Raw genomic sequence first — 144,179 nt, 5'->3', positions numbered from 1 at the left:
GTGACGAAGGATATAACGGAAACCAATGTGAATTAAGTAAGGAAAGTATGATAGTACACTATTGATGACGAGCCATTCAGTAAGACGATTTTACTTGCGTTACATCATATGTAAGGGGCGTCAACAAAGCGACTAAAACAAGCGCGAAGCTAGGGTTTTAAAGCGGGAGTTGGTGCAGAAGGGCGAGTCGCGAAGCGGGGGAGCTTTGACAATTCATTAAATTATGAAAAAAAGAAGACGATTCGTACTCGACTTTTAATCCTTGTCTGAATATTCCATAATAATGTATTTCATTCATTGTTATACAGTGGCGTAATGAGCAAAAACGTGGGGCGGGGCAGAAACAAAATTCGCATCACTAACCGACTCTTACATGTTACATGCCTGCAGAAAAAAGTATAATGTACTAAATAAGTGAGAAAAAAATCCCGGAAAATAATGTCATTTCAGCAACATTTGTAAATCGCTGGTATCAAATTAGAAATAAACCACGTTTTGATTTTATTTAGGGGGCAAGCATCAGTACGCCAGTGATACAAGATTTCGATTAAAAAAACACACGATATCTTTAGAAAAGCATCCTGCATGTGATAAATATATTGACGTTTAAATCAACAAATCACTAATCACACAATTATACAAAAACACTTTCAAAATGTTTAAGGCGTGTAATGTGGTGTCCCCAATCTTAAATATGGAGGGGAGGGGGGGGGGGGGGGGGTCTTGGCGTGTAACACCATAATGCAAATTTTGCCATCATTTTAATGAACTAATGTTCAGTTGAAAACTAATTCTTTTAGATGACAAGTGAACTTCTTTTTAATATGATATTACTTCTAATACAATTTAGTATTGTGTATTAGTTCCCTCCATTTTGCCCTTTTCGTGTAATCTAGTAATTTTCATCACTCCTTTTCCTAACAATGATTTGATGGTATTTTTATGTGTGTAAACCCCCCCTCCCAACCACCCCCTAAACCCCCCTTGTTTGTTTTTTTGTTTTTTGTTTTTTTAATTATAAAAAAAAATTAATTATTAATAGGATTCAAATTAATATTTTTGTTACCATTTCTGTCATCATTATCCGACCTCTTATTGCAAATATCGACGATTGTGATCTAGATCCTTGCATGAATGGAGGAACTTGTTCGGATGGAATAAACTCCTTTACTTGCGATTGTGTCACTGGTTTTACTGACAGTACCTGCTCAGAAAGTAACCATTTCAATATTTCCAAGATTTTAATTTCCAATTCAAATTATCTTGTCTTAGAAAAAAATAAATGTGAATATTCTTAATTCACTACAGAATATTAGGTGTGTTCCTCTGTCATCAAAATTAATTCCAACTAGACTTTAATTCGTCACTTAGACGAATTAGGTGATACGTATGATAATGGTCTACATAACGAATAATGCATTACACGATATATTATTTTGTAAACTGCTTCTCCCATTCATATGCTTCTCCCATTATGATCTATTCATATGTCAAGATTAAATTGTGTCTCCTTGATCATCATGGATCTAGGGAAGATAGATTGAAACAATATATGACCTTTGACCCTGTGCAGTAACCAGTTACACATTTGACTCTAATTTACATCATGAAGAACACCTTTTGACGATTTTTATCTTATTCAAAGAAATGAAAATGTAATTGATAAATGATTATCATCATTATGATAATGATGATCATGATGATCATGATCATGATCATGAGCGCGATCATGACATCTTATTGAAAAAATGAGGGTTGATTTAGATAGCATATAGTCTCAGCTACAACATACTCAAAAATCAACAAAATCCAAGCCGAAATAACGGCGATATTGCTCGCAAAAGACAGGAATGTAGACTCCAGATTTTAGAAAAAGTCATCTCCCTTAGGGATTACACGCAAAAAGTAATGGATTAAGTGAAAATAGGGTAATAATAAAGTAAAAAGGGTTATTTATGACATTATTTGCGAATCTACGTGTTTAAATAATCAAAGGAGATGGTACAGTGAAGGTCAAAAGGAAAAAAAAGTGAAAAAAAAAGTGTTGGAGACACCCGGACTCGAACCGGGGATCTCGAGGTTGGAAGTCAAGTGCGTTACCGATATACCAAAACATCTCCCATAGCGATTACACGTAAACGGGAAATGGAATTCAGAAATCCTACTTTGCAAGTGAAATATGAGCATGATCCCGGCATCTAATAGAAAAATAAAAGACACACTTTTGATAGCTCATTGTCTCAGCTACAACATATCCAAAGCTCAGCGAAAACAAAGCTAAAACAACGGAGATTTTGCTCGCGAAAGACAGGAGTGTAGAATCCAGTTTTGAGAAAAAGTCATGTCCCATAGAGAATACACGCAAAATGCAAACAATTGACATGCCTTCTTTAATCGCAAAAATACACCATGATACTTTTGTCAAAAATAAAAATTAAGAATACTACATTTGTAGAAAATTGTCTCAGCTAGAACATATCAAAATTAAAAAGAAAATTGATCCATATTTACAGAGATACAATCAATTTCCCAAAAATATGCTGACGTCATAATATGCAAATTGAAATTTTGAGTTTGGAGGCCATTATGATGACGTCATGAGTTAATTGAGGATAAAATGAGACATGAAATCATATCTCCGACTCATAATCTATCCAAATATGAAAAAATATTAGGAGTTTCTATCTATTCTAAAGAGTTACAATGAATTTTATATAGGCATGTTTTTGCCCATGTATTGTGGATAAAGATAACGCAAATCCGCGCGTGCTGTCAACTTTGACGGACGGTCATTGCGTTAATAAAAGGTGAACAAATTATCAAAATGCTTGGAAAAATGTACCGAATATGATGACAGAAAAAAATCGGCGATTCTATGTTGCAAAATGCCAGTACGCGCGAAAACGCGCGCGCATGCGCGTGTGTGTATTTTTTTTATCAAATGCTCCATATGGCCTGAAACGTATGCAAAAAAAATTTGGGATGATTTGGAGCATTTTAAATTTTTGCGCGCGCGTAAACGCGCGGACGAACGCGCACACGCGCATTTGCGCACTTTTTTTGACCTCAACTTGACCGGACGGATATTTATTTTAATCGTGATAATTATGAATGAGAAATACTTTTCCGTTATGAAGATATGATCATTAGTTGATTTTCACAAAATGGCGCCTGGATGACGTCACGATAATTTTGACTCTTTAAAAAGTCACGCAGTTCTAAGTTAGACTAAGATCTATCATCATGGCAAGTTTCATGATAATGGCTTTATTCAGTCTTGAGATATCCTGTGAACAAATTCGAGGAAGAATAATAATAAATAACTAGACTTTAATTCGTCACTTAGACGAATTAGGTGATACGTATGATATTGGTTTACATAACAAAGAATGCATTACACGATATCATATTATGTTATAAAATGCTCTTCCCATAATGATCTATCCATATGTCAAGTTCAAACTGTGTCGATCCCTTGATCATTATGGATCTAGGGAAGATAGATTGAGACAATATATGACCATTGACTCTGTCCAGTAACCAATTACACCTTTGACTCTAATTTACATCATGAAGAACGCATTTTGACGATTTTTATCTTGTTCAAAGAAATGAAAATGTAATTGATAAATAAGAGCTTATGGCTGAATAATTAAAAATGTATAGTGTATGACGTCACGATGTCCCGGCGTAAATGAAAAGTCAAAATAAATGTGAGAATACATTAGCGATCATTTTGAGTTGTCGACGTGAGATTCACTAGTTGCTTGAAAATAAAATCTTTAAATATCGGATGGATATATACTGTCACTGTATAAGGAATGTGGATTAGAGGGATATTGATCCGTCAGTCTTTCTTGAAGGCTTGTCAATTAAAGGAATACAAAGATTTGAATGTATTTCGCTCAAGAAATTGCATACAGCATTGCCAGTAAATTTCACGGGATCAATGTTAAAATCTCCCATTATATAAACCTGTTTATGTTCAGTATGTGTTTTTTGTAAAACATTTTCAAAGACAGGGATGAAATCATTGATATTTGATTGGGGTTTCCTATATATGACACCTACAATAATATTCTTATGTCTCGGCAAATTGCTTTCAATAAACAGTGATTCATAGTTGTATGATGGGTATAATATAAATATATCATTGCGTATTTCATATTCAAATTTGTCAGCGACCAATAGACCAACACCTCCACTCTTTTCTACTTGGCGATTAAATTGTATAAATGAATGACCAGACACATTGAATAATAGTGGCGTACTATCATTAACCCAAGTTTCTATACATAAGTACAGATGAAATTGGATAAAGCATTACAATGTATGTTTAAACTACGCGAATTAAAATGTAAAATACTAAAATGATAGTTAATGTTACTGAATTCAGTCGTAAAATCCTCATCAATATAATATTTACAGTTCAGAAACCTACTGAAATGAAACTCATATTCTTTTTCGGATAAATAGTTTAAATCATTGATATCAGTATAAGTATCTGTAGTATTACTACCAAATATTGAATGAAGTTCGTCATTATTCAAGTCTTGAATAGGAAATGAACAATGAGAACAGAGTGGGTTATTAATGTAGCCGAATGCTCATGTTATGTATAACGCTCATTTTATGTATTTTATTACCAGAGAAAAAAAGATGTCAGTCAGTCACTCAATAGTGTCTGAGAGTAAAGTCTAGAAAGTAAAAGGGTTTCCTTACATAATTTCAATACGAGGACACTGCTAACGTTTAAGTTACACAAATAGGACATACGTGACATATTCATCATTTAAACATTCAACTAAAAATTGTGACATGATCTCATCATCTGATCAAAAAACTAAAAGCACCGTTTTGATAGCCCATGGTCTCAGCTATAACATACCCACATTTGGGAGAAAACAGAACACACATAAGATAGATAGTGCTCATAGATGAATGCCATGTAGATTCATGATGTGAACGAAATTCACCTTCCATAGATATAACACGCAAATGACGAAAATTCTGACATGTGGCCTTTAATTGAATTTTGTACTATGATGACCTCATTAAAATGAAACTTAGTGAAAAGTGATCTTGTAGAGAATTGACGTCACGATAACTTTGAGTCTTTGAAAAGTCACGCAGTTCTAAGTTAGGGTAATATCTATCATCATGGCAAGATTCATAATTATGGCTTTATTCATTCTTGAGATATCCTGCGAACAAATTCGCGGAAGAATAATAAATAATAAAGAAATAAAAATCTTGACGAAATCAATAGGTGATACGTAGACTTCGTACGTATCACCTAATGATTCCTTCAAAATTTGCAATTTCAACTTTCGATTGAAAATTTCGATATGATCCCAACATCTGATTGAAAAACAAAGTACACCGTTTTCATAGCCCATGGTCTCAGCTATAACATACCCAAATTTGGGAGAAAACAAAGCACAAATGAGCAAGATAGTGCTGAAAGATGGATGTCATGTAGATTAATAGTGTGAACGAAATTCACCCTCCATAGACATAACACGCAAATTAAGAAAATGTTGACATGTGGCCTTTAATTGAATTTTGTACTATGATGACCTCATTAAAATGAAACTTAGTGAAAAGTGATCTTGTAGAGAATTGCCTTATCTACAACATATCGACATTTCAAAGAAAATCGATGAATATTGAGAGAAATACACTACATTTTCCATAAATATAATGACGTCATAATATGCATTTTTGTATTTTGACTTCCAAGGCCATTATGATGACGTCAAGATGTACTTAATGGCCAAATGAGATATGAAATCATACCTCCGACTCATACTCTATCTAAATAAGAAAAACAAATTGGCAGTCCTTATTCATCCCAATGGACTTTTTATAGGCCTGTTTTTGCCCATATATGCAATGTATTACAAAAATTGCGCGTACGGACGGTTATCTTGAACGGACGCTCATTCCGTTTTTAATAGTGATAAAGAGCTAAACATGGTATCAAATTTTCCGGAAAAATATGAGGAATATTCGGTCAAAAGCTTTTGCGGAGAAATTATTGTTCGTTCGGCCGTGACGAACGAAAACGTGCAAAAATGCGTGTTTTGCGTGATTTTTTATGAAATGCTTATAATGGCCTGAAACGTATGCAAAAAAAAATTAAGACGATTTTGAGCAATTTAAAATTTTACGCGCGCATTAACGCGCATTAACGCGCGCGCCTACGCGTACGCGCATTTTTGCGCGCATTTATTGACCTCAAATTGACCCGACGGACATTGATCTTGATCTTGATAAATATGAATGTAAAATTACTTTCTGTTATGAAGATATGATCATAAGTTGATTTTCACAAAATGGCGTCTGGATGACGTCACGATAACTTTGAGTCTTTGAAAAGTCACGCAGTTCTAAGTTAGGGTAATATCTATCATCATGGCAAGATTCATAATTATGGCTTTATTCATTCTTGAGATATCCTGCGAACAAATTCGCGGAAGAATAATAAATAATAAAGAAATAAAAATCTTGACGAAATCAATAGGTGATACGTAGACTTCGTACGTATCACCTAATGATTCCTTCAAAATTTGCAATTTCAACTTTCGATTGAAAATTTCGATATGATCCCAACATCTGATTGAAAAACAAAGTACACCGTTTTCATAGCCCATGGTCTCAGCTATAACATACCCAAATTTGGGAGAAAACAAAGCACAAATGAGCAAGATAGTGCTGAAAGATGGATGTCATGTAGATTAATAGTGTGAACGAAATTCACCCTCCATAGACATAACACGCAAATTAAGAAAATGTTGACATGTGGCCTTTAATTGAATTTTGTACTATGATGACCTCATTAAAATGAAACTTAGTGAAAAGTGATCTTGTAGAGAATTGCCTTATCTACAACATATCGACATTTCAAAGAAAATCGATGAATATTGAGAGAAATACACTACATTTTCCATAAATATAATGACGTCATAATATGCATTTTTGTATTTTGACTTCCAAGGCCATTATGATGACGTCAAGATGTACTTAATGGCCAAATGAGATATGAAATCATACCTCCGACTCATACTCTATCTAAATAAGAAAAACAAATTGGCAGTCCTTATTCATCCCAATGGACTTTTTATAGGCCTGTTTTTGCCCATATATGCAATGTATTACAAAAATTGCGCGTACGGACGGTTATCTTGAACGGACGCTCATTCCGTTTTTAATAGTGATAAAGAGCTAAACATGGTATCAAATTTTCCGGAAAAATATGAGGAATATTCGGTCAAAAGCTTTTGCGGAGAAATTATTGTTCGTTCGGCCGTGACGAACGAAAACGTGCAAAAATGCGTGTTTTGCGTGATTTTTTATGAAATGCTTATAATGGCCTGAAACGTATGCAAAAAAAAATTAAGACGATTTTGAGCAATTTAAAATTTTACGCGCGCATTAACGCGCATTAACGCGCGCGCCTACGCGTACGCGCATTTTTGCGCGCATTTATTGACCTCAAATTGACCCGACGGACATTGATCTTGATCTTGATAAATATGAATGTAAAATTACTTTCTGTTATGAAGATATGATCATAAGTTGATTTTCACAAAATGGCGTCTGGATGACGTCACGATAACTTTGAGTCTTTGAAAAGTCACGCAGTTCTAAGTTAGGGTAATATCTATCATCATGGCAAGATTCATAATTATGGCTTTATTCATTCTTGAGATATCCTGCGAACAAATTCGCGGAAGAATAATAAATAATAAAGAAATAAAAATCTTGACGAAATCAATAGGTGATACGTAGACTTCGTACGTATCACCTAATGATTCCTTCAAAATTTGCAATTTCAACTTTCGATTGAAAATTTCGATATGATCCCAACATCTGATTGAAAAACAAAGTACACCGTTTTCATAGCCCATGGTCTCAGCTATAACATACCCAAATTTGGGAGAAAACAAAGCACAAATGAGCAAGATAGTGCTGAAAGATGGATGTCATGTAGATTAATAGTGTGAACGAAATTCACCCTCCATAGACATAACACGCAAATTAAGAAAATGTTGACATGTGGCCTTTAATTGAATTTTGTACTATGATGACCTCATTAAAATGAAACTTAGTGAAAAGTGATCTTGTAGAGAATTGCCTTATCTACAACATATCGACATTTCAAAGAAAATCGATGAATATTGAGAGAAATACACTACATTTTCCATAAATATAATGACGTCATAATATGCATTTTTGTATTTTGACTTCCAAGGCCATTATGATGACGTCAAGATGTACTTAATGGCCAAATGAGATATGAAATCATACCTCCGACTCATACTCTATCTAAATAAGAAAAACAAATTGGCAGTCCTTATTCATCCCAATGGACTTTTTATAGGCCTGTTTTTGCCCATATATGCAATGTATTACAAAAATTGCGCGTACGGACGGTTATCTTGAACGGACGCTCATTCCGTTTTTAATAGTGATAAAGAGCTAAACATGGTATCAAATTTTCCGGAAAAATATGAGGAATATTCGGTCAAAAGCTTTTGCGGAGAAATTATTGTTCGTTCGGCCGTGACGAACGAAAACGTGCAAAAATGCGTGTTTTGCGTGATTTTTTATGAAATGCTTATAATGGCCTGAAACGTATGCAAAAAAAAATTAAGACGATTTTGAGCAATTTAAAATTTTACGCGCGCATTAACGCGCATTAACGCGCGCGCCTACGCGTACGCGCATTTTTGCGCGCATTTATTGACCTCAAATTGACCCGACGGACATTGATCTTGATCTTGATAAATATGAATGTAAAATTACTTTCCGTTATGAAGATATGATCATAAGTTGATTTTCACAAAATGGCGTCTGGATGACGTCACGATAACTTTGAGTCTTTGAAAAGTCACGCAGTTCTAAGTTAGGGTAATATCTATCATCATGGCAAGATTCATAATTATGGCTTTATTCATTCTTGAGATATCCTGCGAACAAATTCGCGGAAGAATAATAAATAATAAAGAAATAAAAATCTTGACGAAATCAATAGGTGATACGTAGACTTCGTACGTATCACCTAAAAAAAAAATAAAAAAGAAAATCTTGACGAAATCAATAGGTGATACGTAGACTTCGTTACGTATCACCTAATGATGCTTTCTTCAAAATTTGAAATTTCAACTTTTGATTGAAAATTTCGACATGATCTCAACATCTGATTAAAAAACAAAGTACACCGTTTTTATAGCCCATGGTCTCAGCTATAACATACCCCAATTTGGGAGAAAACAGAGCACACATAAGATAGATAGTGCTCATAGATGAATGCCATGTAGATTCATGATGTGAACGAAATTCACCTTCCATAGACATAACACGCAAATGACGAAAATTCTGACATGTGGCCTTTAATTGAATTTTGTACTATGATGACCTCATTAAAATGAAACTTAGTGAAAAGTGATCTTGTAGAGAATTGCCTTATCTACAACATATCGACATTTCAAAGAGAATCGATGAATATTGAGAGAAATACACTCCATTTTCCATAAATACAATGACGTCATAATATGCAATTTTGTATTTTTGACTTCCAAGGCCATTATGAAGACGTTAAGATGTACTTAATGGCCAAATGAGATATGAAATCATACCTCCGACTCATACTCTATCTAAATATGAAGAAAAAAATTGGCAATCCCTATTCATCCCAATGGACTTTTTATAGGCATGTTTTTGCCCATATATGCAATGTATTACAAAAATCGCGCGTACGGACGGTTACCTTGAACGGACGCTCATTCCGTTTTTAATAGTGATAAAGAGCTTAACATGGTATCAAATTTTCCGGAAAAATATGAGGAATATTCGGTCAAAAGCTTTTGCGGAGAAATTATTTTTCGTTCGGCCGTGACGAACGAAAACGTGCAAAAATGCGTGTTTTGCGTGATTTTTTATGAAATGCTTATAATTGCCTGAAACGTATGCAAAAAAAATTTAAGACGATTTTGAGCAATTAAAAATTTTACGCGCGCATTAACGCGCGCGCCTACGCGTACGCGCATTTTTGCGCGCATTTATTGACCTCATATTGACCCGACGGATATTGATCTTAATCTTGATAAATATGAATGTAAAATTACTTTCCGTTATGAAGATATGATCATAAGTTGATTTTTACAAAATGGCGCCTGGATGACGTCACGATGACTTTGAGTCTTTAAAAAGTCACGCAGTTCTAAGTTAGACTAAGATCTATCATCATTGAAAGTTTCATGACAATGGCTCGATTCAGTCCTGAGATATCCTGCGAACAAAATCGAGGAAGAATAATAAAATAAACTAGATTTGTAATACTTGTTTGGAACAAGTATAGGTGGGCTGGTCCAACTAAAACTTTAGCCAAAATGAATGGCACATTTGAGATAGCTAATTGTCTCAGCTACAACATACTCAAAGTTCAGCGTAAACGAAGCTAAAACGACGGAGATATTGCTCGCAAAAGACGGAAATGTAGAATCCAGTTCTGAGAAAAACTCATGTCCCATAGAGAATACACGCAAAATGTGAAAAATTGACATTCCTCCTTTAATCGCAAAATTACGCCATGATGCTTTTGTCAAAATTAAAAATTGTGAACAGTGCATTTGTAGAACATTGTCTCAGCTAAAACATATACAATTTTGGAAGAAAATTGATCAATATTAAGAGAGATACTATCAATTTTCCAAAAATACGATGACAACATAATATGCAAATTGAAATTTTGAGTTCGGAGGCCATTATGATGACGTCATGAGTTAATTGAGGGTAAAATAAGACATGAAATCATATCTCCAATTTATATTCTATCACAATTTGAAAAAAGAATTAGGGTGACTTTGCATCCTAAAGAGCTACAATGGATTTTGTGTAGGCATGTTTTTGTCCATATATTCTATGTAATACAAGAGCTCGCACGCACAGAAATTTATGTTAAAAGGTCAATCATTCCGTTATTAATAGTCATAAAGAGACAAACATGGTATTAAATTGTTTGTAAAAATATGTGGAATATTATGAAAGAAAAAAATTGCGATTCTATGTTGTGTAATAGTTTTACGCGCGAAAACGCGCGCGCATGCGCGTGTGCGCGATTTTTTATAAAATGCTTAGAATGGCCTAAAACGTATGCAAAATGATTTTGAGACGATTTTGAGCATTTTAATATTTTGCGCGCGTATTGACGCGCGGAGGTACGCGCACGCGCGCGTTTTTTGACCTGCAATTGACCGGACGGATATTGACCTTAATCATGATAAATATGAATATGAAATAACCTTTGGTTATGAAGATATGGTCATTAGTTGATTTTCGTAAAATTTTACAAAATGGCGCCTAGATGACGTCATCAGTGAAGGTCAATGTTGAAAACGTTATTGTGCTTTGTACATATGTCTATACATATGTGTGCCAAATTTCTAGGCATTTGATTGAGCCATTTCCAAGTTATCTTGTTCACAAAAAAGTGGTTAGAAATAAGAAAAATATATAAATAAAGGCAATTCTAACGAAATTATAAGGTGGTCTGTACGTTATACAGCCCACCTGAAAAAATAAATAAAAAAGAAAATCTTGACGAAATCAATAGGTGATACGTAGACTTCGTTACGTATCACCTAATAAAAAAATAATAATAAATAAATAATAAAAATCTTGACGAAATCAAAAGGTGATACGTCTACGTACGTATCACCTAATGAAATACACATTTGTTGTAGCTAATTGTATTAACAAACAATTGAACTTGGCGCTGATTAAAGCATACACAATTTCAGAACAAGCAAATAATACATTTTCAGAGATTAAAAAAAACATCATTATGCCTTAAAAAACATATTAGAACTCATTTCGATGGCGTTGAATACACATCAAATTACACAGGTTTAGAGAAATCTACTCTAAGGAAGCGTGATTTGATTTAATCTTTGGATAGTGGATTGCAATAAAGTGACCATTGATTTCCACCCACGAACGAGGTGGCTTCTAACAGATTGGATTTGCACCCGTGTACTAGAACCCCTGATTAGAACAATTACTTCAAATGAATAAGTGCTTACCTGGAAACCATTTAGTTTTGGCAATACTTATCTGTTTCCCCCTTTTTAACTTTTCGGTTTTCGTCAAGTCTGTTATCCTGCTTTAAATTACAGCTACCAAGATAGTACTTGCTCAACAAGTTACTCAATGATCGTGCTAATTTCTGAAAGTTTAATTCTTTCGTCTTTTATGACATTGATGAAATGCTTTGGAAATCATTTTAGTCTGTTGTATAATCTTCAACGTCAAGCCTTACAGTTTATTGCGCATTTATTTTAGCTAATTATTAATTTCCTGAAAGGATATGTCAAGGATTTATTATGAAGTAAACAAAGATAATTGAGATTATAAGACGTTCTTTTGCTTTTTACCACTTTGGTTAGTGTTGTACTATAGTTTAATCTGTTGTTCTGCCTCAACTTACAGATATCGACGATTGTGGTCCAGTTCGTTGCATGAATGGAGGAACATGTACCGATGGAATAAACTCCTTCACTTGCGATTGTGTTGCCGGTTATACTGACAGTATCTGCTCAGAAAGTAACTAATGATAATTATATCTTCAAACTGATTTTTGAATTGTTTCTTCTTCTAACGAATCAATTTAATATATTAACTGTAAAGAAGTCTCAAATTGTTTTACAAACAAAAAACATTATATTGTATGATGCATTTATTCTAACAAAATACCTTAGTTATGGAATTACTACAATTGAATTTATAGTACTAGCCTATATTTTGCTTCTCCTTTTTTCATAGTAGAAAAAATTATATTTTTTGTTAAAACTATAGAAATCATAATTGTTAAAATAATATCTTGGTTAGCATATCGGTATACATTTTTCACTGAAAAAAAAATTCACTAAAATCATGATATACTTTTGTCCTAAACCACGACCTACTATCATTATTACTACTCTCCACCCATGACTAAACGGATACCCGGTAGGATGTCTGGCCGGAGTGCACCCCAGGTTGTGGAGAAGGTACATACATTTTGTGGGCAAGCCTAAGTCCGAAGACGAGCGTAATAGTATTTATAAACCCCTTTTTGACATTTAAGAGGCATTATGCGCTATATAAATACAGAATCATTATGACTAGGATTCATATTAGCAGTTTTGTTACGATTTGTCATGGTTATTCGACCTCTTATCGCAGATATCAACGACTGTGATCCACATCCTTGCATGAATGGAGGAACTTGTACAGATGGGATAAACTCCTTTACCTGTGATTGTGTTGCTGGTTATACCGACAGTACTTGCTCTACAGGTAACCATACGACTATATTTTTATTCTGATTCTCCTTTTAATTTGTTTGCCTACTTGTCAAATATATTTATGTGATCTATATTTATTTCTCTTAAATATTTCTTCTTTGTAACAACGGTATCAATATATATTGAATGTACCACAATAAAATTAGAGTCAAATATTGAATACTTGTGTGATGGATGATAAAACACGGAACCATGTACTTCGTAACCGACTCAAAGAGCAAATTCATGATAATGTTCGAAACCTCGAGTAATGTACGTGCTTTAGCACCGGGGAAGCATACAATTTAAAGTATCGCAGAGTGAGGCAACTGATTACCAAATAAGTGCAATTGCCATTGTAATACTCCCGCCGGTTATAAGAAAAACAGACATACTTGATATATTTTACAAGCATGATGATATGAGTTTTTTTTTGGACAGCAGTATGTAGAAATAACAATATTATGTTTGAAAACTAATGTCTGATTATATTTTTTGTTCTTGTCTTTTCAACAGCAATTGATCGATGCTTTTATGATGATCCATGTGGCGTGAACGAGGAATGCACAAACACGGACTTGACACAAGTTGGTTATTATTGTAATTGCTTTGGGGGCCTTGAAAGAAGGAACGACGTCTGCATGGGTAATTCAATATCTAACATGTCAGAAGTGAGAAGATAAACTTGCACTGTTAAAGAAGCTAGAACAATTGTTTTGAATGAGGAAAATAGCTTAGTTTGATTGTTGGTTCGCTTTCATTTCTATAGAAAACGATGTAGTACATAGTAAATCATGAATAAATAAATATGGCGGATAGCACATTTCAGCTGCATTTACACAATGCCATCGATCTTTAATACATGTCTTGTCTAGTCTCGCGATCTATTCCATTGGAAGGGGAAGAGAAAAGTCGGGTGAGAAAGGGGGAAAGACAAGGAAATGGCGCTAAGTGACAGTAACGACGAATAAGGGAAAAACTGTAATCGGGAGATTTGGGGTCATTCCAGAAGGCTTGGGAAACGTTATTGAATAGAGGGGGCCGGGCCGGCCGCATAAAATCTCGAGCCACGGATTCAAAGTTAAATGTTACAAACAGCCCCTGCTTTTTGAAAAAAATTGAAAAGGGCACAATGTTTTGGATGTCTTTCAAATAGAAGCTATATACTAAACAGTCAAATTTTAAATTAACGGTAGGGCCGCTTCACAACTCTTATTTTGCCTTTCATTTGGATTCAGCTCATACCAACTCGCTTTTGCTTAACTCATGTAGGTAGTGATAATGGACAGCAGCGGCGTTCCTAGGCCCGATAGAGAGACACGTCCCCCCGGAAATTTAGATATATAGCTGGGGGAAATATAAATGTAGCGGAAAGAACGTACATATTGGACAATGCATAATTTCAGCATTCTAAATTGCAAAATCTCGCTTGGTCGCTCCGCTCCGGCCCTCGAACGATAACACAAAACTAAGATATGACGCTCCCAGTCGCGATTATTTCATGGTTGGTGTATACATAGATCTTTTTCCCCTTTCATTTCTACTGACCTAATTCTATCACAATCATGATTGTTTCATTTTCCCTTTAAAGCATGCGTAGCTAGGGGCGGTAGGGGCAGTAAGAAGACATAGGACGAAAAAAGGAGCAGACAAAGAAACATTTTTGACAAGTCTAAAACGGGACAACAAATCATCTTCTTTCTCTAATAATTTAATGAAACGTTAAGCTTCTGCGCTTTGCGCTGGAGGGGAAAACTGAATTCAGAGAAGGATTAAGAGTCGGGAATGGAACAACGAATTATCTTCTTTCTCTAATAATTTCATTAAACTATGAAAGGTCAGAGCTTCCGCGCCTCGCGCGGAAAGTGGAAAATGAATTCAAATAAGGATTAAGAATCGAGAATGAGACAACGAATCATCTTCTTTCTCTCATAATTTAATGAGGCGTTAGAAGCTTACGCGCTACGCGCGGGAGGAGGAAAACTGAATTCAGACAAGGATTTAGAGTCGAGAATGAAACAACGAATCATCTTCTTTCTCTAATAATTCAATGAAACGTCAAAGCTTCCGCGCTTCGCGCGGAGGGGGAAACTGATTTCAGACTATGATTAACAACCGAGAACGGTACAACGAATCGTCTTCTTTCTCTAATAATTTAATGAAACGTCGAAGCTTCCGCGCTTCGCGCGGGAGAGGGGAGGGGGAAAACTCAATTCAGACAAGGATTAAGAGTCTAAAACGGTACTCTTCTTTAATGATTTAATGAAACGTCAAAGCTTCCGCGCTTCGCGCGGGAGGGGGTATGGAAACTGAATTCAGACAATGATTAAGAATCGAGAACGGTACAACGAATCGTATTCTTTCTCTAATAATTTAATGAAACGTTAAGCTTCTGCGCTTTGCGCTGGAGGGGGTAATCTGAATTCAGACAAGGAATAAGAGTCGAGAATGGTACAACAAATCATCTTCTTTCTCTAATAATTCAATTAAACAGCAAAGCTTCCGCGCTTTGCGCGGAGGGGGGAAACTGAATTCAGACAAGGATTAAGAGTCAAGAACGGTACTCTTCTTTAATGATTTAATGAAACGTCAAAGCTTCCGCGCTTCGCGCGATAGGGGGTATAGAAACTGAATTCAGACAATGATTAAGAATCGAGAACGGTACAACGAATCGTCTTCTTTCTCTAATAATTTAATGAAACGTTAAATTTTTGCGCTTCACGCGGGAGAGGGGGGAACTCAATTCAGACAAGAATTAAGAGTCAAGAACGGTACTTTTCTTTAATGATTTAATGAAACGTCAAAGGGGGTATAGAAACTGAATTCAGACAATGATTAAGAATCGAGAACGGTACAACGAATCGTCTTTTTCTCTAATAATTTAATGAAACGTCAAAGCTGCCCGAATATGAATTTGTTATATCTTTTCTCGTATATTTTGGTGATAAATAACACTTTCACAAAATACATATTATCCTCAAATTTTTGCTCGCTCGCTTCGCTCACTAGCCGAATTGTGAAACCAGAAAATTACTTTTTCGGGCAAGAGGCTTCAGCCCCCCCCCCCCCCGATGAAAATGTCAAAAAAATTACCGGTATGGTGCTTCTAATATGACCTTGTCTGTATTGGTATGTTGAGTTGAAAACCTGTCTGCGCAATTTTCAAATTTCCGGCCCCCCCTATTGGAAAATCCTGGATCCGCGCCTGTATATATATATTCATTGTTGGTCCGATTTATCCTAATATTTCGCCATTCTGTTTCTCTTACTGTTATGCTTTCATTCAAATGAGCTCATAGTCAAAGATTGGATTGCCCTTAAAAAGGTGCAATTTCTAACATACTTTACAACTCCATCATCATCATCATCAGCTAGAGCGTCCGTTTTTCCTTTATGGCCATTTTCTAAGCCTTCTGATCTCAAGCATCGGCTTGGATAAGACCAGATGCTCTCGTATCTCCTCTGATTCATTTCATCAATAAGCCACATATTTACTTACATATTAATTCTCTGATTCCAGTTTAGGCCGATGGACCAATGGTATGATATAAATCTAGCGTTGCTTTATTTTTCTACTTTCCTTTTCAGAGGTAATTTGCCTCCTGCCTAATCACCCCTCCAGTCAAGTTTTAATGCCTCAAAGCGTCTACAGAGGAGGTGATTTTATCACTATACAGTGCGACGACAAAACGGAATCTGTTGTATGGCAATGCAACGGAACGGCTGGGAATTGGATACAACTGGCAAACCTTGATTGCAAACCAGGTAGTAAATGTGCAAGTTAGGCCCATTTGCAAGTTAAATTGAGCAAATGGAAAATCCAAAATGAAAATAAAAATAAAAATTCAAAAAGTGAATTTCATGAAACGTTGATATGTATCACACAGGCTGTATACAAATAAGCGTGTTGGTGATGTCATCCCCTCACTCTTATCTATCCGTTTTGTACATAATTTTAACAAAAAATATCACATGTTTTTTTCTAGGAATATGAAGTTCATAATATGTTTTATTTTTTCCGATTTTGATGAAACTGTCACCGTTTTGTTTGTTTAATCTTTCTCTTTTTATTGAATTCAACTTGCAAATGGATCGGAATTGCCATTTCAATTGGTTATTATTTTACTTTTAGCTTAAAGGGAAAGTCCACCCCCAAAATAAGTTTGTTTCGATAGAGGCAGCATAATAAGAAAATCAGGTGAGTGAAAGTTTGAGCAAATTCTGAATGAAAATAAGAAAGTTATGAATTATTGAAGTTGTGATCAATCAAATACAAATTGGCAACTCGGTGACTTATTATCCGAGCTCTCCTTCATTTGCTTTGTGCATAATATTCCATAAAATCATGTTTTCTTCGTTATTGATGACGGAATATATATTTGTTCCTTGCAGGGGGAGTATAGAAACATATTTGCAATTATTATATTTAGGGTGCATGTATGGTTGAAATTTTTCTTGAGGGAAAATGAAAATTTTAGATTTTTTTTAGTACTGAGTAAATGGAAGTTGAGCTCGCATGAAAGGTCATTGAGTTGCCAATTTGTGTTTGATTGATCACAACTTCAAAAATCCTAACTTCCTTATTTTTAATCGGAATTTGTTCAAACTTTCACTGACTTGTTTCTCTCATTTTTCTACTCCTATTAAAACTAACTTAATTTCAGGGTGGACTTCCCCTTTAAAACTTTGAATCATTAACGGTTTTTACAGTCTTCGCAGATATTTTAGTACACGTTATTTTACGAGGAAAATTTGTTATACTTTGTAGGTTGGGAACACCTATGCAACGGTTTTGCAAATATTCTCCATCTGGTCCTTGATGGGTGTTTTGTCTCTTATGTGGTACTTATTAAAAAAACGATGCAGCCTGTTCGTTGTGCTTTGGTTATGTTAAATCCCCTGGATTTGTGTTGTGTAGGAATATGCAGGTATCACAACGTTGCGCAAAGACTAGTGATACTTGTACGTTAACTAGTGCCTTTCATTATGCGTTTTGTTAAGCCCATTACGAAAGCTAGTGATGTACATCTATGTGAAGGGCAATCAAAGTTTATCTAAGTGATTAAAATAGTTTACGTCAGTCATAATCAAACGGACTCTCACCCGATTCCAAGCCGACAGCTTCTTTGCCATTAATGTATTTTACAGATTTGCAGGAGTAATTTTTTTCTCGACCTGGCTGGTGAGATGTTATTGTCGTGTAGTTAAGAGAGAGAGAGAGAGAGAGAAAGAAACAAATATTTGGCTGCAGAAAGCATCAGGTATGCTTAAAATGAAGATGAAAACGACGAGGAAGATGATGAGGTTGTCGGTCTGGTGCGTCGCGCTGGTATGTCCGTTATGTAATTATCATTGTGTACTATTTTATCCTTTGCAGAACCAGAAGATGGACTGTCGACTGGAGTTATCATTGGTATCGTAGTCGGAATAGTGGTTGTACTTATCCTCGGAATGATTTTTTGTTTTCTCTACAAGTAAGTTTTCACTTTGGATACTAATCTTATCTAATTTAATTGAAAAATAATATATTCTTTAAAATGAACAAACAACTATTTAACGATATACAAAGTTCACTAGTGTTTTTCTTTTGTCTTCAAAACATCGTACCTCTTTCGGCCAAACAGGAAAAAATCGTAATCATGGACATACATTCTCATGATTATATGCCAGAATTTTGCTTCTCCAGTTAAAGTTCTTAAACCAAGAGTCGGGTGTACAGTTGAGTAAAATACTGACTAGAGAGTTGGAAAGCGAATCGTATTTGTCACAAGTCAACAGTAGTTTTTGGATAGGCTAATTGTAACGTGAGCTCGTCAACATACCACCAGTTTCTTAATATATATTTTGGGTTGGCATGATGATTTTGACAGGGAATATGATTATGGTTATCTTACTATGAATCACAACATAATGAGCGTTGTCACCACCTACTACACTATTCCAATAAGTGTAAAGGGAAAACTCGGTGTAATGGCCCGCCATCAAATCCCCAATCAGCTCTACTGGGAGGAGAGACTGAGGGGTTACAGCAAGTCGGTTCGCCTGTCCCCTCTCATGTATAGACAGGCGACAAAAATGGAGATTAATGTTTATACTGCTTACCAAGCCATAGCCTCTCGATGGACTAGTTTATTCAATATCATTGTCATGTCGGCACATTTCAATGGGTGATTGACAAGGCAAATACAATTACCTTGGGTTGATTTTTGAACGTTCTTGCGATTGTGTTACAAATGAATTCATAGTTGAAGATAAATCAAACTTAATAGACAAGTATTCTAAATTTAAACAAACAATCATAGAAGCAGAATAGTGAAAGTTTTTACGAAATCGGACAGGAAATAAGAAAGTTATACATTTTGAAAATGTTCGTGTTTGTAATCGATATACGTACCTGAAGTATGGGCACTCCAAATTGGCTGAAACAGTCGCACTTTTGTGAGGTTGTGCCGAAAACTTTCTCATTTGTATCATCAAAATATGACTTAAATATCAATTTGTCAAAATGTGTCATTCAGGAAGGCCTTTTATTCTTAATAGAGTACTTATAATAATAATATGATATTAATAATGTATTTTTAGTAGTTCCCTAAGGGAGAAGTAACTTGCGAGAAAAAAGATTTTTTAATTTTTTTTTACACGACATAACTACGTCACAATCCAATGAACAAATTGTCAATTTGATATTCTCAAAGGTTAAGTGATCGCATATTTCAAACATTCATGAATCTGTTATTATCGAATAGATTTATTTCAAACTTTCGGCCTCTGTTTTCTTTGCTATTTTTCTGCTTTAATGCAAATCGACTTATTACAAAAGTTGGACTATCTTTTGATTTTGCTTAGGATGGCTTATTGGAAAGGGCCTACGACCAATGATGGCATGGTGCTGAGGGAACAGCGCATCGCCCAACCTCACGGAAGGGGAAACCAAGGCGGTGACTTTGTTCAATCAGAATTCGCGGGCGCCGTCCAGAATAGGCAATTTGATAGGACCGGCACATTGCCAGCGCCTCCGCTTGTGGTTTTCACGCCTTCAGACCACAATGAGGGGGCGACTCCCGACGATCTTCCCCCTGCTTATCAAGAATGTTCTGGAGGCAAGGATAGTAACTATGAAGAAATAATACATAAAGTGGAAAGGCCCAACAGGAAGCACGATAATGTGTACTTAGAGATAAACACATAAATGGCTGGTCTATTATTCAAAGCTTTCTTTTAGGAAAATTTGACTGCTTGCACAAAGCGAAAGCTAATGCTCCATTATGCACACTCACTACATATATACGTTTAATGACCAATAACTTTCAGGTTGAATAACACAGGTTTTTTTTTAAAAGACAATCAAGAATTTGTTCACTCCAATCCTCTCCTTATTTGTTTTCGGGGAGGGACAGGTGGGAGAGAGACAGAAAGAGCGAGACAGACAGATAAAAAGCGTTTTTCAATGCACTTAATGTATCTGGGCTACGCGAGTGCGGCCATACAATACAAAACGTCGCAACTCCCTTTCTTCTGATATAAGCACATATTGTTAACAAAAAATATTTTGAAAAAAAAATGATCTTTCCATCTTGGAGTGGGAGAAAAGTAGAGGGAGAGAGGGAGAGAGAAAGTGGGTTGAAAGAGAAGGAATGAGACAGACAGAGAAACAGACAGAATGACAGACTGATAGAGAGCGTATTTCGTTCACATGCAAAGGCAATGCCCTTTAAATAATAATATACACATGTAACCCATCCCGAATGTTTTTTTTAATTCAGTGCTTAAAGGTACTATGTCCCATTTGCAGGCCCAAAAAATGAAAAGATTAAATTCCACAACATTTGAAAGATAATACTCATTTAGAACTTCCCTAAAAAAGGTAGGGCTTGAAAATGTCTTCAAGTGGGAAAATAACGACTATTAGTTGCCAAATCGACTTAGAAGCTATAGAGCCAATAAGTAATAGTATTCATTTTCAGACCATTGTACCGAATGTTTATACGTTTTATGCTGCGCAAAAATTTAATCAGTTTAATTTTGGCCATCACAAGAAGTGGGTTATTGATGTAGACAAATGCTCATGTACATGTATCCTTTACAGCTCAGTTTATGTATGTTATTACCAAAAGAAGAAAAAAGCCAGTCAGTCACTCAATAGTGTCTGACAGTGAAGTCTAGCAAGTAAACAGGTTTCCTTGCATAATTTGAATATTAGGACACTGCTAACGTTTAAATTTCAAAGATAGGACATACATGACATATTCATAATTCCTGCAAAGTTCTACAGAATTTGAGGTTGACTGCAAAAGGGACATATTACCTTTAAAGTGGAAATTCAAAGAAAAATAAAAAATATGTCAAGTAATGTATAACTAGAAACTGGTAAGCTAACAGAGGGCAATCGTACAAGTTTTAGGTCAACTACATCTCTCGGGTGATTTATAAAAATACAAATACAAGCACCTCCATAGCGTCTGGGATATACGAGAGATTCGCAGAAAAATAACGATTTTAATGGCGTCACATAATGGACCAATACTGCCCAAGCAGACGACATCCCATAAAGAAGAACATAATTGCAAAGCTATTATTTCTCAAATTATAATGAGTTTAGTGTATATAAATGTGATGGCATTTTAAACCATTCAAAAGGGGATATGAAACCGATTATGATAACTAAATCTTTTGTTTGTAAATACACAGGATAGGGGTTAATGAACAATCAAAGAAACCAGAATTTCAAATTGAACCCCCCCCCCCCCCCACGGAATGATATTAAGGGCGGCATTTGTTCCCTCTTGAAACGTCGAACATACCGCGGTGTGTGCAGCTGAATATACAATGGCGTCTTATTTTGTCTATAAGCGACAGATTCCTTTATTTTTGTATCGCTGCATTTGTTTTCAAATCAACCAATGCGCGGGGTTTAGAGTGAGGCAATAGATTAAACATTTAGCCTGGCGGTAGTGAAGTAATAGAAATAACTCGAGAGAAAATGAAAAAACAGGCACTGAAAATGTGTGAGATGTCATGGGACATCGTCTGCTTGTGCAAATAATGTCCATACTGTGATTTCACACATCTCAGCAGCGTTCGGAGAGTACTTCAGGTGCTATGCCGTGGCTGTATTTAAGCGTTTTGTAATTTAATAATAATCATTACTTAAAATGTTTCCAACTGTAAATTTTGATAACCTTGTCGAATCAAAGATTCAACTTTGCAATAATATAAATAAAGTTAGTTTTTAAAAATCAACGAATATCTTCTTTAAAGGAATATACATGTTTCTAAATAAGGAGATGACATAGCATTGGTTAACACCATTGTCTAACACGATCATGTTTTCGTTCATGATGCACAATTTAAATGTAACTATTTTCATAACATGGTTCCATTGTAAAAGACTTATCAATCATGTTGCATCAGATACCTTTTTCTACGTGGCCGATAGATTTCAAATATGAATACAGTCTGCCTAAGCTTCAAATTCTGTATATAATATTTTGAATAATGTCTAAACAAATGAGTAGGGAAGAGAGATGTATGGTACATGTTTTTTAAATAAAGTTTTCATTAGCCATGGAGGCAACTGTTTAAAGCAATTTCTTACACATTATCATCATACAAAGTGAACACTTTGGATAAGGCGTCCGGGTCTCACATGAAATTGTCTTTGTATGTTGATTAATGCTCAAGGTTCATTCAATCGGATGGCATCTTGAGTATTGTCAAGATCTACGGCTCGTGTGTGTGAACGTGCACTCTCTGATTTTGCATAATCAAGGGGAAAAAAGGCGTGTTCACAAATTAGGTGTTAAACTGCATCAAAGTACACTTCAACATCCAGCATTTGTATGTGATGTGCTTGTTACCAAAATCAATTAGTTCCTAACCATTCTCCAAAAGCTGACTTTACTTCACGTATAGAATCTGTGGACCTTTTAAGTTTTGAGTACGGAAAATGGCCTTTGCTGTCAATTAAAAAAATGCAGGGGAAAATTGTATGTGCATCTTTTTATACATATTTTTTTGATGAGGTGACGTTTTGACGAATTAATATAATTCATGTTTCTTACTATTGTACAATTTGATAAGTGCACTTCAATATATTTAGTTTCAGCGAGTGCCATACGATGAAGAACATCGGTCGAATAACATAATTACTATTCATTTTTACTCAAGATTGATTCATGGTCGTACTCTTATGTGTCATTATTCGAATTTAGGGTAGTTAGATTAATACTGTAAATAGTTGCCAAGGAGAACAAAGTTTTCAAGACTCAAAGTCACACGCACCAACTGAGAATTATTGTAGTAATGGTGGACTGATGTAGATATATATATTGCTTGGCAAGGGGAAGTCTGGCATCTTGCATTCTTTGAAGCTGCATCTGTTCAACGTAATTTTGAACAAACGTCTGAACCCAGAGTCGGGTTTGAAATACATGCTAGGGAAACCTTTTACGAAATAATATACAATACAAAATTGTTATTGTTAAATGTCTTTGATGAATGAAAAAGTAAATTCTTGTAACGAAGTTTGAATATGGTGATTACATTTTAAATTCTCTGTGTTCATTTGTTTTCACTAGTGTATTTTTTCCTTTAGTTATGTTGTATATTTTGTTTTTCATGTTTCAATAATGTTTGCAAGATGTACCAAACTTTTTATGATTCTACTACATTTACATTAATCTTTACTTATTTGTTTCTTTGTATAGTTTGTAGTGCTTTATACATGTTTTTAAAATGGAGATGTAGAAAGATATTAAATTAGATTAAATTCAATTCGATTCGATAGAATACGGGCCTAACAATTTATACCGATATCTTTGGGTTTTTTTGTTGTAGTTTTTGTTTTATCTGACTGCTACTAAATAACCATTTGTTTGCTTGTAAGTAAGCAACCGACGGTTTAATTCGTCTTCGAGGGACCTGGTAATGACGATGAATGGCTTACCAAAGGGCACTATCGCATCAAAGTTTGGTATATAGCATTAAAGGTACATTGTCCCATTTGCAGGTCAGAAAATGAGAAGGTTAAATTCCAACGGCATTTGAAAGACAATAGAATTTCCCTCAAAACGAAAGGTGGCTTTTTGTGGGAAAATAACGACCATTAGTTGTTAAATCAAGCTAAGTGATTACAATCACCAAAGAAATAGTCTGATTTGCAGACCCACGTACCGAATGGTCGTACGTTTAGTGCTGCACAAAGATTCAATCAGATTCATTGGCCATTATAAGTATTTGTTCATTGATGTAGACAAATGCTTATGTATCTGTTACAGCTCATTTTTGTAAGTAATTACCAAAGAAAAAAGATGCCAGTCAGTCACTCAATAGTGTCTGACAGGGAAGTCTAGAAAACAAACGGGTTTTCTTGCATAATTTGAATACTAGGACACTGCTAATGTTTACATTTCACAGATAGGACATATTCATGATTCCTGCAAAGTTCTACAGAATTTGATGTTGGCTGCAAAAGGAACATAGTATCTTTAAAGGAGAAGTCCACCGTCATATGCGGCTTCATTCCATGTCCAATGGGGGGGGGGGGGGGGGGGGGGGGAGGGGGGGGGGAGAGACAGAGACAGAGAGACAGACAAACAACGTATTTCAATGCACTTAGTATATCTAGGTTCCGCGACTGCCATACAATGGAAAACGTCAGCAACACCCTATTTAGGGGCATAAGCAAATATTGTAAAGAAAAAAACGAGAAAAAAACACGATCTTTCCATGTTGGAATGAGAGAGAAATAAACCGAAGGAGGGAGAGAGGGAAAGAGATAGAGAGAGAGACAGAGAGAGAGAGAGGGAGGGAGAGAGATGGAAGGGGAGGAGAGGGATAGACAACGAAACAGACAGACTGACAGAAGTTTAACTGATAGAAGTTTATTTCATGTCGGTGTGATCCAAACATATTTTGAGCAACTTTCGTTAACATTCAAAGCCAGCGCAGATATATTATACAAATAATGCATGCGCATGAGTTCATTATACTATCTATGCGCACTCGAGTTGAGGCTGTGTGTATCTATCGCACGAAGCAGTTGGGCTGAGTGCGATAGATACACACAGCATCAACGAGGTATTATGACGGTGCTAACCAAAGCTATTTTACCTCCTTATTTGGAAACATGTATATTTCTTAAAGCACTGAAATAAAAAAAATAAAAAAAAACTTCAGGGATATAATACATGTGTATAATATAAAAATATACAATGGCACTCGAGGATCTAGCTTAAACTGTTCGCATCGAAGGAACATCAAATTATAGTATTCTCCCGAGGGCCAATAGTACTATTGATGTTCCTGAGTGCGAATAGTTTTAGCTTGTTCCGAGAATGAGTCATTGTATATATATATATATATATATATATATATATATATTTTTTGTTTATATCCCTTCAACCTGTATCATTCCTTGGACACTTCTGTAATAACATGTACCGTAAACTATTGCACGCTTTTTCATGAAAAAACGTGCAATAGTCTCAGAAAATGAATCACACGTGACCGCGCATGACCAAACATATGATTAGGATCTAGAAGTGAGTTGTATAAAATATTATATCCCTTATCGCAAGATTTTTTCATTAGGAGTGTACAAAACAAGAATAACAATAGTTTTACTCGAAAAGACATTTCCTGCCGATAAAATCATTCTTAATTGCTGATGTCACGCATAGTTCAACTTTTCATTAGGGAAAAAGTGAACTATTTGTTTTCCCGGCCCCTTTCCCCCAAAAATGACAAAATTCAGTGAGCGTACGAGATTTCAAATGCCTCAATCAGGCATCTTCCTCGGTGTCATGGCGCTTACAGCGTGCAATTTACGTTGAGCCGCAGTAACTGCACTTAACTACTGCAGTACCTGTATAGCGCCAGCTAAAAATATTTACCTCCTAATATTTCATTTGAACAGTGCAATTTTCTTTTTTGAATGTGATGTGAATGTGATTACGGTACATGTTATTACAGAAGTGTCCAAGGAGTGATACAGGTTGAAGGGATATAAACAAAACAAATATACAATGCCTCATTCTCGGAACAAGCTAAAACTATTCGCACTCAGGAACGTCAATAGTACTATTGACCCTCGGGAGAACAGTATTATTTGATGATCCTTCGATGCGAACAGTTTAAGCTAGATCCTCGAGTGTCAATGTATATTCTCATATTATACACATGTATCATTTCCTGAACTTTTTTTTAATTTTTTTTATTTCAGTGCTTTAAGGAATATCGAGTTTCCAAATAAGGAGGTAACATAGCTTTGGTTAGCACCATCATATGTACTCGTTCATGATTCACAATTTGAATGTAACTATTTTCATAACATGCTTTCATTGTCAAAGCCTTATCAAGCAAGTTGCATTAGATACATTTTTCTACATGTAGGATGCGAAAGCTAATGTGGTTAGATTAGCACGTGTGCGCTTGTGAAAAAGACGCCTGGCTGGAATGCTCCCCAGGGAGTGGAGAATGTGCATACATTGTGTTCGGGTAAGCCTGAATCCTATGACCGGGGTAATAATATATATATCTGTAAAGCGCTTTGAGAGGGCCTTCGGTCCTGAAAAGCGCTATATAAGAACTAGCTATTATTATTATTATTATTATTACATAGCCGATATACTTCAAATATGTCTACCGTCTGCCAAGCTTCCAAATCTGTATACAATATTTTTAATAATGTATTATACAAAGTAGCGAAGAGAGATATATGGTTCATGTATTTTTAATAACATTTTTCATTAGCACTAGTGGCAAATTTTAAACCAATTTATAAAACATTATCATCTTGAAAATTGAGCACTTTCAATAAGGCGGCTGGAATTCACATGCAATTTGTCTTTTTATGTTGATGGATGTTCAAGTTTTATTCAATCGGATGTCATCTTGAGTATTGCCGACATTTACGGCTCGTGTGTGCACTGTCTGATTTTGCATAGACAAGAAAAAAGGCGTGTGCATAAATTAGGTTTTAAACTCCACCAAAGTACACTTCAGCAAGCAGCATTTGTATGTGATTTGCTCTTCATCAAAACATTTAGCTCCTAACCATTCTCCAACAGTTGACATCACTTCAAGAGTCAACGATCATATCTGTAAACTATAAAGACATGATGCCCTCTCCGTCAACTGTCCAGGAAAATAAATATCAACGATCATCAATTTGACGGGCGTCATGTCGGGCAACAAAACCGTTCAATGGTTATATTAACGTGAAATCAAATTCAGATCGTGGTTAATAGTTTCTTGACAGAGGTGTTCGAATTTTTTCGAATTTGTTAAAACCCTGCATGTATTATGACGTTTATCTTTCCCAAAATCAGAATTGAAATGTTACTTCTTCGTATATTCATAGTAATTACAATGATTACTATAAATTCAGTCCTAAGATAAACCATTGGTATAATCATTATTTGAGTGTATACACATTTACTATTATAAATAATAGAAGGAGAATTCGTCTGTTTAGAGCCAGAAGGGCATAACTCTGTGTTAATAATGTATACACACCTGTATGTATACACACCTGTATGTTAACATCCTTATTATTTGCTTGACATACTCGTTTCGCTATTTTATGATGATTATGATTAACAGATGATCGATTATTTTATTTCCCTAATTTATGTCAACCACAAGACATTATGTCGAGCATAGAATGTTTATGACTCCGATTTTATGTATGACGATTTTCATCCATAATTTGATTTTTATCTTTTGGAACGTTGTAACATATCATTTAATAAATTCATTAGAATTGTAGTTTATGTGAAAATTATAGTTTTATTGTAAATATATATATAGATTGTAAGTTTCCCGACTGTAACGTATTAAGGTTATTATTAAAGGCTTCTGCTACAAAAGGCCCCGCGATCGAAAGCCCCTGCAACAGAAGGTTCACGAGAGATAAGGCACACGAGACCGCAAGCACAGGATACCGAATGCCAACGAGACGAAAGGTCCACAAGACCGATGACCTACGCGACCGGTATTGCATGGAGTAACTAATGCCCAGTCATTAGTACTCGCAATGACTGGTCTCAAGCACAGCGTGCGTTAAGAAAAACGAATTCCTGGTTATTTGTATGCTCTCACCAGGTAATGTGATTAAGATACACTAAAAACAACGAAGTGCTAATGAACAGGTGCTGCGTAAGGATTTAAACTTTGAGGCCAATGAATCAGCAGTTGAGGAGTTATGATAATTTTGCTTATCATTTTTATACTGTTTGTAGCAAATAGGGTTTCTAGGTTTTTTCCACTTCACCTAAAATTAATGATCTAGCGTCTCAAATATATAATCGGTCCATCAACATTAAGATTAGTCTGTGCGTTTGTAATTGTTGGTCATTAACTACACTCTAAAAAATGAAGTGCTAAATCACGGGTGCTGGGTACAAATTTGCACCACACGTGCCAAGTGTAGCCCTTTGGGTGCATGCAGTGTTTGGGAAGCTATGACGAGCAGAAAAATGAGTGCTGGAAACACGTGCTATTCGAGAAATTGCACCCGAAGTGTGACCCTGCCTGTTTTAGCACTTGCAGAAACACCGGTAGTGCTGGCGCTCCATGCGCAGGCGCACTAGCGTTCCAGATGCTAATAAGGCAGTGCTTCACACAAAAGAAATTCAAAGTAATTTAAAATTCAAATGAGATAGGTCGCCACTCGATTATAAAAGAGCGGGGATCTGAGAAGGTATTCATCTTTTTGTAAAATGTAAGGTGGAAGGAGATTGTGTACTATGTACAAAGAAAGTGTATTAAATGTGTGTGCATATTCCAGGTGCTAAGGCAGTGCTTCACACAAAAGAAATTCAAAGTAATTTGAAATTCAAATGAGGTAGGTCGCCACTCGGCTATACAAGAGCGGGGATCTGAGAAGGTATTTTTGTCATTGCCTAATAATTCTGCTTGTGCATGATGATACCATTTCCAACATTCTACATGGCAGCAATACTACCACTGCATGTAATTGACATAGAAATGTGCAATCTCAATGTAACAGTAAAAAACTGTGGCGTCTTGAGGGGTATGTTTTAGGTGCTTAAAGTAGGCTGAAAATAATATTAGGGCTGTTTAACAGAAGGGTGAGTTTTCAGCACTACAGGTGCGATTTTGTGCATGCTGTTTGTGTGTGTTCTTTAGCACCATATTGGGTGCAAAAGTGTTAGCACTAGTAGTGCCGTTTTGGGGGCTCTAAAAGGGGTTATTTAATGCACTAGTAGTGCGGTTTTTGCGAGCTGCATGCGTCTAATAGCACCAGAAGTGTAAAAAAGGCTTACACTTAAAGTGTTTAAAGTAGCACTTGGACTGGTGTTGAATTATAGCACGTGTACAAGTGCTACTTTAGCACAATTTGGGCAGTCCCTATGCGTGCCCTTACAGAAGCTGCCTCCAAATCTTGAGGTGCTAAAATTAGCACTTGATTTTTTAGGGTGTATGCATCTCAATATTTACAAGCCATTTTTAATCATGATACGTAAGAATTGTACATATATGTAAATATCATGTAATGCGTACTCGTGGTATTGTCAATATCCCGTATGTCTGTTAATCAGCACCGTGAGTGTATAATAAGTAGCACCTTTGGGTGCTTAACCAGGTAGCGCCTGCACTGGGGCTAAAGCAGCACTGCTAATGCAGTCGCTATTCGGACACCTCGAAAGTGCCGAAACTAGCTCTCCCGGTGCTAACAAAGCACTAGCTTAGACGCTGCATTTTGGGCGTGCTGTCGATACATGATCACCCAAAAGTGTTTTATGTAGTCTCCCGGGTGCTAAAAATAGCACTTCAGTTTTTAGAGTGAAGGAGCAGGATTTGTATATATTTTTTAAAACTCCACATGACTTTACAAAACGAGTCACTAAATATCAACACTTGAGGATTATTTTGTTTTAAGTTCACATGTATTCAATAGCTTTTGTTGGTAGGCCCTCAAACTATTTGTTAATTCCCTTCTATTCATGCAAATACAAGAGCGTGTTTTATTTTTAAAACTACCATGATTTATTTTTCAATCGTCGTTTGCAGTGACTTTTGCGATTGCACTAAACTTAATTTCAACAGGTTTCAAAGTGTTATTTTGAATAAAAGAATAAAAAAATGTATGACTATGACTTAGATTCGTGATTTTACTGTCAATTGTGATATGTTTGCAACACAGGCAACATTACAAACAATATTTACATAACGAAAACTAGATATCATTTTGGAAACATCAGAGGCTCTCTGCTTAAGATGTTCTGTACTACGAATGAGTGATTACCAGAACAGCATGATATAAGCCCCTACCTGCTAATTATAAAAAAAGAGATTTAGCAGATCTTTTCACCTATCTAACATGAATACTGGAAATTGAATGTAAAACACAACTTAAGCAGTTAACTTGTCAAAGACACTGTGTGCATCGCATGTCTTTGGGGCCTACTTATTCGCAATATTTTACGGTAGTGTCGCATATCGATACTACTGATGACCACTAATTATTTATTGTGCAGTAAACACAAAACACCCCTAAACGATCACGGATTTTAATTGTGCAGATCGAAACAAAACTTCTTCTGAAATCAGGGATCTTGCAGAAAATATGTAGTACAATAGAACACAAAATATGATCCTGCCCCCTTCACTTTACTACCCTTCTCAAAGTCGATCAAACTTTCATCTTGACGGTAGTCATTCTTCTTACTCATGTTGGCCGTTGAACAACAAGATTAACGTTGGGAGAATATGATTGGAAAATCCCACTCTCGGTTCAGTGCACAGAACACTCGTAAAACTCTATAATAATAACCTGGCTCACTGACAGTTTGTACATATACCGGTTGATTGGTGCGGGGAGCGGTTGCAATTTTCGGTCAATACTTCCTCTTTCGATCTCAAGTTCATTTGCTAGAAACAAAGATTCTCATAGTTGATATGCAGAGCAGCCTGTTTACAGGTAAGAAAGAAACTTATTTTTCTCATTCGTTTGACAGTAAAGTGCAAGTTCAACATTAAATATATACTCCGATCTTTACGGTGTGTGTTGATCAATACTAATCATTTTCCATTTTCATTTCAAATATGATAGATTCTAATAATCTGTAATGCTTTCAATTTTATGAAAACATGTTTCTTATCTTGACTTTTGCATATGATCCTTCAGTAGTGATTCAATGAAAAGCCTTAGAATCAGGAGCTGCCGAGCTTCTTTCATAGTTGGGGGGGGGGGGTACCAAAAAGAGAACATTTTCTGTATTAAGGGGGCACATAGAAAAGGAAACCTCAAAGCGAAAATATGCAATTTTTTGATATTGGCATATACCCCCAAATATCATCCGTTAGCCCTAAATCAGTACATACCCTTTAAAGGGCCCGTGACATCGAAATGCAAGTGTATTCCTGTTGGTATGCAGTTCTGCATACATCTCATATTTTGATATGTAAACTTCCGAATTTGTTTCATAGATTTTAAATATGTTTTGAAATATTTGTTTTTCAAACTTGCTAAGCTCCACCCTAAAACCCTCCAGATCTCATTCCCCTTGTGACATCATCTGTCAGTCACCAATGAGCTAACTTGAGAAAGTGGCATGTAACTAAAAGTTGCTATTGTATTACGTATTGTAACAGGTGGTCGATTTCGGGCAAAGATACGAACCACTTTCTCAAGTTAGCTCATTGCTGACTGGCAGATCATGTCACAAGGGGAATGAGATCTGGAGGTTTGCAGGACTGCACACCAACAGGAATACCCTTGTATTTCGATGTCATGGGCCCTTTAAAGACTGCAGACCACCTTTATTTAAGTTACTTTTGTCAGTAATTAAACAAAATAATCCAATAATAATTATAATTGGGTCTTATTTGTCCAGGATAGTCACATCGGTATCAATAATTCTCTTCTTGCGGGTCCTGCGTTTATTATTATCCCAGCAATTCCCAGGTCTCCATTTTCACCTGGGTGTAGAGTGGCAAAGTAGATAAATGTCTTACCAAATGACGTAACCAGAGCAGTGCCATGATTCAAACCCTAAATCTTTGGATCGAGGATCAAGTGAATAAACCACTATACCACAACACCTCCACAATGTATATGTTAAGAATTCAAATTTGATTTTGAATTTTAATTTTATGAACCTACCCTCGATGAAAATATCAACAAGAGAGCATTAAGGTTTGACCAGGCCGGAGCATTAAGACGTGTGGGTTTGTCGTTTGTGTCAGTGTGTAGGGGGTATCGCCTTGAAACATACAGGCTTATTATCAAGGAAGGAACCCCCTTTTAACGGGTTAAGGTGTGTGGAATACAGGGGCGGTCGAAGCCAAGAGGCAACTCGTGAGAGGAAGAACTGGGGCCTGGGGGGGGGGGAATATTTCAACATCTTGAAGAAAAAAAACATGACGAGGGCTATTTCCCTACCCCATTTATATTATAATTTAAAAATAATTACGAAGTGACTTCGAAACAAATTACTATTAATCTCATCGGCCAAATATCATTCATATTTAGTTAGGTCCCAATTTGTTTACGCTTTATATTTCTCCACTGGAGTCCATAATACGGTAGATAGGTATCATATACAAAAGATGTTCTATGCGGATGATACGCAACTGTATGTGTCCTTTTAAAAGTCTAATGATTTTGATCCATCTGCTGAAATCTTAAACTGTATACACGCCATCAAGGAGTGGTCTCAGCTAAATAGCCTAAAGCTAAACAGTAGTAGAACAGAGTTCCTCCACATTTCTTCACGTTTTCGAGAAACGCAATCTATTCAGTCTATAGATCTAGATGGAACATTGTTACATGCGAACAGATCTTGTAGAAACCTAGGTGTGATTTTTGATTGTCGGTTGACATTTGAGAATTTTATATCTAAAACATGTCGCGCTGCTTCGTATGCTTTGTATAGGATTGGACAAATAAGTGCTTTTTTTTATAGGCCCACCACTGAAAGATTAGTCCATGCATTTGTTTTATGCCACATTGATTTTTGTAACAGTCTTCTTTTCGGTCTTCCTCAGTGACAAATAAAAAAAATGCAAACTATTCAAAGTGCAGCGGCAAGATTAGTGACCCGAACTCGGATATACGAATCAATTACTCCTGTACTACGAAATCTACATTGGCTTCCTGTCCACTCCCGTATTTTGTTTAAACTATTAGATTTTGCAAACGAATGCTTTCATGACATTGCCCCTTCTTATTTATGTGAACGTTTATCATTATATCAGCCTACTCGTACTTTAAGATCAAGCTGAAAATCATTATTCATTGTCCCTCCCACCTCAACAAAAACATACGGTGAACGTTCTTTTACACACGCCTCCTCAGTTTTATGGAATTCACTTCCAGATTCCATGAGAAATCACAATAATTTAAACAAGTTTAAGGTTTCTCTCATAACGTATTTATTCAATGTTAAAAGTGTACACCCATGAACTCATCGTCCAAAACTACACGTACTTCTTTGCTTCTAAGTGGATTTTCTAATTTGTATGACCTTTTCTTGTAATTCTTTTCTTTCTATTTAAAGCGCATAGGGATATGCTATCCTGTAATGTGTTATGCGCTATAAAAGAACTGAGTATTATTATTATTATTATTATTATTATTATTATTATTATTATTATTATTATCAATATGTCGAAATATCAGCATGCTATATTTCAATTGATTGCCTATCGTGCAAAGCGAGTAATTGTTTCGAGACGCCTCACCGTTATTAATTGACCATTAATGGGTAATCTATTTATTTATTTTTAATCTATTTAGTTTTTACCAATTCACAAATGCATATCATGAAGGCAATTCCACTAAAATTCTAAACGTTTTGTTTCATAATCTAATTTTGATTATAACTGTGTTGTGTGTTTGCACTGTAACTGAGGATAAACCTTTGAGAAAGTGGTCATAATCTGGTTTCAAGAAAAATCTGATGATAGCCGGGAACTAGGTTAAATTTGTGTTATGTAGCCATATGTTTGCAGCAAGTGAATCCTACTTCTATCCGAGGAACATGGCTAACTTAGAGTTTAAGGAAGTGGGTAACATGATTTAGTTTTAAACCAGGTAAACATGTTGACATGATTGTGGCTCTTTTATGTTCAATATGTGGAGGTGTTGTGGTATACTAGTTCATTCATTTGACTCTCGATCCAAGGAATGAGGGTTATCAATAATGGCACTAATTAAATGTCCTTTTGCAAGACATTGAGCTGATTCCAGATTCAGAATAATTGCAGAGCCCTTACCAGGAAGAACAGCATTGATAGCAAAAACAATTGTTGAAAAAGCTGACGAGAAACATCAATGGATGGATTCTAACGTGCAAACATCTTTTTCTGCTCTTAATAGTAATGCTTTCGACAGAAACGATGCCGTTCTTGTTTGCCTTTGTACTCCTGCTAGACGAGACGGGCAAAATCCCAACTGAATCGAAACATTGTTAAGCTATTGAGAGAGAAAAAATGCTTTCATCTTCACTGAACCTTTGATAAATCGAAACCATAGCCGGATAATGTTGGAGCGCCTTGAGGACCTTGCAAGGTCAATACGTGCGCTATACAAGAAGCCATTATTATTATTATTATTATAAATGAACAAACATTATTCAATACATGAAGATGAAAGAATCGTAGATAACCAAAAGATCGTGTGATCAGATGAAATTTGTCCTCGCTCCAACACAGATGTCCTTTTTCACCAATTGGATTTTCAATGAAACAACACTTTGAAAGCTAAGTTTTTATAGACAACATACATCAAGTACCATCCCTTTTCCTTCTGATAGTTTTCTTTTGCAAATATTGCAAATACTCTAAAACACATTTTCCAGTGATATTTGTTTAGATATGCACAATATTTGCCTTGTCTACTTGCGTAAATGTTCTAGTATATAATATTTGTTCACCGTTACTGGTTTAAGCCGGTTCACTTCTATTCAGTGTGCTTGAAAGCCATGTATGCACATAATATTTTGTCAATGCGATACATTAAAAAAAAATATATAATTTATGTTTGATTTAACTTTAGCTTGGGTTGTTGGGTTACGCGAAATTTCGTGAAAACATTCCCCCATATTCACGAAAGATCGGGTTAACCGAATGCCATTAAGCACTACTTGAGGTAAAGCTTATCATTTTACATGTAGAATTGAGAAGTAAGAACATGCCAATACAATCAGAAAATGATGAAGTGTCGAGCGCTTGTCTTTTTCCCGAACTCTGGTCCTTATTTTCCGCTCATTAAAAAGTGTCAGGTTAACTGGACCCGACACTTTGGCGATAAGAGGGGTGTATTTGTTACAAATGTTACACCTCACCATTCATGAATTAGGGCTTATTCTCGAAAGTTCACGTAACCAGAAGACGAAAAAAAAAATAGGACTTTCGAAGTTAGTCGATTGTTACAAAATGCAAGTTAAACAAAGTTTTGAGTTTCCCTAAAAATGGAAAGAATTATGAAGTTTTGTGATTCATTTCATAAAATCCTACAGAATGCATATAATGAAACAACTTTTTTCTTTTAAATAAAGCATTATTACAAATTTGTTTTATCTTTCTTCTAGCTAGAAAGGAAATTGATAGGGTGGATGAGGGAGAAGGGTAGCAGATAACATTACTAGTATGACGATTCCTAGTTCATTTATACTTATAATGACCTAAAGATACCACCATTTCTATTGGAAAATCAATTCATTTATGTTTTCATATAAATCTTAAAATATATTTTCATTATGCTGCTTTTCCTTTTCCTAGAAATGTTTCTTTTATATCCTGCGTCTACCAGTATTTCGGTTTTGACCTGTATAATGAGGTCCCCTTTGTTATATATGTAACTTTGATTAATATGTCTTGTTAAAACGTGAAAGAATATCATACTGTATACAGTAGCAAAGTCACATTAACAATTATGACTAATATTTGGACTAGACTAGATGCACGTAGTCCGAATATATACTCATAACTGTCTGCAGTAGATTTTCAGCAATTAGCATTTTGATTATCCCAAAACCTCAAAATACACAATTATCCCCATAAAGGCCTATAAATTAATCAATGGCCATGTAATGTGTCTATCTCGAGCATGATATTCGCGTTGTAGAACTTGGCTAGAAAGAACAAAATTTTGCTCGGAATAAATAAGGAAATAAGGAAATAAACGTAAAATGACACTACAAAAGTAATTATTTTACACATCGGGATGATTGTTTTGTATAATTGTTGCGTGCATTTCAATTGGAACACGCATGCCAGTTATGCTAGTGGCTGATCAAACCAGACAAGTTTTATACTTTTCTCCGTATTAATTTCTAGCATGTTTTGCCAAGCCTAAAAACATCTGAGACAAGTAAAACAGATTATATTCATCTAAATTCTTTGTTCATGACAGGCAATCTACCTGTGAGGTATCTTTTCCCAGGTATTTACAAAAACATCTCTGTTCTCTGCCATTCCAGTACACGCTTGCATTAATTTCATTCCACTTCTCTAAATTCCCCTCCCAGGTGGTTTTGAGTTACCATTATGATATACACGTATTCTTTTATTTTCAAATACAATACAAATGATGGGATTAAATCACAGTGAGGCAAACGATGGAATAATCAGTGATTATTTAGGGAGAAAGAAGATACCTGTAGCATCTTTTATACTGAGAGGGTAAAATGTAAAGGTAGATTAGACATGTTAGATGAAGAAGTGGATTCTAGGACAATCACCCCCTGGGCAATCACTACCGGCCAATTACTAGCGGGACAATTACCCTCAAATTATCCCTAAGGGGGACTGAAAAAGTAGTCCACGCCTTGATTTCCTTCCGTCTTGACCGCTTTGGCAATGCCCTTTTGTTCAATTTACCCCAGAACCTGTTGTCCAAGCTCCAGAAGCTTCAAACGATATGGCTCGCATTATCACTTTGTTCACCAAGCGGGTAAAGCCATCTCACGTCTGTTTTGCAGTCGCTGTACTGGCTCCCTGTTAAAGAGCGCATCATTTTCATGATTTTTTTGCTCACTTTTCATTGCATTCACGGTTCTGCTCCCCTGTACTATATTTCTTTAATCCAAAATTACACATTCGCGAGATCTTTACGCTCATTTACTTTCGGTTCCCTTGTGATCCCTAAAGTTGCAAAAATTTGGCGGGAAAGATCCTTTGCTCACGCGTGTCCTTCCTTATGGAATAGCCTTCCTGAAGACATACAAAAAAGTGTTTCACCTCTGATTCCTTTTAAAAATCATGTACAAACGCTTCTAATACATTTCTACATGTGCCTTGATCACTCCACATTATTATTAATCACCCCCGGAAAATAACCCCTGTGAAAATTACTCCTTTCCTCCCCCCCCCCCCCCCTCGAGGACAATCCCCCCGAAAAAAATTAATCAAAAAAATTATAAACAAACTTATTATCAGGGTGGGTTCCTCTTTTAAAAACAAAAAGGATAACTTACGAGAGAGGGGGCGGGGGGGGGAAATTTTAGGGTTGGAAGGGATGGAGTAATTTTCATGGTAGGAGTAATTGTCCACGGGGGTTATTGTCCTAGGGGCAATTTTCAGGGGTTAATTGTCCTCGAGGTGGTTTTTTTTATGGATTAACTTATGAGGGGGGGGGGGGGGTATTGTCTTTGGGTTGTAGTTTTCCGGGGGTGATTGTCCAGAGGAAATTGTCCTAATATGGAAGAAGTGGGGTCTTTAAGGGAAGCTGATTTTCTCATCTCTTTGAAGGCATTTGAACATGCTGAAGAAGGCATTTTTAATCGCTGGAGGGAACTTTATAATAACAATGATGCTAGTGGAGTCTCGTATAGCGCTCATGTCTAGCAAATTGCCACTCCTAGCGCTTTATATTATTACCCCGACAATAGCACAGCTGCAATTACAGCGCTCTAGCATTATAACGAATTGTTATCTGCCAAATAACCATTGTCCTCAACTTGTTGCAGAAAAAACAAAAATGGAGGGGAAACCCCTATTGATGCCTTGTACGTTCAACTTTAACTGCATCAATCAATAGCTGATGAATTCTGTTTACATATTAAGAAACGTTGAAGATAAGATTAGCTCTCTATTTCGTCATCAATGTGAATATCATAAACAGGGGGTATTATTTTACTCTTAGGTAACATGTTTATAAAGTTACTGTCATGACCTTACAGGCAGTAATATCCATCCATCTGACATCAACTTACAATTTGTAACTGTTCTTGTTTTCTTAACACCATATTTAAGAGGCATTTTGTATCGACCGAGAATTCCTAATTTTGTTTGAGACCCTCATTGGTCTTGAAAATACAGTTATCGAATATGTATATACAAACAAAAGAGTCTTGCCAAATAGACGTGCTCTGTACACACAAAAAGAGTTGAAATGATCCATACTATAGGTGAATATAATAAAGAATGGCCTAGAACTACCCATCCTTTATTACAATGACTACAAAGGAAGGGAAAATGTCAACACTGATAGCATTGTATGTGAAAAAATATTTTATAAGTATTTATCAAATATTCGGATTGACGAGCATGCCCAATTTTTTTTTTTTTTACTATGAAGTTGTTCGTATTGTGTAAGGCAGGTGTATGTTGAACGTGCCCTCAACGTATATTAAGCATACAATACAAAGAGGCTTACGCTGCCATGTAACCATATGGAAAGAATCGGTTGACTGCCTAACAATAAGGCATCAAAGTGTAAAATTCGACAAAGGGAGAAAAAGAGGAGAGTCATCATGGTCACAATGTACAGAATATCGTTCATATTTTTTCTTTTAGCCCTTTTTTAGACACCGAGCAAGAATGTATAGACTCGCAGATAACGTGTTCACAGCAAAACATGATTGTTAATTTTCACCGAAGCGTGATAATCGAATTCGTGTTCATAAGCCTATCAAAATGACAAAACAGCATTGGGGGGGGGGGGGGGGGTAAATGGGAAACCCCCTTATTTGTTTTTCGATTTTACATAATAGAGATTGCTCTTTAATAGCTGTTCTGCTCGTTTCTGTTTAAACGAATGATGTGGACATTTAAATAATAGTATAAATATATTGTTGTTTTATTCTATGTGTATATCTGGAGGAATAGGAAAGGGAGAGAGAGGGGGAAAGAGACTAAGTGTGTATGTGTGTGTGTAATTCCATCGTTTGCCTCACAGTAATTATTTAGGGAGAAAGAAAGATACCTGTAGCATCTTTTATACTGAAAGGGTAAAAAGTAAGAGAAGGTTAGACATGTTAATAGATGAAGAAGTGGATTCTAGCACAATCACCCCCTAGGCAATCATTACCCGGCCGATTACTAGCGGGACAATTACTCCCAAATTACCCCTAAGGGGGACTGAAAAAGTAGTCCACGCCTTGATTTCCTTCAGTCTTGACCGCTTTGGCATTGCCCTTTTGTTCAATATAACCTGTTGTCCAAGCTCCAAAAGCTTCAAACGATGTGGCTCGCATTGTCACTTTGTTCACCAAGCGGGTATAGCCATCTCACGTCTGTTTTGCAGTCGCTGTACTGGCTCCCTGTTAAAGAGCGCATCATGTTCATGATTTTTTTTGTGCTCACTTTTCATTGCATTCACGGTTCTGCTCCCCTATACAATATTTCTTTAAATCCAAAATTACACCCCGTGAGATCTTTACGCTTATCTATTTCCGGTTCCCTTGTGATTCCTAAAGTTACAAACATTTTGGGGGAAAGATTCTTTGCTGACGCGTGTCCTTCCTTATAGAATAACCTTCATGAAGACATAAACAAGTGTACAGCCTCTGATTTCTTAAAAAAATCATGTACAAACGCTTCTGATTAATGCTTAATTACTTCTAAAGGCGCCTTGATCACTCCACAAAATGGATTTGGCGCTATTTAAGTTACATTTATTATTATTATTATTAATATTAATCACCCCCGAAGAACAACATCCATCGAAATTATCCCCTTTCCTCCCCCCCCCCCCCCCCGGAGGACAATGATCCCCGAAAAAAATATAAATAAAAATAAAACAAACTTATTATCAAGGTGGGTTCCTCTTTTAAAAAACAAAAGGGATAATTTCCGAGGGGGGTGGGGGTAAATTTCAGGGGTAGGAGGGATGGGGTAATTGTCATGGTAGGAGTAATTGTCCACGGGGGTTATTGTCCTAGGTGCAATTTCCGGGGTTAATTGTCCTCGAGGTGATTTTCCTTGTAGGATTGATTTATGAGGGGGGGGGCGGTATTGTCTTTGGGTGGTAGTTTTCCGGGAGGTGATTGTCCAGAGGAGATTGTCCTGATACGGAAGAATAGGGGTCTTTGAGGGGAGCTGATTCTCTCATCTCTTTGAAGGCATTTGAACATGCTGAAGAAGGATTTTGTAATCGCTGGAGGGAACTTTATAATAACAAAAGATGCTAGTGGAGTCTTGTATAGCGCTCATGTCTGGCAAATTTACCACTCCTAACGCTCTATTATTACACCGACAATTAGCACGGCTGTCATAACAGCGCTCGAGCATTATAACGAATTAATATCTTCCAAACAACCAATGTCCTCAAATTGATGCAGAAAAACACAAATGGAGGGGAAACCCCTTTTGATCCCTGGTACGTTCAGCTTTAACTGCATCTATCAATAGCTGATGAATTCTGTTTACATATTAAGAAACGTTGAAAATAAGATTAGCTCTCTATTTCGTCATCAATGTGGATATCATAAACAGGGCGTATTATTTTACTCTTAGGTAACATGTTTAGAAAGTTACCGTCATGACCGTACAGGCAGTAAATATCCATCCATCTGACATCAACTTACAATTTGTAACTGTTCTTGTTTTCTTAAAACCATATTAAAGAGGCATTTTGTATTGACCGAGAATTCCTAATTTTGTTTGAGACCCTCATTGGTCTTGAAAATACAGTTATCGAATATGTATATACAAACAAAAGAGTCTTGCCAAATAGACGTGCTCTGTACACACAAAAAGAGCTCAAATGATCCATACTATAGGTGAATATAATAAAGAATGGCCTAGAACTACCCATCCTTTATTACAATGACTACAATGGAAGGGAAAATGTCAACACTGATAGCATTGTATGTGAAAAAATATTTTATAAGTATTTATCAAGTATTCGGATTGACGAGCATGCCCAATTTTTTTTGTTTTACTATGAAGTTGTCCGTATTATGTAAGGCAGGTGTATGTTGAACGTGCCCTCAACGTATATTAAGCATACAATACAAAGAGGCTTACGCTGCCATGTAACCATATGGAAAGAATCGGTTGACTGCCTAACAATAAGGCATCAAAGTGTAAAATTCGACAAAGGGAGAAAAAGAGGAGAGTCATCATGGTCACAATGTACAGAATATCGTTCATATTTTTTTCCTTTAGCCCTTTTTCCTACACCGAGCAAGAATGTAAAGACTCGCAAATAACGTGTTCACAGCAAAACATGATTGTTAATTTTTACCGAAGCGTGATAATCGAATTCGTGTTCATAAGCCTATTAAATTGACAAAACATCATTTGGGGTGGTTTAAAATGGAAAACCCCCTTATTTGTTTTTCGATTTTACATAATAGAGATTGCTCTTAGCTGTTCTGCTCGTTTCTGTTTGAACGAATGATGTGGACATTTAAATAATAGTATAAATATATCGTTGTTTTATTCTATGTGTAGATCCGGAGGAATAGGAAAGAGAGAGAGAGAGAGAGATAGAGAGAGAGAGGGAGAGAGAGAGGGGGAAAGAGACTAAGTGTGTATGTGTGTGTGTGTAAGTCCATGCGTGTGAGGGGGTGCCAATGTGATTTATATATATATATATATATATATATACATCCACCATTCTATATAGAGGGAAGGTTGTAGGAATGATAACAGTTAAAGCAGTAAAGTCTAATGAACTCAAACAACATGATACGACACAAAACCAAAATAAAACCAATCTTATATGGAATAATATGTGTTTTGCCGAATGAGGGCTTTAAAAGGCCCCGTTTACGTGTCTTACATTAATAGAATGCAGAAAAATATCAGTCAGTTCAAAACGCATTTATCTACAAATAAATTTATATAAAATAACACAGTGCATATTCCAATTGTATGCCAGTTCCTTCCTCTCTGTCTCTATTCCTATACTATCAGATCATGATATGTTTCATTTCGCGTTTGATATTTTTTGTCTCTGCCCCTACTCTCTCTCTATCTCTCGCTTTTTCTCTTTCCTCTCTCTTCATCTCATTCCAATTGACTAATAAATGGATTCTTATAATGCATTTTAATGCATGGCAGTTGCAAATAACTAACAGCGGTTTTAGTGCCTATCTCCAACTGTTATCCCTACGACCGCTTTTGCCAACGAACCAATTCCTGACGGTATGTGAGACAAATCGCCAAATTGTATGCTTGCGACTCCATATTACAGTGTCAAAATTACAACCATGTTATAATCTTTTGCATAATTCAAAGATGAGATTCATTAATTATTTTTTCTTCATCATATCCCATGATAATTTCAGGATATGCGACGAATCACTAAAATCGCAAAATCATGTATTGTCAAATGACGAAGCGTTGTTCAATTGACGACTCACAGTTCATAGCAAATGTACATTACTGTACTTTTCAGAGGCCATCGCACAGGAGGATTACCATGACAACGCTGTTTTTAATCGTATGGAGAAGTCGTCTTTGTGAACTTTGTAACTTTCCTGATATTTATTTTGTAATTATGGTATGCAACCATATCACTGTTGCTATTTGTGAAAACGTTGGTAATATTTATCATTGTTATTATTATCAGTGGGGAATCATAAGGATATTGATTATTATTCTGTTGATGAACCGCAACTCTTTGATCACTATTGTCATTAACATTTGTAAGCCACTACGGGTAAGTTAGTGTAATCGCCATGTTTCATTGGTGTTTTGATGAAGGTTAAACAAACACAAAAGATTGTGAGCGTTCTCTTTCTTTTTGTCCCCTACGTGGAAATGTTGGCATATGACATGACAATATTTTCTCATGAAGTATCTTACATCAAACGAATTCTTGTTTTGCCCACTGTAAGATGCTGTCAATATCGTATGAAATGCCATGAGTCCGAAATGGGACTATGGTCCTGGTAACTATGTATTACATCTTCTTTTGGATATACTTGATAAAGCAAGAAAACCTAGATAGGCCTAAATTAGAAATAGTTGACTATTTCTGACAAATTTCTGACTCCAAATTTCTATGTCACTTCTCGATGTAGTCATATATTATGTACCCATTTCTGCTTCCATTGCTTTCATGGCTTGTGGTTTTCAGCAAAGTTGGATCAATCATATTTTTAAAACCTTATTAAACCACCTATGTTCCTATTTAAAACACAATTAACATTTCAGAATAACTTGCTTTCTCAATTGACTCGGAGTTCCATGATGAATGCTCCAGTTGTTCTTTAATTTGTATGTGAAATAAAACTATGGAATCTACTTTCGGAAAAATTGATGATTGCATAAAAAGCTTTGATCTTTACATTTATTATAAAAGGATAAAGTTGAGTTCTTGTCATGTGATCGCCATTCATAAACAAAATTCCGAAAGCAGTTAGGAAAGGTGAATGAATTGGTGTATGCTGTGAAGATTTATGATAATTAAAACAACAAGGTAAATTACTCAATCCGACTTTAAATCAGATATAATACACACCGAAAAGGATGTATGGGACTGCACGCACACTATGAAATTGACGTTTGTCCAAAGCCTTTCAATTTCCATATAGGAGAGCAATTGAAGGGTTATCTTTCTCAGAAAACTTTTCTTCTCTTAACCGACATTAAAGATGAAAGAGCTCACACATTATTGTTCATCTTTAGCAAAACTAAACCGCCTCTTCTAAATCTGAAGGCCGTCTCTTGCTCCATTTACATGGTCATAAACAAATGTGAATTAATATCACACTTTTTAGGCTACCAACATCTTTTTTTCTTGTTTCTTTCAAGGAACCTTGCAACTTTATCTTGGAAAATGGATAGGTCTACCATGTCACGGGTTTGGACACTTGCAGTCTTCATCTCCGTTCAATTGGTGTCACCCTCCTACTGCAGTAAGACAGCTTGACTATTTTTTTTTATAATTCTAGAACTAGAATTGAAAGTTGAATGTATGTGTTTCAGATGTTCATAATATAGCACATTCTTTTCGTTTAACGATGAGTTATGATTCTTTAATGTGTGCTGTATGTTTCATGTTTTAAGACCACATTAAATCAACCTATTGTGTTAAATATAATGTAAAATGCGCTAAACAAAAACATTACTGATTCATTATATGATGATGATTACTTATTGTTATTGCCGGTGTGAAACTGACCAGTTCCCAGAGAGAGTGCCGTCTTGCAGGAGCTACCGGTACTTACCTACCTTTGTAAGCAGCCTTCATTAAAATGAAGGCGGTCATTGTCACTTCGCGACAGACAGCTACTACTACTACTATTATTATTATTAGTAGTAAACAAATCATTAATGAAAAAGGCTCTAGAAAAAGATTCCAGGACATTTTGGAGTAATGCATGACATCCATGCTCGAACTCTTAAAAATAAGTACATAAGAAAAATTGCATTTTTGGCTCAACTTTAGAGAAAAAAATTGAATTCTCAAATTTTGCCCAAATATTCGTATTATCTGACTAAGGCCTTTCAGTTGGTACAGGTTTTATTTATGTGTTTAAAGAAATAAACCTGTTTAATATAAATTTGAGTGTTGGATGCTACACACACATGTACGGGGCAATGAAACAAGTATGAGTTTAATATTCAGACTACAAAATCTTATTCCTCGTTTTGGGGCAAGAATTTTAGCATGAATGCTATGCATTCCCCCCTAAACACGTCATGGCTGATCTACTATAATAAAAAATAATATGGTGATGATGATGATGATGGGGACGATGAAGAAGATGATATGATGATGATTTTTAATATTATCTTTATGATTGTTACTTTTAATATTGTATCCCCCGGCATAATTTTTTGTGCTGCTGCCTTCATTGTTCAATCCTTTATAGGGTCAAAGGTTATACGTCTTTAATGATGGATTTCTTATAATGCATATAATCTAGTATAGCAGTTGAATATACACTCTTAAATAACATTACAAAAATACAAATGTATTTATAGCTGATAATACATTATATGAAACCATTCTTTCAGTTTGAAAAGCATTATATTGTCCTGCATTCAGTGCTAAGAAAACATACACTAAACAAATTTCCTCTTGTCATTTTACCTCATTGGGAATCGATAATGCAAGATTGTTTGAACATGTATTTAAAGATGTTTACAGAGCTTGCTATTCTTAGTTATCTGTCTAACTGATTCCATGCTATAATTGAAGAAACGATACGAGGGGGCTATGTTTAAAGCATTCTGTTTTATAATTTTGCACAGAAAGTAAACCTTCAACTACCTGCCTCGTATTATGCTGATGAGTGTCACTTACTTTAATTAAACTTTCTTGTAAATAGGATGGCGCCAAATGTATTATACATGTTGAAAGACGAAGGGTTTTACATGAACAGCATAATCACTGCACATTATACGATCCGTTGGCGATCTGGTTTTCGGGGGAATCGCAAAGGCATTATATATGGATATTTTAGCTAAATAAAACGAGGTCTTCAGCAAATTAGGCCTTTTAGCCGTGTCTAAGTTCACATATCACCAAATCGTATACAATCGCCCGACTGACATGACTGGTCTAACGTCATCATTTTGAATTTTCGTGATACGGGAAGACTTGCAATACCAAGAAATTTTGATTTTGAAATGCATAAGTCTGACTAGACAGAACCGTTAGCATTTATTAAAAAAAAAATATTTTGCCCATTTCTCCCAAATCGGATCGTAGACAGATCGTAAACAGAAAGAAAAATAATCTGGAGGTGTTGTGTTATAGTGGTTCAAATTTCCTCTCACTCAAACGGTTGAGGGTTCGAATCCCAGCCCAGCACCAATGTCCTTTGGCAAGACAGTGGTCAACATATTTGCCACTTTCCATCCAGGTATAAGTGTTAGGTCCGACCTGGCAATTGCTGGATTGATAATAGTTGCAGGGCCCTCAGAACAACTTTGATGCTGATGAGGCTTCCCTGGGTAAATAACAATTTTATTAATTTATTATTATGGCTATATTTCCTTATTGCAGCTGACAAGATGTTCCTTGCTGAAGCTGCAAACGCTACGATTTTTATGGCAGAGGCCAGAGACTACAGCTTTGTCAATACATCTTTCATCGAAATTCCACTAAACGGTCTCGAATTTCCCGTTGGTGTCGAATTTGACCCAAGGAGTGAACTGATCTATTGGACTGACGCAAAACTGCACACCGTTAATAGGGCTGCGCTAAATGGATCATCGCAAGAAGTCATTGTTCAATTACAAATTGTTTCCGGTGATCATGATTGTAAGTTAGCCTATCTAAATCTTAACTCAAATTTCTATGCTGCTAAATACATATTACATGTTTATTGTATACGGTCTTTGACGTGCGGTATAACAACGTTATCGTAAACAAAATGAATGAAAAATTATAGAAGCCTAGAAATGCCGACAAGAAGACGAAGTGATTTAGGTCGACAAGACAACCGATCAAGATAAAACAAAACACCGAGAAGACGGGTTCTTTAAACTAAGCAATTCCATTTTTACAACGATATCTCCTTTTCTCGTCTTTAATAGAATTGACTTACCGAGTTCCAACAACTTGTCTTCTTGTCCTAAATCATATCGTCATTTCGTCGGCACTTGTAATCTTCCGTACAAAATGGATCGTGCAAATGTCACCTTAAATTACGGGTGTTGAAGTAGCCCTTACGGCCCTTATGAGCAAAAATACTCGTAAACATCAGGCATAAGAATCATATTCCTTTAGCACAGTGCACGCGAGGCGTTATTCCAATATTGCCAACTACGCAACTTAATTGCTGAACGCAGCAATATTTATGCCCGAGTCATTAGTGAAAAAATAGGCTCTTACATCAAATTCTGGTTGTGCTGGAGAGTCTCACACAAATGTTCTCAACGGACTAATATTTTTTTGTGTAGAGTTTTACGCCTGAATATATTGCCTCAGTCACACCTTTGCGTATGTTGCTGCGTATTGATGCGTTATGCGGGGTAAATCAACACGCAGCCGCGTGCCCAGCAATACGCGGCAAATTTGAAGGTAGCAGTCACACTATTGCGTATCTAGCTCGTATGCCGCTCGCACAAAGACTGCCTACGGTTGCCTATGGTTGCCTATGTTGCCTTTGACCACGCCATAGCTCGATTCAACTTTGCTTGCATGGTTGCTGTTAGTTAGCCGCTCGCACCCGTTGGTCTCGTAGCGTCTCAATGCTTGTTCGCTTGCTTTAGCTCGTCTGTTGTTCGTACTGTGGCGTGTCAGCTCGCTCGTGCTGCGACGGTATATAAATAATAGTCATTTAGCGGGACAAGGCATACAAATCTTAGCTCCTGAAGAGTCTACACCTACAGGAAAAATCAATCTAATGACACAAAATGGCCCTGCAGTAGAGCTCTGCCTTGCAAAGCTCAACCCTTTGCTTCAGCCGGAAGAAGCAGAGGCGAATGATAATTATTTATTGCCGATATGCAGCGCAGCGACGGTGGTCAGTGCTAGACAACTAATCGCAGTGATATCGAGCTTATGCCTCATTCACACCTTTGCGTATTTGACTTGCGTATTACTGCGTATTTATGGTTAGCCGTTATAACATTTACTATTTCTTGATATCAAGAATTGAATTCTCGAAATCAAGGAATGAATTCTCGAAATCAAGGAATGAATTCTTGAAAACAAGGAATGAATTCTTGATATAAGGAAATTGAAAGCGAGTAGCAACCAGCGACTGCAAGCTAGGGCGAACGGCGTACAAACTAGACTCGCAGCGTAGCGAGCGGCTATCGCAACGGTTCTTGCTTCTGCGATAGTAGGCGAGCAACAACGCAACAATACGCGCAATCATGCGAACGACAACGAACTACAGCGAGGTAAATCGTGCAGGGAACGTAGCTATATAGGCAGGGACACGCGCTCCAAAAAGGGAGGTACGTTTGGTTGCGTATACCTGCGCTACGCACCCGCTGTCGCTTGTTGTTGTTTGCATTCACAGTTTGCCACTCGTATCCGCTCGTAGGCGATTTGACCTTGCGTTTGCTTGCAAAAGTTCAGAAATTTGTTAAAACTAGCGAGCGGGACTATGCACTAGTCTGTGTATTGAGTACACAGTGAGCACGTTTCATTGCGCTTTATTGGGCATGACTGCCTATGTCACAACAAGATGACTAAACAAAGAGGGCGGATTTCACGTGAGCTCGTACGAGCGCTGGCACATTTTTGAACCACTATGAGCCTTCTACGTATATATCTGTTGTGACGGGCCACTGGCTTTATCTGGCAGGTAGTTCCATTATGTAAATGAGTAATTTCCGACAAAAATATACAACCAATTAAAACAAGTTTAATTCCAAAAGAAAGCTAACGATTAGTCGGCCGTGATCTGGCAAAACAACGTATGTCATTTTTTGACCTTTTTCAGGTTTTTAGAGTTTTGGATATATAAAAACAATCTGTTTCATCTGTCAAAATTTCAGTTTTCAAATAGATTTAAATTTTAAAATAATTGGATTTAAAGATCAGCAATTTTCCTATTTTTATCCAAATAATCTGGCAAAACATCGTATGTCGACTTACGTTGTTTTGCCAAAATATTTACGTCCCGGTTAGACATACGTTGTTTTGCCAGATTTACAACATCTCATGTAGCTTCCGGTTGTTCTGGCAGAGTAACGTATCTCCGCCGAGTGATATGGCAGAACAACGTATCTTCGTATCATTCTTCTCTAACTCTATATAGAGTGCTGCGGCCGTGCGGCGCTTGCGCTGCGCTTGTTCATGCAATTAATTAGGTATGTGGTTATACCTAAAAACTTGCTCGCGCGGTGCAGGTACAGGTGCGCGCAGAACTGAGTGAATGTACGTACGTTTTCAATATACGCGCCAAAAAAAGCTGTGAGTCGTTAACTTCACTAGCACTGCATGCATGCAGCACTGCACTAGCTGCCTGATCGACTGTTCATGTTCGTGATTCATCGACGGACGTGATGGAGGCACGTAGGACAAGAGGGCAGGTCATCCTCGACCTCGCTTTGCAGAAGGTCCGAAAGTTGAAGCAAGGTACGTAGACTACGTCTATCTAAGAGTAGGAAGACTAGGAATATATAACTTAGATTTCGAAGGAAAGTTTCGAGGGTCTGTTGTACTGTTGTAGGGACGTGTCGATCGCGCACTCAGTTGTGCTAAAATCATAGAGATTGCACATAACCCTATGCAGCCCATGTCTGTGCATTGCGCGCTCATGCTAAATTGGTCGATGTTTTTATTACCAAAATGAGATTCAAACCAATTGGCTTATTGCTCGTTATCGAACCATATGAAAGAGCAGGTTCTTCTCCAGTCAAGGTCTATTCCCTAAATTAAAGGGGCCCACCCCAAAATTATAAACTAGATCTAGACTCTAGATCTAAGTAGGTCTAGACTAGTAGTAGTCTAGGCCTACTAGTCTAGGTCTAGAGATAGAGATAGAGATAGACTAGATCTAGTCTAGGTCTACATAGAGTCTAGATCTAGACTAGGTCTAGATTTCTAGAACTATGAGTAGGTCTAGATCTAGATCTATGAGTATGATATCGGCCTCCATGCGCTTAGCCTTAGGGTCTAGACCCTAGTCTAATCTAGATCTATCATGATCTAATATCTAGTCTAGACTCTAGGCCTAGACTCTAGATCTATTTTTTCTCTAGGACCTAGATCTAGGTCTAGATCTAGACTCTAGATATCTAGGTCTAACAAGTTAGAGTCTAGTCCTAGGGGTCTAGAACTAGAAGTCTAGACCCTAGATCTCAAAAGACTCCACAGTTCGGGAAATGTACGATTTCTGCAACGTTGAAGAAATCCGCAACGTTACACCGCGAATGCGCATAGACTCTAGACCTAGTCTAGAGGGCGCGTTTGATTGTTTACGTTGCAGATTTCTGCAACGATGCAATGATGCCGCGTGCGCCGTAGCTCATGTACATAGGAGGGTAGGGGGGGGGGGGTTCAAGTTCAAGGACTGGAATTCACTTTTTACATCATGACATTAGGGGTCTAGATCTAGACTAGATCTAGTCTAGACCTATGTCTAGACCTATCGAGCACATAGAATCCATAGCCTAGATTCTATTTTTGTTGGGGCGGGAGGTTTTTTCATAAACCGGCAGATTCTACATCTTTGGCAGGAGAGCGGGAGGAAGGCGTGGTGGCCGGAGTCTCCCTCCAAATACGGGAGGGTTGACAGCCCTGAGTAGACTCTAATCTAGATCTAGATCTAGATTAGACTCTAATCTAGATCTAGATCTAGATTAGACCAAAAGCTTCAGTCTCTCTAGAAGTAGAAGGTCTATATCGTCAGTTGTTCCACTGAGACTACGTCTGGGTCCATTATAGATCTAGAATCTAGACCTCTGTATGGGGAATGTCGACAAATGTCAGTTTTTTTAAAGAATGACCAATATCAAACGATTATTTCTGTCTAGATCTAGATAAGATATTGATCTAGAATTGACAGCTTGGATTCTTGACCTAACTTAAATCTAGGGTCTAGAGTCTAGTCCTAGATTAGATCTTTATCTCACCATCCCTCCCCCCCCCCCCTCTAAACTCTAAAGCCTAAAGTAAAGACAGTAGATCTAGATCCTCTATTTTGGCTCTAGACCTCTAGGCCAAAAGACCCTAAATTTAGAACAAATTCTGTTTTATTCCTTTTTTTGTTTTGTTAATGTAGGGTTAGGTCTAGGCCAAGTTCCCAGTGGCGGTAAGGCACAGAGAAAGCAGACAACATTTCCTCTTGAGCCAGAAGCAAATTCAAAGGAGATCCGAAGGCGAAAGGAGCTGTCAGAATGGCCAGGAGGTTCAACTTCAAGAGGTTCCACAGGTAGGACTAGGACAAATCTACAACTTACAAGTAATAATTAAGTCCTATTATTAGTTCTTTTATTGTGTAGGCATATTATTAGATAGGCCTACCAAAGTTAATCTATCTGGTATTAGTTGTAAGGATTTTCAAAATGATGACCATAAACAAGGTTTCAGAATGTGCCTTAATAGATTTTAAAAGTCTGCACAATTATTTTTCTACTTGGTAAGACTAGAGTCTTGTTCAACTATTTTCCCCAAAGAAGAGTCAGAACTTTGAAAGGATGATTTAATGTGGAAAAACAGAGCAGAACTAGTAATTATTCTCTTCTACATTTTCTATAGTATTAGTAGGTCTATGCTCTATCCTTGGGTCAACAATGGGAAAAAAGGTTTATTAAGTGTTTTTTTTTTAAAGAATCTTTCCTTCAAATAGTTGAGTGTTTATTTTATTTATCTATAAATCCTTTTCTTAAATTTAGAACAAATCCTGTTTTATTCCTTTTTGTGTTTTGTTATTGTAGGGTTAGGTCTAGGCCAAGTTCCCAGTGGCAGCAAGGCACAGAGAAAGCCGACAACATTTCCTCTTGAGCCAGAAGCAAATTCAAAGGAGATCCGAAGGCGAAAGGAGCTGTCAGAATGGCCAGGAGGTTCAACTTCAAGAAGTTCCACAGGTAGGACTAGGACAAATCTACAACTTACAAGTAATAAGTCCTATTATTAGTTCTTTAATTGTGTAGGCATATTATTAGATAGGCCTACCAAAGTTAATCTATCTGGTATTAGTTGTAAGGATTTTCAAAATGATCACCATAAACAAGGTTTCAGAATGTGCCTTAATAGATTTTAAAAGTCTGCACAATTATTTTTCTACTTGGTAAGACTAGAGTCTTGTTCAACTATTTTCCCCAAAGAACAGTCAGAACTTTGAAAGGATGATTTAATGTGGAAAAACAGAGCAGAACTAGTAATTATTCTCTTCTACATTTTCTATAGTATTAGTAGGTCTATGCTCTATCCTTGGGTCAACCATGGGAAAAAAGGTTTATTAAGTGTTTTTTTTTTAAAGAATCTTTCCTTCAAATAGTTGAGTGTTTATTTTATTTATTTATTAATCCTTTTCCTAAATTTAGAACAAATCCTGTTTTATTCCTTTTTGTGTTTTGTTAATGTAGGGTTAGGTCTAGGCCAAGTTCCCAGTGGCAGCAAGGCACAGAGAAAGCCGACAACATTTCCTCTTGAGCCAGAAGCAAATTCAAAGGAGATCCGAAGGCGAAGGGAGCTGTCAGAATTGCCAGGAGGTTCAACTTCAAGAAGTTCCACAGGTAGGACTAGGACAAATCTACAACTTACAAGTAATAATTAAGTCCTATTATTAGTTCTTTAATTGTGTAGGCATATTATTAGATAGGCCTACCAAAGTTAATCCAACTGGTATTAGTTGTAAGGATTTTTAAAATGATGACCATAAACAAGGTTTCAGAATGTGCCTTAATAGATTTTAAAAGTCTGCACAATTATTTTTCTACTTGGTAAGACTAGAGTCTTGTTCAACTATTTTCCCCAAAGAACAGTCAGAACTTTGAAAGGATGATTTAATGTGGAAAAACAGAGCAGAACTAGTAATTATTCTCTTCTACATTTTCTATAGTATTAGTAGGTCTATGCTCTATCCTTGGGTCAACCATGGGAAAAAAGGTTTATTAAGTGTTTTTTTTTTAAAGAATCTTTCCTTCAAATAGTTGAGTGTTTATTTTATTTATTTATTAATCCTTTTCCTAAATTTAGAACAAATCCTGTTTTATTCCTTTTTGTGTTTTGTTAATGTAGGGTTAGGTCTAGTCCAAGTTCCCAGTGGCAGCAAGGCACAGAGAAAGCAGACAACATTTCCTCTTGAGCCAGAAGCAAATTCAAAGGAGATCCGAAGGCGAAGGGAGCTGTCAGAATTGCCAGGAGGTTCAACTTCAAGAAGTTCCACAGGTAGGACTAGGACAAATCTACAACTTACAAGTAATAATTAAGTCCTATTATTAGTTCTTTAATTGTGTAGGCATATTATTAGATAGGCCTACCAAAGTTAATCCAACTGGTATTAGTTGTAAGGATTTTCAAAATGATGACCATAAACAAGGTTTCAGAATGTGCCTTAATAGATTTTAAAAGTCTGCACAATTATTTTTCTACTTGGTAAGACTAGAGTCTTGTTCAACTATTTTCCCCAAAGAACAGTCAGAACTTTGAAAGGATGATTTAATGTGAAAAAACAGAGCAGAAATAGTAATTATTCTCTTCTACATTTTCTATAGTATTAGTAGGTCTATATGCTATATCCTTGGGTCAACCGTGGGAAAAAAGGTTTATTAAGTGTTTTTTTTTTAAAGAATCTTTCCTTCAAATAGTTGAGTGTTTATTTTATTTATTTATAAATCCTTTTCCTAAATTTAGAACAAATCCTGTTTTATTCCTTTTTGTGTTTTGTTAATGTAGGGTTAGGTCTAGGCCAAGTTCCCAGTGGCAGCAAGGCACAGAGAAAGCCGACAACATTTCCTCTTGAGCCAGAAGCAAATTCAAAGGAGATCCATTGACCATACAATTCCACCATTAAAACACCATTCACCATCATACACCACCATTGAAACACCATTCACCATACAGAATCCACCATTGAAACACCGTTCACCATACAATATCACCATTGAAACACCATTCACCATCATACACCACCATTAAACACCGTTCACCATACGATTCCACCATTGAAACACCATTCACCATCATACACCACCATTGAAACACCATTCACCATACAGAATCCACCATTGAAACACCATTCACCATACAATTCCACCATTGAAACACCATTCACCATCATACACCACCATTGAAACACCATTCACCATACAGAATCCACCATTGGCACACCATTCACCATACAATTCCACCATTTAAACACCATTCACCATACATTGAGCTACACCACCACCATGTGATAGACAGCCAACAGATGATGTTCAAAGAAGAAATGAATTGGGTGGTAAGTCTATTTGTATACAATCACTACACATCACTGAGGGCATTAGTAAGAATTACAATGTGTATTAATTTTTTGTTTTTTGTTTTATAACTAGTTATCCAAATTATGTGTTAGGCAAAATAAATGCCTGGTCACGTACGTGTATGCTTTTAACCAATAATTTGATTAGGATCCACATCATCGTCTTATAATACTATAGACTAGAATTTGAGCACTCTATATGAAATAACTGGAGATGGTTGGCAGGAAGTAATAAGATTATCAAATCCAAAGCTCTATAACCTCAGATTGATAAGCAAATATTCTGAAGTTTCTTCCCATTTTGTGTCTTATTGCCTTCACTGACTTGTATAGAAAGAGATATAGTTTGAAAATTCATTATGACTTTTCATTTTGGAATATTATGTTTTGTAAAGTTGGGGTACAACAACAATAACAACAAATTATTTTTGTCTTTAAAGACAAAATAAAATTGTGTTTCAGTTCCTCAACTGATTATATTTTTTGAAGATGGTTATAGTTTTCAGTTTTTATAGTGTTTAAAATATATATTTTAGGAAAATACATGCATCATCTAAATCCTTAGATAAGTATCATTTGGATAGTGTTGAAAGAGCTTCAAACAAAATCATAATTTCTGGGTTTTTTTCTTTTATCTATTTGCATTTGATTGATTTTCTCCTTTTTTTCTTCTATACTTGCAATCAGGTAAGAGGAGATACCGACATGCTGCAGATAGACTGAGCAGAGACAAGGCCAAACACCCACAATTGGCTCCATGCCACTGTCGTCGTCATTGTAATTCCCTCCATGATCCAAAAGAAAGAGAGGCCAATTGGCAAGAATGTTGGAGGTTAGATTATAGTGATTGGCGATACTGGGTAGTCAAAAACATTGAAAAAGGTTACAGGAATTCAACAACACGACGTGGGCGGCTATCGAGACGAAAGTATACCTTAAAGTACAGAATCGATGGCAAGGAAGTTTGCAAAACATACTTTTTACACACCATAGGATATAAAGATGATGCATAGAACTGCCCTACTCAAAGGCAACAAGGACAAGAGAGGGGCACATACTTTGTGAGGTTGTTGATTTGGAAACGAACAAAAGTTAGGAATCTTAACTTGGAAGAACTTCAGTATGCTTCTCTACAGAGTGTCCCCCCAAAAGTTTACAGTTGGACTAACTCCTTCCAATTAAATATTTCAAAATATTTGAAAACATGTTTATACCAATAGGAAGCCCATGGTGTATTATATCAAAATACATCAAAAATCAAATCAAACTTTGACCTTCACTAAGTTGATGATTCCAGTTGGAGATGATGTTCTAATTACCAAGTACACATAGCTCAAAAGTTTACAGTTGGACTAACCTTCCAATTAAATATTTCATACTAGTATTTTTGAAATGTCGATTTCTATTACTGTGATAGATGCATTGTTTTTTCCTTATACATTACGGACGCTTACAATAATTAGCGAGTTATTAATGTAATGAGCGGCAGCCTTTCGCTATATAAACAGTGCTACCCATACTTGTATTTTTGAAATGTTGATTTCTATTACTGTGATAGATGCATTGTTCTTTCCTTATACATTACGGACGCTTACAACCATTAGCGAGGTATTAATGTACATTATAATATTTCATATTTCTGCATGATTATGATATAATTATACAACGATCAAGCATTTGAAATAATTTTGTTTTCCACAGATAGCATATTTTCAGTTGCCAGTTGGGAAAAAATCCTTATTTCGATTACACTTGTATTATCAAATGTCATAATTGTTTTTTAAAGTTGTTATTTTGGGGCAAATTTATCATATGAAATAATAATGCATATTTCATAATATGAATGTTTGAAACAGAGTATTAAGGAGTTTGAGCTATTTTTTTGGTTCATAGTTAACATTATAAGTTAATAATGCATATTTCATAGCACAGCAGTTGTAAAATAAACTGATTGAGAATTTTTTTTTTTTTCTTGATAAAAGACATTTGTGTCAATTTAAAAATTTGAAAATGAAATCTCTCAGTGCTAAGAAAAAAGGTGAACATTTGTTTGAAGGTCCTTCGAAATTTGCGACAGCAAGTCATCAGTGTTTAATTGTGGGGAAATGTATTTTTTTCTACAGCTTTGACACCATAGTATTTTAATGTCTTATTTGAAAGTGTCATCAAATTAAAAATTAGCATAAAATATGACTTAAAAAATTGATCATCAGCACTAATGGAACTGTCTAAAATGTTTGCAATTACAATACCTAGGTACATATCTCTCTGCTTAACTTGTACTTTTGTTCTCAAAATGGAATTTGTTCTGCTGTTTGAATAAAGTGAGTCCAAAGATGCCCTTGAAAGTAACATTTATTGATTTTCCTTCATTTTTGTTTGTACTAGTACATATATTCATATTTAATCATTGATATTGAAATTACTGTCTATATATACACCTAAAGTACCACGAGTGCCAATACTTTAAATGTAATGATGCATATTGGTGACAGTGTTTAAACAAAATCATTTTTTTTAGTGATGTGTATTATATCATTTAAACAGTATTTCTGCCAATTTATCAAAAATTGTCAAATGAATTAATAATGCATATTTCATATCTTATCAATAAAAAACGAGCGTTTTGGAACGTGAATTATTTTTTCCTTGATGAATACCAAAAGTTTCTAGCAGAAAAAGAAAAAGGTAAATGTTTTCAACCTAATGTCTAAACGCTATGATTTTTTAAAACACCATCTCAATTTTCGACAGCATGTCATAATATTGAATTATTGCGAAAAGTCCTGTTTTCTTTCATTTTCTATGCTTTGGATATTTAAAACTACATATCCAGTGAAGCTGATTTATTTTCTTATAATCATCAATAATGTTAACTAGTCTAAGTTAAATAAAATTTGGTACCCTTTAGGAATTTAGATTCCCAGAATAAAATGTTCAAATAATACTACATTATTGTTGATGAAAAATGGGCGTGGTCATATTTGATATCATAATTCTCATAAATACAATTTTTTTGGGGGGAAAAGACTATTGATATCCTGTTTTTGATGCATTACAATCATTTATACATGGGAAACAGAGATCAACACTTCTTATTTCAAAATCATGCTTAACACATATTATTTGGGAATTGCTAATAATACGAAAAAACACAAAGTTTATGATTTTTCAAAAAATCATCACATGAGAACTATTGATCTGGGGGAGACAATTTTTTTTCAGTTGATAAAACTTAATATCTACTATGAAGAAAAAATAATTCAGTTGGTCTTTTGTTATGAGTTTAAAGTTAAGCCACTTCAAGGTGACCCCTAAATTTCAAAATGCAATTTTCACCATGGGCCTCCCTAATTATGATTGTGATTGCATGTGTACACGTTGCTTTTCTTCCAGCTGCTGCATGTAAACTTCCATAATGCCAAACTGTAGGTGATGAGCAAATATATTAAACTAATAAGTATGATCATTATATTGATACGTATTAAAACAACATAATAAATAATGAAACAAAAATATCTAAGTCGGATATTGAAAATGAATGATTGAGACGAGTAGCGTACGGTTAATTGATCCATTTACAGTCTGGAAGGGGTCATTATAGATAAGGGGTTAGAATTAGAACCTATACGCACTAGTCCTAAGCTTTTTTTCATTAGCTCCCCCCCCCCCTCCCCCCCCCCTCCCCCCCCCCCCCCTCCCCCCCCCCCCTCCCCCCCCCCCCCAGATAACCGGAAAATAAAAACAATTGCCGACATAAATTTTCATTAATGGCATTTGTTACGTTAATTGTTTTTCCAAATTAAAGCAAATATGACAGAGCTTACTGCAACTTACAACAAAGGTTGTTTTGCCAAATCAAGGGCCTACACAGTCATGCAGAGTGATTACGTTGTTTTGCCAGATCACAGCACAGCTGCGCGGAGCGCGCATAACGATCATGATCTGGCAAAACAACGTATATCGACATACGCTGTTTTGCCAGATCACAGCGCAGCGGCGCGGAGCGTCCATATCGACATACGTTGTTTTGCCAAATTACGCACGAGATGCAGGGTAAGTCGTGTTCTGGCAAAACAACGTATCTCTACAAAATCATTGATAGATTGAAAAAGAAAGTGTTTTATTGAACAATTTTACCCTACATAGTAAAAGAATATTATCCGGTACATGTAGACAATATATTAAACAAAATTATTCAACTTGAGAGAAATGAAAACACTTTTAACTGTAAAATTCAAAATCTTTGATATCTCGGAAGTACCGAAACAGACATACGTTGTTTTGCCAGATCACGGCCGTAGTATATTCATTAGCCGCTCACCCCAAAGCCTCCTGACCACAATGGAACAAGTGTGGACTTGCGAGAGCGGCCGAGGTGCGATTGAAACTCGCTATTTTGCTCTTAATTCTCCAACGCAAAAAGAGACGACACAGTGCTGGATTACTATGTTTTTCCGGCAAAAGTACAGAGAAGGTGCATATTTTTTTGTTGTATTATAATTTTTCAAAGGTTTCCCAAGTGACTCCCGTGAAACAACGTGTCCATATTGAATTGAAATTTGAAATGTATTATCCATTACGGGAAATTCTTTTTTCACTGGTTTACAGTCTTTGTACATATAAACATAATACAAGAAGAATACATAATACAATAATATCAAATTTTCATTGTAATTAAAGTAGTTTTAAGCGAGGCACGTTTCTAGAACTGCGCCTTCACTGGCGTTGTATTACATCAGCAAAATAGGGACTTTTAGAATTGCACGAGAAAACGTGGATTGCTACGATCGATGTACTTTTAATGCACTGCCTTTAATGCCTCAGTCACACCTTTGCGTATTTGGCTTGCGTATTGCTGCGTATTACCCGAACGCAGACAAAGGCAGTCATTCCCAATAAAGCGCAATAAAACGTGTTCACTACGCACTCAATACGCAGACTAGCGCAAATGCCTGCGTTGCTCGCTCGCTTGTATTAAATTTAAATTTTTCTAAACTATCGCAAGCAAACGCAAGGTCAAATCACATACGAGCGGATACGAGTGGCAACCAGTGAATGCGAGCGACAGCGAGTGGCTTAGCGCAGGTATACGCAATCAAACGCACCTCTTTTTTCGGAGCACGTGTCACTGCCAATAGCTACGTTTCCTGCACGATTTACCTCGCTTTAGCTCGTTGTCGTACGCATGATTGCGCGTATTGTTGCGCTGTTGCTCGCACACCGCTCGCAGCAGCAAGAACCCTTGCGATTGCCGCTCGCTGCGCTGCGTGTCTAGCTCGTACGCCGCTCGCTTTAGCTCGAAGTCGCTGGTTGCCGCTCGCTTTAGCTCGCTATCACTGCGATTAGTTGCCTATGCGCTGTATATCGGGGCGGGGCGCCTCACGGGTTGGAATCATACCGCAGTCAAAATTTGAAGAAGATACACAAGAAGATGCAGAAAGCCAGTCATTGGTCCAGTCATTGCAACAGTCTTTTTGTTGAACTCTTAGGAATAATGTTTTAACTGAGATTTACATTCTTCGCGAGAACTGTGATAACTGGCAAATTAAACTGTGAGGAAACGGTTGCTGAAGGTCAGGTAATGTCGTCAATGCCGAGGCCTGCATGACTCCAACATTTAAATTTTTGACTCCTGCCAGGGAACAGAACTAGCAGGGCTGTTGTAGTAGGCATTTATATAATTCCTTTGGACCTGTCATGACCTGCCTGAGTAGCCGAGCGACCTCTAGCCGGCTGCCTAAGACTGGCTATAGGGTCTGTTCTCCTCGCCAGGAACCGGGCATTATGTATACACGGCGTCCTCCCCGTCCATGGCTGAATTCTAAATGCAAGGGTAGTGGGTTCTCATCAAGTTGTGCAGGCATACACATGCCTGTAGAAGGTGTCCTGCTTCTCCAGTCTTTCATGTAGTCTCTGCTCTAACTCTTTAAACATTTTAGGGTTACTCTCAAAAAGTTAGTAAGTGCCTTTTGGTCCTCGTCTTCCAGCTCCCTCATCAGTTGGTCAAATTGTCCCTGGTCCTTCCTCCGGCAGATCCAGGACCGCACCCAACAACTCCGGGGATACTTCGTTGATGCAGCTAAAGCAGCAGCTTCCCTTGCTCATAATCTTTATTCGCCTCTTCTTCCTCCAACTGAACAAAAAGCTTAAGCTTTTGCGAAGCAGAGCTCTGCTGCAAGGCCATTGTTGTCATCAGATTTATTTTTCTTGTAGATGTAGAATCTTCAGAAGCTAAGATGTTTATGCCCAGTCCTGCAAAATAACTAGTATCTATACATATGCCGCAGCCCGAGCGAGCTGGTACGCTGTAGCGCGAGCTGGCACGCATCAGTACGAACAACAGACGAGCTAAAGCGAGCGAACACGCAACGAGACCACGCAAATCTAAAAGTCCCTAATGACGCTTCATGTGCGACGGGCATTGTAATTATGTTAAATAAAACAGAAATTTAGGTCAGGTTGATTTTGACCTTTTCAGATCCTTATGGAATAGCCCTGAATCTCGACGATGACAAGGTGTACTGGGCGGACCAATATCGTGACGTTATTGGGATGGCAAACCTTGATGGGACCAGTAAGACGGATCTACTCACATCAGGCTTTAATTCTTATCCAAATGCAATCGTCTACTCATCTTTTCGAAGGTATTGTAAAAAGTCAGAATGTCATAAGTGATATCTCTCCAGAGAATTCCGTTTATATAGAACTATTTTCGACTTTTATCGATCGAAATTTTCAATCTCGCGTTAATGTACAGATCAGCTCGCTAGAGTCCCCCCTTCCAAAATCATAATCTTCAGTTCTATTATTCAAATATACGTACACATGTACACATTTAATTTTTGAATGAAATTTAATGTCTGAGCGAACAGTATACACTCCTTGAAATGATTTAATGCCTTCAAATTTCATTTTCAATTTAAGTTTGTCCTCTGACACAATTAGGATAATCACAAGTTCATAGACAAGTGGTATTGAAATGTATGTACTGGAAGCCGCAAACTTTATTCATCATCACTATCATCCCAATCGTCATTTTAACCATCATCAGAATCACCATATTCATCAACGCTATTGTACAGTGCGTCCCGGAAAAAAAACGAAACCGAAAATTATTGATTTATTATCATAACTTCATCACAATTATAATTAATAAATGACACATATTTGTCCAGCTTAGATCCTACTCTTTCATTTGATGCAACTCATATGATGCATATTTCACGCATGAGTGATTGAAAACAATTTGGAAAAAGGGTACCAAAAAGTCATTTGGCGAACAGTACCTGAATTTCGAAGGGAAATCACATTTCTAGAAAGTTCATTTCTTGCCCTTTCATATGACACCTCAATCAGGAAAAATGAGCCAGGAATAAGAAAGTTCTGTTTGTCTAAAGTAATTCTTGCATTTCCATAAGTTTCATAATTTTATTAAACGTACTGGCACTGGCTCTCTGCCTAAACAACAAAATTTGATTTTTTTTTCCTTCTTCATAATCTTTGCCATAGTGTTAAAATATTATTATAGTACGTTGTGGGGACAATACTGGAGCGCTTTATAAGTGCAAGAAAGGGTACTATCCCATTAATCTGTATATTAGATAGGCTTAGTTTGGATATGTGGCCTTCTATTTAAAACAATTATAACTCGATCATATTCTCCTCCGTTTAAACATGTTCCCGATTTAGGAAAATCTTCTGGACCGATAAAGGACAGTACCCGAAAATTGAAATGGCTAATGCGGACGGGACGGAACGAGTGACGCTTCTTGATGGGGATGTGGATTCTAATTTCACGGATCCGACTGGGATATGCCTTGGTCCTACCGGTACAAATTTTGAAAGAATTATACTGTACTAAAATGTAGGATGACCAGACATATTCTGCGGGTTTTACAAAATTTGCTCCTGTACTCTGGACTCAACACTAAACTTAACCATAACTGTTGCAGGAGCTAATGATTGGTCACGATTATCCGGCTACAATTGATGCGGGCTTAATTCAATAAAGATATAGGGTTAGCATGATTATAATTGCCATCGGGCTTTAGGATAGGATTTGATTTAGGATTATTTTTTTTAGTTTGGTTTTAGGGTTGGGTTTAGGTTTGGGCTAAGGGCCAGTGTTAGATTCAGGTATACTATTGGATCCGCGATTTAAATTAAGAAAATGATTAGTGTAGGAAATTGACCATAAAGCACTTGCCATATCTGGTCACCGGAGCATGGTTTGTTTAAACTTCTCTAAGTAAGACTTTATACATCTATGGAGGAGATACCTAAACACGGAGAGAAAGAGAGAGAACATACTTTGTGTGTGATTGAAACTGATACCTCAAAACCTGTACACAATCTTCTTGTTTAAAATCAGTGTATCCTATATGATCAGTTGGTCACGTACATTTGCATTGGGTATACATAATTCTCTGAGGGATAGATACATTACTTCCAGAAATCTTCAAAATATCATCGTTACTAATAGGACGTGTGTAGAAACCACGGGACAATGAATAGGCAACATCGTATACCTGAATAATGAATTCTACATACTGAAAACCTGGAAAAGTTGTTGTCCTTCTTCCTTTATTCTTTCATCAGAACAATTACTCTACTGGACCGATACAACGGAGAACACAATTGAAGTTCTGAATCTAGATGATAGGCAGCGCTTTTCAACTACCATTGGAAATTCAACGTATGTGCACGATATTCACCCGTTTGGGATCGCTAGGTATTTCGAGGATATCTATTTTTCTGACATCCGGTTTGACGGAGTCTACGTCATCGATTTTCCGGCCGGAAACGTAGCTCTTGCAAGCATGAAGTTGCCTATCCCAGCAGAGATTCACATTTACGCAGGTAATCATGATGCCGTTTAGTATTAAGTTGATGGTCGAGAGGGCAATTTTTCACCATACTATTATACAACGATTCGGTACGATTTTTGTTGTTGTTGCGTGTTTTTTTTTTACATTCGATAAGTTTTTATTGATCCAATTATATGTGTACATTCAACATAACCATAAGAAAAATATGCATACATTTATATCCATGTAACAACAATAGATCAAATAAAAAATCAAGTGGATCTACAGTACATATATAAAATAGAAAACATCAGCGATCGTCCCCCCCCCCCGAAAAAAAAAGGGATTTTAGTGAGCGTTCTATCATCTTATAAACTGCTTAAACAATATTTTCTCCTAAAATTACGCTCCATTTTTCATTGTGCCTATCTATTTTATTGCGTCTTTCATGCCTAGGTCACATTTGCCGCGGCAGCCGTGCGGTCTAAAATATCTACGGCTAATAGCAATTATAGGGCCGCCGCAGCATTCCCACGGTCACATACGGTATCGGTCACGTTATGTTAGGGTAGCCGCACGGAGTATTTTGAATTTGTGGAGACATAAAATCGGCAGCTGCTGTACGTCCTTTAAAGTGATGACGCACGGTCGCCTAGTGCGTCCCTGCGGCGGCCGTAGGTAATTGACAAATACATAGGCAAACGTAAGGTAGCCGCAATGTAGAAGCAAGGTACCCGCAAGGCGGCGGAAGGGGGACCATATGGCGTCCGTTCGACTAGACTGATCCTACCGATTCATCCCTGGAGTATATAAAAACGCTAGGTCACCGTATGCTCGAGGTACGGTCGCCGTGGAACCGCTCTACGACATGGCTTACGGCGTGTCTAATCGCTAGCGAAACTAGAAAAGAAAACAGTTATGACTCCGCGTTATAATCCTACGGCGACCCGTACGGCCTGTAACGATAGGGATACGCCTTATGCTATGGTCACATTACCCAAAAGCGGCCGAGCGGCGAGTTTTTAGCCAATTTTGCCCGGCCACCGAGCGGCGGCTGCCCAGGCACCGCTCGTTTTTAAGGCATCGCTCGGTCGCTGCTGAATTTTTAGCGCGGAGTTAAAATTCGAGCGGCGCCTGCTCACTTTCACTTTCGGTCGCCGCCCGGTCGCCGCTGGGCGATCAGTCGGTCACTGGGCGGCGAGTCCAAAATCGGTCGGCAGCCTTTGATCTAGCGGCTTCGATTTTTGACCTAAATCGCTCGGCGGCGAACGCTCGATTACTTTGGTGCCCGGGCGGCGAACGGCCAGGCATCGGAGGGCAATTGGAGGGTCACCGGTCGGTCACTGCCGGGACACCGCGCGAAAAAGCTCCGCGATTTCGCCCAGTTTTGACCTAAAATCCGGCGACCGACGGGAAAATGACAGGTCACAGCCCAGGCATTGCTGGGGCTCTACAGCCTGCTCGACTTCTCCAAAAATCGCTGGGCGATGCCTAAATTCCAGCAGCGACCGAGCAGGCTACTTATCGGTCGGTCGCTGCTCTGATTTGTCACCATAGCTTTAGGGTGACCCTGAGGCCACCTCAGATTCTCTGCGGCCATCGCAAGTATCTCTCGATTTATGGGCGTACGGCCGCAGGTATCCTATCCGTAAAGCAAATGTGACCTAGGCATGAGGTATGAAAATATTTAACACTAAAATGTACAAAACAGTGATGAACGTCGGGCATGTTTTTTGTAATCCAACACTTAAATAAATATTGCTTTCCTAACAAAAGCCGGAAATTAATGGGAAAAACATTTCTTACTGTTCATTCTTTGATAGATGATATGTGCGGATCGGGTAAAATTCCTCTTCAAGCGTGAGGGGGACATCTACAATTTTCTGAGAGGCATAATGATAACTCATAGGGTCATATATATATATATATTTGTTAATGCAAGTTGCAAAATGTGAACAGTAGCGTAAGCAAAGTTTGTACGAAATGTAATAAACCGCATATTCTAACTGAGAGCTCTGGTGGGACCATTTAAGTGCTTCACTGCAAATTCATGATAATTAAATGATTACAAAACAAACGATACAATCTACCACCAATAAAAAATTAAATTAAACAAAGTTAATTACGTCACAACAAGGAGGTTTCCATGAATGAAACATTTAAACATTTCAAGAGCTTCTGTCAGAGAGTAGGAGGCAGCGGAAAATTGGACTGATATTTCAGAGTCCTATGAACCACTTACAAATACAGCCATGAAACCCCTGGACAACCCTCCCAAAGGACGCCCTCTGTGGCCCATTTTTACCCTTTTAATTGACGAAAAATGCCCACCTTTATGAAAATGGTTTGCATAGATAAACTAATCCAATCTTTAGGATTTTCTTTCTTGCAAATCGTCTTTTCCTGGATTGTTCCTGTGATCCAAAAACTATTTGATAAATCTTTCTACTAAAGTACGGAATTTATACTTTCTTTAACTTGCAAAGTAACAATATTCTTAATTTTTGGACAAGTTTTTAAAAATGTGATTTTTAACGATGTATAATACAACCTGCACGATCTTTGTGTGAAGACAGAATTTGTCAAAAAGTAACCCTATGTCCACTTTTAATTCAAGATTCCAAAACTGTGGAATATAATATTTCATGCACATTGTCTTTTACATACGACCATTTTTTAAGTTTAAGAAGCCCTCAAAATTATTTTTACTTCTAAAATTGAAAAGCAACAAAGGGGTGACCTATATTTTTGACCAATCAATGCACTTTTGATCTATCAAACAATCGAAGGAGATAGAAGGCCTTATAGTGATATTTTCATTTAATAATTTTAAAACTGTTTAATAAAATTGACCCAGTCTTGAATGGTGCGAGCAGAGCTGGTTCGGGCTGCCTAAAACCAACAAGAGTAGATGATCTGTACTTGCTATGTGGTATTGCCCCATCACATATCAGACGAGAGGTTCCATCAGAGTAAGAGAAAACTAAGCAAGATGACAACCCTCCTTCACCCCCTTTATGATCATAGACATACAAAAAAGGGACGCAAATTAAGACACACTTTTCGCCATTCTACTAAAGCCACTGAGGACTCCGAAGGATGCCCCTGTAGACCTATCATCTTAAGTCAGTGCTGCACAAGCTGTCCTTTGGACCAAGCAAATCTTTGCCATCGGTTTCAAGTGAAGCATGGCCCACCTTGTCCTGTTTATGTCGCCTGCGGACTAAAGCGGTATGATGCAAAGTCATCATGCATACATGGGGCTTTAGTAAAGATGGGGAAACTAAGTGCAACTCTGGGGAGGTACAGACGATGAAACATCGTTTTCGTCTGTCTCCCCCCCCCCCCCCCCCCCCCTCCCAGAACCCTGTACACCAGAAGACCTATGCGGTTTAAGCGTTAAGGCCAGGCTTGTGAAGTGACTCGAGAAGAAGAAGAAGAATCTAAAATTGTTAAAGTTTACTAAAGTTTTATGTTCCTATTCGCAGATACATCTTGTCCAGGAGGTAACTTTTGTGCATCTACTGGGACATGCGTTATTAACCAACGTCAACCGGACGCTACCTTTCGGTGTATTTGTGACGAAGGATATAACGGAAAACACTGTGATTTAAGTAAGGAAAGTATGATAGTAAACTATTGATGACGAGCCATTCAGAGAGACGATTTTACTTGCGTTACATCATATGTAAGGGGCGTCAACAAAGCGAGTAAAAACAAGGGCGAAGCTAGGGTTTGGTTTTAGGGGGGACGAATAACTTAAAGAGGGAGTTGGTGCAGGAGGGGGAGTCGCGAAGCGCGGAAGCTTTGACGATTCATTAAATTATGAGAGAAAGAAGATGATTCGTACTCGACTTTTAATCCTTGTCTTTAATTTTCCAAATATATTGCATTCATTGTTATGCTGTGGCGTAATGAACAAAAACGTGGGGGGGGGGGGCAGAAACAAAATTCACCTCACTAACCGACTCGTACATGTTACATGCCTGCAGACAAAAAGTATAATAATTTTTTATAACAAAAAAGTGAGAAAAAAACTCGAAAAATCATGTCATTTCAACAACATTAATCACTGGTATCAAGTTAGAAATAAGCCACGTTTGAATTTTATTTGGGGGGCAAGCATCAGTACGTCAGTGATACAAGATTTCGATTATTTTTTTAACGACATCTTCAGAAATGAGCATCCTGCATGTGATAAATATATTGACGTTAAAATCAACTAATCACCAAATAATTAGCATTTCATCATAGGATTCCCATAATTGCTTGCAGGAAATATGTTAGTCAATATTTGCCACAATATTATGACTTATTTCTTGTTTATATCTGTTATGAGAGCGGGGTTGTATCTTCATAATGGCTAGCAATCCCTACACATCACCTCCCTGCTCAAAGTAGAATCCATCTGGACCTCTGTGGCTAACAAAACAATATCCGTAGAGCTCGATAGTCATATTATTGTGTAGGAATATGTCGAGCTGGACGAAATGCGAACTGCGCTGGGCTGGGCTGATGGCTATAGAATTCAAATCTTATTTCACAATTACAATTTTAAATAATGGGTAATATATGATGCAATTATGTTGTTTCTTTCATAACATTTTTAACACAGTCTTTGTCGTGTTTCTTTGTCTGCTCCGTTTTCTTCCTACGTCCTCTTACCTATTTTATATCTCTCTCTCTCCCTTTTGGCCGGCGTTTTTTTTTTTTTTTTTTTCAAATCTTATTTCACAATTACAATTTTAAATTGCCCCTCCGCGCCTGAGTAAAAACTACAACAAATTACGAATTTAAAGCGCTCGATACAAAGCATGATGTTATTAACTCTTTAAAGCATAATGTAGAGGGAAAAAATTCCTACATTTAGGGCAGTTACCAAAATTTTAGGCATATTAGGGGAGAATAATTTTTCTTTGCTTTGTAAATGGTACTAGGGATGCAATATTTGTTTTATTACGTGCTAAATAGAAACAAATTATGAACGAATCCTGGATTTACAGTGCAAAATAAGATATACAGGAAAAGACACGGAGTACCAATTATACCAACAAAAAAACACTTTCGAAATGTTTAAGGCGTTTAATGTGGTGTTCCCACTCTTAGATATGGAGAGGCGGTGAGAGTCTGGGCATAAATGAACTAATGTTTAGTTGAAAATTAATCCTTTAAGATGACTAGTGAACTACTTTTTAATATGAAATTTCTTCTAATACAATTTAGTATTGTGTATTAGTTACCTCTTTAAAAGACTAATACCCTATATTGTATTTATTCAGTCTTTAAAGAAATAGGCAAATTCTTTTAAAAATCATTATAGTCTGTTGTATCATCTTCAATGTAAAGAATTGTAATGGGAAATGTTTATTATGTAATAAGCAAAGATAATTGTCCATGAAGGTTTTTAGCCAGAATCCAACCTGTTCTTTATCACAATGAAACCACGCCATGAAAGCATTTGTAGTTCTTTTTGTAATTAGTACAAATCTTTATTTTTTAATTATTACATTTTTATTTTAACAGTTATTCGTTTGGAGGACAAAATGCACGAAGGTTGAAATATAAATCAGGAAACTAATACAATATCTACCATAATTGTTCTCGTTACTACTTTGGTTAGTGTTGTACTATTGTTTAATCCATCGCTCCGCCTTAAATTACAGACATCGACGATTGTGTTCCAGATCTTTGCATGAATGGAGGAACATGTACCGATGGAATAAACTCCTTTACTTGCGATTGTGTTGCCGGTTATACTAACAATATCTGCTCAGAAAGTAAGTAATAATATTTATATCTGCAAACTGATTTCAAATTATTAATTCTTTTAACAAATCGATTTAATATATTAACTACAAATATGTCTTACAATGTTTAAACAAAATCCCCGGTTAGATTGTATGACCCTTTTTTATAGTAAAATACATTGGTTCCGTAATAAAACAATCGGGTTTAAAGTATTAGTCTTTATTTGGCTTCTAATTTTTCATAGTAAAACCAGTTATATTTTTTGTTAAAACTAAAGAATGCATAACTGTTAAATTATATGTTGGTAAGTATTTCAATATAATTCCAATGACGAATATCGTCATTGCCTTGTATTTTCACTATGATCATGATAATGGGAAAGACAATCCTAAGAACAATGACTGGCGTATTAATATTGCAAACATCTAAGATGTATGACGAGCTATATAAATTCAGTATCATTATTACTAAGATTCAAATTAATATTTTTGTTACAATTTCTGTCATGGTTATCCGACCTCCTGTTACAGATATCAACGAGTGTGATACAGATCCTTGCATGAATGGAGGAACTTGTTCGGATGGAATAAACTCCTTTACTTGCAATTGTGTCACTGGTTTTACTGACAGTACCTGCTCAGAAAGTAACTATTTCAATATTTCCAAGATTTTAATTTCCAATTGAAATTATCTTGTCTTAGAAAAAAATGAATGTGAATATTCTTGATTCACTACAGAATATTAGGTGTGTTCCTCTGTCATCAAAATTAATTCCAATGAAATACACATTTGTTGTAGCTAATTGTATTTAAAAACAATTGAACTTGGCGTTGATTAAAGCATACACAATTTCAGAGATTTAAAAGAAAAACCATCATTATGCCTTAAAAAACATATTATAACTCATTTCGATGGCGTTTAATCCACATCAAATTACACAGGTTTAGAGAAATCTACTCTAAGGAAGCGTGATTTGATTTAATCTTTGGAGAGTGGATTGCAATAAAGTGATCATTGATTTCCACCCACAAACGAGTTGGCTTCTAACATATTTGATTTGCACCCGTGTACTAGAACCCCTGATTAGAACAATTACTTCAAATGAATAAGTGCTTACCTGGAAACCATTTAAATTTGGCAATACTTATCTGTTTCCCCCTTTTTAACTTTTCGGTTTTCGTCAAGTCTGTAATTACCCTGCTTTAAATTACAGCTACCAAGATAGTACTTGCTCAACAAGTTACTCAATCATTGTGCTAATTTCTGAAAGTTTAATTCTTTCGTCTTTTTATGACATTGATGAAATGCTTTGGAAATCATTTTAGTCTGTTGTATAATCTTCAACGTCAAGCCTTACAGTTTATTGCGCATTTATTTTAGCTAATTATTAATTTCCTGGAAGGATATGTCAAGGTTTTATTATGAAGTAAACAAAGATAATTGAGATTATAAGACGTTCTTTTGCCAGAATCCAAGTTTTTTTAGTACAATTAATCCACGAAAAGAGAGCATTTGTAGTTTTTTTTGTAATTAGTAAAGTCTTGATTTTAATTTTCAATGAGTATGCTTTCATTTTAACAGTTATTTTTGAGGAAGATAAAAAGCACCAGGGTTGAAATATCAACTGGGGAATGATATTAATACATCATCTACGATAATTGTTCTTTTTACCACTTTGGTTAGTGTTGTACTATAGTTTAATCTGTTGTTCTGCCTTAACTTACAGATATCGACGATTGTGGTCCAGTTCGTTGCATGAATGGAGGAACATGTACAGATGGAATAAACTCCTTTACTTGCGATTGTGTTGCCGGTTATACTAACAGTATCTGCTCAGAAAGTAACTTATAATAATTATATCTTCAAACTGATTTTTGAATTGTTTCTTCTTCTAACGAATCAATTTAATATATTAACTGTAGAGAAGTCTCAAATTGTTTTACCAACAAAAACCATTATATTGTATGATGCATTTATTCTATCAAAAAACCTTGGTTCTGGAATTACTACAATTGAATTTATAGTATTAGCCTATATTTTGCTTCTCCTTTTTCATAGTAGAAACAATTATATTTTTTGTTAAAACTATAGAAATCATAATTGTTAAAATAATATCTTGGTTAGCATATCGGTATACATTTTTCACTGAAATCATGATAATGCGAAGGTCTATATACTTTTGTCCTAAACCAAGACCTACTATCATTATTACTACTCTCCACCCATGACTAAACGGGTACCCGGTAGGATGTCTGGCCGGAGTCCAACCCGGGTTGTGGAGAAGGTACATAAATTTTGGACAAGCCTAAGTCCGACGACGAGCGTAATAGTATTTATAAACCCTTTTTGACATCTAAGATGCATTATGCGCTATATAAATACAGAATCATTATGACTAGGATTCATTTTAGCAGTTTTGTTACGATTTGTCATGGTTATCCGACCTCTTATCGCAGATATCAACGACTGTGATCCAGATCCTTGCATGAATGGAGGAACTTGTACAGATGGGATAAACTCCTTTACCTGTGATTGTGTTGCTGGTTATACCGACAGTACCTGCTCTACAGGTAACCATACGACTATATTTTTTTATTCTGATTCTCCTTTTAATTTGTTTGCCTACTTGTCAAATATATTTATGTGATCTTCTCTTAAATATTTCTCTTAAATATATTCTTCTTTGTAACAACGGTATCAATATATATTGAATGTACCACAATTAAATTAGAGTCAAATATTAAATACTTGTGTGATGGATGATAAAACACGGAACCATGTACTTCGTAACCGACTCAAAGAGCAAATTCATGATAATGTTCGAAACCTCGAGCAATATATGTGCTTTCGCACCGGGGAAGCATACAATTTAAAGTATCGCAGAGTGAGGCAACTGATTACCAAATAAGTGCAATTGCCATTGTAATACTCCCGGTTATAAAAAAATCAGACATACTTGATATATTTTACAAGCATGATGATATGATGTTTTTTTTGGACAGCAGTATGAAGAAATAACAATATTATGTTTGAAAACTAATGTCTGATTATATTTTTTGTTCTTGTCTTTTCAACAGCAATTGATCGATGCTTTTATGATGATCCATGTGGCGTGAACGAGGAATGCACAAACACGGACTTGACACAAGTTGGTTATTATTGTAATTGCTCTGGGGGCCTTGAAAGAAGGAATGACGTCTGCATGGGTAATTCAATATCTAACATGTCAGAAGTGAGAAGATAAACTTGCACTGTTAAAGAAGCTAGAACAATTATTTTAAATGAGGAAAATAGCTTAGTTTGATTGTTGCTTCGCTTTCATTTCCATAGAAAACGAAGTAGTACATAGTAAATCATGAATAAATAAATATGGCGGCTAGCACATTTCAGCTGCATTTACACAATGCCATCGATCTTTAATACATGTCTTGTCTAGTCTCGCGATCTATTTCATTCACATTGTGATGATTGGTACAACACAGGGATCTATGCTCGGTCCGTTACTATATTCCGATTAAATCATGAAAACAAACTGACTGACTGACTGACTGACTGACTGGCTTGTATCACATTGATTCGTAGCTTAAATTGTTGAAAATATGATATTTGCCTACAACTTCATACTCCGGAATATGCTATGTAAAGGAGTTGTAGATTTAATGCCTCAAAAGCTACGGTCATCCTATCGCTTATTGGGTCTGATTGGTTGTGTACTTCGTAAAACAACACATACTGTACATGTACATAAATGTAATCAATATGCATAGCAAGAATTACAAAAAAAGGTGGATAACTCTATTCAGAGCATAATGGCTCTGTAATATCTAGTTCGCTTGTTCATGTTAGTTTCATTCAGATGTAAATACAATTAGACCGTATACTAGTCAAAGGGAAGAACTTTTATCCTTTTATATTGACTCCGATGCTACCAGAGCCACATGGAAGATACGTAAGAAGGCGTGCTTTAATGAATTGGTAAATTCCTAGACAGTTAAACATCATTTTTGTACACACTGATATTTTGTACATTCATATATTAAACAAACGGAGTTTCAAAATGAGAAAGGTTGTTAGACTCCTGATACACCTCCGTGTATTTTCATCATGTTTATCAGCTTCTAGGGCTATTGGTGGCTCCGTCAAATTTACCCGGCTTAACGATCAGGAGGTTATTTTCACGGACTCTCTTAATGATCAGAAGTCAGAAGCTTACCGCAATCTGGAAAACCTTTGTAACAAAATCGTAAGTTCAACAGTTTTTAGAGTGGAGCATACACCTGTATATCATGTGATTACTATGATTTAATAAAATAATGTCAAATAACCATTTCTCATTGTAATTGTAGTCAAAATAGGAATAAATAGAACAAGGGCCGTGTTTTATATCTTTATAAGCTTTAGGAACAGCAGAATATATTATGATCGGTAATAAAGTCTTGATAGAACATTTTCGAAAATCAAGCTTAAACCGTTCTTGATATTGATATTACATTTAATCTTTTATGTCAGCTCCACGATGTTTTGATGAACATCGTGAACACACAAAACAATGAGTGGGATGTTGTAATTACTGGATTCTCGTCGGGCAGCGTCGTTGTTGATTTTGAAGTCATGGTCTTCGACTCCGATAGGGCTAAGCTGAAAGACCAAGCAGCAGCAGTAGAGACGTCCCTGGGACTTCAACAGCCTGGCATTTGGCAAACTGCGGATGGTTCTGTCAGTCTCAACGTGGAATCCATTGTTGCTTTCGGTGAGTTTGATTCTGAATTGTGGTTGTACTTCAGGTGGATGATATTTATTCATAGTGTGGATGCTTAGTAAGAGGCGTTATGTGATTTGTTCAAGCTTCGGTTGCAAGGTCTTCTCAAGACAGCTGAGATGGGGGGGGGGGGGGGCGTTGTTTTCATAATTTTGATATAGCCCACTGGCATATCACGAACACAAGGACAGAACATTAGCAGTTGCAAAGCAGTGAACAAACTGTTTTTGAGTTGTAAATTTAGCCAATGATTGATGTTTTTTCTTCCAATAGGTGAAATTTGCCTTACTAAACCATGTTCAAATGGGATGTGTGTTACGTCGCCCGGAGACATAGATTACAGATGTATTTGCCATTATGGATATATGGGGCAACATTGTGAAAAAGGTGAGCGACCATCAATTTCTCAAGCACTTTCTTTAATGGAAAATCTAACCTTAAGGGCCAATTGCTCTGAACGAAAGTAGCACAAATTAGAGAAGTAGTTTGGTGACATTTTGAACGCAATCGGACTTACAATTAGAAAGTTGTAAATATTTGAAAAATTGCAATCATTAAACGTAAGGGAATTTCAAGTTGACCTATTCGGTATTGTCACTACGATGTAGTTGCGGACAACTCTCCCATTTGTTTCAACACGCAAATTTACTACAATGCCAATTTATCGTGAAGATCTTTTCTTTCTAAATGACGTAATAATATGATATCCATAATGTATTTTGAATAGTACCCCGAGGGTGAAGGCGATTAGGAGCAAAACAGAAATTAATTATATTAAAATGTATATATTTTTATAAAATGGCTCTAGTATTTTAAGCATCGTGATTGGTCAATACGCGTCACATAACATTGACAAAATTTTGATGCAAGCACGATTTTGCAGAAATGAGTGCAATGACAATGACAATGACAATGACAATTTATTCTCATGTCACCCACATTGGGGTATTGGAGAAGTTTACAATCAGTTTGAATTTGTCAATTAAACACTGTGAAATATACAATACAAATAGAATTAATGTTAATCCATACAAAATAACACTATCGACAATAGTGAGAAAAATTATGATGATAATGATAACAATATTGATGATGATAATAATAATAATAATCAAAAACAAAACGATAATATTAATTAAAACGATAATTAATGACGAAATTAATGGAAGCAATTGAAAAAGAAATTTACTGGCACCAGTAAATTGATATCTGAAATAATGAATTACTGAAAATATTCTTGATATCAATTTAATAAATTGATATAAGACAAAAAAGAGAAACATAAAGTTAATATTGAACTCATAACATGTTTTTGCACATACTTAAATTAATGAAAACGAAGCATTATTTTTCGACAGAATTTTACTAAGTTTAAACGTGTTTGTACATTATTGGAGTTAAAAAGCTGATCCATTTTCAGTGTATTTGGTCTTTCAATGAAATATTTATCGATGAACAATTTTCTTTCTGAACGAAAGGTAGGGCATACAAACAAGTAATGAAACTCATCCCCAAGCGATTGCAAATTGCACAGCGTACATAGCCTCATTTCCCTTGGAGTATTTGAATATCTACCAGCTACAATCGGCAGGTAATGATTGCCACAGCGAAAACGACTTAATATTGTCCGATCTCTTTTAATGAGATCGATTAAGTATCTTTCTAAACATAAAGAATGTTTGAAGATTCGATAGTTAACACAATGCGAATTATCATACATACAAGCAGACCAATACTGAGCATGAGAATCTCTCAATCGACGTTCCACAGTTTGTTTGACCCACTCATAGCTAGTATTTTCACAAATTTCCCATAAATTAGACATCCCCATATTGTCCAGAGTCAGCTTGATTTTTTTTAACCAAGGTGCCTGATATATATTCTTTTTGTTGCGCAGAAAAAGCGCAACAAAAAGTTATATTGCACGTGACCATGGAGATCCAGTGCGCGCGCGTACGTGTAGTACGCGCTCCCTAGAGTGCATTGCAATTATTGTAGGCTAGCTACGCGTAGCTAATATTGTACGCTCCACCATAATCCCCAGCGCAACGTACGCGTAGCTTAGCTCTAGCATGGACTTATCAACTTAGACATAAAAAGCAAATTTTTATTTTACTTTTGCCTTGGATTTAGGCCTGTTTTGACTTTTGGATTTTATAACGAAGCCAGGAATTTCAGCTGTCTGATGTAGATTCGTCTCTAGACCCACTGTAGACCTCTGTGGATTTTATTTTTAATCAAGGCAATGAATCCCATTGACTTTTTGGTAAGCCTGCAAGTTCTTAGTCTAGAACTAACCTAACTCTAAAGTTAGATCTAGATCGAACTCTCGTAGACTCTAACTTAAGATCTAAAGTTTCGTTTGTTGCTATTTGTGTCGCTATTTTATAAAACAAATAACGCACTTGACCAATTGTGCGAAACGTAAATGCAGTGTACGCTCGGTTTCTTCAGATGGTTCGCACTGTCAACTCGCCGCAAGCGGCTCGTTGCACAGAGCGGCACCAATCTAAAGAAACCTCGCGCGTACTGCATTCACCGCTATTGCACTCTGGGACGAGCGGTATTTGTATAATATTCATTATTGGTCCGATTTATTCTAATATTTCGCCATTCTGTTTCTGTTACTGTTATGCTTTTATAGAAATGAGCTCATAGTCAAAGATTGGATTGCCCTTAAAAAGGTACAAGTTCTAAAATACTTTACAACTCCATCATCATCATCATCAGCTAGAGCTCCCGTTTTTCCCTTATGGCCCTTTTCTATGCCTTCTGATCTCAAGCATCGGCTTGGATAAGACCAGATGCTCTCATATCTCCTCTGATTCATTTCATCAATAAGCCACATATTTACTTACATATTAATTCTCTGATTCCAGTTTAGGCCAATGGACCAATGGTATGATATAAACCTAGCGTTGCTTCATTTTTCTACTTTCCTTTTCAGAGGTAATTTGCCTCCTGCCTAATCACCCCTCCAGTCAAGTTGTAATGGCTCAAAGCGACTACAGAGGAGGTGATTTCATCACTATACAGTGCGACGACAAAACGGAATCTGTTGTATGGCAATGCAACGGAACGTCTGGGAATTGGATACAACTGGCAAACCTTGATTGCAGACCAGGTAGTAAACGTGCAAGTTAGGCCCATTTGCAAGTTAAATTGAGAAAATGGAGAAAAGTTAATAAACGAACGTTTCATCCAAATCGGATGAAAATAAAAATAAAAATTCAAAAAGTGAATTTCATGAAACGTTGATATGTATCATACAGGCTATTAATAAGCGTGTTGGTGATGTTATCCCCTCACTCTTATCTATCTGTTTTGTACATAATTTTAACACAAAATATCACATGTCTTTTCTAGGAATATGAAGTTTATAATATGTTTTATTTTTTCCGATTTTGATGAAACTGTCACCGTTTTTGTTTGTTTAATCTTTCTCTCTTTATTGAATTCAACTTGCAAATGGTTCGGAATTGCCATTTCAATGGATTTTATTTTACTTTTAGCTTAAAACTTTGAATCATTAACGGCTCTTACAGTCTTCGCATGTATTTTAGTACACGTTTACGAGGATTTTGTTTGTTTATACTTTGAAGGTTGGGAACACATATGCAACGGTATTACAAATAATCTCAATCTGGTCCTTGGTGGATGTTTTGTCTCTTATAAAGTACTTATTATAAACCATGCAGCCTCTTCGTTGTGTTTCGGTTATGTTAAATTCACTGGAATTGTTTTTGTAGGAATATACAGGTATCACAACGTTGCGCAAAGACTTGGGATACGTGTACGTTAACTAGTGCCTTTCATTATGCGTCTTGTTAAGCCCATTACGAAAGCTAGTGATGTACATCTATGACTATGTGAAGGGCAATAAAAGTTAACCCAAGTGATTACAACATTGTACGTCAGTCATAACCAAACTGACTCTAACCCGATTCCAAGCCGAATGCTTAGTTTGCCATTAATGTATTTTAATATTTTGCATGAGTATTTTTTGGACCTGGCTGGTGAGATGGTATTGTCATGTAGTTAAGAGAGAGAGAGAAAGAGAAACCATTTGGCTGCAAAAAGCAATGAATTTTCAGGTTGCCGGTTCTAACCCTGTGTCAGACCTTGCAATATGAGAGCATTAATTCCGGTCTCAGTAGCCTGGAGAGGGGCTTTTATGTGCTAAATGTGTACTATTTTATACTTTGCAGAACCAGGTGGACTGTCGACTGGGTTATCATTGGTATCGTGGTTGGAATAGTGGTTGTAGTTACCCTCGGAATGATTTTTTGTTTTCTCTACAAGTAAGTTTTCATTATGGATACTAATCTTATCTAATTTAATTGAAAAGTAATATATTCCTTCAACATCTTCAACATACCGCTAGTTTCATAGGGGAGTTTAGGCAAAATATCTTTGGGGTTGGCATGAGGATTTTGACAGGGAATATGATTATGGTTATCTTGACTACTAAGAATCACAACATATGATCGCTAAAAAAATTGTCACCACCTACTGCACTATTCCAATAAGAGCAGAGGGAACTCCTAGTGTGGTTGTCCGGCGGTCCGCCACCACATCCCCAATCAGTTCTACCGGGAGGAGAGACCGAATGGTTACGGTTATTTAGTTAGGTACAGATAGGCGACGAAAATGGAGATTAATGTTTATACTGCTTACCAAGCTAAAGCCTCTCGATGGAGTAGTCTATCAAATATCATTGTCATGTTTGCACATTTCAATGGGTGATTGACAAGGAAAATACAATTACCTTGGGTTGATTTTTGAACGTTCTAGCGATAGTGCTACAAATAAATTCATAGTTGAAGACAAATCAAACGTAATAGACAAGTATTCTAAATTTAAACAAACAATCATAGAAGCAGACTGGGGAAGTTTAAACGAAATCGGACAAAAAATAAGAAAGTTTTGAATTTCGAAAAAGTTCATGGTTGTAATCGCTATACGTTTCTGAAGTATGGACACTTCAAATTGGCTGAATCAGTTATACCTTTGAGAGGTCGTGCCGAAAAACTTTCCCATTTGTATCAACAGAAAATGACTTAAATATCAATTTTTCAAAATGTGTCACTCAGGAAGGTTTTTTTTTTTTTTTTTTTTTTTTTTTTTTTTTTTACTTCTTACTTCTTTTGAGTACTTATAATAATATGCTTTCCATAATGTATGTTGGGTAGTTCCTCAAGGGAGAAGTAACTTTCACCAAAAAAAAAGAAATGATTGATTTTTCTACACGACATAACTACATCGCAATCCAATGAACAAATTGTCAAGTTTGATATTCTCAAAGGTTTGGTGATCGCATATTTCAAACATTCATGAATCTGTTATTATCGAACCGATTTATTTCAAACTTTCGGCCTCTCTTTTCTCTGCTATTTTTTCGCTTTAATACAAATGGATTTATTACACAAGTTGAATTACCTTTTGATTTGTCTAAGGATGGCTTCCAGGAAACGGCCTACGACCAATAATGGCATGGTGCTGAGGGAACATCGCATCGCCCAACCTCAGGGAAGGGAAAACCAAGGTGGTGACTTTGCTCAATCAGAATTCGCGGGCGCCGTCCAGAACAGGCACTTTGATAGGACCGGCACATTGCCAGCGCCTCCGCTTGGGGGTTTCACGCCTTCAGACCGCAAGGAAGGGGCGACCCCCGAAGATCTTCCCCCTGCTTATGACTACGACCCCAGTCAAGAATGTTCTGGAGGCAAGGACAGTAACTATGAAGAAATAATACATAAAGTGGAAAGGCCCAACAGGAAGCACGGTAATGTGTACCAGGCGCGGATCCAGGATTCCTAAGGGGGGGGGGGGGGGGGCCACTTTTTTTTTTTTGGTCCGAAAAAAATCGTAACGACTTAGCCAGCCGCTAAATAAGCGGGCCCGGGGGGGGGGGGGGGGGGGGGGGGGGGAAGAGGACACTTTTTTTTGGGGGGGGGGGGGTCTCGAAATTTGAAAATTTGACATTTTGTACCGTGGGGGGGGGGGTCACCCTTTTTAGGTCAGCCATTGGCATATTTTTTTAATTTTTTTTTTAAAATTAATAATAAAAAAATCACAGAAAAGGGGGGGGGGTTGCTCCAAAATACACACATAAAAAACCGAAGGGGGGAGGGTCAACCCCCTAACCCCCTCCCCCTTCCGTACGTGCCTACTCGTCTGAAAATAGTTTTTTGCCTCCCGCGCGAAGCGCGGAAGCTTTTACGTTTCATTAAATCATTAGAAAAAGAAGACGATTCGTTGTACAGTTTTTTACTCTCCCGCGCAAAGCTCGGAAGCTTTTACGTTTCATTAAATCATTAGAGAAAGAAGACGATTCGTTTTACCGTTCTCGACTCTTAATCCTCATCTTAATTCAGTTTTCCCCTCCTCCCTCCCGCGCGAAGCGCGGAAGCTTGTACGTTTCATTAAATCATTAGAGAAAGAAGACGATTCGTTGTACCGTTCTCGAAAATAATCCTCGTCTGAATACAGCTTTTACGTTTCATTAAATCATTAGCGAAATAAGACGATTCGTTGTACCGTTATGACTTTTAATCCTTGTCTAAATTCAGTTCCCCCCCTCCCACGCTAAGCGCGGAAGCTTTTACGTTTCATTAAATCATTAAAGAAAGAAGACGATTCGTTGTACCGTTCTCGACTCTTAATCCTTGTCTAAATTCAGTTTTACCCCCGCTTCGACATTTCATTAAATTTTTAGAGAATGAAGACGATTCGTTGTTCCGCTCTCGAAAATAATTTAGTTTCCCCACCCGCGCGAAGCGCGGAAGCTTTTACTTTTCATTAAATCATTAGAGAAAGAGGAAGATTAGACGTACCGTTCTCGACTCTTAATCCTTGACTAAATCAATCCCCCCCCCCCTTCCGCGCGAAGCGCGGAAGCTTCGACGTTTCATTAAATTATTATAGAAAGAAGACGATTCGTTGTACTGTTCCCGAAAACTATCCTCGTCTGAATTAAGTTCCCCCTGCCCTCCCCCGCGCATAGCGCGGAAGCTTTGAAGTTTCATCAATTCATTAGAGAAAGAAGACGATTCGTTGTACCGTTCTCGACTCAAATATGTTCTTTGTCTATTCCCTTTTCTTCCTACGTCCTCTTCCTTTACACTCCTCTCTTTTTTGGCCGGCGTTTATTGGGGGACCACCCCACCGCCCCCCTGGCTACGCGCCTGCTGTCAGATGAACATATGTTGATACCTTGTCCGCCCCGGAAGCTCAGGGGTTTAAGGTTTTAATTTACGGTCAGATTAGCATTCAGGGGTCCGCCTTAGCGCCCTAGACGGGGTCCAGGGGGCAGAGCCCCGGAAGTTCAGGAGTTTAGGCATTTAATTACGGTCAGATGAGCATTATTTTGATACCTAATTGTTACAATGGCAGGTCACTAATTGGCTTGGGGTTCAGGGGGCGGAGCTCAAGGATTTTAGGCACTCAATTACGGTCAGATGAGTATCGAGGGGCCCGCCTAAGGGCTCTTCGTTGGGTCCAGGGGGCAGATCCCCCAGAAGCTCAGGGGTTTTAGGCGTTTAATTACGGTCAGATGAGTATTTTTGATACCTTATTATTTGTGACACTAGCAGGACACTATTTGGAGTGGGGTCCAGGGTGCCGAGCCCCCAGAAATCAGGGGTTTTAGGCATTAAATGACCGTCATATGAGCATCTAAGGGCCCGCCTTAGGGCCCTAGCCGGAATCCAGGGGGCAGAGCCCTTAGGATTTTAGGCATTAATTTTAATCATGGTCAGATGAGCATATTTTGATACCCCATTATAATGTGACACTGGCAGATAACTATTTTTTCTTTCTCGCTATCTTTCTTTCTATTTCTCATTAATATACTTTTTCAAAGAAAGTGTGGGGGGAGGGGCTCGAGGATCCCGATACCCGCCTTTTCTTGCCTGGCTGTAAATTTAGGAATTTGTCATTTTCCAACAAACGCATGAAGTGAGGAAAATTATCTCATTTCAGCATTATTTGTTAACCACCGTTATGGAATTATAAATAAACCACGTTTAAATTCTATTTCTCCAACCCCCCCTCCCCTATCAGTATGCCAGTGGCCCCTCCCCCCTCCGATCTACACCTTGTTGGCGGGAAAATTGCAACTGATATCCCCCTTCTTTTCTTTTCTTCTTCATATTTTGTCCTTCCCTTTATCTCCTCTTTATCTTTTTTCTTTCCCTTTCCTTCCTTCTCTTTAATTTTTTTATTGGGGGGGGGGGGAAGGGGGAGGCAAGTCTTTCCCCCCGATCTCCTTCTTACCTCTTTTCTTTTTTTCTTCCTCTTCTTTTTTTCCCTTTCTCTCCTCTTTCCCTTTTTCCTTCTCTCTCTCTCCTTTTTTTTTTTTTTTTTTTTTGCGGGGTGGGGGGGGGGGGGCAAGGCACGCTCGGCCCCCCCCCTGGATCCGCGCCTGATGTGTACTTAGAGATGAACACAGAAATGGCTGGTCTTTTATTCAAAGCTTTCTTTTAGGAAAATTTGACTGCTTGCACAAACCAAAAGCTAATGCTCCATTATGCACACTCACTACATATATACGTTTAATTACCAATAACTTTCATGTTGAATAACAAAGGTTTTTTTTTTTTTTAAAGACATTCAAGAATTTGTTCACTCCAATCCTCTCCTTATTTGTTTTTGGGAGGGGCAGGCGGGAGAGAGACATAAAGAGCGAGACAGACAGATAAATAGTGTTTTTCAATGCACTTGATATATCTGGGCTCCGCGAGTGCGGCCATACAATAAAAAACTCTCTTTCTTCTGATATAAGCACATATTGTTAACAACATTATTTTGAAGAAAAGAAATCTGTCCATCTTGGAGTGGGAGAAAAATAGAGGGATGGAAGGGGAGAAACAGAGAGAGAGAGAGAGAGAGAGGGGTTGAAAGAGAAGGAAAGGGGCAGACAGAGAAACAGACATAATGACAGATGGACTGATAGAGAGCGTATTTCGTTCACATTCAAAGCCACTGCCCTATATATATTAATATACACATGTAACCTATCCCGAATGTTTGTTTTTTATTTCAATGCTTTACGGAATATACATGTTTCCAAATAAGGAGGTGACAAAGCATTGGTTAACACCATTGTATAATACGACCGTGTACTCGTTCATGATGCACAATTTTAATGTAACTATTTTCATAACATGGTTTTATTGTAAAAGCCTTATCAAGCATGTTGCATCAGATACCTTTTTCTACGTAGCCGGTATATTTCAAATATGAATATAGTCTGCCTAAGCTTCAAATTCTGTATATAATATCTTGAATAATGTCTTATACAAATTAGTAGCGAAGAGAGATATATGATTCATGCCTATCTAATGAATGTTTTCATTAACCATGGAGGCAACTGTTTATTTAAAAGCAATTTCTTACACATTATCATCATAAAAAGTGAACACTTTGGATAATGCGTCCGGGTGTCACATGAGATTGTCTCTGTATATTGATGAATGCTCAAGGTTCATTCAATCGGATGACATCTTGAGGATTGCCAAGATCTACGGCTCGTGTGTGCACTGTCTGATTTTGCTTAGTAAAACAAAAAGGCGTGTGCATTTTTAGATTTTAAACTGCATGTGATTTGCTCGTTATCAAAAACATTTAGTTCCTAACCATTCTCTAACAGTTGAATTCACTTAAATTTATAATCTGTGGACCTTTTAATGAGTAAAAGGAAATGACCTTTGCTGTCAATTGAAAAATGGAGAGGAAACTTGTATGTGCATCTTTTTATACATATTTCTTTGATGAAGTGACGTTTTGACGCATTAATATAATTCATGTTTCTTACTATTGTACAATTTGATAAGTGCATTTATCTTGTTTCAGCGAGTGCCGTACGATGAAGAACGTAGGTCGAATAACATAATTAATATTCATGTTTACTCAAGATTGATTCATGATCGTACTTCTATTTGTCATTATTCGAATTTAGGGTAGTCTTAGAACAGATTAATGCTGTAAATAGTTGCCAAGGAGAACAAAGTTTTCAAGTCTCAAAGTCACACGCAACAACTGAGAATTGTTATAGTAATGGTGGACTGATGTAGATATATATTGTGCGGCAAGGGAAACCCTAGCATCTTTCATTCTTTGCAACTTCATCTGTTTGACGTAATTTTGAACAAACGTCTGAACCCAGAGTCGGGTTTGAAATAAATAACAAGTATTGTTAAATGTCTTTGATAAATGAGAAAGAAAATTCTCCTAAAAAAGTTTGAATATGGTTATCAATTTACACTTCTCCGTGTTTATTTGTTGTCACTATTGTATCTTTGTCTGTACTTATGATGTATATTTTGTTGTCACGTTAATAGGATCATGCTTGCAAGTTGTATCAAATTTGTTATGACCCTACTACATTAACATTAATCTTTACTTATTTGTTTGTCTGTATATTTTTGTAATGCCTTTTATACATGTTTTTAAAATGGAGATGTGGAAAAAAATTAAATTTGATTCAAATTCATTTTGTCAAATACGGGCCTAATAGTTTGTTACATGCACTTACCTGACTGCTACTAAGACACAATTGTTATGCTTGTAACTACGCAACCTAGGGACCGACGGTTTTAATTCCTCTCCGCCGGACTTGGTAATGAGGAATAATGGCATACCACAGGGCGCTATCGCATCAACTTAGTTTCTCATAGATTGGTAGTATTAAAGGAGCAGTCTACCCTCATAATTATGGAGCTACATTCCATGAAAGTAGAACATTTAGAGACAGTCTCCTTTTTTCTAAAGAAAATTTAGTATCATACATTTCCCTTAGATATAGCAATTTTTGATTGCACATGTGTCTCTATGTAGCCCCTCTATACAAAACTCTTTACTTTCATTAGCAAAAAAATTAAATTATCATTCACGAACGTTGCTGTACCGAGTAAGATACGTTTCAGCGTTTCCAATTTGTAATAGACTGGGAATGCAGGCATCACAACGAGGTACAATATAGTCGACCTCTCTCGGGAAGGGGTGGCGGATCCGGATCGAGGCAGCGGCCCAACCTAGTTAATATCATGCAGAGAAGCTAAACCTTGGTTTGGAAGGCGATGAACAGGGAGAGAAACCACCGCTAGGTATCTGACTGCAGAGTAAATCTCGCATTATCATTTCCCTATGTCTCGTACCTCATCCCTCCTAATTGGCCTCTGCGTTTGATCAACTGTACCCCATATAAATATAGGGCTAGACTGTGAGGACGATGTGCAGAGAGAGAACTAGGAGGGGTAACTTGTTTGCAGAGTAGAGCTCGTAATAACAGTTCCTCTTCTGTCTCATCCGCTACCTCCTTTCTCCGTGGTGTTTATCAAACCATCCCAGCCGATACAGATTAACCAGGGACGAATACAAAGTTTGGGGAAATTTTGAATATTGGGTGGATAGTGATTCTTTACAATTTTAATATATTTGGATGCCCCTGTGGATGTATTATAAGCACTAGAAATTTTAGCCCATAAAACACTTCTGCTTTCGAGGAAAAATTGAATATAAAAATTTACCGGTGCTCCCGGTAAATGTTGATAAATTTCTAATAGCGCTTACGGCCGCACAATGGTAGCTGCGACCATGAAAATCTCAGAACGTGTAGTTGTGATATATATTTTCCAAACGGGAATAGCTAGTTGGTCGATTTTAGTCAAGAATCATTGTTTAATAGCTTAATTAATATCTTGACCTTGAGAGGGAGCTATACAACATAAAGAGTTTATTATTTACAGTCTCATAACTTTAGACTCGATTTCAACCGCGACAACGATCATTGAATATTGTAGGATCGCATATGCTTCCAATATGTTCATTTGAACCAAATTCATGACCCCATACCAAAACTTTGTATTACCTTAATGTTATCATTCGGGGGTTGGGATACAGTGGACTAATAATACAGAGTATAACTTATTTACAGGGTAAATTAAGCTCGTAACTGTTGCCCTAACTTCTTATTCGCCCCAGCCCCTCTGCTTACTCCATTTCTCTCGATCAGTATGCTTTATCATTTTTCAGACTTATATAGGATTATGTACCAGGCACTACGATGTCCAGGAATAAGGTGTATTGGAGATGTTATGTTGTTATATGAATTAGTATATAGTCACGGATATTACCAGAATAGATGACATCTTACATTGTAAACATTGCACAATAAAAAGGAAGCTTTAAGGTTTCCAATATAGTTGCACCATAAATCAGGCTCTCAGTGCCCTCATTGAAGAGTAACAACAAGTCGTGTATGATTCAATAAGTGGTGTTTTTGTTGGGTTCATAAGAACGTCTAATCTGAAACGATACTGTTTTTTTATTTATTCATCAGTGATGATTAGATGGTGCTGTTTCTTTTCCTCTGGCTCGAATATTGATTCAGTGGGTATCACAACTTCCCTTCGTTCGATAATATCCGGCCTACTGCTTTTAAATGACCGCTCTACACCAATAAAAGGGTAGCGGGAGTGTGTGGGAACCGAGACATGAGACCGAGGGAATGAGAAGCAGTATTCAGATAAACTCCGGTGATTCTCGCTACCACAACATTACTCCGCCCTCTCATGTCATGGATCAACACCTACACCCCACCATCCCACACACAAACCACCAAATCAATTTTCCGCCACAATAACTCTATAAGTTCATTCTCTCATTTGTTCTGTATTGATTGAAACTAACTAGACAACGGGGGTGACTTCTGAAAAAGCTCCTGCTGCAAAATGGCAATTCGAATTGTAATTCATTGATTCATTATATTATATGATTCTAAACCTGAAATGAATAAGTGTGCCGTCGAATAAGACCATTTGTACAACTTTCTAGACAACACTATACTGTATAACTAATAATTTGTGGTGTGAGACAAGTAAGAACTTATCATTAACTCTTTCACTGTCGTGTGCAGCTTGGCAAGAGGCCGACATTGTCAAGTTACATATACCATTTTGGACAAATTGTAAATAAAAATAAAAGAAAATAATTATTCAGTATCGTGGGGAAGGAGCTTAATCTGCTATACAACACGTATCTACGCTGCTCACTGTCAGTGCAGCTCAACATGTTCTGATATTTCCTTTCAATTCTATCAATCAACCAGTGACGTTTCTAGATTTGACCTTTGATATCCGTTCAATTCTGTTTGCCACTAGTCTATGAAACTAAATATCGGTCTTTCTATTTTACTGACGTTTGCTCGTACTCCCGACTCATGATCAATAGCATTCACTATTTTGGTCGTGTCAAGTGATAAAAGGCCTAAACACACTTAGCCCGACCTTGTCTCACTTGAATAACAACAGTAAAGGACGCCTGACTGAACTACTCAGTTTTAATGTGCGCGCTTTCCATGAGAGTGTGCTGTGTAGTCGCTGTTAGGTTGGAAGCATAGGTTCGACATGGAGAACGGAACCGTTGCTGATATCGAGCTGGAGGAGGTTCGAGATGAAACAGTACCACTCCAGAGAACTCGGGAGGCCAAGGAGAGGGCTGAAGCCATCCTAGCTAACATCCACAGTATCGTCACTTATGGCATCGATGATAGGCCACCGTGGTACTCGACTGTCGTGCTTGCATTTCAGGTAAATTGTGCCCATGTAAGCTTGTGGTAAAATAGGGGTGGACTATCACTAATATTTGACAGTGTAATTGTGTAGTGATTGACCCATTTTATTACAAATACAGGACTTAATTCTGTTCTACAATATTATCAGATTCTGTTCTACAATATTATCAGATTGTACTTTGATAAGCATTTTCAAGTTTTCACTGCAATCACTGACAATAAAGTTTATGTGCATACGCTGCAACGGAATTACAAACATATTAATGGCTATAATCTGTAGCACAGGTGAGGGTTAGGTTTTCATCAATTAATATAATATTAAATTTGATAGGGTAATCGACTATTATCATAAGTCAAAACTCTATTAGTACTCCCGAAATGTATACATGTAGAAATATTTCATCTGTCTGATTAATAAAAAAAAACATCAAAATAATTTAGTATTGTGATGGTGATGTTCCCTGAATTTTAAGAAAGCACGAACAAGTTACCAACAAATGGGACCTACGGCTTTAAGTCATATCCGAGGGCATGACTGAAGATAAATGCCTTACCAAAGGGCACTAATTAAAGCATCGACTTGGTTTCAAACCCGAGATCTACCGACCAACATATCACGCCTCCTATAAGGGGTTCTTTAAAGATATCATGGATCTTTTATATGCATCTTTTGGCTTCCATAACTGTTGAAATGTTTGAATAACATGTCAATGCAAGTGATTAATGTCAGCAACAATTTTCATTTATGATGTTTATTCATACAAAAAGGAAGTAAATTAAAGGTTTCATACAAGTTTATCATGCGCACATGTTTTTTAAGCCCCACTGCACTACTTGCAGCTACTTGCGCCCTCTTTATAGCAAACAATGCCTATTAAAGCGGTACCCAATGGTCCCCCATGATCCCCTTTTTCTTATGTTGATTGAGAGCTGTTTTGATGAGATAACCACCTGTCAGTGACAATGCAGGGAGGTCTAATCCCTCCTGGCAAAACTAGTGCAGATATACTTTAAACGTCAAGCTATTAAAATAATGCCAGGTTCTAATAAAGACACTGTTAAATTTGGTTTTTATTTTCCTACTTTATTTATCGCTCATGACTGTGAGGAATTGTTGGTTCGTATTTAACTATTCAAGTTTATGATGATTGGCACGAGGCACTTTATGCGATTGAGGTAGTCACGGCGTTATGGTGCTCATAAATTGCATTTTCGTTTCTTATCTAAATGAAACTGTTATTATTCTGAGATTATGGAATCAGTTGGACATTTCAGGGCCGATGGACTACATAAGGCGCTACGTAAACCTATTTCGGTATTATGTACTGTACATACATAAAGGTTTTCTTATGTTGTTAATTTTCACATTACACGTAAAAATGTATAATTTCTTCATCTAAATGAGCCATACATGAACAAATCTGAAATTCACTCCAATGTGTGATTATTGTATAATATACAGGAAATAAAAAGAGTAAATCCAAACAGTTGCAAATGCACGCTTATTCATAAAGAGATACATATGGTATCAAATTGTTCGCGAAAAAATGAGGAATATCGTGTCAAAAAAAATCTTGGAGGAATTATTTTGCGTTCGGCCGTGACAAACGAAAACGGGCGCGCATGCGCGTGTGCGCGATTCTTTATAAAATGCTTTTGCTAATAATGGCGTAGCGCGCGTTTTTGACCTGAAATTGACCGGACTGATATCCAAATTACTGTAAACTATAAGAACTAGTAATACAGAAATAGGGGCAGATTCAATATACACTTCTCACCTCAGTCTGTCTTCCTACGTTATAGCTCTACAAATGATTTTAAAGCTGTATTGCCTATCCTACGATTATACACATGGAGGTGACATTAAATTAAACTTATATTACACATGTGCAATGAGTTACCAGTATGTCCATTGTGAAAGATTGTGTAGATACTTAGACATGCTGCAGTATGATTCATATAATTAACAGAAGCGGCTGACCCGGGGGAGGGGGACGAGGAAAGGGGGCACAGTGCCCCCACTTTTTTCAAGGATCCCTTTAGCGCCCCTTTTTACATATGAGAAGTGCATCATTTTGTTTCAGATAAATGCCCCTTTTTATTTCTAATAGGCGCCCGTTCCACTTTTGTATAAGTGCCCCTTACCAACTTTGATAAGAGCCCCCTTCACCAATAAGAATTGACCATATTAAAATCTGAGAGGTGCTCTTTTACTCTTTTACTTTTACCCTTGCCCTTTGTTATAAGTGCCCTTTTCATCTCTTATAAATGCCCCTTTTCACCTCCTCTTTTAAAATCTGATAGGTGTCCTTTTCCTTCGACAGGTGCACATTTTCTGTTGTAATAAGTATCCTTTCCATTTTCACAAGTGCCCCTTTTCAGGTACAAGTGCCCCTTATCACATTTGATAAGTGCCCCCTTTTCATTTTTGATGATTCCCATTTTTATTTTGAAACTGAAAGAATGATTTAAAATAATGTATTATCAGTTATAAATATATTTGTATTTTTTACTGTTATTCTTTCTTTTCTAGTAAGTGTCCTTTTCCCTTTGGATCAATGCCCCCTTTTCCTTTCACCATAAAATGTACTTCCAATTTAAAGCGACTAAGAGCAACTACTCATTTGATTTCACAAAAAGCACGCTCGCTACGCTTGCTCGCATTTAAAAGTGATATAATTTTGTTTCTTATTAAAGGTCTTTTCATTCTTGTATTTATTTACTTATTTATTTATCTTGTGATATTTAGAGAGGGTGACCCATTATCACCAATGATGGTGGTCCTCCATGAGGCCCTGTTAAACGTAATAAGGAACAATAGTTTATACGGTATATAGTATAGATGGTAATTAGTTTTTAAATCCGATGAAAAGTATCTATTAGCATATTTTGGTATTTATTAGACTTTGAAAAAAGGCAACATATACTTTTTAGAGTTTATAAACAAAGCATAGAAACTACGTACGCTCAGTTAAGAAAGACAACAAGGATACCAAAATTTGTATATACATATTTACAAAAAAAAAAAATATTGCAGTATAATAAATTACTTGATAATATGCACAATTAATGCATGTAATCTAGTATAGCAATTGAATGTACACTGTTAAATAACAGTGAAAATACAAATATATTTATAACTGATAACACATTATATTAAATCATTCTTTCAGTTTGAAAAGCATCATGTCGTTCTTCATTCAGGGCAAAGAAACATTTTGTGCAAAATGGACAATTACAAATGTCATACCCCTGACAAAGTAAAAGAATAAAAAGCATCAAGTGAAATTTTCCTAGCAATGAGGATATTATTGGATTGTGCTTAAAACCCCACCAGGGTTGTTTTTTCTCTTAATAAGATGCAATTTTTGGCACTGCGACCTCACAACTATTCTAATTGTTGCTCGCTCGTTTCGCTTCCACGCAAATGAATATTCAGACCATCACACCCAACTGCAAAGTATTATGCTTTTGCGGTATCTTGGACCGTGTATACCAATGTCTAAAAGTTGTATATTTTTGTTTTCAGGATTCCCTTTTTAGTCGCCCCTTCCCCCCCCCCCCACACTTTGATAGACGCTCCACCGCCCCTGATGACGAGCAATCATAATTAAAGATCAGTATAGATATGAGAATTACTGACTTATACAAGACCGATTATGCTATAATAGAAAACAAATATAATCTCGATATTCCCTTTTCATCCTGCTGTCTGTCTTCCTCCCCGACTTAAAGTTGATTTTAATAAAGGCAGTAAATGAGAACAGCATATAGGTAAAAGTTCGGTGAAAGTCCGATAAAGGATAAGACAGTTGTTAAGTTTCAAATTTGAAATCGATCAAACGGAAATTGGCAGATCTGTGACATCAGGAGCTCTCCTGTTTTATTTTGTACCAACAAATAAATAAATTTCTACTTTCTCTGAATACAAATATTTAATCATTCCTGTGCCCATGATACACGTGTTTTTTTTTTTTCTTTTCTAATATATTTGTTAATGTTTTACACTTGTTTCTCTTTCTCTTTTTCCTGAAATATTTTCCTTATAATTTTTTTTTCTTCTCCTTTTTCTATTTATTTATTTATTTATTCGTTTTTTTTTAATGCCTTCATTATTTCTCTATTTCTCCTTATGTAACTATTTCCTTTTTCTTTCCTTATATTTTTTAATGTGTCTCTCTATATCTCTTTCCTTATGTATTTCTTTGAGATTATAGTTGAAAAATTATTGTTGAAAATTCTTTTGTTTTGTACATATTACTGTTGTTCCAATATACAGTGCGTCCCAGAAAAAACGAAACCGAGAGTTATCGATGTTTTATTATAACTCGATGTAACTTGTATGATGCATATTTCACGCATGAGTGATTAAATGCGATTCGAAGAGAGGAAACCAAAAAGTCATTTGGCAGACGGCATCTGGATTTCAAAGAGAAATCACATTTCTAGAAAGTTCATTTTTGCCCTTTCATATGACACCTCAATCAGCAAAAATGAGGTAGTAATAACAAAGTTCTGTTCGTTTGAGGTAATGATTGCATTTCCATATTTTGATTAAACGAATTCGTTTTCACTGGCTTCCTGCCGTAGCAACAAACAGAGTTGACAAAAGAGTTAACTCCGTTCCGTTAACGATCAGCCATGCACAAAAAAGACGAAAGACTTCATGCATGGCTGATCGTCAGTGACAATGCACGGAGGTCTAATTCCTCCTGGCCAATTAGTGCAGTGAGGCTTTATGTATATATATATGAAGGCAAATCATTTTTCTCTCTCATTTGTAGCACTTTCTTACGGAGATGAGCAGCCTGTTTACCTACCCGCTAATTATTGCTCCAGTAATGTGTTTTCAGGGTGACTTGCTCACCAACGCCCAACTGATCTCGACTGTCTTCGTCGTGTCCGGAATTCAGACATTCCTACAAGCCACTTTTGGAAGCAGGTGAGAACCCTTCCTTTAAACCTGAATAGTTACTGGTTATATCGTTTATTCTGATAAGCCAGTTCATAACTCACTTGTGTATCACTTGATCCAGGATTATTCAGTCTTTAGACTGTTGTTCCTATCCATGGTTCGTTTGGTTGGGGTTGTCTTCATATTTATCTGGGGCATCTTTCCACCATTTCTCTAGCCCAGATTTGAAACGATTGATAGTGGTACTCTCCACAACACCGCCTGGAAGACCATTCCACACATTGATTATTCTCTGGCTGAATGAGTTTTTCCTTAGTGTCTTCCGGCATTTTAGCTTGTAAAGCTTAAGTGGGTGACCACGTGTGCGACTGCACTTTGTTCTGCTAAAGAAATGTTGCTCTTGAAGATTATCAAACTGGTGCATTATTCTGAATACTTAAATCATATCAGATCGTTTCCGTCTGAACTGTAGAGTGGGGATTTTCAGTGCTTTGAGTCTCTCTGAGTAGTTGAAGTGTCTTACACTTTCGACGAGTTTTGTAGCCCTCTGCACCTTTTCCAACTTATTCTTGTCCTTATTCAAAATTGTCTGCTTCAAAATAGTTGCAGTCTGTGCATGAGCCGATAAAGGTCGTTTCAGACCAAATTGTGAAATACACGGAGACAAAATACTAGATACGTAATCATGAAAGTTATGTAATCATTATTCATTTATGCACAAGCAGTGCACTCCATGATACACAGGTGGATGTATTCTTTGAAAAGACGCTGTGGGAGGGATTATTTCAAAATGTACAAAGTGGGACCTCTTCATATTTTGAAGATCTGTGTATATTCGGCGTCATTTGAGACATGTGTCATTTAACTGTAAATTGGTCTATTGTAAAAAACGAATTTTGATTGGATGGTGATATTATCATTCTATGCAGTGATTTAACGTGTATAATTTAAAAGTATCGACGAAAGAGACTCTTCTTTATTGTGTACCTACTCCCTCGAACCATTATAATAATAATAATACTACTAATAATAATAATAGCCTAATAGTCCACTCCAAATTTTTTTATTAAACCGAAACGGAAATTCATTTTTATTGTTGTCATATAATATTTGTATTGATATTTCCATTATTACTATTATTATTATCATTACTAGTAGAAATCATCATTAAAAAAAAATCATATTACAACAACAACTACTACTACTACTACTACTAATACTAATACTAATACTAATACTACTACTACCACTACTACTACTTCTACTACAACTACTGCTACTACTACTACTACTGCTACTACTACTACTACTTCTACTTATACTACTACTACTTATACTACTAACTACTACTAAAACTACTATTAATATACTCCTACTACTATTATTATCACTATCATCCTTATCCTGCAGACTTCCAATCGTCCAAGGCCCATCGTTCGCTTTTATTCTGCCGGTCTTCTCTCTTATGAACCTCCGAGATGAATGCCCAGCTGATGTAGGAGGTATGTCCTGTTGTTGTTGAAAATCATAATATTCCCTAAAAAAAAAAAAAAAATTACTTAATTCGTTTTCATTATAATAGTCCAGCGCTCACGTCCACCCCCTTCCTTACGGCAACCATACAGGTCATTATACCAGAGGGTCATCGAAAACAGAAAGTAATTATTAGAAATTGCCCCCCAAAAATGTAATTCATCAAGCTCTAAACAAATTCTTAACAAGTAAACAAACAGGAGAACCTCTTAGAAATCTAAGGATTTGTCATAAAATTATGCTGGGAAAAGTCACAGATTTATAATGATATCCTGGCAAAAATTATACACCACACCGCACGAATTTAGTTTAAAAATTCGATTTTTCTTCAGCTTAAGAGAGGGGCACATCCCCCCTCAGACTCCCCCAGTTCATCAAATTTAAACGCGTCGCTAACTTTCTCACGAATTGCCCCCCCCCGCCCCTGGACACTTGCACCTGTTGATGATGATATTGATGATAGCATAATATTGAGGTGTTACGTTCACTGTGTACATCATGAAAAGAACTAAATTGTTGACGACCGCCATCTAGTACATAAATGGTTACTTTGGTGAATGCACATTTTCAAATGTTATATGAGGGAGTCCATGATTACATAAAGAGCTTTCCTAACAACTACTTCTAAAGACATGAAAAAGGGAGAACATTTTATTGTATCTTTATATTTGGGCATGAACTTCTAACTTGTAAAATTAGTTGACCTGTTGGAAAATTCAGAATGTAAAACAGAAAAGAGAAACTGCATCTTTTGTGATACCACTGATGTGGAATTTTATGCTATTAGTATTAATTATAAAAAAAAAATACTAGTCATGAAAGTAGTATTAGTAGTAGCCATTGTCGTAGTACAAGTAGTAATAGTAGAAGTAGTAATAATAACAATAATAATACAAATAGGATAATGATAAAAATAATAATAATAGTCTCAATAACAATAATAACATCGTAAGATTCTCCATAGCCGATCGCGATTCTAAAGTAATCCAGGACAATCCTTGATTCCATTTTCTGAATTTTTCTCGCGTTTGTGGATTAAAAAAAAAATCGAGTAGAAATACGCCATCATCAATCAATTAATTATCTCCTTAACATTTTATTTCGGAATAGCCTATCCAGAAAATACGACCAATCTTACTGAAATCCAAGAAGAAAGTCGGCTTGAATTTAGAGATAGAATGCAAGAAGTAAGTATTATTTTTTATCATTATATAGTAATAACAATATTCTGTTCTTGCATAGCTCATGTCATATCCCTTGGCGAGACATTAATCTACATTTGCCACTCTCCACCCAAGTTCAAATATGTTCCCTGTTTTGAGGATGATTAAAAGTACCCAGTAGGATGTGAAAGTAAGTATGTTAGAATTGACATGTGTGCGCTTGTGAAATGGGACCTAGTAGCCAGAATACTCCCAAGGGATCGGAGCGTGTCCACGTTCATGTGCAGATGAGCAATTGCATCCAATGTAAAGCGCTTAGAAACATTACATTGTGGGATATACAAATGTGACTATTCCTATTATTATTATTATTAGTAGTAATATTATTATCATCATAGAACTTCTCTATGCACTTTCAACAAACGGGGTATCCTTTTTCGGGACCTTTGCTCCGCCGACCGTAGCGTTCAGTGTATAGAATACATCCTACCATGTACCCTCCTATTCAGGGTTTAATTCACCTGTACATATTCAACTCTTCATCCTGGGATAATGACAAACACAATAACCTTTTTTTTAAATTATTTTACCAGTCTTTTATAAACAGTGTGAAGTTAACAAATTCAAATCTCTTACTTTTACTGATAATACACAGTTATAAACAAATTAAATAAGTTCTTTACAATTTTAAACAACCACAAGTTAACCGGTGAATCGCTCAACTGTTGTTTAAAAATTAAACAACTTAAGGTTGTTTACGTTTGGAACACTTAGTTGTTTAAAAATTAGAAAAACTTTTAAACAACAGTTGTTTAGTAATAAAATTGCACAATTCGGTTGTTTAAAGCAAGTTGTGTAAATATTAAACAATAATGTTTGAATTACTAAGCAACTGTTGTTTATTCAATATTACTGCAAAACTGGGTTGTTTAAAAGGAGTTGCTTAAATTTTAAACAGAACTGTTTAATGGTTATTACCTGGTTGTTTAAATTTGTGAAATGACCTACTGGAACCACTCCTGCAATAATCACAAAGATTACACTGTAACATGTGAGCTTGTTGCCAATTTACTTCAACATATTTTGTTCATCATATTCATTTAACAGTGACAGACAACATTTATTTGTCTCTATATTGTCTCACCTACACCCCATCGGCGAAGCCGAGAAGAACAAAGTCATCGCCTTGCCCTTGTTCCGCCATTTTCGTCTGCACTGCACTAGCACTTGCACTGCACACTAGCACTGCATGCTTGCATGCATGTACTATGTACGTACTTTGTGCATTTGGCATGTGTGCGCGCGAATTGCAATCGCGTATCGAGAAAATGTCAACGACGCGAAATCGTGATTGGTTAAATCTATCACGTGATTTTTCCCCCGGGACTTTTTAAACAACTCTGTTTAATTAAATCTTTTTGTTTTTCAATAAATAGTTGTTTAAGCCAATCGAGCACTGATTTTTCGATTTTGAACAACGTTGTTTACGTTTTTAAACAACATTATTTTAAACAATGATATTTTAAACACCGTTCTAACTGTGTAATCTTGTATTTCCTAATTGCAGGGATTTTTTTGTAGGACACATCGTGCTACAATATCATAATTGTATAAATCTATTTTTTTTAAGGTTTGAAAGAACGACTCTAGAAACCCTTTTGTATGCCCTTTGATTGATAAACATGACACAAAAAAACTAGTTAAAATGAGTTTTGAGAATACAACCAGAGCAAAGTCGAAGGTTCCAGATTTGATAGAAAATATGTCTGATCTATTTCATCTGAAGGTAGGGTCAAGAAAAGATCATGGGCCTTACATATAAAAACACGGAAAGTCCAGATACATGTATGTCCCACACGTTACAACGTGTGACTGTATTGAGTTGTAAAATGTGAACATTTTGTCTCTTTAAGCCCTAGTAGAGTTATCAGTTTGATACACTCCATTATTCTGAAATCTTTGAAGAGGTCGATAACTAAATATATTCAAATCTAGCTTTTTTTCTCATGTCGGATTGATGAATATTATTTTGTCAGAATTAGGAGAACATGGGTATTTGTTTTCAGTTCATCGTGACTGTACCATGGACCAGTGATCGCCTAGTGGTAGTCGCTGCCCTGTAAGCAGGTTCGAATCCCGCCGGTTCCAATAATTTTTCTGACTTTGTTATTTATAAAAGATCGAGTACACGATCTTAATTTACTTGGTGTGAGCTGAAATTACTCCCAGGAAGCCAATATTTAAGCCTGTATTTCAATGAATTGGATACAATAGCATAGACTTGCCATATTTTGCACACTGTAGTTACTTTTAACCAAATTGAATTTCCCCCCTTGGATATCAGGGGCACTTGCAACTCGTGAGAAGGAAGTACTGGTCTTCCTTGGTGGATCCAATGCTCATTAAAAGGCTGCTGGTATTAGTGCTTGTGTGGGGGAGGCAATATTATATTTTCACCCTATTCCTTTCTTCCATTTCCTCTTTTTCCCCTTTTGAATATTTTTGTTTACGATTGGGGAGGGAAATATGTTCCGTGTGGCCCTTTGTAGTCATGTCAATAAATATTTTTGTATAGTTCCTTTATTTAGTTACCAAATGTAATCACATTAAACCATCATGGGATAAAAAAAAAAAGCATGACAGTTTGTGTTTTTTGCTTAAGTGATCAGAACAGTAAACGACGAACGGCGTACAATTTTCGAGAATTTTTATTTTGTGCTATCTTCTATAGCTTCAAGGGGCAGTCCTCATTGCGTCGCTCTACGAAATGTTTGTCGGCTTTACCGGCATAACCAGTCTTGTTTTGAAGTTCATAGGACCACTCACCATCGCACCTACTATCGCTCTCATCGGTATGTCCCTGTTCAACGTGGCATCTGCGAACGCCAGCCAACACTGGGGCATTTCAGGAATGTGAGTTATGAGTTCAGAAGAGCAATGTAGAAGCAACATTTTGTAATTTCGGGATTGCTTATAAAACGGTGAGATGCCAAGAGCAAAAATAGTTGTGCAAAACTATAAACCTGTAGATTGGCCCCGCTGATTCTAGTGCAAGGCAATAACGATATGAGATTGTTCTGAAGATTGTTTGGAATTTGACAGGAATACGCTGTTGTAATGGGTGGTTCTGATTCCCATAATGGCTTGGTATAATACCTCAGTCAAATCGCCAAACAGACTCTAGACCGACTCCTAACAGACTGATTATTGGCCAAAGACGTAATATTGTCGTCAGGTGTGTTGTCGGTCTGATTGCGGTCTTGACATGATGACTAAGGTATTAAAGGCACTGTTTAACAATGTTTCCAGTTGAGATGCATAGCCCTACGTATTATCAGTGTCTGTGATATGGTGTCATATTGAAGCCCTGAACAAATTGCGCTTCAAAATGATCATGAAGTGCCTCAAAAAAGTAAAAAAGCTTTGAGTGACCGGATTTACCATAATCATTTTCCCCAGTAGACTGTAGTGTTATAAAAACCGTTGGGAAAAGGGTTTTTGAATTTCGAATTCCAATCACAAATATCTTGATAATAGGCCAAGCGATCGACTTGTAAAAGTCATGAATTCCAAACTGACCTAAAAGTTTATCATTATGATTGCAGCATGACATCATTCCAGGATTTTGTTTAGAATCTGAGGCAAAGATACCCGATCCCTTTAAAGCACTACTGCACTACTTATAGCTTCTTGCGCCTTCTATATAGCAAAAAATGCCTAATCGGTGCTATTGGTCCCCAATGATCCCCTTTTATGTGTTTAGGAGCTGATTTGATTAGATAACCACCTGTCCAGTGGCCATGCAGGGAGGTCTATTCCCTCCTGGCCGAACTAGTGCAGATAGGCTTTACGGTAAGGTACCAACTAGGTGGTATGATTACTTTCCACAATTTATTCACCGTTTGAAAGTGTTCTAGAGGTGCTAAAGGAGAACAGCCCGAGTTGTTATTTTGATCACGAGCACCCATAAGTGTCTGCGTATACTCTTGTGGTGCTAAAATAACACGTTCACTTTCCGGGTGTATACATTCTCCGTGCAAAATGCTGACAGTAACATTCAGTGTCCATACTATCATACTATTCATCATGTTCATCGTTAATTAGTACTGAACAATAAATGGATGTGTAAACAAATGCTATTCTTCCAGTTACCTTTGAAACCATCTCGATAGAATTCGATATGTTCAATAAAAGAATGCTACATCCTTGTGACGCTGGCAAAAAGGCATGTGCCACCTTCTCCAAGAAAGAAAGAAAAAAAGGTAACGAGAGAGAGAGAGATAGAGAGAGAGAGAGAGAGAATCTTATGTAAAAAATATACAAAATACATTCCAAATTTTAGCTTAAGAGATTCCTAAATTTTGCCCTGAAAGGTTGGCAGGTTTGGCGTCTGAATTTGTTTCTTTTTTCTTGCTGTTGGAATTTTTTTCCCTTCTTAAATTGTTTAGAAATAAGTTACGATTTCAGAACGAGACGGACAAACCGATAGAGCATAATTTTGTTTATATCTTACAGGACCGTTGTTCTCATCGGGTTGTTTTCTCAGTACTTGGATCGATTTCCGGTCCCTTGCCCGGGTTATACAAAGTCTAGAGGAGTCCGGCTTACCAGGTTCCCTTTGTTTAAGTTATTCCCGGTAAGTTGTGACATTCTATTTTTAAATTTGGTATCAAACATGAGAGTCTGAACTTTTAAACCAGTCAGGCCCATATTCTACCAATATATTTTTAAAACTCGATCATTGGTTAAAGGTATTATGTCCCATTTGCAGCCAACATCAAATTCTGTAGAACTTTGCAGGAATTATGAATATGTCACGTATGCCCTATCTTTGAATTTTAAACGTTAGCAGTGTCATAATATTCAAATTATGCAAGGAAACCTGTTTCCTTCCTAGAGTTCACTGTCAGACACTATTCAGTGAGTGACTGACTGACTGACATTTTTATCTTTGGTAATAACATACATAACATGACCTGTAAAGGTACATGAGCATTTGTCTACATCAATAACCCACTTCTTGTAATGGCCAAATTGAACTGATTGAATTTTTGCGCAGCACAAAACGTATGACCGTTCGGTACAAGGGTATGAAATCAGACTATTATCAAATGGATTGCAATCACTAAAGTCGATTCGACAACTTCTGGTTGTTATTTTTCCACTTGATGACATTTTGAAGCCCTTTCATTATAAAGGGAAGTTCTAAAAAATTATTGTCTTTCAAATGCTTTTGGAATTAGACCTTTTTATTTGTTTTGCCTGCAAATCTAGTATCTTTACGGCTCTGTAAATAAATTAGTCTAAGATCTCAGTTTTACTTTTGATACAAATTTAAACGTGATCTTAAATCCTGGGTCTGGTTTGACTGAATTGACAGAATAGGGACCTAACTTTTTATAGCATATATTTAAAAGTATATATTCCAATTTTTTCTCTGTTGTCCATGTCCCCGTTGCTTAAAACTTACCACTGATGGTACTTTTTCCATTAATATTAACTTCCATGGCAGCATAACTCAACAGCAACTCAAAATAAGGTTTCCATGGAAGTTACCATTAATGACAAAGTTAATATCAATGCTAAGTTTATGCTACGTTTCATGCAACGGGGCCCTGAAGAAATGACACCAATCTCAACATCTGGGCTATGGATATTTAAAAAAGAATAACACCCATCCGTACCTCAGTTTCCGTTCACTTTTAACCATATCTTTATTTGAAATATAAACGGTATTAATTGTATTGTATTCAGATCAGCACACGGTACCATGTGCATTACGTTTACATTGCTTGCAACACGAATGGAAAACAAATATCTAAATTACTCACTTCCTGACTAGTTTGTTACTGACCAAATCTGATCAGTGTATCTGATAACTGTATAAAGCTGATAGCCCTAATAAAACTTGGTTCAGACAAAACATCAGGTAAATTATTTTATGTAAACAAATATACACAATTTCGTACTAACAATTCGCAACGTTATGGAATACGCATTGGACTTCACCTTATTTATATGGAAAATTAAACCCTGAATTTTCTTTGCCCGTACAGGTTTTTTTAAGCATAATGATAGCATGGGTAGTCTGCTACATTTTGACTGCAACGGATGTATTTCCCGATGACGAGAATGCCATTGGATACACTGCCAGGACGGACATCAAGTCAGCGCAACTCCGGGAAACACCGTGGTTTTATCTGCCTCTTCCAGGTGATTAATCCAACCACAGTTCAAATTATAATTATTTCCACATATATAATTGTCATTTTAACTCATTGCCTCCTGGAACAGGATGGTTTCTGTGTTAAACATATGTGGAACATAAAAATTCAGTATTCAATTGGTCAAGATGCACAATTTATCTATTCCGTGTGAGACACAAAAAAGATTACACTTAGAAAATTGTCATTCTTTTAAAATTTAGCTATGAACGCAAGGTTATCATACATGTTTTGAAATCCCAAATCGTTTGGTATCATTTTTGTCTGGTATGTGTTCACGCTTGGATGAACAGGAGGCATTGTTTGCGAGAATGCAAAAATCGACTTGACTTGTGCAGAAGTATTGAAGTGAAAGAATTTATTTAATGTATCAAATTAGATGCATTGCATATGCTTTTTCAGAAGCAAAGTATACACACACACACACACACACACACTCGCATGGCGCATTTAGATGCAGACTGACCGAGTCCTTTGAAAAAAAACAATTCATTGTGATGTGAATGCACCAAAATCTCATTATGGCATTATGATTGAATTGAATTTCCATTTTGATATTAAATGGGAAATTTGCGATTTTACAGAAATGTTCATTACGTAATAATGACTTGGTTGCGTGTTTTTTTAAATTTATCTGAGTGTGCGAGTGCGCAGACGTGTGCCTGTGCGTGTGTGTGTGTGTGTGTGTGTGTAAATGACTGAGTGTGACTCTTTGTCTGTTTTGATTTGTGTGGCATGATTAATTTCGTTAGCGATGTTCTAAATCCCAATTGTTTTATTCAAACATCACATATGTATCATTTTGGCGGAAGTCAATTTTTGCACTCTCACAATGTCTCCTGTTCGTCCAAGTGTGACCACATACCCCACACAAATGATGCCAAATGATTTGGGATAAAATACTCTTTCATAAGATGTATAATAGTTTACTGTTCATAAATTTTTTGTTAGATAATAAGCAATTTTCTAGGTGAAAACTTGTTTCGATGCACAACAGTCAGCAAATCAGTTCGACACAAAATTGATATGAGAACAGATACCATTGCCTGCTCTTTACAATAGTAATATAATATTGCCTCGAGTAACCGCAGTCTATAATACAAGGCTTTACACAAAAAGTGTATAGTCACCTGGTTCAAAGAAAATTTTGGTTACAATCTAAATAATTTAATATTTTATGTAATATGTATTTCCTTGCACGCTAAATGTGATATAGAGTACACTATATGCGGCTCGTTCTACGGAAAAGTTAACAATCGGAAAGAGCCTCCCCCAATGAATAGTTAAGAATGTTTTCAGGAAATGTTCATTTTATTTTATAACTTAGGTTCGTTTCAACAAACACTTAAATCTAAATACTAAGCAGAAAACAAAAATCAAAAAATTATTTTGATCAATATTTCGATGTTTATATACCTCTTAAGGTCAATGGGGCTTGCCTCGAGTAACCGCAGCCGGAGTTCTGGGAATGATAGCTGGTTGTACTGCGTCTATCGTTGAATCCATCGGAGATTACTTCGCCTGCGCCAAGCTAGCGGGTGCACCGCCTCCGCCCGACCACGCCATTAACAGAGGCATTGGAATGGAAGGGGTCGGTGGCCTGCTGTCAGCCTGTTGGGGGACGGGTGTTGGAGCGACTTCGTACAGCCAGAATATCGGTGCAATTGGTATAACAAAGGTAATCATGATCGCAAATAATTTTGAAATTTCTTCAATCACTGCGGCCTTCTAAATCACTCTTCAAAATAAGCGAACACTAAAATGGCGTATGCCAAAAATAATGTCTTTTTGATGTACATGAGGGTATTGGGATTGCCCTTGAGTAGATGTCTCTAAAGTCTTTTGGATTATGTTATTAGGTCCTAATGAAGTCGACATTGGTAGTCTTGGATTTAGGAGGTCCGGGACATCGAAGTATATCATGTGTTGTTGGTCTGGTGAGCCATCGGTCTTGTGGGATGTTTGTTGGTCAATACGACTATTTACCGTGATGGCATCTTGACATTGGCAGTGGTTCACTAAAAATTTGTTTCACTAGAAATGTTTAATTTCGTCTTCAACATGATCCTCTTAAAGAATTTTCTTGCCATGTAAACATTCCTTAAATGCCTATAGGCATTGAGCACTGTACGGAAGAATAGACCAAATCTAAGCATATGTGTGTGTATATATCATGTATCAGTGATAGTACGAGTTTGAAAGCGCTTAGTGATTGTAATAAGCGCTATATAAAAATTGAGTATTATTAATAGATGCTAACTTAATTATCAAGAACAAACGATTTTCTTTTATATATGTACTTTTTCAGTGTTTCAGGTGCACTGTTTCCATTGACTAAGTTATTCCGTAAACTAAGTTGTTTAATTACATGGCAGATATATCGGCGTGAAAGCGTAATGGTAGAACAGTGGTCTCGTAACCGGTAGGTCCCGGGTTCGAAACCAAGTCGATGCCTTTGGTAAGGCATCAATACTAAATACCTTGCTGGTTGCTTACTTTCAAGCACATGCTTTCTTAGGGTTCAAAACAAACAAACTATCCAGCCAACCAATTGTGATTTGGTTCTGTAGGCATCATCCCACGAGTTTACATCCTTTTAAGGCACTGGTAGTGCCTTAAAGGACATCACAGTGCCTTAAAAGGGCGTGACACGTAGCAGTCCACTATGTCGACGTGCAAATCTAAAAGACCATATTGTGTTGCAAAAAGCAATCCTATCGTCAATTGCTCCCTATTGTTTTGCGCAGACTGGTACGTGATTGCCAACAACCGAAGGGGTAAAGCAGAGAAGAATGCAGCCGGAGAATTAACGATTATTACAATATCCTATTCTTGCAGGTCGGTAGTCGCATTGTAGTGCAGGTGATGAGTGTGATGGTCGTCGTCCTTGGTATTTGGCTCAAGGCTGCTGCTTTCTTAGCTACCGTCCCAGCTCCCGTCATCGGAGGAGTCATGGTGGTAACATTTGGTATGGCCTCGCAGGCGGTAAAGCCTCGTTCACATATGCAGCGGTAAACCGCTTTTTTTTGTAATGGCCCAAGTGTAATGCGCTTTACATCTCTTTATCTTTTAAGACAGAGCTGTGAATACGCGTTGAACCTTTGGTGCGCGTAGTTGCCACTCATTTACACGGTTTACCGCATTATATCTGCACAAGCCTTAAACTTATATCTCTAAATAAAATATGACTTTTCACCGAAGCTACTTGTAAACAATTATCTATTTGTACCTGTTGAGAGCATTTACTTATTAACGGAGTTCTTTTTATTTTAATGAATATGGTGTATTGTGTCATTCTAAGAAATTCATATTTTTTACTGCCCATATGAATGAATTGCCAATGCAGAGGTGTTCTGCTCAAGAACAAGATATGTCACCGGACTGTAGATCACATGCTTTGGCAAGGCATTGGTCTATATTTGCCACTCTTCACCCATGTGTAGTAAATAGGTACCTGGAAGCAGGGGCGGCGATTTCTTTTCATGACGGGTGGGACAAAATCTCCGGGGTTACTCAGATTTGGTTTTGGACGGGGATGTTCCTACTCATTTATAAAGGTAATTTGGGCTTTTTTTTTCGAAGTCCATTTTTCGCAATTTTGGGGTATTTGCTATGCAAACACCCGGACATTTTTGAAAATTTGAAAAAACGGAACCTATGTTTAGGGAAATTTTTGTAATAAAAGGGACCCATTTTAAGGATTTTTATGTGACAAGGTGACCCATTAGAGCGGCACCCCGTAGGTCTTAATATGTGACTACACCCCCTCTCCCTCCTGCAGACGAAATGCGAGGGAAAATCTGAATTCCGTTGGTATCACGGTGACAACGGAATACAGATTTTCTACAATATTTACTCGTACATTTTGAACGATATATGCGACAGAGCGTAGCGACCGAGAGAGATGATTTTTGCATTGTTATTAGTCCAGAAGTGCCTAAAAGAGCCATAAAGTGTGTTGCAGTCTTCAGTCAGTATTTGCTAAACGTTTTTTTGTGTGTGTGTGTACTTTTTCAAATTTACCGGGGGGACGTGTCCTCTCCCCCCGTCCCCCCAGATCGCCGCCCCTGCCTGAAAAGGTTTTCTTTCTTTGAATGATTTTTGCCCTTTAGCGCAGCTGGGCTTAAACCAGGTTAGTAATAATAATTTGTAGGCGCCTTGATCATCTTCAGGGAAAGATATAATATGAATGTAGCTAATATTTGTTATTGTTATTGTTTTTTTTAATTGTTTTTGTTCTTTCCAAATAAACTATTCATTCATATCTTAATCAGGTATCGTGACTGCTGTTGGAATCAGCAATCTGCAGTATGTGGACATGAACTCGCCCAGAAACTTGTTTATCTTTGGTGTATCGCTCTACATGGGGACTGCTGTTCCTTCTCACATCAACAGTAACCGAGACCAAATAAATACAGGTAGGCGCCTTGATACAAATACAAGCACACAAACGAACACAACAAAAGAGCAAATGGTAGTCCTGATTTAATTTAGTGCATTTTCACCCATCATCAGTAAATACAACATACAAAATAAATTTAAAAGACTTTCGAAACAATCGACCTTTAGTCAATATGTCAATAGCCTTGTCCATCGCCTTAATTATGTGCGAATATTGCAGTGACTTATAGTAGTCCAAACATGATTTTATAATTGCCCTTATGTTAAGGGGATCCGTCAAAATCTTTGCGATCGTATTGAGCTTGAATGTACTTTAACAGGCATCAATGATGATTCTGTTATTTAGCATTTTGTATTCCGAAGTCCAGTATGAACTGGAGGGGGGGGGGGCGTAATTCGATAATTTCATGAATTACTAGTATGAGGGAGAGATGAGGAAAAAGTAATAAAAAAAAATGAACAAAGTTTCAATCAGGCATCAATGATGGTCCAGTCCAGTTAGTAAATGGATTTCCTTGCATAATTTTAATATTAGGACACTGCAAAGGTTTAAATTTCACAGATAGGACATACATGACATATTCATAATTCCTGCAAAGTTCTACAGAATTTGGTGTTGGCTGCAAATGAGACATACTATCTTTCAAAGGGAGAGGTGAGAAACTTAAATGAGAGAACTTATAGATTTAATAAACAATGAAAGGATTAATTACAACTAAATCGGAGAAAAGATAGTTGATTGAGATGGAATGTAAAAAGCCAATAAATAATAATAATAATTAATTATTATTTAGTTACATTTAGCTCAGCCTGTTCGAAAATGTCCTTTTATGATAATGATTTAAAGACACATGAACAAGCAAAGTTATGAAAACCAATGGATACTGACATTGATATATCTTTTTTTAAATCTTTTTTGGTAGGGTCTGAGATATTTGACGAAATGCTGATCATAATTCTTGGGACAAGCATGTTCATTGGCGGAGCAACTGGCTTTTTACTCGACAACACCATACCAGGTATTTGACACATAATTTTTAATCCACACGAGGTGTAATTTGCCTGACATAGCATTGCGTCAGCGATTTTTGCTGAATTTGTCCCGTCATAATAATATTTAGAGGATGAAATCGTCCTAAAGGGATTGCTAATTACCACCGCCACCATTGCGTTAATTTTCTAGACTATGGGCCAGTTATTTTCACAGGATTTATTAGCGCAGGTAGAAATGACTCCTCGTATGTAACGGGCACAGGAGCTTGTGACGTCATTACATATTTACCGATCGTGTTGTTTATAATTCATTAACAGTATGCATTCGTAGAATCGATTTCGACTTTATAGTCTCACACTTGAGGATTTTTTTTCTTCTAATAGGGACACCCGAAGAAAGGGGCCTGGTGCAGTTCAAACAGTTACAAGGAATGGAAACGACCGACCCCAAAGGCACTTCGGATGAAGCCTCAAGTCAGGATGACAAAGCTCTTCAGAGGGAAATCGCTGTATACGTCAACAAATGCTACGACTTTCCATTTGGAATGTCATTGGTCAGGGGTGCGAGTTGGACCAGATATATTCCATTTTGTCCAACATTTCGGGGTTTCAGTTTTCCTTGCATCAAGTGCTTCTCGGAAAGGGATAAGACTGTATAAAAAGTTCTAGATGAGCTTAACATCGCTAGACTGTAGGGATATACTTTATTCTGGCACTTCTGGCAATGTAAACCCCTTTTGTTTTGTAATTGGTATAGACCTACAAATTCAAAATGTGAAATCTTATCAACTTATGAAGATATGCTTACTTTTTTAGAAGAATATCGTTCATCTGTTGTTTTGATGGGTGATATAAATTTGAATATTTTACATGAGCCTCTAAGTTCTGAATGTAAAAAATATTGTCAAATAAATGATATACATGACCTGCATCAAATTAATACTATGAAATGTACACGTGTTACGTCAGATTCAAGCTCTCTTCTTGATCACATGTTGTGCAATCAGCCAGAAAATGTAGATTCTTGGGGTGTTATAGATATTGGTTTCAGCGATCACTCGTTGAGTTTTTTTTTATCTTGGAAGGTTCAGAATTCAAACAACACGTGCACTCATGCAAAGTTAATTACTTTTCGGAAATCAAGATGTGTTAATCTTGATTCATTTAAAACCGATATCAGATTACAGAATTGGACAGAGGTAGAAACTAGTCATACTATTGATGAAGCTGTCGATAAATGGGAAAAAATGTGTAATGCGTATTGTAGATAAACATATGCCAATTAAGACTAAAAGGGTGAAGCAAAAACACTCTCCATGGCTTAATGATTCTATTTTTGATTTGATGAAACAACGTGATAAAATGAAGAAGAAAGCAAAAGTAACTAGAAATGAAGATGATTGGAAAAGTTATAGAAAAATGAGGAATACAGTTACATATGAAATTAAAAAAGCAAAGAAACTATATTATTCTGACAAAATACGTGACTGCCATAGTCGTAAAAATTCTTGGGAAATTTTAAAGTTATTATTGCCTAATAAATCGACAGATTCTTTTGATAGTATGAATAGTAAAAATGATAAAATTGCAAACGAATTTAATAAACACTTTGCCAATGTAGCTGCTAGTATATGTACAAATGAATATGTTCCTATTTTAGAAGAAAGGCCTGTATGCTATGAGAATTCTTTTGAATTATCCCCTGTTGATATAGCTGATGTTCTTAAAGAAATGTTTGCTTTAAAAAAATAAGAAGTCTACTGGTGTTGACGGGATTAGTACCTTTGTTTTGAAACTGTGTGGGCCCGAAATCGTTCGGAGCATCACATACCTAATAAATAGGTCTATTAGTGAAGGTGTGGTTCCAACTAGGTGGAAAATAGGCAAGATAATTCCATTATTTAAGAAGGGAGATAAATCTAATCCTGATCATTATAGACCGATTTCTCTTTTACCTTGTGTGTCGAAGCTTTTAGAAAGAGTTGTGCAGCGGCAACTCACCCGTTTCTTGTCGAACAATAATTTGTTGGCCAAACAACAATCGGGGTTTAGGTCTAATCATTCGACGACCACTACACTTATCAAAGTTACGGATGATTGGCTCATGTCACTGGACAAAGGCATGTACACAGGCACTGTTTTTGTGGATCTTCAAAAGGCTTTCGACTTAGTAGACCACGGAATTCTTCTGGCAAAATTAACCTCTGGCGTTGGTCTTCAGGGTTCATCTTTGAATTGGTTTAGAAGCTATTTAAATGGTAGACGCATAATAACTTCGATTAATAATACGCTGTCGTCAGAACTACTCCTTACACACGGGGTACCCCAGGGATCTATTCTCGGCCCCATACTATTTCTTATATTTATTAATGATATGCCCTCTTGTTTTGAAAAATGTTCGGTTCACCTTTATGCAGATGACACCGTTATATATTATTCAGATAAAGACCCTTGTAATATTGAAAATGTTTTGAATATTGAATTGCATAAGTTATATTCTTGGATGAATTGTAATAAGTTGAAAATAAATTGTACTAAGACTGTTAGTATGCTGATAGACACTAAATATATGTTGAACAGAAACAGTAGGTTGAACTTAAAAATTAATGATAATGATATTGTTCAAGTTGACAAATTTAAATATATAGGTATTTTTATTGATTGTGAATTAAAATGGAATGTACACACCGATGAATTATGTAAAAAGGTTGGAAAATGATTAGTTTCTTAGGAAGGTTGCGTAACTATGTTAATGAGACTGGGTTAAAACTTGTATATAATGCCGCAATAATGCCACATTTTGATTATGGTGACGTGTTATGGCATTCGGGCACTAAGTCTCAAGTAGACATGTTACAAAAATTACAGAACAGGGCAGGTAGAATCATTCTTAAATATAAATTATCTTAACATAAACCAATCAGTGAAATTTATAATATTTTAAATTGGGAAATGTTAGAAAAGAGACAAGTTAGGCACAGTTATAGTTTGATGTATAAAATATTTCACGATTTGGCACCTGCCCTAGTAGTTTTGTGTGTTGCGAAAATATATTTTTTCCCTATTTTTTTCCTATTTTTTCCCTATTTTCTGGAAATGCAGACTATTTTTTCCCTATTTCCTTCAAGAAAATAGGAAAAAAATAGGGCTATTTTTTTCCTATTTTCAAGCACAAACTATTTTTTCCCTATTTTGTTCACTTATATTTGTTTTCAGACTATTTTTTTCCTATTTCCTATAAAAAAACAGGAAAAAAATAGTCCTATTTTTTTCCTATTTTCAAGTACAAACTATTTTTTCCCTATTTTTTTCACCTATATTTTTTTTCAGACTATTTTTTTCCTATTTCCTATAAGAAAACAGGAAAAAAATAGTCCTATTTTTTTCCTATTTTCAAGCACAAACTATTTTTCGCCCATTTTTTTTACTTTCAACTTTTATGGACTATTTTATTCCTATTTTTTTAAAAGAAAATAGGAAAAAAATAGTTCTATTTTTTCCTATTCTCGAGTACCAAACTATTTTTTCCCTATTTTTTCACCTTCATCTTTTTCAGATTATTTTTTGCCTATTTTCTCAAAAAAAATAGGACTATTTTTTCCCTATTTTTTCATCTTAATCTTTTTCAGACTATTTTTTCCCTATTTTTTCACCTTAATCTTTTTAAGACTTCTTTTTACCTATTTGCGAGTACTATTTTCTTCCTATTTTTTGCACTTAAATTTTTTATGACATGATACAAATTTGTAAACTATTTTTTGTCTATTTTCTAAACTTGCATATTTTCATTGTTTATGACTGGCATCCTATTCAAAAAGCCCGCTTCTCCTGCCATTATCTCTGTTGTTCATTTTGCGACTTATTGGTTGTTTTTAGCTGTGGGGTCACATATTGAATAGTGAGCTCAAAGATGACCATTAATAAACAATGTGTAAAAAGAAAATGTACGAAATTTCAATTTTGTTCCTTTATTAATATTCTTGATTTTATTTACAAACTATAGTAGTGACTAGTGCACTCAAAGATAACCATACATAAACCATGTGTAAAAAGAAAATGTACACATAGAAATTTCAACCAAAAAAAATCTCCTTTATTAATAGAAAAAAAAGCATTCGATCGAGATATTCCCGTTCTATGTGTGCGCAAAGTTTCAACGTAGAGGACAGTACGCAAGTACGTAATTTGAAAATTACCCGTTATTTTTTTTCCCCACTGACACTGCTGTGCGCATCGGACTTTTGCTGATTTTCGTTCATCAAACGTCTCCAAATCACACCAAAATGTCTTCCAGCAATTATTCTAGCGATGAAATTTCATCAAGAGATAGTGACTCCTCATACTCCGATGCCTCCTTATCCCATTTTAGTGATTCTTCCCAAGAAAATGAGCCCGACTAATGTTCAAAATATTACTAGTCCCACTCGTAGAGAAACGAGTTTGTTGTCGAATTACGGACCATCGACGAGCGGAACTGGCCCCAGAAAACAGCTGAAAAGGTACGTTTATTTCTGAAACTTAATTATATTATGATATATATATTTTTATTGTGTCTGTTGTTGAATATAATGCTACATCATAGACATAGTAGGCCTATAGAATGTTATTTTACGTATCAATATTCCCATGTAGCTAGTGTTGAGGTTGTAGACTACACAACTTCTTAGTGAAGTGTAGTGAATCTCCAAGTGCAGTGTAGTGTCTGTTAGTGAATGAGTGAATGTAAACAAACGTGATTACAATAAATCCACGTAAAAAATTTCAGATTTTGTACCATTACTACGTCTGTCAATTATTTTGCCTTGCATGATATAATGTTTTGATGTGGTTTTAGGCTAAATTGTATCTCAAATTATTTTTCTAGGAATCAGAAAACACAACGCAAGAAGAAGAGCAAGTCTTCCAAGTCCGAGAGTGTCTGCGAGGTATGTCCTTACTAAGTAGAAATCTAAATCTATTGTTGATAATTTTTTTGGGTTTATTTATTTCATGTTTGTTAGTTAAGATCTGACATCAAAATATTAGAGTAGTTTACCTCATCATTATGCTAGAACAATAATTTGCAGGTGGCACAAGTTCTACCTAGATCTACATTATTTTTCTCTTTGCTTTTTATTTTTTTCTTCAACAAATTGTTCCTTTACTATTTTCTTTTCTGTGTTTTATGTTTTATTTTATGTATGTTCACCCAATATATCTAAGAATAAAATAACTCTAATTAATTGCCTACCTGAGTGGTTTACATTTTATGCACCTTGACAGCTCTTTGATGACTCCGTTGTTTCACCATCCGTTCGTCGTCAGCCTGGCATCTTTTTTGCTATCATACTTTTGTACACACATGTTCTGTGCCTTTGAATTTTTCATTATGAAATACATAAATACTTGTACTCATGGCCCTCGTGTACACAGATAACGCGTGGCGCGCGCGCCACGCGTTCCTGATGGGCCCGACCTAGCGCCACGCGTTCTTTAAAAAAAAAAAAAAAAAAAAATCATTTTTTTTTTTTTTTTTTTTTTGAAAAATCAGAAAATTCCGGATTTTCTGGTCCTAGAAATCCCCCAAAACAGAATATTCTGAATTATTCGTAAGGGTTGGCAGGTATGGTATTAAAAATTCATCAAATTACTTGTAATACTTGTAAAAAATAAATTTAAATTTAAAAAAAAAAAAAAAAAAAAAATCAAATTTTTTTTTTTTTTTTTTTTTTTTTTTGGGGGGGGGGGGGGGGGTCAAATTTTCCCTCGGGTCGCGCCACGCGTTTTTAATTTCTTGGCGAGAGGCCTGCTTGTACTAAGTATTAATTGCATGTTCATAAATGTACCAATGCATGATTATTCTAACCCTACATTTCATTTATATCTTTACAGATCAATTGAAACTAATCAAGCTACAATGTACATGTAACGTACAACCACCATTCGATGCCTGTGAACAGCATGACCAACATCTGTATCCTTTACATTAGTATTTGTTTCCATTTTATTATGTAATTCTTATGTCTAATCATTGAGATTCATGGGCAAGTACAACATGTATGTGTACACAATGAGTGCCTGCATATTGTGAAGATAAAGGACCATAAGACCATTACTTATGATACATGGTAATGATGGTATACTTTGTAAAACTATTTGAAAATAGTAGCATGTAAGTCTGTCATTTTCTTGTTTATATATATCTCAATGACATGACATGTCATTGATTTTGTAGTAAGTGTTTCTAGATTATGATGATTGTATTAAGATTTTGACAGTTCAATTGAGATTGAGAAAATTATGTAACATGTCAACTGTACAATAGAGCATGCATGCATTGTTGAAAAATCTGTTTTATGATTTATTTTATTTTGTTATCTTTGTAAATAACGAGAATTTTTTTTTTACTTGTCATGATTTTCTTGAGGTTTGAAAATGTTATTACATTATTAAGAGCACTTTGCAATTAAATTGTAATAAAAGAGACAGAAAACAACACTCTCATGTCAAGAATACTGCTTTATTTGGTTACTAGTGAGGGAGAGAGCTTGTGATCGCCTGGCATATCCACATCGGCTCAGTAATAGTCCTGAAACTCACCTGAATACTTTATTTGAACAAAAATAGAAAGCTACATTCTAGGTGGATGATATTTTTTTAAGGCGGAGGCATATAGGAGACGCAGTCGCATTTGTCTTGTTGTTTTTTTTAGAGTATAATCATAGCAAACCATGAACAACTCTATTACTACAACATGTACACTACAGTACTTAACCAAAGATTGTAAATATCAGTTAAGTTCTTTTATTTATTTGCTTATATGAACACACATACTATACTAAACTCATGTCATTGTGTTTACCTCTCGAAAATAAAGTACATGTATTTTATTTGACACATTCCCTTTTATTCTTTTTTTTTGTTACAGTCCACTGCCATTATAACGAGGTGCTCGGGACCAAGCCAATTTCCTTGTTAAAATGAAATCATGTTATACTCAAGTTACTGAACACATTGGTTTGTTTAAAATTGGGACTGATGAGAATTGCCTGATAATAAAATCTTGGTGTATCCATGTTCGTTATAATAGGAGTGGACTGTATAACATTTTCCATATACCCATTGACTATTTTAAATGTTCTACTGAATGGATTGGACTGAAAGGATGAAGTGAATTTGGCAAACTGAGTAGGTGCATCGATGCAGAGAAAAGAGCTGTAGGAGTAGGGTGACTATTCTACAGTGGAAACTTTTGACAATGAGGTCATGTGCAACCAAGAAATCTTAACCCCCAAAAGCTGTTAAATTACCTTGTCATTTCAGGTATAACTGATCTCTTTATATCAAGTTTGCACTGTATGATTTAATTGAATGTACAGAGTCGTTGACTGGATGTGTGAGATGGTAGTGCTTGAGAAATCCATGAAAGTAAAGGATGAGTGACCCCCCCCCCCTATTTCCTGACTATTTTTTTACTGATTTCCTCACTTATTTTCTATTTTTTTCCTATTTCCTTACTATTTTTTTCCTATTTTCTTACTATTTTTCCCTATTTTCTTACTATTTTTTTCCTATTTTCTTCCTATTTCCTTACTATTTTTTTCCTATTTTCTTACTATTTTCCCCTATTTCATTACTATTTTTTTAATATTTTCTTAGTATTTTTTTCCTATTTTCTTAGTATTTTTTTCCTATTTCCTTACTATTTCCTTACTATTTTCCCCTATTTTCTTACTATTTTTTTCCTATTTTCTTACTATTTTTTTTCCTATTTCCTCACTATTTTTTTTCCTATTTCCTCACTATTTTTCACTGTCCACTAGCACCTAGTTATCACTATTTTTTTACTATTTTCTTCACCATTTTCTACACTATTTTTTCCCTATTTTTTTCCTATTTTTAAGTCTGAAAAATAGGAAAAAAATAGGAAAAAAATAGAAAAAATTGTTTCAAACCTATTTTTTTCCTATTTCCAAAACTATTTTTTCCCTATTTTTTCCTTTAAAAAAAATAGGGAAAAAATAGAAAAAAAATATATTTTCGGGACTATTTTTTCCTTATTTTTCCCCTATTTTTTTCCTATTTTTTTACGACTGGGGTGTATATTTGAAAGAGAAGTTCATTGTTAAAACTACTAACTATGCCCTTAGAAGTACCAATTTAGTTTTGCCTAAACCGAAAACACAGAATTGTAAGCGTATGTTTCTGTATCGCGGAAGTAAATTGTATAATGGATTGTCTATGCACATTCGACAATCAAGAAGTTTGGCTAGATTTAATAAAGAAATACAAAGTTTAGTTTGAAATGTTATGACAGAGATAATATACACTGGAGGACTAGGAAAGGGGTAGCGGGAGGGGTTGGCAGTATCGAGAGGGTGACGGGGGTGGTGAGGTTAGGGAGAACGATAGGGGGGGGGGGTAGTGTATTGGTAAATTACTTTGATTTTATAAAAAATGATATTGTATGTAAATTAATATGATTTTTGCTTTTGGACCCCATGGAAGAACAGGACCATTTTGAAAATGGTTCTGAAATGGGCTATCCAACCGTTTGTCTATACTTTACACATTTACTTACTTTCTTATCGTTTGAAATGTGTTTTATATGTATGTTTTTTTAAAACCTGTATGTATATATGGATTTCGGAAATAAAAACAAACAAACAAACAAACAAATACAATTGGATGGATTGCGGAGCTTGACCAAGCACAAACTCTAATTTGACACTAATGTATAAACCCATGAAGTAAACAACCTACCCTTGCTTAATACTTACTATCTCCAGACCGTGTATGGAGTGGCATCATTAAGGCCCAAATTCACAAAGGTTTAACTTAACCCATTGTTTGAACCCTCATTAACAACACCCATGGTTTAAAAATTAGCGCAAATAAGCGTACTTTGCCTATTCGATCTCTGACTGTGTTGCGCTTATTTTACGCTAAGTTAAAACCATGGGTTATGTAAATGAAGATTTAAACCATGGTTTGAATTTAAACTTCCTTTGTGAATTCGGGCCAAATTTTAGTCCAGATCCTTTTTTCCGCGTTTCTACAAACAAGGTTTTATGTCTGCAAACTATACCAGCTCAGACATTATTAAGAGTTTCATTCTGAAGGGGGACTAAATTTTGCATTTTTTAGTAAATCAAGGACCTTTAATATACGATGTTCCCTTATTAGTTATCCCCTTGTTCGTGTTAATGGTAGGGATTTAGCCTTACATAACTGTGTATCATCTTTATATCTGTATAATTATATCACATTTCATGGTTTGTCGCGGGTTTAATGGGAACGTACAGCTATCGATAACATTTTTTAAAAAATGCATATATATCATAAGTCGGTGTGTTGACAAATTAAAGCATTTTCAGGTGGGCTGTATCTAATACAGACCACCTTATATTTTTGTTAAAATCGCCTTTATTTCTTTATTATTTATTTTTCTTAATTCTTACCACTTTTTTGTTAGCAAGATAACTTGAAAATGGCTGAATCAAATAAATAAAAATTTGGCACACATATGTATAGGCATATGGACAAAACACGGTAAGGTTTTCAACCTTGACCTTGACTGATGATGTCATCTAGGCGCCATTTTGTGAAATTTTCTGAAAAACAACTCATGATCATATCTTCATAACCAAAAGGTATTTCTCATTCATATTTATCATGATCAAGGTCAATATCTGTCCAGTCAATTTCAGGTCAAAATACGCGCGCGTGCGCGTACGTCCGCGCGTCAGTGCGCGCGCAAAACTTTAAAGTGCTCAAAATCGTCTCAAATATTTTTGGCATACGTTTTAGGCCATTTTAAGCATTTCATAAAAAAATGCGCACACGCGCATGCGCGCGCGTTTTCGCGCGTTACACCATTACACAACATAAAATCGCCTTTTTTTTTTCTTTCATGTTATTTCCCATATTTTTTCGAACAATATGATACCATGTTTATTTCTTTATGACCATTGAGAACAAGATGAGCGTCCATTCAAGATAAATGTCTGTGCGCGCGAGCTCTTGTAATACATAGCATATGTGGGCAAAAACATGCCAATACAAAATCTATTCTAGCTCTTTGGGATGGAACTGGAACCCCAATTTTGTTTCATATTTTGATAGAGAATGATTCGTAAATATGATTTAATGTCTCATTTGGCTATTCAAAATATTCTGACATCATCATAATGGCTTTCGAACTAAAAATACGAATTTGCATATTATGAAGTCAGCATATTTATGGAAAATTTATTGTATCTCTGTAAATATTGATCGATTTTCTTAAAAATGTTGATATGTTGTAGCCAAGACAATTTTCTTCAAGCTCAATGTCACCATTTTTCATTTTGATGACGTCATTATAGTGAAAATTTCTATTAAAGGCCTCATGTCAGAAATTTCATAATTTGCGTGTTATGCCTATAGAAGGTGAATTTCGTTCACGTCATGAATCTACATGATATTGTTTTTTAAGAATTTTTAAGCAGTATCTCGCTTATTTTTGCTCTATTTTGTCTCAAATTTTAGTTGACCAGCCCACCTATACTTGTTCCAAACAAGTATTACATGTCTAGTTTATTCATATTCTTTAACCGGGGGTGGTTCTGTTTTTACAAAATGCATAATTTTTATTTTGTATCACTGCACATTCCTTTTTTGTATGAAACGTCAACAAAAATCATTTATACGCTTTGCCTGTGTTAAGCAGTTTGGTAAAAAATAAAGGGAAATTGAAGGAAGGTTGTGATAAATATTACTCCCAGTTTAGCTGTATGATAGCTGCCATCGGGATTATATCTACAAGTAACTCCATGAAGGGTAACTTAATTAAATGTGTAATTTCTTGAGAGTTTCATTGACACTTAGATGGTGAGTTTTAATCTTGATATAAGACGGTGCTTTACAATTCTTTATTAACAATAATTTGTTAAAATCTTAATTGTTTATAATGAGAGGTGGATTTCAAAACTGATATATGATAACACAATGTATGAAAGCTCAAGTGCTTAAAAAAATGAATACATATAATTGAGGAATTGGTATAACGAAGTTTATGAAGTATGTCGAACTATTACAAAAACAATGACCGCTAATAATTTTTCAGGGAAAACGGGAACGAGGAAGAGTTCTATTTTAACATATTTTGCAACCATCACTTTAAACAGACATCATTATTAGGGTCTGTGTGAAATGGAAGTTATCATGGCGATGTTTTTAGAATGGCCTGAACTATGCCAAATTAATTATAACATGACACGGAAAATGTAAAAGATAAATATATTGATTAACGTTGTCAGCTAGATATCCCCCCCCCCTCTTTCACCTGCACGATTGTGATGTGAGTCACTAGATTTCGACAAGTAGTTGACTTCATGCAGATGGGAGTCAGGGGGGCGGGGGTCACCCTGGTATCACAATAATGAGTGAAAATACTAAACCAGTATGCAGATGGGGAGAAACAAAAGCAAAAGTTGCTTATCAGGGTAAATCTCCAGAATAACTATGTAATCACATTGTAAACATTATGAATATCGTAATCAAGGGAGGTGGGCATATCACTGGGCTAAAAAGAGAATTGCATATTTACTTTTTTTTTTTTTTAAATGCCATCGGTTAGTCAATTCCAGAGGACTTGGCCTCAATACCTTACACTTTTTTTCGTTGGGACGATTTGAAAAATGTAGATTGTAATTTGCTAGTTTTTGGTGATGTATTTATGGATGGAATTTTTTATACGTATGGTACTCACTATACCTTTGAGGCAAAATCCTGTTAACATGTTTAAACACATACTCACCCAATTGTAATACAAATCATAAATTTATATACCATTAAAATACACCATTTTTTGTAAAATATTTGAAGTATGTGCTCTATAATGTGTCAATAACTCTAACTCTAACTCTGTGTTGAAAGATTTGAACATCTATTTTGTGAAATGGCAAAATTAGACTGTAAAAACCAGGCGAAGCGGCAATTTTTATTTATGTATATTGTGTACGTGCATGTAGTAGGTTGCATGAATGTGGAACGTCTGACTCCCTCTCTGTGGCGCCCTCTAATGAGCGGAGTAATGTGCGAGAGATGTAAATACGAGAGTGTGATGAGGATAGAGATTAGATCTGGTGTTATTTGTAAAAGATATGATGTTTGCATTATTGAATTGTAGAAATTGGATTGTGAATCGATACATGGTCATTATAGGGATGAGGTATTCTTGAATAGGGATCCATGCCAAAGTAAATTACGCAAATTATGCCACTGTGTTTGGATTTTTTTTACAATTCGTTTTTCTTTGTTTGATTTCTGCTTCTTAGCCCGAATTCATCTCCACTCACGATCAAACATAGTCGACATGTAAACACGTATTTTTAATTCAGAAATTCAATAATTTGAAAAATGGCCAATCGATACCATCAATATCAGCGTCACTAGATTCAGACGTTGAATACTGCACATCCAAGTTGCTGCCTAGCCTAATTTCACTAATTGTGTGGATAATAAATCATTAAAATTGATGATGATATTGCCATGGAGATATCTCCATGATATGGCTACTTTCGATCGTCTATCGTGTGTTGATACGGCGTTGTATGAATACGGAAGTAACATTGCTCCATCATCGAAGCGCCCAGTTTTAATGATTTCGGTATTGTTTATGGATGGTGGGGGGGGGGGGGGGGTGGCAAGATTCAATTTTGAATGTCTGATTGTGGTCATATTTTAGGGGAAAGACATGACACGTTTCACTTTATTTAAATCATGAGCTTTCATTTGACATGCAATGTCTATTTTAAACAATGTCTACTTTAAGTCTAAGAAAAATGCCTTAGAATTTGTTAGTTAATAAGAAAGTTGTCCTTTACATATTCTAAACAGTTCAAGTTAGTTTCATTGCCGTATGATGCGCATAAAGAGGACCTCGTAATAACGCATCATAGAATTTCATTTCGTCGTGGCGATTGTAGTTTTTATTATTCTTAGTAGTAGTTATATATTTTAATTGTTAGTGTTATTATTATTAATATTATTATTTTTGATATTAATGTTACTATTATAAACATTATAATATTTGATATTATCATCATCGTCATAATCATCGCCGTCGTCATAATCTTTTTATTTCCATTATTATCATTAGTATTCTTCATGATTTTTATTTTGCATTTCCACGTCTTTAGACAACCCCTTTCCCCTGCCCTCATCTCAAAAAGATTTATCCCTTCCACTTAGGTATTACCTCTTCAAATAAAAATCTTAATCTAAAATAACAAACAAAAAATAACAGACAAAAACTCAAAAGCAGAAAAAACAGAGAAGAAGACTGGTGAAAGTTTTAATTAAAATCGTGCAAAAATTAAGAAAGCTATGAATTTCTGAAATTTGTAATCACTAGACGTTTGAGCGCTTCAAATTACATGTAGCTCAGTGAATCGGTAATGTCACTGTGACGAAGTGCTGGACTACTCTCCCATTTGATTCAACATACACAATTATTAAAATATCAATTTTTGAAAACGTATTATTCAAGAGGGTCTATTCCTTTTAGAGGACCTATAATAACATGCTATTCATAAAATATATTTTGAGTAGTGTCCCATGGGAGAAGGCACTTAGGAGAAAAAGAGAAAATAACGTTATTTGTGTACACGAAAAACGGGAGAGTTGTCCCGTAAATACGTCAAAATCCACTGACCAAATTCCAATTCGAGATTCGGGTGGATTTATTGATCTTATACTTCAAACATTCGTAACACCCTTTATTATTAGCCTGATCTATTTCAAACTTTTGACATTCTGTTTATTTTATATTTCTGCTTCTATACCAATAAAGTTATTGCAAGGGTTGGATTGCCCTTTGAAGGGAAGTTATTATTGTACATCCGAGTAGATCAAGGAAGTAAGATAATCTATGTTTACTTTTCATGCTATAACATCACCAGCGTGACGTCAAGTATGATATCTGTTGAGTGGTTGAAAGAAAAATAAACCATTCAGAGTGATAAGTGCTGTATTTGATAATATTATCAACACCGTTGTCGCAGCCGAGTAAGAACGTCTTATCAGTAAAAGTTCATTCTAAAAATCTGTTTCGCTTTCGGCGAGACTTCTTGAATGATCCCCTCATTCATTCTAAGGAATCAATGTCATCTTCGACGAAACTTCGTCGGTGATTAGCTCATTTCATTTCTCAAATTCATTTCATTTTCATGGAGACTTCTGCGAAGAGTGGATGTACATGATATTGTTTTCTGCCTCAAAACAATATATCGTTTTGACATTAGACTTTGATTTGCGAAGATGTCTGTGCAATGCAGAGGAGCTCGAGCAGCCGGAGTCACCTTAATTATTGCATTTCTTCTGACAAACTACTTTCAACCGATTTTCTCAGGTAATAGTGCAAACTTAGCTCCAGTATTGTATTGTCACCTGTAACTCTGATTTTTAAGTATTTTATTAAAAGTAATTAGAATCTAGGTCTATCAAAAGGAAAAGAATATATGATAAGGCCAGCTCAGGGTTTTTATTTTTGTTACCACTTACCAATTCGATGGATTACGGAGCTTGACCAAGCACAAACTATAATTTGACACTAATGTATGAACAGCCTACCCTTGCTTAATACTTACTATCTCCAGACCGTGTATGGAGTGGCATCATTGGGGCCGAAACTCATAAAAGGAGGTTTAACTTTAATAACCCATGGTTTAAACCCGCATTTACATAACCCATGGTTTAAAAATTAGCGCAAAATAAGCGTACTTTGCCTATTGGACCTCTGACTATGTTGCGCTTATTTTACGCTTAGTTAAAAGCATGGGTTATGTAAATGAAGATTTAAACCATGGTTTGAATTTAAACCTCCTTTGTGAAATCGGGCCAAATTTTAGTCCAGATCCTTTTTTCCGCGTTTCCACAAACAAGGTTTTATGTCTGCAAACTAAACCATCTCAGACATTGTTAAAGCTTATCTGCCATAGTTTACAGGAGGGATTAGACCGCCCTACAAGGTCACTGGACAGGTGGTTATCTCATCAACTCAGCTCTCAGTTAACATAAGAAAAAGAGGATCATGGGGGACCAATGGTCACCGATTAGGCATTGTTTGTTATATACAGGGCGCAAGTAGCTACAAGTAGTGCAGTGGGCCTTTAAGAGTTTCATTCTAAAGGGGACTAAATTTTGCGGTTTTTAGTAAATCAAGGATCTTTAATTTACGATGTTCCCTTATTAGTTATCCCCTTGTTCGTGTTTATGGTAGAGATTTTGCCTTACATAATTGTGTATCATCTTTATATCTGTAAAATATATCACATTTCATGGTTTGTCGCGGGTTTAATGGGAACGTACAGCTATCGATAACATTTTTTTTAATGCATATATATTATAAGTCGGTGTGTTGACAAATTACAGCATGTTTTATTCATATTCTTTAACCGGGGTTGGTTCTGTTTACAAAATGCATAATTTTTATTTTGTATCACTGCACATTCCTTTTTTGTATGCAGTCTTGAAACGTCAACAAAAATCAATTATACGCTTTGCCTGTGTTAAGCAGTTTGGTAAAAAATAAAGGGGAATTTAAGGAAGGTTGTGGTAAATATTACTCCATGAAGGTAATGTAATTAAATGTGTAATATCTTGAGAGTTTCATTGACACTTAGATGGTGAGTTTTAATCTTGATAAAAGACGGTGCTTTACAATTCTTTATTAACAGTAATTTTTTTTATTCTTAATTGTTTATAATGAGAGGTGGATTTCAAAACTGATATATGATAACACGATGTATGAAAGCTCAAGGGCTTAAATAAATGAATATATATAGTTGAGGAATTGGTATAAAGAAGTTTATCAAGTATGTCAAACTATTACAAACAACAATGACCGCTAATAATTTTTCAGGGAAAACGGGAGGGAGGAAGAGTTCTATTTTAACATTTGTTGCAACCGTCACATTAAACAGTCATCATTATTAGGGTCTGTGTGAAATGGAAGTTATCATGTCGATGTTTCCAGAATGGCCTGAACTATGCCAAATTAATTATAACATGACACGGAAATTATAAAAGATAAATATATTGACTAACGTTGTCAGCTAGATATCCCCCCCCCCCCTCTTTCACCTGCACGATTGTGATGTGAGTCACTAGATTTCGACAAGAAGTTGACTTCATGCAGATGGGAGTCAGGGGGGGGGGGGTCACCCTGGTATCACAATAATGAGTGAAAGTACTAAACCAGTATGCAGATGGGCAGAAACTAAAGCAAAAGTTGCTTGTCAGGGTAAATCTCCAGAATAACTATGTAATCACATTGTAAACATTATGAATATCGTAATCAAGGGAGGTGGGCATATCACTGGGCTAAAAAGAGAATCGCATATTTACTCTTTTTTTTTTTTAACTCTTATCGTGCCACAGGGCTAATCCCCACTGTGCCAGGTTGTTTTGGAGATAATCTGAATAACGCGATGGTTCTATGAATGGCGAGTGCAAAACACACAGCACAGCCCAATGAGCATGAACAATAATAAGGATATATTGACTGCTTTGAGAGGCATAGTGGTTTCTATAGGGTCAAGGGAAACTCACAACCTGCTATGACCCCAAGGCGCTTGCGCCGCGGGGTCATAGCAGGTTGTGAGTTTCCCGAGACCCTATAGAAACAACTATGCCTCGAATATTAAAAGCAGTCAATATATATTTTATATACCGAAAAAAGGGAAAATGTTGACTCACCAATTTAGGTTTCCATCTCTTTGAAGTCATGAATATTAACACCAACAATAACTTGTGTACAGTATGAAATCCAACAAGCTGTGCTCCAGTAGAACAGGGAATACCAAACACGTTTACACGAACAGTAACTTTTGTACAGGATGATACACACGAGACTAGTACACAAAATGGCGATCGGTCGTCTGCGCTGCGTGGATTGCTAGATTCGTCGCCTGAATGCAGCGACCAAAATCGAATTGCACTCAAACACCGTTAACGGTATTGCGCATCGGTCATCGCACAAAAGAAACTTATACGGTAACACGTAAACCAAAATGGGGATCGCAGCAAAATGACGTCACGTTTCACAGCCATGGAAAAAGTGCTATGAAAAATGGATATAAACCGGTAGAGCCGGGAAAAATGACTATGAATTTCAATTAGCGGGCATGGTTAAGAACATGACTGCATTTTCAACCAATCAGAAGACAGGATTAGTAAATAATCTTAAAATGAGGTATATAACTGCTACTATGAATGCGCCCATGCACGCACATGGCACTCAATAGGTAGCGTGCATGCAGCCTCGTGGCAGGCTATGGGTTAAATGCCATTGGTAAGTCAATTCCAGAGGACTTGGCCTCGATACCTTACACTTTTTTTCGTTGGGACGATTTGAAAAATGTAGATTGTAATTTGCTAGCTTTTGGTGATGTTTTTATGGATGGAATATTTTATACGTATGGTACTCACTATACCTTTGAGGCAAAATCCTGTTAACATGTTTAAACACATACTCACCCAATTGTGATACAAATCATAAATTTATATACCATTAAAATACACCATTTTTTGTAAAATATTTGAAGTATGTGCTCTATAATGTGTCAATAACTCTAACTCTAACTCTGTGTTGAAGGATTTGAACATCTATTTTGTGAAATGGCAAAATTAGACTGTAAAAACCAGGCGAAGCGGCAATTTTTATCTATGTATATGTTGTGTGTACGTGCATGTAGTAGGTTGCATGAATGTGGAACGTCTGACTCCTTCTCTGTGGCGCCCTCTAATGAGCGGAGTAATGTGCGAGAGATGTAAATACGAGAGTGTAATGAGGATAGAGATTAGATCTGGTGTTATTTGTAAAAGATATGATGTTTGCATTATTGATTTGTAGAAATTGGATTGTGAATCGATACATGGTTATTAGAGGGGTAACGAATTCCCGAATAGTGATCCACTCCAAAGTATATTACGCAAATTATGCCACTGTATTTGGATTATGAAATATTGGTTTTTCTTTGTTAGATTTCTATTTCTGAGCCCGTATCTATCAAACTTCTTAGACATTTTTTTTTAAAGCAGCCATTCTTTATAAATATATATATATCTGTACATCAATGGAAAGCTTTTGACCTCAAGAATTTGGAAATAATTATTATTTCAGATTTTCGTTTTAGTTGTATGAAACAAAAACTAAAACTGATTTGATACCTTTCATTTTCTCGCCAAAAAAAATTAATAAAATGCTCAAAATAATGTGACGTAGGCGATTGTAGGATGTCCCCAAAACATAAACAAAAGCTCGTAGCCCCTACAATGGAGTCTATGGCTTTTGCTATAAAGTTTGTTGCATGTTTTTATATTTTTCCATGTTCTTTGGTTTAGATAAAGAAAAGGGAAAATGTTGCTTATTACACAAAACTTACCAAACAAGTCTAACAGATGAAGTTGGTAAATTAAAATGTACACAATATGTATGTTTTGCGATCGCTATTGCCGGTCATCGTTCTTGCTCAAATCACACTAACCAACAAAATAACATCAAATCAAACATCGCTAAGTGTTTGTTTCGTATTGTTCAGTGGAAGCTTCTTAAAACAAATTTCACAACATTCTATGTTGTAATTATTACCTATCTAAGCCTTTTTTGTGATTACTATATTCTCCATCGGCTTCCTACTGCCATCTCTGCCATCTAGTCTGGTAAAGCAAGTTTCGTAATTATTTAATGGTACATTACTTCTACATTACTTCGGTGGAATCTATTCATTCACGATCAAACATAGTCGACATATCAACGCGTATTTTTAATTCAGAAATTATTAATAAGAAAACTGGCCTATTGATTCCATCAATATCATCGTTACTGGATTTAGACGATGAATACTGCAGATCAAAGTTACTGAGTATGGCTGCTATCAATCGTCTATCGTGTGCTGATAACGCGTTGTGTGAATCCGAAAGTAACATTGCTTCAATCGCCTACGTATCATCGAAGCGCCCAGTTTGCATGATTTCGGTTTCGTTTATGGATGGGGGGGGGGGGAGAGAGGGGGGGGGGGCAAGATTCAATTTTGAATGAGCTTTCATTTGACATTCAATGTCTACTTTAAAGTCTACGAAAAATGCCTTAGAATTTGTTAGTTTAAGAAAGTTGCCTTTTTTATATTCTAAACAGTTTTATTGCCATAGTTTGTATGATACGAATAAAGAGGACCTCGTTATAACGCATCATAACATTTTATTTCGTCGTGGTGAATTTAGTATTTATTATTCTTAGTATTAGTAATAATTGTATTAGTAGTATTATTATTATTTATATTATTAGTATCAATATTATTGTTACTGTTATTAACATTATTATTATTAAACAGTAGGCTTGCGGGTGCACCATGTGACATAGAGGGAGGATTGTGGGGTCCTTAATGATAACTATTGTTATCATCATCGTCGTCATAATCATCGCCGTCGTCATAGTCTTTTTTATTGTCATCAATATTAGTATTCTTCAATATCACGATTTTAGTTTTGCCTTTACACGTCTTTAGACGACCCCCTTCCCCTGCCCTCTTCTCAAAAAAAAATTGTCCCTTCCATTTATTAGTTGGATTGTGGGGTCCTTATAACTATTGTTATTATCATCGTCGTCATAGTCTTTTTTATTGTCATTAACATTAGTATTCTTCAATATCACGATTTTAGTTTTGCCTTTACACGTCTTTAGACAACCCCCTTCTCCTGCCCTCATCTCAAAAAGATTTTTCCCTTCCATTTACTAGTTGTCTGCTCTCTAGTAGGCCTACTATATTACCTCTTCAAATAATAATCTTAATCTTAAAAGGAATTACACAAATTAACAGACAATTACTCTAAAGCAGAAAAAACAGAGAAGAAGACTGGTGAAAGTTTCAATTGAAATCGTGCAAAAAGTAAGAAAGCTATGAATTTCTGACATTTGTCATCACTAGACGCTTGGGCGCTTCAAATTAGCTTAGTAAATCGGTAATGTCACTGTGACGAAGCGCCGGACTACTTTCCCATTTGAATCAACACACAAAATGATTAAAATATTAATTTTTGAAAACGTATGATTCAAGAGGGTGTATTCCTTTTAGAGGACCTATAGTAACATGCTATTCATAATATATTTTAGAGTAGTGCCCCATGGGAGAAGGCACGTAGGAGAAAAGGAGAAAGTAACGTTATTTGTGTACACGACAAACGGGAGAAGAGTTGTCCCGTAAATACGTCAAAATCCACTGACCAAATTCCAATTCGAGATTCGCATGGATTTATCGATCTTTAAATACTTCAAACATTCATAACTCCCTTTATTATTGGCCTGATCTATTTCAAACTTTTGACATTCTGTTTATTTTATATTTCTGCTTCCATACCAATAAAGTTATTGTAAGGGTTTGATTGCAAAAAACAAAACAAAACAATCTTAAGAAATATCTGTTTAATTTAGCTTATAATTGATTACCATTACCTTTCATGTCTGTACCTTTCCTATCGCACTTTGTATAAATGTATCATGTATGTATTTCATCTTTTGCACAAGCTGCGCCTTGAGCATTTGACTGTCAAGTGGATTTGGCGCCTTATAAATCATATGTATTATTATTATTATTGCCCTTTGAAGGGAATTTATTATCGTACATCCGAGTAGATCAAGGAAGTAAGATAATCTATATTTACTGTTCATGTTAAAACATCGCCAACGTAACGTCAAGTATGGTACCTGTTGAGTGGTTGAAAGAAAAATAAACCATTCAGAGTGATAAGTGCTGTATTCGATATATAGTATTATCAACTTCCTTGTCGGAGCCGAGTAAGAACGTCTTATCAATACATGTTCATTCTAAACATCTGTTTCGCTTTTGACGAGACTTCTTGAATGATCCCCTCATTCATTCTAAGAAAATCAGTTTCATCTTCGACGAAACTTCGTCGGTGATTAGCTCATTTCATTTCTCAAATTTCGTTTCATTTTCATGGAGACTTCTGCGAAGAGTGGATGTACATAATATTTTTTTCTGCCTCAAAACAATATATCGTTTTGACATTAGACTTTGATTTGCGAAGATGTCTGTGCGATGCAGAGGAGCTCGAGCAGCCGGAGTCACCTTAATTATTGCATTTCTTCTGACAAACTACTTTCAACCGATTTTCTCAGGTAAGAGTGCAAACTTAGCTCAAGTATTGTATTGTCACCTGTAACTCTGATTTTTAAGTATTTTATTAAAAGTAATTAGAATCTAGGTCTATAAAAAGGAAAAGAATATATGATGCGGCCAGCTCAGGGTTTTTATTTTTGTTACCACTCTTTCGGAATTTATGTATAGGTTTTGACGGGACTACTCAGCACTAATGAAATATAATGAGTACAAAAGGAGAAGATGTGAATATCAAGTTTTCAACGAGAGAACGAGAAAATCACTTTAGTAAACTTAACAATCCATCTTTATATCGCATTTCGTAAATACAAGTGTATGAGCAGTTTAATATGCAGTGCGTGTAACGAAAAAGGAAACCCATATTCAACCCTTAATCTTGTTGCATATCAATACATTTCGAGTAAAGAATGATCACCTCATAGCCTCATACTATTTGTTTGTAGGTTACCTTGTAAATATATTAACGTAAATGCTTTATATAATGTACTTTTAATTTGAGTGCCAGTATACGAGGGCGGGTACCGACGCTATATAAATGGCAATAATTATATCATGATGATATATTTCATACAATTTCACTTGGTTTCAAAGATATTAGGGGTTAATTTAAAGTTGTATTTGACTCATAATGTAGAATCATTAAAACACGTGTTTAACCCTAAATATATCCGAAAACAATAAAGACCTATAGAAAAAGTTTACAGTTTTTACACCTTCCTAGAGTTGCGATATAACAGTTACAAAAAGGATGATTCTGCATTTATTGAAAAATCATGAACAAAATATTCAAAAAACAATAGTAGTATATAATATAATTGATTTAAATAAGAATTGACAACTGAAATACATACAACTAATGCATATACATATATAATTGGAAACTTGAAAGAATGGAGGAAAGTCAAGACTCAAGATAAATGCAGACTGTCATAAGCATGAATGCTTGAGTCGATAGCAGCCGGGAGGGGAGGGTACATGACGCTGTTATAGGAGTATGTAGGAGAATAGAAAGTTTCTAAATAAAATTTGTTTTTGAAAATATACAAACTATCAGAATCACTCTTGCCCTAGTTTTGGGATAGCATGGTTATCAAGGTTTTTGTAACACTCTTCGAGCCAGAACTCTTCCCTCCACTTGTCATCAAGATAAAAGTTTAAACGACATGAATATACATATCAACTTTGAGGGTCGACAATCGAAGAACCCCAATTACTACAATCAAGTTTAAGTGTGACTATTGTTCGAAATCTAAATATCATGCGTCCCTTTGCAAATTTGCTTTCCTTTCATTGGTGAAATTCTTCTGAAGATGTTACTTATTAATATAGGACCTTTCTCTATTTTATGTTCCGAGATGTTTGAAACCATTGCCTATGACAAACTAGGGGATTCCTGGTTTTTGCCAGTGATCATAAGACAATTCAGCAGTCCAGAGATTACTTTAGTATAGAATATTTCGTATCCGGACACCTAACCTTTGGACAACCACCCCGGATAACCACCACCAGTTAACTATCCCCTAGGACAACTACCCCCTCCCCCCCCCTAGGGCAACCACCCTCTAGGACGACTACCCCCTGGGACAACTACCCCTTAGGAAAACTACTCCCTAGGGCAACCACCCGCTAAGACGACTACCCCCGGGACAACTAGCCCCTCAGACAACTAACCCCTAAGACAACCATCCTCTAGGACAACTATCGTAGGTGGTGGTTGGCAAGGGGTTAGTTGTCTGGGGGTAGTTGTCCAGGGATAGTTGCCCTAGCGGGTGGTTGCGCTAGGGGTAGTTTTTCCTAGGGGGTAGTTGTCCTAGGGAGAAGTTGACTGGGGGTGGTTATCCGGGGGTGGATGTCGAGGTGGTAGGTGTCCTAGAACCATTTTTAGTTGATTACGCGCCGTATATAAATATTCTGGTTCTACTAAAATAGGCAATTTTTGTAATGTAATCAAATCATAAAGCATTACATTTGATTACATAACGATAATGGCCTTTTTGAAAGAAAAGCTGAGTTAAGGGCTTTTGTTTGAAATTTTATTTAACAGAGGAAGTTAGTTTGAGGTCTAAGGGATGACTTAGCCAATTCTTAGCTAAAATCTGCGCATAGACAGATATAGATAATTAATACCAAAAACGTTAAACCCGCCGAGTCGAATACTGGAGACGTGCTCATGAAAGTTCTGTACTCATTATTTATGTATGCATTGGCGGTACATTCTATTGAACGCAAGTGAAAGTATTCTTTACAAGAGGGCGATCGAAAGATATTTATTTAACACAACTATGACCTTGGCAGTAATTATAACTAAATGCAGAAAGTGGGTGTACTCCACGAGTAATTGACTCTGAGCTTTGGATATTTGTATACTATATCCTAACTACGAAATGGTCTATTAATAGAATAATAGTCAGAATAATATAGTATTAATGACTGCTTTGAGAGAAATAGCTGTTTTTATACGCTCAAGGGAAGGTTAGAATTGTGCTATTGCCCGAGGCGTTTTTTTCTCGAATATTAAAGCAGTCATTAATACTTTTATATGCCGAAAACAAAAGAGTCAATTAATGACACCACCTTGGCCTTTTTCTAGTTTATCTGCACAGTTGTTTTTTATGAGTGTATCTTTGAGAGTAGACTAGATCTAGATTCTAGTCTAAGCAAGATATTTTTACAATTTTGGGGGTGGGCCGGCCCTGTGGGTAATATGGAGAAGAACCTGCGCTTTCATATGACACCTCACTTATTGAGTATCACCTTCAGGATCACAACAGATAAAGGTTTGAATCTCGAATTGAAAAAAAAAAAATTGACTTTTTTTGCATGGTCGCGCAATGCACGTAGACTGCATAGCGACTGCATTGCGTGCAAACTATATGAGAAGAATTTTAACACACAACATCGGGTGCGCGATCAGACACCCTGACTACTAGATCTATTTTCGTCTAGAGTCTACGTCTATGCTTTTTCAGCAACTAAACGAACATGTTTATAGATAGTTTCACGTCCCCTTTTTGTTGTTCTTGCTGTCAGCGAGTCTTGCATTTGATAAGTTGAAATCTTGGGAGAGTTTCTTGAGCCATTTTTGTCTTGTTTGGAATTGTCTTGTCTTGTATGAAAATACCGACCAATTCTTCGCATACGTACGGTATCCTCGATCACTCAAACCATTTTTTAACATGTAAACCTATGGGGTAACCATGGAAACTGAACTAATTTCCCGGTAACCATGGTTACTGGGATTTTAGAACTGTTTTAACCATGGTTACTGGGAATTTTACAGAAATAGTTAAAGTTTATGAATGCAATTTCGACCAATCAGATGGCTGGATTTCTTAAGTGAGGTATATAATAATCAATATAACACGATCTCAGAGCTTTAAAAAAAAAATCAACTTATGGCATTTCTGCCTGATGAACATATATGAACATGATTTCTCCTGTTAGTACAATACGGCATTGATATTATCTTCAAATTAATTTCTCGAAAGTCTTTGCGATCATGTCACATGTTTTCAAGGAATACACTCACTTGACCCACCATTTGGGAAAGCTTAAGACCAATTCTTAAAGTGTGCAACTGCTTTCGATTGCACTAGAAACATGATATTGTCACTTCAATTGTTATAACATAATTTTGAAGTCATTGTCATTACAAGTGTATGGAAGTTTAATGTATCCTACATCTGAGGAGCTAACACGCTTTCGAGAAGACGGGCATTTTGCCAAGAAAAACAAAGTATAGGAATTCACTGTCATCGTTAAAACAATACTGCAATATTTGTTTTGCTTTTCCTTCCTTGTGCGTGTCTGCCGTCATTGGCGCTGAGTCGATGCCTAAAAAGGTAAGACTAGAAAGAGAGTACGTTAAAAATATCTTTGGTATTTCTCGTGGAGCAATTGTATTTAAGGCAAATCTCTAAGGGAAAGCTTTTACCATTTAATGTGAAACTAGGATACTTGTACTACAAGTAGTAGACCTACGTGTTCTAAAAAATTTAAAAGGTGACAAAGCATGCAACCATAAAAAGCATACATAGTAAACCAAAATGGAACGACAAATTAAAGGGCGAGGATAAAAAGTAAAGCAACCTAAAAACGTTCAGATTTATACGTTTTGGGCCAATGTTTTGGCCTATTTCAAAATGTCAGGCAAATAACTGTGTGAGGTAACGGTCTCAGACACCGAGATAACGACCGTGTAATGTATAAAGATGGGTGATGAAGTAACAATTTTGAAGTTCAATGGAATCTTTTCTACTGTATATAAATAGGGCAAAACAAAACTTAGTCTAGACAGGAAAATGTGTGTTTCATCTATCAAAAAGGTTAACAGACAGGGAAGAAATTTGAAAGACCAGGAAGCATATTCTTTTAGGGAAACTAATGGCAGGATGCTGTTATTCATTCGGGCTGTCATGGAGCACCAAGTATGGTGCCATCGAAAGTAAAATAACCAAGAAAAACAAACCTTGGGTGAAATGTTTCTCAAGGGGGTGACATATATCGAGAGTATTGTCAAAACTGAGTTTAATTGGATTGCACGAACTCCTAGAAAAATGTAAGATGAACAACTTTAGTAGGAATTCCACCGTGACCTTGACATTAAATAGGTTTAGGCAGAAAAATGAGAGAAACAGATCAGTGTATGTATGAGCAAAATCCGATGAAAAAAAAGGAAGTTACGAATTGTTGATATTGTAATAAATTAAACACAAATTGACAACTATTTGGCGTATCTTGCGAAGTGCTCTCCAATTTGATCTGTACAGATGTCATAAATATTTATTTTCTTTGTTATTAATGACAGAATAAATTTGTTTAATTCAGGGGTTGTATAAAAACATATATATTTGCAATAATTACATCAAGGGTGAATGTATGACTGAACATTTCTTAAATGTAAATGAAAAGTTTTAAGTTTTTAAAGTAGATATTCATTGATTTTAAAAACTAACTTAATTTCATTATTGCAAAGTTGAAACTTTGATTCGACAAGGTTATCAAAATTCAATGCTTGGAAACATTCGAAATAATGATTATTATAAATTACAAAAACGCTTAAATACAGCCCCGGCAAAGCACCTGAAGAGCTCTCCGAACGCTGCTGAGATGTGTGAGATTACAGTATGGACACGATTTGCACAAGCAGACGATGTCCAATGACATCTCACACATTTTCAGTGCCTGTGTTTTCATCTTCTCTTGAGTTCTTTCTCTTACTTCACTACCGTCAGGCTAAATGTATAATCTATTGCCTCACTCTAAACCCGCGCATGGTTTTATTTTGATGATAAATGCAGCGATACAAAAATAAAGGAATCTGTCGCTTGTAAACAAAATAAGACGCCATTGAATATTCAGCTGCAAACACCGCGGTATGTAAGGCGTTTAAAGAGGGAACAAATGCCGTCCTTGATATCATTCTGGGGGGTTTTCAATTTGAAAGTCTGGTTTCTTTGATTGTTAATTAACCCCTATACTGTGTATTTACAATCAAAAGATTTTAGTTATCGGAATCAGCTGGTCATATCCCCTTTTGAATGGTTTGACATGCCATTACATTTATATACACTAAACTCATTATAATTTGACAAATAATAGCTTCGCAATTATGTTAATTCTTTATGGGATGTCGTCTGCTTTGGCAGTAGTGGTCCATATAGTGACGTCATTAAAACATCGTTATTTTTCCGGCGAATCTCTCGTATATCCCAGCTGCTGTGCACTTGGTTGTATTTGTATTTTTATAAATCATCCGATACTTAGAGGCTGTTCACACCGCAATGAGATAGCGCGGTCTATCGTAGCACCCCTTTTTTTCTAGCGCGCGCTAGACCGCGCTATCTCTCGTGGACCACCCCCAAGAGGTGCTCCAGTGGCACGCCGTTTTGGCTCGCCGTGGCTCGCTGTTGGGCAGACCGAAACGACGTTGTACCTTCCAAACCGTAGAGATAGCGCGGTCTAGCGCGCTATCTCTGCCGGTGTGAACAGCCTCTTAGTTGACCTAAAGCTTGTACGATGGCCATCTGTTAGCTTACCAGTTTCTAGTGATACATTAGTTGACATATTTATGATTTTCTTTGAATTTCACCTTTAAGTACAGGGGAAAAAGAGGGGAGCTCGCAAAAGACGTCACATAGTTGCCAATTTGTGTTTGATTGATCGCACCTTCAATAACTAATTACTTTCTTTTTTGTAGTCGGTTTTTGCTCAAACTTTCACTTAGTTGTATCCCTCATTTTCTGCTTCTATTAAAACCAAATTAATATAAGGGAGGACATCCCCTTTACGTTGATATCTCTTGTTGACATGGTAGATGATGATTTGGGGTTGCACGTCACAAGTGATTCTGAAGGTAGAGTTAAATGAACGTAATCGATTGAAGGCTGCACCTTTCGTGATATGTTGCCCTGTGCCATGGTATCGTATAACAATTCTTCCTATAGTGATTATTGTGTATGTTGTGAAAAAGGAAAAAAGTAATATCAGAAAAGTTTACGTGTTTGAAATTTTGGATCAATTAATATATGTGAATCTATTTAGTCATTAGACTATGACGTAACCAAATTCATGAAAATGACCTCTACGACCTATGACCCTTTGACCTTCTTAAAGCGTTACAGACAGACGACTCGTCCAGATTCTGTTCGTTTTTGTAAATTTATGTTCTTCAATCATATTTGTCCTCCTCATAAACACGCATCCCACATAGATCGCGTGACCCCCGAAAATTCACCCTTCGAAGGATAAGAATGAAGCCCAAGAACTGTCTCCGTTTTAGCGTTAAGGGTGTGTTATTTTTTTTTAGTTCTGTGCCCGCGACGCGGAAACGGTCCAGTCAGTGGACTAATAGACGACCCGAAAACGTAATGACCCACAATGAGCGAGCGGATGCATACACATATTTACAACTGCTCAATAAAACCCAACCTCATCTTTATTAATATTTCATAACTATAATTTTTTATTTTGCAATAGAATGTGAAAGTAACTGTCCACCGACATCACAGGCAATGCAAACCCAACGTAGATGCTCGACAGGTAAACGTTCAACTCTGTTATCTTTTGTAAACACTGATAATTCATAATCAATTAAATTTGTATGTGGTGATATTCCAAAAATCAAATAAAGATAATAATAGTAAGATGTCACATTTCTATAACCCATTATAAAATACATTCCAATGTGCTTTACATTAGATACAATAGTAAATAAGTGTGACTTTCGTTTATACAGACGGAAAATACTGTATGTATAAACAAAATCATAATTACACACATAACTCTACAAAGAATGATATTACAATAACAATATACTACATCATGTTATATAATACGGCTACGAAAACAGTTGGGTATAGTATAATGTGGGGTTTCAAGTTTGTAAACCCTTTCTCTTTAAGTTTTCGAGAAACTTTCAATCGATTTTTTTTTTTTTTTTTTTTTGGATAAAGTTTTATCAAGAAAATATTGAATTTCTCATCCTTAAGTGTCCTTTGATTTTCGGGGGCATTTTGTTATTTTGCTACTATTACTAATAATAATACAAATTGAGTCTTATTACCTCAATGTAGATACAGAGGTATTATTGCCAGGTACCCATTTCCACTATGTTGGAGAGCAGACAATGTGGATTAATGCATTGCCAATATATATTAGTGCCGGGCTGGGATTCGAAACTTTAACCTTTAAACTTTAACCATTATACCACGATTCCTTCAAATTTTTATTTTGAGAATTTTATAGCTTAGAGCAAAACCACCAACAAATAAATAAATGGAATTGTTGTATTTCTACAAACAAATTGGAGGGTTGGCCGATATCACAAAGCAGTAATGGTTGACAGTCATGGTTGTAATGCACATTTGGCTTGCGTATTTCTGCGTATTTCTGCGTATTTATGGCGAGCCGTTTTAACATTTATTCCTATTTCTTGATATCTTGAAATGTATTCTTGATTTCAAGAAATGATTTCTGTTGTAAAGCAAAGGTAATTCTCGATATCAAGAATTCGATTTCTTGATATCAAGAATTCAATTTTTGAAATTAAGAAATAGGAATAAATTGTAAACGGCTTGCCATAAATACGCAGCAATACGCAAGCCAAATACGCAAATGTGTGACAAGGGACCGCTAGCCCTAATCATGCTTTTGAATATACTGTGGTCTCAAAATTGCTTAAAGAGCACTTTTGCACTATATTTAAATTTACTAGTTCATGACAAGACGATACGTACCCATTATGAATTTAAGCTTTAAGTAATTATATTGAAATTGTCTCATGAAATAGAAGCAAACGTTTTGCTGTTGGTAATTGCTCAATCTATTTCGATATAGGTGCTCATTATGTAAAAGGCGATGTAACAATCATAAAGAAACGATAAGTTGTTTAAATCTCATTACGATTTTATTATATGTACTAATAGCGTGAACTTGTTATCTTGTTATTGCCCATTTAATATAACTTTATTTTGTTTTTCGTGTTCTAGGTGCTATTGAAGATATAAAAGTCACCACGTGGGCACAAAGTGCAAGAGTTAAATGGACTATCCCATTGACGGCATGCCCAGTACAGTATATCATTGTTAGATATTATACAGCATACCAAAAGAAAGCATGTGAACCTTTATCGCCTCCTCAAAGTACGCCTAATGCCAGATGGGTCGCGAAACGAGTGTCTAAGAATATTGCTTCCATAGGTGGCTTAGAACCATATACGTCGTATGATATGGAAATACAGCCAACGTATTCAGATGCTGGGAGTGGTCCGTGGTTTCAAGGAAGGATAACGACAGAGCCTAGTGGTACGTTTATAAGCTGTCCGTAGTTTAAAACAGAGAATTTCTATACAGGTATTTTTCCCGAGTCAATATTTTTAAAAGTCGTTGGTAATTATTAGGCCTATGATGATGATCAACAATGTTGATACTGATCATGATGAAAATGATGATTATGATAAAGTTTATAATCATTATCTTATCATCACTATTATTACTCTCATTATCACTACCATATTGATAATGATAAGTGTAACAAATTAAAAAGGGCACCTTGTGTTCTTACAGTCATGTGATCCTTAACTTTTTTTTAAATATTATGCACAAAACTTGCCGATTGCAACACTCACCGGGGTATTATTGATATGATTGTATTGACCTCAGGGAGAAAGGTATCATAACGATGAAGCTACGCCTAGGTAAACATGACTTATTTGTATTGTTATTATTATCATTATTATCATAATTATTATTATTATAAATGTATACTTGCCAATAGGTAAATATTTCGTCTCTATTTCAGTCAGCCCGAGATATCTCCGTGAGTCATTTAGTTAACTTTACACGGTAATGAATGAAGGAATATCTTTTTTTAATGATGAAGGTAACAAAACTAAGCCAAAATTTCTCCTGAACAAAAGATGTCAAACTAGATTAATTTTAAGTCGCTCAAAATGAGAACAAATTAAAAATTGCGACGTAACTCCCGTAGACCAACAGCCGATCAGACAGACAATACTATTTAATAGACGAGGGAATAGAGAAAACAAATCCTGTGCTCTCTCTCTCTCTCTCTCTTTATTTCTCTCTATATAAATGTAAATGTATACATACAATGCGTTTTAAAGACATTAACAGTTAGAAAAGTGTCCCAAATAGAAAGTTTAAATATTTTCGCGAATTTCTTTTATATCAGTGGATAGCTAAGTATCTCATCTATCCAAAAAAAAAGACTTAAACTGTACATATCTGACGATATTTATGATGCAAAACCAAGACTTGACAAGAAAGGAAGAAAGCAAAATGTTGGCTTTGAAGGCTGTTGGTCTCGTGAACTATCTGAGACAATGTGAAAGGCGGCTAGAACGCCGAGGAGTCCGACGTTGTCGGTCTAGTGGGCTTTCCGTCTTGCATACCCTCGAAAGAGTTGTCAGAATGCCGGGAGGCAACCATTGTTGGATTCGTGGGCAGTATCCTTTTCGAAATATTTTCGAACATTGTGACCCATGATCAATTCAAACAATATTATTGGAGTATTTGAAAATTGTTAATGGTATGCCAAATGGACATGCTTCGACTTAACAATGTTCAACTTTTTTCTGGCGTGATTTTTTGTTTTGTTCATTAATTAAGAAACAAAGGCGTCATATGATTATGTATACCATGGAGAGGCATTCATGTCAAACTTGAAATGTGGAGAGGTATCCTACTTTATCGATTCCGATGACTTATACCTTATGCCTGGTATACATTTGCCCCGGGCGCCGTACGATAAATTAGTCTACGATTTTTCGTAGACATCGTAGGAGGCTACGGGCTACAATATTTTTGTTTACATTATTATCTACGAGCATCGTGCCATTTATTGTATTGGCCCTCGGGGGCAGGCCGGGGCAAATCCGTACAGAGGCTGCTCGGAGATTGTACGGAAATCGTGCAATTTGAATGCAGTAGCCGTGCAGTCTCCGCAGCCCCCGCATGGAAATCGTACGGAGCCCGTACAGCTTCCGTGCAAAGGTTGCGCGGAGAAGGCGCGGTGACCGTACAGCCGTGTTCACTGAAATATCGTACGTTTGCTGCACAATCAGTGCGAGGCCTCCGGGCGATGCCCGTGCGGGAATTGTGCAATGCCACCTACGACATGTATACGGGCTATGGGCTTACGATTTCAAATTTGTTTAACTTCTCGCGAAACAAAATCGTAAAGGCTGCGGAGCCCATGAATCCGTACGAAAATCTCACGGCCGCCTCCTGCCTCCGCTCAGAGGTCGCACGGAAAAGAGGATACGGGCAGGATACGGGCTCCGTAAACTTATTGCAGGCCAAATGTAATCCAGGCATTAATTACATTTGCCCGGGTGCCGTACGATAAATTAGTCTACGACTTTTCTTGCAATTTTTAGGGCGTCGTAAGAGGCTACGGGCTACGATCTTTGTGTTTACATTATCTACGAGCATCGAGCCATTTCTTGTATTGGCCCTCGGTGGCACGCCGGGACAAATCCGTACAGAGGCTGCTCGGAGGTTGTATGGAAATCGGGCAATTTAAATGCAGTAGCCGTGCAGTCTAAATATCCACGGCCAATAGCAATTATATGACCACCGCAGCGTTCCCACTGTCACATACGAAAGCGGTCACATATGGTAGAAGGGGGACCATTCGGCGACCGTGCGACCAGACTGATGCTACCGCTTCGCCCCTTGAGTATATAAAACGCAAGGCTACCGTACGCCCGACGTTCGGTCGCCGTGGAACCGCTCCACAGCATGGCTACGGCGTTTCTAATCGCGCGATGCCCGTGCGGGGATTGTGCAGTGACACCTATGACATGTCTACGGACTACGGGCTAACGATTTTTCAATTTTTGTTATAACTTTCTGCGAAACAAAATCGTAGAGGCTGCCCGTGAATCCGTACAAAAATCTCACGGCCGCACAGAAAAGGGGATACGGGCAGGATACGGGCAGGATTAATCGCAGGCCAAATGTAATTCAGGCATCAGGTGGCATCAGGGTCACCCCAGGGCGTATCCCTGTCTTTTAGAGGCCGTAGGGGTTACGGTGGGAATATAGCGCGGAGTTATAACTTTTTTCATCCTAGCCGAAGAGCAGATGTGACCTAGGCATTAGGCAAATTAAGAACATGTTTCCAAAGATATGAAGAGTTTCATTCCAAAAGGTGCTAAATCCACTTTGGGTACTTCTGAGTGAATCGCCATTTTTTATTTTTTCACTTTCCCTTTAGCCATCGACCTTATTGTTGTAATATATTTTAAAGGTGTCACCCTGGACCAATAATATATGATAAGAAAAAATCTACCAGCTTCTTCCTGATTTTTACTAAAGTTTTATTCAAAACAAATTCGTGGATTTAGCTCCTTTTGGAATGAAACATGATATTGTACCTGGAAAATTTCATATTTTCTCAATAAAGTCACTGAAATTTATTCAAATTTAGTAGCAAACCTTTCATTTTAAATAATAATAGTGATATCACAACTAACAAAACCTTTTGAAAAGAAAGTAAACAACATATCTCATTTTCATTCCAAAAGGAGCTAAATCCGTTTCATTCCAAAAGGAGCTAAATCCATGTTTCATTCCAAAAGGAGCTAAATCCACAAAATCTAAACATTTAGTAAAAATCAGAAATAACTGGTAGATTTTTTTTCTCATCATATATTATTGGTTCAGGGCGACACCTTTAACATATACAACAACATGAAGGTACATGGCTAAAGGGAATGTCGAGAAATAGAAAAGGTGATTTACTCAGAAGTACCCAAAGTGGATTTAGCTCCTTTTGGAATGAAACTAATTTTGATTTAGCTCCTTTTGGAATGAAACATGATATTGTACCTAATTTTTTTCATACTTCCTGGTGAAATTTTCGAATGTGATATAGCGCATTTTGTCCCCATGTAGGAAATCTTTATATCTTTAGACAAATAACTCCATTTTGATAAAATATGGATTTAGCTTCTTTTGGAATCAAGCTCTTCATATATCCCTTGTCTTGTCTGCGATTATGACTAATTTAATTTTATCGTTATGCTGTATTCTTAAAAGAGCCGTTTGACACTTTGTGGTCGGGGTAGTCCCAGATATGTAATGCGCCAGAAGTTACATTTTATATTCTCATTTTACTCGTTTACGATTTATGAAATAAAATCATCCTTATCTTATTGTGTCGCCAGCCCCACCAGTGGTGGAGAATGTACTTGTGAATGTTCGTTCGATTTCGAGTAGTATGCTCCAATTTGTGTGGGATCCTCTGACATGCAGCAACATTAACGGTATATTCGACCACTACCGTGCTGTACTCAATCAGTGGAATAGCAACGACGACGTACGCCAACAGACACTTGATGCGATAAGCTCATCTTCAGTAACGTTTACAGCCCTGGATCCATGCACAGGCTACACTCTTACCGTTCATGCAGTGAACAGTAACCCGCTGGCAAACAGTAGCCAGTCAACCGCCGCGTATGCAGAAACCAAAGCCAAAGGTAAAAATATATCATATCCTGGAAAGCGATGAAGGTCGGTTTTCATTTGTAGGAAAGGGAGATAGTATACGGAAACAAATTATTTGATGCACTTAACCCGATACGAGTTGTCAAAGTTTGGTATAAAATTAAACAAGCAAGGTCGCAAAACAACAGATCTGCTGCTCGTTCTACCATCAAGAACGAAATTTCTTATCAATTTTAATTTGGGGTAATAATGTTTTTCGTTTTTCAAATATCAAACACTGTAAAAGGCGCCATTTGTTCCCTTCTTACTATACTGTACAAGTACGAAATCTTGAGGTAACAAATTATGAGGGACACGAACAAAAATCCTTTCAAATTAAGCCGGATTAGGCCTAGGAGGGGGGGGGGGGGGGGGGGGGGGGGGTTGGTTTAGAGGACACTTTTTTTTTTGTCTCGAAATTTGAAAAATTACATTTTTCTTCGTTGGGGGGGGGGGGGGTAAGGTCACCTTTTTTAGGTCACCCATGGGCACAATTTTTTATTTATTTTTTATTTTTATATAATTAAAAAAAAAAAATGGAGGGGGGTTTAGGTTTTTATTTAGGGGGGTTTACACACATAAAAATACCAAAGGGGGGGTTCAACCCCCGAACCCCCCCCCCCCCCCCCCCTGCGTAAGCGCCTGGTCTGTACCAATCCCTGGTGCGCAATCGCCAACATGTTTTGTGTTGTATGTTAGGGCTTCCATTTTACTGAACTGCATTCAAAATGTGAGCTTTTAAGGTGGAAGTACTCTCGCAAAAATATAAATGCGACAAGTAAGTAAACCAATTGACGCACCCGTACCATGAGGAGGCGCGATAGCTCAGTCGGTAGAGCAGTGGTCTCGTTATCCGGTGACCCGAGTTCGAAACCATGTCGATGCGTTAATGCCCTTTGGTAAGGCATTCATCCTCATTACCAGGTCCCTCGGAGAGGACCTTAAGCCGTCGGTCTTCTGGTTGCTTACTAACAAGCATTTATTGCTTTCTTAGCTGTCAGGTAAAATAACCACCACTATCACCAGTCCATATTTGCGAGTTTTCGCAACCGGCGACGCGGCCTTCAACAACACTAATCTTCGTGTATTAGCGTCGGGTGTCGAGCTATTACGGGGTGGCGACCCGCCCCCCCCCCCTATTCCGGGGTCGGAATGACCGCATGCGTGTTACCAAAATGTCCGGTAAAGGGGTACTTTTCGTGCGACAAAGTCCGGCCCGAGAATTGTAAGAAAAGGGGGTGTATTTGACTTTCACCCGGAGATTTCTTTAAAAAGGGGGCGTTTTTCTTTATTTTTCTCTCATCTCTTTGGACTCCTGATAAATTATTCCGAATTAAGGGGGGTACATTGAGCATTATTCCGAATTTAGGGGGGTCTCCAAGGCAGGAAAAGCCCGCGAAAAGCCCGCGAAAGGGGGGTTCGGAAATGTTAGCAGTCCTCAGATAGGGGGTGCTTTTAAAAAGAGGGAACGAGCATAATATGCGTACGCTAAATAACACTGAGTGGGGGGTGGGGTGGCGAGCTCATTTAAATACCCCGTAGTCAGCACTTGCGTCGCCGTGCAAAAACTCGCTTACTAGAGAGCCCGCACCGAACCCAAAGTCCTGCTTGGAATCTGTGCCAGGGCTTTTCAGTTATTATCTTTGTAGTTAAGTTCTTCATACTCTGTATCTGTTAGCCCATAGGATGAAGTTTGTAAATTTGGTAAATTCTTGCTTTTATACACAATTATTTTGCATTTGTTCGGTAGACTTTTTTAACAGGTATGTAAGCTGTTTCAGCTTGAGCGGGAATTGCTTTGCGTTTTATGAGCTATCTATGTCTCTTTATTCAACTTTCTTCTGTGATGTTATTTTGCAGTTAACAGTGCTGAAGTTCATCCTAATGGCAACGGATCACTTTCAGTGAGGTGGAATATAAACACACGGTGTCGGCGAACAGAGCTTACATACCATTTTACCTACCAACTAGTTCAGCTAAAAGCATGTCCTCGGGGTCATGGCGGTGCGTCCCAAAATCGGAACTTCTCTTCAAATGATAGCTCCAACATGTTTAATATACATGATCTTAGACCCTTCGCAACGTACCAAATTTCGATTTCAATTGTCGGAGTTGGAGATGGTGCATACCCAAATGATCTAACGGGACTACATTGCCAAGCGGTATGTCTGAACATGTTCATTTACATTATGTCTAAGTGTGTGTGCTTGTGTGTGTGTGTGTGTGTGTGTGAAAGAGATAGGTGGGTATGCTTTTCTGTTTGCGGTCGAACCATGTTAAGTGTAGGCCTTATAATATGATCTATGAATGTTTTGTAATAATAATAATAGTGGGTTCTTGTATATAGCGCTCGTGTCTGTCAGACTGGACACTCCTGGCGCTCCAGATTATTACCCTAGCTTTAGCACGGCTGCTATTACGGTGCTCTAGCATTTCAAGGAATTAATTCCTACCAGGTACCCATTTACATCACCTGGGTTGAGTGTGGCAAATGTAGATCAATGTCTTGCCAAAGGACGTTAGTGCCTTGGCAGGACTTGAACCGCGGACCTTGTAGTCGACAGACCGGAGACATATCCACTTGACCACGACACCTCTACATAAGGGTTACAGAATACAGCATGTAAAATGTATTGAGTTCAGAGTTTAATGGCCTCTTGCTTTCTTCAGCCGATATTTTTCTTTAAGTAAATACACTACAATATAATAAACAGGAATAAGCCAAACAACAAATTGGAGCTAGACGAACAAATTAATTACAAAAGCAGTAAATCAACATAAGAATAAGATTGGGACAGTAGACCCGAATGTAAAACTTCTCGGATTCAAATTTATAACGCTTTTGTTCTGGTGTGTATTTCATTTGTTGTTTTGCTCATTGCTGTTAATTTATTGCATTTTGTTTACTTTAGCAAATTAAAAAAATAATTATGAAGAAGGCCATGATCCTATTGTTCTGACCTGATTTATTATGTGACCATTATTACCGTGCTCTCCCATACGTGCAAAGAAACACACACACACACGCACACATACAAATATATATTTTCAAACAACTCGCCATTTATGCGCTTCTACGAACATTTCGTATAATAGTTTGTTGCACTAGTTTGTAATTTGCAATTTCCAATTATCTCTCTGCCAAAATAAATTGAAACCGGTAATAGGAAATTGAAGATGTCAAGGGTTTGCCAACTGTATAACCGGTTCGGAGTAATTTCCAAATCAAATCATTTTGTGTGTATATATATATATATATACGGTGTACAAATCTTTCAAGAATTTAGGTAACTTTTTAAGATATACTATTGATCAACCTGGTAACTTTAATTTACCAAAATTCAAATTTATTTCAATCCAAAATATGAACACGTTTCAAAGTCTTTTTAATGTGTTTAAGGAAGGGTCACAGGATTTTAATATTACGTCACTATAAACTACTTGCACATAATTGCATGTACGTACACTATACACACATGAATTAACATTCAAGTGGATGAATTGTTAGATAAACAT

At 36.5% G+C, this 144,179-nt stretch overlaps 5 protein-coding genes and 2 long non-coding RNA genes across 8 annotated transcripts; all 7 read left to right on the top strand.

The window, feature by feature from the left end:
- Nucleotides 1-49,407: 49,407 nt before the first annotated feature.
- On the top strand, nucleotides 49,408-56,716 carry LOC105440847. Of its 2 annotated transcripts, XM_030996777.1 has the most exons (4): nucleotides 49,408-49,530; nucleotides 51,179-51,328; nucleotides 51,834-51,983; nucleotides 52,485-52,727. In XM_030996777.1, exons 1-4 carry the CDS (start codon nucleotides 49,458-49,460, stop codon nucleotides 52,673-52,675), a joined length of 564 nt encoding a protein of 187 aa, XP_030852637.1. In that variant the 5' UTR covers nucleotides 49,408-49,457; the 3' UTR covers nucleotides 52,676-52,727. The 2 variants fall into 2 exon arrangements, 1 of the variants encoding a protein (XP_030852637.1); XR_971814.2 differs by lacking the exons at nucleotides 49,408-49,530; nucleotides 51,179-51,328; nucleotides 51,834-51,983; nucleotides 52,485-52,727 and adding exons at nucleotides 54,211-54,343; nucleotides 55,052-56,716.
- A 4,135-nt stretch (nucleotides 56,717-60,851) lies between these two features.
- On the top strand, nucleotides 60,852-69,667 carry LOC105446184 (pro-epidermal growth factor-like). The gene is made up of 6 exons (XM_030995916.1): nucleotides 60,852-61,011; nucleotides 62,057-62,196; nucleotides 62,966-63,226; nucleotides 66,663-66,788; nucleotides 68,838-68,951; nucleotides 69,660-69,667. Exons 1-6 carry the CDS (start codon nucleotides 60,920-60,922, stop codon nucleotides 69,665-69,667), a joined length of 741 nt encoding a protein of 246 aa, XP_030851776.1. The 5' UTR covers nucleotides 60,852-60,919.
- A 987-nt stretch (nucleotides 69,668-70,654) lies between these two features.
- On the top strand, nucleotides 70,655-72,122 carry LOC115928591. Its single transcript, XR_004066092.1, has 3 exons — nucleotides 70,655-70,762; nucleotides 71,379-71,492; nucleotides 72,000-72,122. It is a non-coding gene; the product is annotated as an uncharacterized LOC115928591 (long non-coding RNA).
- Nucleotides 72,123-72,979: 857 nt separating this feature from the next.
- Nucleotides 72,980-77,939, top strand: LOC105444760. The gene is made up of 4 exons (XM_030995915.1): nucleotides 72,980-73,165; nucleotides 73,432-73,672; nucleotides 73,955-74,068; nucleotides 77,890-77,939. The coding sequence occupies exons 1-4, from the start codon at nucleotides 72,980-72,982 to the stop codon at nucleotides 77,937-77,939; spliced, it is 591 nt and encodes a 196-aa protein (XP_030851775.1).
- On the top strand, nucleotides 76,633-83,663 carry LOC115928574. The gene is made up of 4 exons (XM_030995914.1): nucleotides 76,633-76,805; nucleotides 77,890-77,982; nucleotides 79,138-79,480; nucleotides 83,643-83,663. Exons 2-4 carry the CDS (start codon nucleotides 77,960-77,962, stop codon nucleotides 83,661-83,663), a joined length of 387 nt encoding a protein of 128 aa, XP_030851774.1. The 5' UTR covers nucleotides 76,633-76,805; nucleotides 77,890-77,959.
- Nucleotides 83,664-86,950: 3,287 nt separating this feature from the next.
- Nucleotides 86,951-107,252, top strand: LOC577862 (solute carrier family 23 member 1-like). The gene is made up of 12 exons (XM_778067.5): nucleotides 86,951-87,273; nucleotides 92,042-92,199; nucleotides 93,583-93,674; nucleotides 94,816-94,892; nucleotides 97,600-97,781; nucleotides 99,384-99,504; nucleotides 100,925-101,081; nucleotides 102,517-102,770; nucleotides 103,931-104,060; nucleotides 105,367-105,510; nucleotides 106,417-106,512; nucleotides 106,871-107,252. The coding sequence occupies exons 1-12, from the start codon at nucleotides 87,091-87,093 to the stop codon at nucleotides 107,143-107,145; spliced, it is 1,869 nt and encodes a 622-aa protein (XP_783160.4). The 5' UTR covers nucleotides 86,951-87,090; the 3' UTR covers nucleotides 107,146-107,252.
- A 3,163-nt stretch (nucleotides 107,253-110,415) lies between these two features.
- LOC115928704 lies at nucleotides 110,416-113,567 on the top strand. The gene is made up of 3 exons (XR_004066190.1): nucleotides 110,416-110,985; nucleotides 111,351-111,411; nucleotides 112,358-113,567. It is a non-coding gene; the product is annotated as an uncharacterized LOC115928704 (long non-coding RNA).
- Nucleotides 113,568-144,179: the final 30,612 nt, after the last annotated feature.

Source organism: Strongylocentrotus purpuratus, unplaced genomic scaffold (genome assembly GCF_000002235.5).
Source record: "Strongylocentrotus purpuratus isolate Spur 01 unplaced genomic scaffold, Spur_5.0 spur5_scaffold_3, whole genome shotgun sequence".
Taxonomy (NCBI): Eukaryota; Metazoa; Echinodermata; class Echinoidea; order Camarodonta; family Strongylocentrotidae; genus Strongylocentrotus; species Strongylocentrotus purpuratus.
This window is presented reverse-complemented; position numbering and strand designations above follow the sequence as displayed.

Bases quoted from the DNA above. Each gene is read 5' to 3' on its own strand.
- LOC105440847 (XM_030996777.1), top strand. From the start codon at position 49,458: ATGGAGGCACGTAGGACAAGAGGGCAGGTCATCCTCGACCTCGCTTTG. The intron at 49,531-51,178 runs GTACGTAGACTA...TTGTTAATGTAG, and splicing joins GGTCCGAAAGTTGAAGCAAG to GGTTAGGTCTAGGCCAAGTT. The intron at 51,984-52,484 runs GTAGGACTAGGA...TTGTTAATGTAG, and splicing joins AACTTCAAGAAGTTCCACAG to GGTTAGGTCTAGGCCAAGTT.
- LOC105446184 (XM_030995916.1), top strand. From the start codon at position 60,920: ATGGCAAACCTTGATGGGACCAGTAAGACGGATCTACTCACATCAGGC. The intron at 62,197-62,965 runs GTACAAATTTTG...TTCTTTCATCAG, and splicing joins GATATGCCTTGGTCCTACCG to AACAATTACTCTACTGGACC. The intron at 63,227-66,662 runs GTAATCATGATG...TCCTATTCGCAG, and splicing joins AGAGATTCACATTTACGCAG to ATACATCTTGTCCAGGAGGT.
- LOC105444760 (XM_030995915.1), top strand. From the start codon at position 72,980: ATGAGAAAGGTTGTTAGACTCCTGATACACCTCCGTGTATTTTCATCA. The intron at 73,673-73,954 runs GTGAGTTTGATT...TTCTTCCAATAG, and splicing joins GGAATCCATTGTTGCTTTCG to GTGAAATTTGCCTTACTAAA. The intron at 74,069-77,889 runs GTGAGCGACCAT...TATACTTTGCAG, and splicing joins GGGGCAACATTGTGAAAAAG to AACCAGGTGGACTGTCGACT.
- LOC115928574 (XM_030995914.1), top strand. From the start codon at position 77,960: ATGATTTTTTGTTTTCTCTACAA. The intron at 77,983-79,137 runs GTAAGTTTTCAT...GATTTGTCTAAG, and splicing joins ATTTTTTGTTTTCTCTACAA to GATGGCTTCCAGGAAACGGC. The intron at 79,481-83,642 runs GCGCGGATCCAG...ATTCGAATTTAG, and splicing joins AGCACGGTAATGTGTACCAG to GGTAGTCTTAGAACAGATTA.
- LOC577862 (XM_778067.5), top strand. From the start codon at position 87,091: ATGGAGAACGGAACCGTTGCTGATATCGAGCTGGAGGAGGTTCGAGAT. The intron at 93,675-94,815 runs GTATGTCCTGTT...ATTTCGGAATAG, and splicing joins ATGCCCAGCTGATGTAGGAG to CCTATCCAGAAAATACGACC. The intron at 99,505-100,924 runs GTAAGTTGTGAC...TTGCCCGTACAG, and splicing joins CTTTGTTTAAGTTATTCCCG to GTTTTTTTAAGCATAATGAT.